At 39.0% G+C, this 105,555-nt stretch overlaps 12 protein-coding genes across 19 annotated transcripts; 7 read left to right on the top strand and 5 right to left on the bottom strand.

Annotated features, from left to right (window-relative positions):
• Nucleotides 1-6,942: 6,942 nt before the first annotated feature.
• On the top strand, nt 6,943-16,398 carry LOC131776681 (sodium-coupled monocarboxylate transporter 1). The gene is made up of 15 exons (XM_059092899.2): nt 6,943-7,487; nt 9,282-9,347; nt 9,424-9,475; nt 9,982-10,049; nt 10,193-10,347; nt 10,889-11,029; nt 11,211-11,340; nt 12,049-12,137; nt 12,258-12,370; nt 13,293-13,363; nt 13,787-13,873; nt 14,307-14,566; nt 14,924-15,027; nt 15,144-15,286; nt 15,853-16,398. Exons 1-15 carry the CDS (start codon nt 7,146-7,148, stop codon nt 15,991-15,993), a joined length of 1,962 nt encoding a protein of 653 aa, XP_058948882.2. The 5' UTR covers nt 6,943-7,145; the 3' UTR covers nt 15,994-16,398.
• A 3,981-nt stretch (nt 16,399-20,379) lies between these two features.
• On the top strand, nt 20,380-29,462 carry LOC131776620 (sodium-coupled monocarboxylate transporter 1). The gene is made up of 16 exons (XM_059092837.2): nt 20,380-20,557; nt 20,711-21,095; nt 21,841-21,906; nt 22,226-22,277; nt 22,732-22,799; nt 22,886-23,040; nt 23,902-24,042; nt 25,102-25,231; nt 25,763-25,851; nt 26,130-26,239; nt 26,408-26,478; nt 26,985-27,071; nt 27,685-27,890; nt 28,103-28,203; nt 28,330-28,478; nt 29,095-29,462. The coding sequence occupies exons 2-16, from the start codon at nt 20,751-20,753 to the stop codon at nt 29,137-29,139; spliced, it is 1,815 nt and encodes a 604-aa protein (XP_058948820.2). The 5' UTR covers nt 20,380-20,557; nt 20,711-20,750; the 3' UTR covers nt 29,140-29,462.
• Nucleotides 29,401-49,115, bottom strand: LOC131776618 (ankyrin repeat and BTB/POZ domain-containing protein 2-like). Of its 4 annotated transcripts, XM_066171525.1 has the most exons (20): nt 43,156-43,927; nt 42,271-42,831; nt 40,775-40,930; nt 40,355-40,619; nt 39,759-39,911; nt 37,901-38,066; nt 37,330-37,419; nt 36,664-36,765; nt 35,580-35,673; nt 34,336-34,551; nt 34,035-34,096; nt 33,496-33,559; nt 33,027-33,205; nt 32,731-32,839; nt 31,936-32,045; nt 31,423-31,509; nt 30,839-30,904; nt 30,637-30,750; nt 30,105-30,221; nt 29,401-29,853 (listed from the first exon to the last, which is right to left on the bottom strand). In XM_066171525.1, exons 2-20 carry the CDS (start codon nt 42,749-42,751, stop codon nt 29,764-29,766), a joined length of 2,721 nt encoding a protein of 906 aa, XP_066027622.1. In that variant the 5' UTR covers nt 42,752-42,831; nt 43,156-43,927; the 3' UTR covers nt 29,401-29,763. The 4 variants fall into 4 exon arrangements, with proteins under 4 accessions (XP_066027622.1, XP_058948817.2, XP_066027623.1 ...); XM_059092834.2 differs by lacking the exons at nt 42,271-42,831; nt 43,156-43,927 and adding an exon at nt 48,971-49,115; XM_066171526.1 differs by lacking the exons at nt 42,271-42,831; nt 43,156-43,927 and adding an exon at nt 48,173-48,364.
• Nucleotides 44,609-55,947, top strand: LOC131776619 (sodium-coupled monocarboxylate transporter 1). Its single transcript, XM_059092836.2, has 15 exons — nt 44,609-45,214; nt 46,306-46,371; nt 47,120-47,171; nt 47,523-47,590; nt 48,222-48,376; nt 49,006-49,146; nt 50,900-51,029; nt 51,340-51,428; nt 51,702-51,814; nt 52,232-52,302; nt 52,549-52,635; nt 53,214-53,449; nt 54,010-54,110; nt 54,468-54,616; nt 55,117-55,947. Exons 1-15 carry the CDS (start codon nt 44,867-44,869, stop codon nt 55,228-55,230), a joined length of 1,920 nt encoding a protein of 639 aa, XP_058948819.2. The 5' UTR covers nt 44,609-44,866; the 3' UTR covers nt 55,231-55,947.
• Nucleotides 55,948-57,553: 1,606 nt separating this feature from the next.
• LOC131776621 (sodium-coupled monocarboxylate transporter 2-like) lies at nt 57,554-68,716 on the top strand. The gene is made up of 15 exons (XM_059092838.2): nt 57,554-58,276; nt 60,018-60,083; nt 60,421-60,472; nt 60,726-60,793; nt 62,270-62,424; nt 62,509-62,649; nt 63,454-63,583; nt 63,862-63,950; nt 64,502-64,614; nt 64,707-64,777; nt 65,443-65,529; nt 65,882-66,060; nt 66,730-66,830; nt 67,403-67,590; nt 68,127-68,716. The coding sequence occupies exons 1-15, from the start codon at nt 57,947-57,949 to the stop codon at nt 68,166-68,168; spliced, it is 1,812 nt and encodes a 603-aa protein (XP_058948821.2). The 5' UTR covers nt 57,554-57,946; the 3' UTR covers nt 68,169-68,716.
• A 38-nt stretch (nt 68,717-68,754) lies between these two features.
• Nucleotides 68,755-75,100, bottom strand: LOC131776623 (Rieske domain-containing protein-like). 3 transcript variants are annotated; one of them, XM_059092840.2, is made up of 4 exons: nt 74,977-75,088; nt 74,419-74,481; nt 70,972-71,163; nt 68,755-70,564 (listed from the first exon to the last, which is right to left on the bottom strand). In XM_059092840.2, the coding sequence occupies exons 1-4, from the start codon at nt 75,041-75,043 to the stop codon at nt 70,329-70,331; spliced, it is 558 nt and encodes a 185-aa protein (XP_058948823.2). In that variant the 5' UTR covers nt 75,044-75,088; the 3' UTR covers nt 68,755-70,328. The 3 variants fall into 3 exon arrangements, with proteins under 3 accessions (XP_058948823.2, XP_058948824.2, XP_066026984.1); XM_059092841.2 differs by lacking the exon at nt 74,419-74,481 and having other exon boundaries at nt 74,977-75,100; XM_066170887.1 differs by lacking the exons at nt 68,755-70,564; nt 74,419-74,481; nt 74,977-75,088 and adding an exon at nt 72,503-74,402 and having other exon boundaries at nt 71,031-71,163.
• LOC131776614 (BTB and MATH domain-containing protein 38) lies at nt 74,577-81,377 on the top strand. 2 transcript variants are annotated; one of them, XM_066170888.1, is made up of 3 exons: nt 74,577-74,644; nt 79,447-79,697; nt 80,344-81,377. In XM_066170888.1, exons 2-3 carry the CDS (start codon nt 79,454-79,456, stop codon nt 80,889-80,891), a joined length of 792 nt encoding a protein of 263 aa, XP_066026985.1. In that variant the 5' UTR covers nt 74,577-74,644; nt 79,447-79,453; the 3' UTR covers nt 80,892-81,377. The 2 variants fall into 2 exon arrangements, with proteins under 2 accessions (XP_066026985.1, XP_058948813.1); XM_059092830.2 differs by lacking the exon at nt 74,577-74,644 and adding an exon at nt 78,681-78,804.
• On the top strand, nt 75,167-77,669 carry LOC131776617 (triadin). The gene has a single exon (XM_059092832.2). It carries the CDS (start codon nt 75,304-75,306, stop codon nt 77,314-77,316), a length of 2,013 nt encoding a protein of 670 aa, XP_058948815.1. The 5' UTR covers nt 75,167-75,303; the 3' UTR covers nt 77,317-77,669.
• Nucleotides 81,378-81,655: 278 nt separating the features above from the next.
• LOC131776615 (nucleolin) lies at nt 81,656-89,642 on the bottom strand. 2 transcript variants are annotated; one of them, XM_059092831.2, is made up of 4 exons: nt 89,490-89,642; nt 83,561-84,020; nt 82,925-82,987; nt 81,656-82,441 (listed from the first exon to the last, which is right to left on the bottom strand). In XM_059092831.2, the coding sequence occupies exons 2-4, from the start codon at nt 84,012-84,014 to the stop codon at nt 82,392-82,394; spliced, it is 567 nt and encodes a 188-aa protein (XP_058948814.2). In that variant the 5' UTR covers nt 84,015-84,020; nt 89,490-89,642; the 3' UTR covers nt 81,656-82,391. The 2 variants fall into 2 exon arrangements, with proteins under 2 accessions (XP_058948814.2, XP_066026986.1); XM_066170889.1 differs by lacking the exon at nt 89,490-89,642 and adding an exon at nt 88,262-88,382.
• On the bottom strand, nt 85,828-87,750 carry LOC131776649 (uncharacterized). Its single transcript, XM_059092867.2, has one exon. It carries the CDS (start codon nt 87,748-87,750, stop codon nt 85,828-85,830), a length of 1,923 nt encoding a protein of 640 aa, XP_058948850.2.
• Nucleotides 89,643-91,162: 1,520 nt separating the features above from the next.
• LOC131776696 (FERRY endosomal RAB5 effector complex subunit 3-like) lies at nt 91,163-99,144 on the bottom strand. The gene is made up of 13 exons (XM_059092927.2): nt 98,773-99,144; nt 97,145-97,472; nt 96,448-96,547; nt 96,242-96,353; nt 95,399-95,435; nt 95,195-95,292; nt 94,931-95,015; nt 94,272-94,390; nt 93,980-94,156; nt 92,961-93,163; nt 92,707-92,764; nt 91,697-91,764; nt 91,163-91,618 (listed from the first exon to the last, which is right to left on the bottom strand). Exons 1-13 carry the CDS (start codon nt 98,954-98,956, stop codon nt 91,520-91,522), a joined length of 1,668 nt encoding a protein of 555 aa, XP_058948910.2. The 5' UTR covers nt 98,957-99,144; the 3' UTR covers nt 91,163-91,519.
• Nucleotides 99,145-99,161: 17 nt separating this feature from the next.
• On the top strand, nt 99,162-103,692 carry LOC131776659 (ER membrane protein complex subunit 6). Its single transcript, XM_059092876.2, has 6 exons — nt 99,162-99,235; nt 99,536-99,596; nt 100,015-100,117; nt 101,112-101,204; nt 102,036-102,055; nt 103,259-103,692. Exons 1-6 carry the CDS (start codon nt 99,208-99,210, stop codon nt 103,287-103,289), a joined length of 336 nt encoding a protein of 111 aa, XP_058948859.2. The 5' UTR covers nt 99,162-99,207; the 3' UTR covers nt 103,290-103,692.
• The last annotated feature ends 1,863 nt before the right edge of the window (nt 103,693-105,555 follow it).

Genomic DNA, 105,555 nt, shown 5'->3' with positions numbered 1-105,555 from the left:
AGCTTTGAAATAAACTTTTGTTTTTTCTTTTTTCCTGTTACTTTCAAGTCATAATGAACTAAAACTCAGCAAAACCTTGGGTCTTATACATGCTCTTTTACACGAGAAAATGAAGCAAAGTGTATCTTTTAATCCTAGAGTAACGTTAACTCCCTCTCGAAAAACATGAACAATAAGAATACTCATGACAGAAATTCAGGAATAATTCCAGTGTTCTCCCAGACTAATTGTTCTTACATCGATTCTTTATAGATATTATTCGCCGTTTTTATTGCCAATCATTTGGGATTGACTTTTGTTCTTGGAAGATCTTTCCTTGCCGAGAACTCTAGCAAGAGTATGTCATTGCGTGACCAGAACACGTACATGATTAATTAAGACCAACCTTGGATGGATGCCACGGGATGTAGTAGCTACCAAACCGAACCAGGGATCACAAGTCTTAAGGCATCTGCAAAGATTGAAAAGAAGCGATCACCCATGTATTAAGTCCAAGAGGGTGATGACTGTTGGCAGAAAGAGGTACGCAGTTGCCTCGTGCCATCCTAGTATTAACACTGGATGTTTGGCTAATATGCTTAAATATAGCACTCCGTTGTGTGTGGAGTTAAAAATGTATATCCACGAAGTCGGGAGAGATATCACGTATAGTTGTGGCTGTAAACCTTAGACTGAAATACTTACAGTAGGGAATTTCTTTACTCAAATTAGCATGGAACCATGACATCATCAAAACTGTACATAGCGGAAAAGTAGGTTCATTTGTACTTTAACTAGCCTAGGTCGTAATATCCACAGACAAACGATGGGCAGTCGCCGGAATGAGATCGATATTTAACTAATTGTCAACAGACATTGATTGTGAATCGACCAAAGGTCGAGTGCGTCTTTAATTTGGTCGCTATCAAGACAACTCGCATCTATGACTGAGTAGGCAGTGAGCATGGTGTAACTGTAACAAGGAATTGTAATTAGTAAGATTGTTATAATATTGTAAGTAATATTGTTCACAGTTGCATGCTTGTGCAAAGAGGAATGTTTGTTCAAATAAAAAAAAATGCAAGTAAAGCAGTGAACTTTTGATACAAACATTTAAAATGCTTGTTGTAAGAAAAGGAAAAATATTTGATTGAGATAAAAATTTAACAACTTATGACGTCAAGTCTGTCTCTATATTTGATCTTTGGGCGCCCTACAAACTTCCAAAACTTATTAGCTTCGTGACGCATGCCAGTGAATAGACCGGACCGTTTCATACCTTTCAAACTTTGTTTCCAATTTAATCGGGGAACATGTTGCCGCAATGTTTGCCTTAGATACGTAATTTTTCCCCAAAAACCTACTTCGGTGGACAATGATTTCCGAAGCAATCTAGAGAGTTGCTCCTGCATGTGGAGAGAGGGCATGTATGCATGAATGGGGATTGCATAACGGGACGGTAGGCGGGATTCTCAACTTGAGAGAAATTCTCTATTTACAAGTTATCATTTCATAGGTGGACTCACGGGGGGAGTCTCTGGAAGGAAATTGACACTCTCTCACTTATTCCAGCAGCACTGCGTGTATCTGAGAGTGTGTGGCTCCACAGGAGAATGATCTGTAATCGGGAAGACGGTTTGTGGAGCATGTGTGCATTCCTTTTAGTACTGATATTTGCACGGAACCACCATGGGAAGGGAGTCCACGAAATAGCCAATGAAAGGAGATCATTAGAACACTGCAGAGCCATATGGGGTGGGAGGGGAGGGAGGGGGCCGGGTAAAATTTATTAACACCATCAAGATCATCCAACTTCCTCCCCCCTCCGCTTCGGGTCCGTAACAGCAGCCTCCAAAGTGATATAGTAATAAAGCTTGAGAAATAAAGTTGCGATACACTTATGTGTTTGCCATGTTAGTTCTTAGTAGCTCATTTTATCCAGAGAACTACTTGTGCTTCACGGTCCTGCTTATATCAGTTGCGCCAATGATGCGAAAAAAGATTAAAAGTGAACTGAACAACATTACCTAAGCACGTGCGTTTTAATAAAATTTGTTTTTTCATAGCCGTCCTACCCAAAAATGAGAAAAACGGCAAACCGCTTGGTATCGCTCAGTCCGAGAACTGCAAATTACTTGAATTCTTCATTCGACCTCAACGCTGCTTTCCCGCACTGTTAGAGACAACTAAACCAAAATTAACTTTCCTTGTAATTCGAGTCGCAAGGAGAGCTCACACTCTATTTAAAAATTGAGCCTGAAATATGCTTAAAGAACGTGGCGCGCCGTACGAAAATTGAACTCAGCGGTAAGATTTCTTTCTATGTTACGGTTTTTGCCTAGTAATCTCTCCATGAAAAGTCAAGTGGCCCACCCCATGGTTTACGGTTTACGTGATCACCGATTCTTCCGGATAATTGTCTCTCGAGTCGCGATTTAAATAATGTATAACTATATTTCAATAGAGTACGCTACCGGAAATGGAGCACACAGGAAGGACATTCCTGTAAATACGATTCGTAGAAACTTGTAGCCTCGTTTAAGACGTTTAACCTCTGAGTAACTTCTTGTTCTAAGTACAGAAAGACAAAACTTTCACAAACGATGAAACACGTTCAGTTATGAGTCAGGATATAACAGGAATATTATTTATAAAATCAACCGTTGCAACTCTTTGTTGGATGATTCAGTCTTCTCTGTAACAGGGTCACTAAACTGTTAGTTTTTTGTTTGTTTTGTTTTTAAGATGGAAAGGCAATTGAAAATCTTTATTTCTCTCTAGCTTTTCCATACACGGGAGTAGATCTAAGCTCTTTTGACCGAGAAACTTCAAAGGAATAGAAAATGGAAACACAACCTTTAATTGTGAAATTTTCATTCACGGGTAAAGTTAAATCGGAAGTCTTGTTTCAAAACTGCGGAATTAACCTTGGTCCCGGTATATAAACTGAGTAAAACAAATCAAAAATAAAAATCTGTTTATTAACTACTGTTGCAGTAAAAAGCTGAAGTAAAAGGAAAAAAAACCTCTAAACATAAAAACTATTTTAGAATGCTTTACATATATACTACTTTTAACATTTAAACACACCGGACGCCTGACTGAATTTAGGCGGCCAACAAAGCGATGACCTTGGGACATGGTATGTATATCACATTACGTCGGCCAAAAGACAAAACTTTTGAAGCGGGAATTTCTCCTTGACAGAAAACACTTTTGTAGATTCATAGAATAATAGGAAGCTTTTTTCTGCGAGGTTGTTTTGAAATGAAAGTATCAGTTTGTTGCATCTTTACGAGAACATACGTGAAATGCACATGTACCGGTATCTGTCAATAACAAATGTTACAAAAAAAATTTAAACGAAAAAGTATAATATTAGGTGTTTAATTTGTGCACTTTTCACGTTCGCTCTTTTCATCCTATATTTGGAAAGTCAAATGTAAAAATTCGAATGCCACTTTATTTCAGACATACACAGGAGCAAAGGTTTTATCAAAATTTAAGCACAGCATGAATAAAAGTTTAAAGTGGTTTAGGGAGCTCGATTAAACCACCATCCCCTGTCAGCAAAATATTTATACTTCAAGGTTAATATCGTTTCAGCGCAGGGAAAAGGTTTCATGAAGCAAACAAACCTTTGAGTGCTACAGCAAAAGTGGCAAGCAACACGGGAATGAATTAAGGAAATCAAACTATTCCAACCTCACGTTCTGTGCCGTGATTTCAAAATATCTCTTGCAACCACTATTTCCGTGAGAGAGATTGAAACTTTTTAAGGGAGAATTCGCGTTTGCTCCTGCCTAAACTGTTAATCCTAAATACCTTATAATGAAATCTCAGCAACGGTGGCAAGCAAAGTAATGTTTTGTTGTGCAAAGCTGAGTATGTTGTGAAAAGTTTGTGCACAAGGTGTGCAGTATATCACGATTTCCTTCAATGCTGAACTCGTAAGCGTTACGTAATCTTTCAGCTGCTGCATTCCTATTTAAGGTTACTTCCCACCTTCAGAGGCCGAAAAAATCGATTTCACTTTTATTTGATTCAACTGAATTTAAATATTCAACCCAATGTTTCCCAAAAAAAAATATTTAAATATATTTTTTCCCGTGGCGTCCATTTACCCAACACGCCTTGCATATTTTTAGCTACTCCAACTTTAGATGCCGATATCTAGACAACCAATCAGAATATCGAAAAAGCCTGATAACCGTTAGTTGATTGATGCCTTGTGAATAAGGTGGGAGGTAACCTTAAACCAGGGTCTCAGAGGATCTAAGCATCTGAAAAGTTCAGCTCCTGCTGAATAGAGAAAGCTTGACAGCCGACCATAGTTTGCAGTCATTAGAGAGGCCCTCTGATCTTCAATCGACAAGGAAACAGTGCAGTTAAGTACAGAGTTTTCTCCTCGACTTTTGCCAGCAACAATCGTGAACCAGCCTTTGACTCGGAAACTATCATGGTTAAATTAATTCAGGTATGTTATAAGCCAAATGTAACGGGAATTATGCATGGAAAGCATGCGCTGCAACCAAATTGACGGACTAATGAAGTTCATGATTTAATTTTCTTGTTATCTTAGCATTTCGGAAACTTCTCATGGAAAATGAATTGTTTGAACTCGTCCTAACTCTTCAATTCCTTCATTCTTAATTTCAAACTTTTAACTTCCTTTTAAGCAAACCCTGCTGGCTTCAACAAAAGTAAACATAATGATCTGTTGTGCTTAAAACCTAATAGGAACTGTTTAAAGTACAGGAAGGAAAAACAAGTAAAACATTGAGGGTCAGAGTACCACGCTGGGAATAGGACAGCTTCATCAGGGCCGGGTAGTTCAAAATACGATTGACGTAACGCGTGATTAGGTTAGATTATTATAATAGTTTAGATTTTTCTTTATTCTTTTTTTCTTGTTAGTTTCAAGTCATAATGAAGTGAAACCGAAGAAAAACCTTGGCCGTTATAAACGCTCTTCTACACGAGAAAATGATGCAAAGTTTAACCTTTAATCTTAAAGTAACGTTAACTCCCTTTCGAACGACCCGGCCCTATACAATATGAATACTCATAACAGAAATTCAGGAGTAACTCCAGTGTTCTCAGATTAATCTTTCTTATATTAATTTTTCATAGATATTGTTCGCCGTTTTTATTGTCAATCATTTAGGATTGACTTTTGTTATTGGAGGATCTCTCCTTACCGAGAACTCCGCCGAGAGTAGGCCATTGCGTGACCAGAACACGCACGTGACTACGAACAACTTTGGAAGGATGTCACGCGATGTAGTAGCTACCAAATTAGGCCACGGACAGTTCTTAAGGCATCTGCAAAGATTCAAAAGAAGCGATCACCCGTGTGTTAAGTCCAAGAGGGTGACCACTGTTGGTAGAAAGAGGTTCGCAGTCGCTACGTGCTATAATAGTATTAACACTGGGTGTTTGGCTACTATGCTTAAATATACCACTCCGTTGTGTGTTGAGTTAAAAATGTATATCCTCGAACTCGGGAGAGAAATTACGTATAGTTGTGGCTGTAAACCTTAGACTGAAATACTTATAGTAGGGAATTTCTTTCCTCAAATTAGTATGGAACCATGACATCAACAAAACTGTACATAGCGGAAAAGGAAAGGTTCATTTGTACTTTAACTAGCCCCGGTCGAAATATAATATCCACAGACTAACGATTGGCAGTCACCGGAATGAGATCGATAGTTAACCGATTGTCGACTGAACTTGAAGTCGACCAATGGTCGTACCATTCTCGACGGATAATCGGTCTACCGGCCTCAACTTGGTGAATGACCTATGATTGGTTGATTGTGAATCGACCAACGGTCGACTGTGTTTGTATTTCGGTTGTTGTCAAGATGAACAACTCACGTCTATGACTGAGTAAGCAGTAAGCATGGTGTATTTTTAACAAGTAACTGTAACTTATAAGATGTTGTACATAGAAAGATGTTGTAATTAGTAATTATTGTGAATATGGTTCACAGTTGCATGCTTGTGCAAAGGGAAATGTTTGTTTTAATTTAAAGAGTATAAGTAAAGTAGTGAACTATTTTTAAAAACATTTAAGATGCTTGTTGTAAAAAAGGAAAAAAATTGTTAGAGATTAAAATTTAACAATTTATGACGTCAAGTCTGTCTTTATATTTTGGGCGTCCTAGAAAATTCCAAAATCTTACTAGCGTCGTGAAGCATGCCAGTGAATGAAACGTTTAATACCTCTGAACTTTGTTTCGAATTTAATTGGGGAACATGTTGCCGCAAGTTTTGCTTTAGGTACGTAATTTTTCCCGAAGAACTTACTTCCGTTTACAATGATATGCGAAACAATTGTTCCTGCATGTGGAGTGGGGGCACGTATGCACGAATGGGGATTGCGTGACACGAAGGTACGCGGGATTCTCATCCTGAGGGAAATTCTTTATTCACAACTTTTCATTTCATCGGTGGACTCACGGGGGGAGTCCCTGGAAGGAAACCGACGCTCTCCCACTTGTTCCAGCAGCAGCGTGTGTATCTGAGAGCGTTTGGCTCCACAGGAAAATGATCTTTAATCGAGAAGACGCGCGGTTTGTGGAGAAATTGTTCTATAATTAATTAGACTTGGCATGGTTTGCGCATATATACGGGGATTCAAAACAAGGGGATACCCGAAAAAGTGTGACACCGTCACAATTTAAATCCCGTTTGTTTCCCATCCTCTGACAACTTCTGCGCAGAAACGCCGTGAAACGGCCTAACTTACAGAGACAAGAGAGGAGGGGGGAGGTGCTGAGGGAAAAGAACAAGTTCGGGTTCAAATTGTTAACCCCTCCCCGCTGGCTTGTACTTTGTGCGCTTACTATGCAGGTGAACTATGAATAGAGAGGTGACATGACCTCACAAAATGTGACAGCATTGTTAAATGTGCCATATTAGTAGGCGGTGCGAGATCCCTGCAGCATATCTAGGTCACTTTGCACACTGGGCCACTTTATGGCGTATTTTTGTATTTAAGATTAATATATCCTAAAATTACAGTCATCCATTCCACGTACCACTGAGCAAAGAGCAAAATTACAGCTGCGTTACAGATTTCATATCTCTCTTAGAAATCGGAAACTACATCGCACGGTTCACTGTTTGTTTTAGTACAAGCTTAAACATCAACAACGATGGCGGACGAACGGTTTGGCATCGTTGACTACGTAGTTTTCTCCGTGATGATGCTGATCTCCGCCTTGATCGGGATTTGGTACGGCTGCGGCCCTGGTGGAAAGCAGAAGACAACGGCTGAGTATCTTTTGGGAGACCGCCAAATGAAGAACTGGCCGGTGGCGATATCTCTCCTGGTGTCCTATCTATCGGCGATCACCCTGTTAGGGGTACCATCCGAGATTTACACTTACGGAGCACAGTACTATGTCCTTATAATCTCTTACTTCATCATCTGTTTCACGGTGGCTGTCATTTTTGTGCCCATGTTTAGGAGAGTGAACATCACTTGTGCGAATGAGGTGGGTGTAAATTATAACCTGTTCAAAATACAATACGCTTAATTAAATTTTTCTAACTAAGTTGGACACTGCGCATCGGTGCAAATTGTCGTGTGTGGGTTCGTAATATTTTTTACACAGCTCTGCAACGATGTACTACCTTTTTCATATTGCATTTTTTTAAAATAAAAAGTGGATGTTTTGAAGATTGCAAGTTCCTATTCTTTTTCTTTGTCAATGTTTACTCTTCGGCGGCACCTATCATTGCGTTGACAGCTGAGTGTAAAAATTCCTCTCTCGCCGATGCATTGCCCAGGAACGTTTATCTAAGGAAAGCGAAGAGTAAAATTCAAGGAATAGTTATTGTTTCAAATTAATGGCATTTATGAAATCTTTCTTTCTAGTTTTATAAATAGACTGCCTTTTTGATTGAGGGTAGGTTATCAGTAATGGTGTTGTGATTGTGCCGAACACCAAAGCGTGTTGGCGAAAACAACAATTGGCATGGTGTGATCTAGGTAACATAATTATTTTTGGGAAAGTAAGAGGCCAAAGGTCAATGAATGTCCTGTTGTTGTGATGCTAAAAGATTTTTGGGCCACAAAATGAACGTGTACAAATGAAATTTTAAATTAAACTTCAGTTAGATGGTCTACAGTTCCGGATGATCACGTTACGTTATTTATTTAGGTGGATCTGTAAGGTTGTCACGCAGCTGTCAGTGCTGATCGTATTTTTGAGCCCATCTTGTGAACGAAGGCAGTCGATTCTTTCAAAAACGCGTAAACGCTTACGGGTGACTAGCTCCCAATTTCTCTTTACAATATCTATCAATGCCGAATCAAATATGAAGGTCACGAGAACTAAGGAAATGGTCACAAAACAGAGAATCTCCTGATTGCTCCACAAGCACTCTTTGTTTATATATAAGTTCTTCACTTTTATTGCGATTTGAGCCTGAGAACGTTCTTAATATTTTCTTGAAGTTGTGTTTTATAGTGTTTCAATAAATCAATCTCAAAAAATGTCGCTAACAGGATGTGCTGTATCGTGACAGAGTGCAGACTACTGGCGCAAGTGTCACGTGAAAAAATATTTTTCTCGATTTGCGAAAATTTTCTGGATTTTGGAAAGATTCTCGGATTGTACACTATTTTGGATTTTCATGAAATTTGTTTGCGAATCTATGAATTTAAACAGGATTTGAAATTGTTTTCTTGATTTGACAAACTTTTCAAAAGCGATTTTTTCTATTAAAAAGATACCGTGAGATTCGGAATATTTTTTCGGATCTGCAAAATATTTTTGGATTGTCCCTTTTCGACTTCCGCACCGAAGTATTTGAGTTATTTGTCCTTTTTTGACTACAGTTATATAATTATTTTAACTTAATTCATATTTCTTACGAAAAAAATGGGCAAAATAAAGTCGTTCTTGGCTATTACAATTTTGGTTAAGCCTGAACTTTCTCATTAAAATGGGTTCTTCAAGAAAAAGGCGTGTTCTCCTTGTCAGTAACTTAAAAGAGTATTATGGAGAATATACACTCTGATTTTAGGGTGGAGAGGGTTAAATGCAGTTTGTTCAACATATAATATCTTCTATTAAAGCATCTTCCCTTTTTAAAACCAGTCATCCTTTACTGGCTTCTTAAATCTTCTTTCTGATTTTTTTCTTTTCCACACAAACACCACCCCCCCTCCCCCCTACCTCTGTTAGCGCCAGGGTAACTCCAAATGCAGCCAAGTATATCCAAATAAGGTTTGCGTTCAAACCGACAACTGACTAAACTTTTTTTTTTTTACCTTCTAACAGTATCTTGAATTACGCTTTAGTGTTGGAGTTCGAATGGTGGGATGCGTGTTCTTCATTTTAGAATACGTAAGTACTTGTTTGCAGTTTCACTGATGTAAATATAGCGATCTAGTTAAACTTTTTCGTATGTTGTTTTTTCCAGACTCTTTACTTGTTTGTTGTCCTGTACGCACCTTCGCTCGCTTTAGAGGCTGGTAGGTAACAACACGTTTACTTAAGTGACGTTTTTACACTGAAATAGAAATTTCGCTTTCCGTCCTAAAAAACACCTGCCTCAAAAACATCTGCTCAAGTTATGTAAGAGAGCTCACCACAACTAATCTCTCAGTTATTTAGCGGGCTGCATTTTCAAAGTTGAAAAAATTCAAGTTGAATACGAATCTTTCCTCTCTATTTGAACCCAGAGATATAATAAATATCTCATTAAACTTGTTTTCTCGATCCGTATTGCAAATCCGTAAGTTATGTAACAGAACGAACCAACAGTACGGACCTCGACATCAATTAGTGAGAGGTTGCGTGATATGACACTTAACACACTCACAGCTGGGTTAACATTCAAATAGGAGACGTTCTGATTGGGGTGATATATTTTAGGAGAGAGTATATTAGGTTTGCGACGTGGTGAATGTAGGGTATTTGAAATAGTTTTCATATTCTTGTTCATTTTTCTAATCCATTTTGTAATTTTTGTAATCAGTGGCTGGGATTCCACTAACGGCCTCTATCCTGACCACCGGGGTGGTTTGCACATTTTACACCAGTCTGGTAAGTAAATAATAGGGACTGAATGATCAGATCCATCATAAAACCAGCAATCTGCTAGGTGCATGTGAATAAAACGCCTTATTACACACACGTTTGTTTTCTTTTGGTTAGTGTTGTTTGTTTGTTTGGTTTTTTTTTATTAGGGCGGATTGAAAGCCGTGGTGTGGACCGATGTATTTCAGTCAGCGGTTATGGTAGGAGGGCTCATCACAGTTGCGGTCATTGGAAGCGTCGAAGTCGGTGGATTGGCAAAAGTTTGGGAGATTAACGAACATTTTAACAGAACCACATTTTTCGAGTAAGAAGACTTTTAAAAAAACCTTTCATTTTAGTGCTGAATCGTTTGGCCTTTTCGATCCATCGACACATAATTCTGCTGATATAAGTTATTTCAGGGGCCAGGGATTTTCCAGGCGTAGACTGATGTGTTACTGGCATTTGAGGAAGTCTCATTTCAGAGCACCTCTTTACTAAGTGTTGAGAAAAAAGCGTCATTACAAACCAATATTAGAAGGAACTAATGAGAACTTGAAGTGAGCACCATTAAACGACCAAAGCGTTTTAGCATTTCAAGATAAAAACTGTCTTCATGAGTTTTCAATTTTTTAATCATCAGATAATTTTTTACTTGTTTACAACATCATGGTGTCAAATCAAGTTTTATCCTCTGGTTGACATTTTTTGTACTTCGTATCACCTTTCTGCAAATAAATATCTGAACATTGGAACGAGAAATTCCAATTTAGATCTCTCGAGGAAAGGAGGAAGAGGTTAAAAGCTGCGATCGATAATTATACTTTCTGTCTCTCTTTTTTTAATGTGGTCATCGCTATTTTCAGTTTCAATCCAGACCCCAAGGTACGAAACACATTTTGGACTTTAACCATCGGCGGTGCTTTCACAGCCATGCCTGTGTGGACAGTCAGCCAAACTGCTGTTCAGCGGTTTCTTGCCATAAGAACCTTGAAAGACGCTAAGAGGTAACCAAGCTATCTTTTACTGAAATTGCTTGTTGTTTTTCCTAATTATGACAAACAAGACGCACGAGTCCTCAGACTATTTTCTAAAAAGGGCTTAACTCTGGTAATCTGTGGCTTCCTTCTTAGCCAAGTGTCAGACTGTGATGTCCACTCTGTTTATTGTTGATTTATCGTGTTTCAGGGCCGTGTGGATGAACGTTCCTGGTCTCATTGTGATCGTTACTCTGTGTTGCTTGGATGGACTCGTTATCTTTGCTGTGTACTCAGGATGTGACCTCATAAAAGACAAGAAGATTACCAGCAATGACCAGGTAAAAGCTTTGGTTTATTACCATCCTAACATTCTCTGAATTTTTGGAAACGTTTCATCTCTGTACCCAAAGTAGTTTTGTGCCCTACTCAGTAAGGTGCGGTCTAGCGGCCATTGAGTTTCAGTCTTGTTACAATCTGAATAGAGCTGATAAGTTAACTAAATAACAGACAGGTAAACAAGTAAATAGGCAGCAGAGACAGAGAGATCAACAGACAAACAAACAGAAAAAAAGACAGAAGGCAAGGTGAATAGACAGGAAGGCTGGAGGCCGTCCTACCTTAACACCAGTTCAATTCTGCCAAGTGACATATCTCGTTCTGGCCGACCTGGCCCTTTCCTTGTACAGGAGCCATTCACTTTCCAGTTTTGTATTAAAGTGGGCAATCATTGCAGACCTCTGGCATTGAAAACGCGTGAGAGAGAATAACTCGCACGCCCAGAAGGAATGTCCCTCTACTTTCCTTTAGCCTGCGAGGCAGGCTCTCACCAAGAGCGTAACAAAGACGTGTGCAAGAGAAGAGAGACGCTCGAGGGAGCACCTTTCCTCGTCCTCGCGTGACTTCTCGATCGTGCATGCAGGTCTAAATTACTCGCACCCGAAAACTTTAAGCGCCAATTTCACAGGCATGTTCGCCGAATACACTTAAGCCTGCAGCAACCTTAACTTCTCCACCTCAATTTCCGCTACAATTTTCTTTCATCACAGACGCTGCCCTACTTTGTGATCAACAAACTGCACAACTTGAAGGGGTTGCCGGGAATGTTTACTGCTTGTCTCTATGCAGGAGCTCTAAGGTGGGAACTGGACGATAATGAAAACCATGTTGTACTTTAAAGAAGCGAACGCAAGTCCTGTTTGTATAAAAAGATTTAAAGAACGACAAAGTATCCATAATTTTCTTTCTTTTTCCTTAGTACCGGATCTTCTGCGCTGAATGCCATGTCATTAGTGATTTTAGAAGACATCATCAAGAAAAGGGTGAAGGATCTAACTGACTCAGATGCCGCCAGACTCTGCAAGATTATCGGTAAGTAACCTCACCCCTTTTACTTCCAAGATCTAAACATGAATTCTTTACACTGTCTGCCAAACATCTCTCATACGCCTAGGAGGGTCCCAATGGGGTAAACGTCAGCCGTAAAACAGCCAAAACACGTAGCCGTCAGGCGTAAAAATCGACAAATTTTACCTGTTAGTCGTTTAAAAAGTTAACCGTTAAAATTGTTTTCTTTCTATAATGTGTAATTTTTAGGTCGAGCGTTGGTCGTAAAATGGCCAAATTTAACCGTTTGGTTTTAAAAGTCATCACTTCATCGAGACCCTCTTCTACCTTTAGTAGAATTTGTTAAATCTCCAGTGCTGGTGATTCTCCATTTGATGTATTTCTTTCTTCTCATCACCAAAAGATTATATGGACATCGTGATTGTGAGGAGAAATTCCTCCTTAGTCATTCTGGGTTGTGACAGGGTGAATATAACCTACCAATCTCGGCAAAACTGAGACTCGTATACACTTTGTATATATCTGCACCGGCAATCAGCACCAACCTCGAGTACCATGTAAATAAAAGTAATCACTAACGGCCAATCAGAACGAAGGGAATGCAATGTATTATTAGGGGCCAATTAGAACTCAAAGTGATAACCTGTAAAGGACACAAGCGGAAAAATGCGAGTAACCAAGTTACATTTGATTATTATTATTTTATGTAAAAGAAGCGTGAGTCTTCTTCACCAGTCACAGAGTACAGGACTACTTTCGATTCACAATTCCTAATTCATCCATAAAGGTGACAACCTGAACAAAGCTAGATTTAAATGGAGATAATTACCCTTTGACTCGGCAAAATCCCTATTTTCATGGTACAATTGGCTTTTGATTGTATGTTTTGTTATTTTATTGACAATCTAGGTAGTTTCCTAATTTTGAATTCTATTTATTTCTCAAGCGGTTGTCTTTGGTGTTATTGTTATCGCTGGAGCATTCATTGTCAAGTACGTGGGTACTATGGTTCTACAGGTGAGTGCAAGATGTTCTTCGCTTGGTACACTCAATTTATACTGACGTGGGGAAATGGGGGAAGGATTGTTAATCAACGCTCTGGTAAGGGCGTAGCAGGGGGTGTCTTGAGTTCGTGTGACCTCCGCTCTGTGAGTGGATTTTTTTTTAAAGACAATAGGATAACAGGTTCTACTGTATTGATGTTTGCCACAACTCACGAATTCGAGGGATCCACTTAGCCAAAATCTTTTCCGGCGCTAGACACTGCATTGCCGGTTCTCCTCGCTGTATGAGCTAAAGCTCTGGTTAGATAAGTAAACTGTGAGCTATTGGTATGAATTACTAGTATCTATGAGTAAGTGAAAAAAAATGAACGAGATTGTACGCGCTTAATAGAAATGGGTGATCTGAAATGTGTTTTATATTCACTCGTTTTATCAGCTCGCCTACAGCATCTTTGGAATTTGCGGTGGTCCATTACTTGGTATTTTTCTGCTGGGAATGTTTGTACGCCGTGCAAATTCAAAGGTGAGAAAACACACTAAAAAATAACACTACCAATAAAATTATCTCCATATCTAGATGCTGATTATGTGTCCGTTTCCGCCCGAACGCTCCCCCCCGGAAAATTAGTGAGGAAACCTAAATATATGACAAGGACGATGAGAAAGGGGGGGGGGGGGAGCTCGCACTGACACTGTCCTAAAATCAATAATTAAGTTATGAAAATACAAATACATTTTCGCCGTCACGCCACAGTTTGTTCGCCTGTCGAAAATTTTAAGTTTTCCATTTTCAACCTTGGTTTACCCTACTCACTCTATTCACTCCATTTAGTATTTTCATGGCATATTTCTACGACAAGTAAAATGACTCAAAGTTTTCATTATATAGTGGCGTGTAAAGTTCCTTTCATAGATACGTGACATAAGTTACTTATTCTTCGAATATTTTTCTACAGGGAGCCTACGCCGGTGTTTTCTCTGGGTGTGCATTAACTGCCTGGGTTTTCTTGGGTTCGGTTTTCTATCCTCCGAACAAATACCCCGGCACAACTTCAGTGAGGGAATGCCAGTTCTATAAAGACGCTGTGTACTACACCAGTTTGGATCACAACACTACCATGAGTCTCAACGTGACTGCAGAAATACTGAACAAATCGCAGGCAATTTTGTACCAATATGGCGACGGGTATATTCGCAACCCTCATAAACCTCATGGGTAAGTTGTACTGTACACGAGATATCGTTCTCAGTCTCCTTTGGAGGTCACTTTTATCAGGATACAGAACTTGGTTTTATCAACTGAGTTGATAATGTAGATTGGCCGCCGTAAGGAATCTCTAAAGATGACGTTTACAGAATTAACCATTCGTCGGAACGCATTTACAAACGAAGGGCTGACGATCTATATGTCAGCTTTAGAAATTCTTAACGGTGGCCAATAGACATTATCAACTCAGTTGGTAAAACTAGATTATCTTGTAAGGCCCACAAACAACGCAGTACCACAGTTTTTTCAGAAACTTATCCCCTTTACACCTCACACTGATTGTTTGTTTGTATTTTCTTTCATCAGCATTGGCATTGCGGATGATTTCTATCACATTTCTTACTTGTGGTTCAGTGGACTTTCTGTACTAACGTCATTTGTCGTGGGTGTGCTCGTAAGCCTCGCTTTTGGTAGGTACTAATAAACTAACAGACCATCGATGTAGTTTTTGGCTAGGCTTGTTCTCTACAGTGTTGCGATTTCTGAGGCCATATTTGAAGACAACTTTGCTAGCCTTACTTTTCAGAAACTAAAGAGGACCGCGAGAGAGAAATCGACCCCAAGCTGATGTTTCCACTGAAGGAATGGTTCTACGGGTTCTTACCAGATCACTCGTTTAGCTGGGGCCTGGACGAAGATGAGTCTGTGGTGAAAGATTATGCTCAGAGGGTACTTTATAACTAATCGCATAATCCCCTTTTCCCCTACCAACTTCCTTCTGTTTGCTGTCGTTAAAAAGACAGCTCGAGGCAGGTGTCGCAAGTCAGTGCACGCTTCAAAAAACTAGCATGTCAAGTAATCTCCTGAAATAGAGATAATGAGTCAAACATAACACTTGTGGTAGGAGCATGCGACAGGCTCAAGCTATCTTGAGGCTCTCACTTACGGCTTTTGTGGTTGTGTGAAGTAGTTCAAAATAAAGTATCTCAGACATTTTTGCCCTGGATATCTCGGAATGTTGGTGGAATGATTCCTGCTGACTACTAGGCTAAGTGTTTCTAGTTGACGGGACTACTGCAATAAAGGGTCATGGGACTTGTTCGTCTTTTATTGCTTTGCGTTATGTTACGTTACGTTCAGTTACGCCACGGCACAGTGCAGTACGGAATGTTACTGATGTTATGTTGTGTTATGTGCAGCAAAGGAGGGTGAGGTTTTGAGGCATCCACGGGAGACAAAAGACTCTTAATGCTTCAGTTGAATTTAAACAGCTTTTATGATTTTTCAATCTTTAGGAAATCGTTATAGGTGAGTTTGACGATCGACCATTGGAAGAAACTGCAAAAGACGGATACAGCGGAATGTATAAAAAACGTTACCGCGGACACAGTATTCTGGATGATGAAGTCACTGAAGATAACGAAACACAGTTCTAAGAAGCATAGAATAAAATGTTTTTACTTTTATAGAAAGCAGTTGGCGTAAACAAATAAAAGGAAATAATGTTCGCTGAAAGGCTGATCGTTCTGGAAACTTTAACAAGTCCGTGACTCGGGTTATGACTTTGATTAGAATGAAGTTTCTGTATGTATCAGATTGACTTGGAGTTGAGTGTAATTCGTGCCTATTTCACCAAAAATAGCCAGATATATAGAAGATAATGCATGGGTGCGCGTAGATGCACAATTTCTCTTCGAGTGTTCAACTCGATAGCTCACATTTGAGCGCAGCAAACGAGTGAGATGTCGAAATGAACACGAGAAGAGAAATTCCATATTTACCATCAGCCAGTAATACTTTGTTTATTATATAAACACAATAGCCCTTTACTAACAAGAAAAGTCGACTTTATTAATGAATGAAAATAAGAGGATTGACAATCCCCGAATAAAAATCATAAAGTGCGTTGGTGCTGAAGCTCAAGACGGAAAAATGCGCTAAATCACAGCGAAAACAACAATGGGTGTAATTTCCGATACACAAAATTCTCATTTATCGACTTTGTCCTTACCGATATATGAAGTCTTTTAGGTACACGTACGGCCAAAATTGTACAAAATCAGCCTGTGTCAAATCTTCCAGCAGTCGATTTTCGTTCTTAGCCGCGAGGAATACCATTATCAAAGCCACTGAATACGTAACTTTCGGTTTTTGTTTTCGTATTATGGTTTTCTTCCCTTTCTAGGAAAGTTTCACGTCCTTGTCTCTGAGCAAAACGGATTTCCAAGTGTTGTAACAGCCACAATCCGAGGACATTGATAAACAACCATGTTAGATTGAGCATGATGAATGCTTTGCAGTTCATTCATCAACCTGACCGAGTGGCGCGAAAGGCAAGTGATGTGTTAGCAGCTGATTGGCGATATCAATCACGTGTGCCGCTACCGACCAGAGGTACGCCCGAGGAGCACTAGTAACGAATTTCCGAGTCGGGTGATTATCGGAAATTGTCGGCTTTTGTAATATGGCGGACTATTACAGTAACATCATTTGCGATTCACCAACAGACAAGCGACGTGATTGAACCAGACATGAACATTATAACATGCTTTACATGTGAAGAATACATTGTTTAGTTTAAATCAAGGAAATTTCGCTAAATTTTGTGTGGCTGTTTCCTTCACTCTCGTTTATCTTAAGTTTCTTGTTCAGCAGAGTTTTAGCTTAACATTGTGTAGCCGCTCAGACCTGCGCTTGCAAAGGTAAACAAAACTTATGGATAGTATCACCAATATAATGCCCTTTTCATAGTGCTACTGGTTGGAAAGATCCCCAGGATGAAATTACAATTGTCTTGTAACTCTAGACGGTAGGACCTCAGAAAGCTTAGAAAATACTACCGGCTGGAGGTACAGCTTGCATATTTAGTCAACTTTGCTCAATTGTTACCTCGGTTTGCTTCGCTTTTTACTTTTTCTGCACTCCAAATTAGACTTACACTCCTTTGAATCACTTTTTTCAGGATGTTACAGGGCTTAGAATATACTTCCGACTAGAGGTACAGCTTGCATACTCAGTGAACTTTGTCCAATTTTAATAATGGTTTGCTCCATGCACATTTTGCTTTTCTGCACTCAAAGTTGTAGTCTTGCACTCTTAGGAATCATTTTTTTTGTAAATAATACATTTGATTTTTTTTCTTTTTTTTGGTCTTGTACCTCTAGCCGGTAGGATCTCAGGAGGCTTAGAAAAGATTACCTTAAGTTAAAAAAATAGAATGTAGCAGACAAAATCTAAGTAATCACATGTGTAGAATAGTGCGTAGTGTTAAACGAACTCGACAAGAAATTCTGACTACGATGTAAACAGCGATTAATTGACAGAGACCAATGTTCCATACAAAATCAGTTAAAGTGAATCGCGTGCTGTAAGCGTAGTAGTGAAGTGTATGATGTCAACCGTATGCCGGTTCGAACTGAAATACAAAACGAAAATAGAAGCTAACGTAAGTAACATATTTAAGTTAAAATAACACAAATGAAGGAACTATCGCTAACATTGCAATAACGACCATAACATGGAAGTGTCAAATATAATTGGTACCTATTTTGATCATAAGGAAGGCTGGAAAATGATTATTAAGCTACATGGTGTTTAACACGGACGGTAGCTTTATGTTAAATAACCCTATATTAGAGATATGGACCTAATCAAGCGCGATTCCGAGCATACAAAAAAGCTTGAGAAATAAGCCTGAAACAAGCGATCTATTACTTACTTGGTTTGCACACGCACTGAATTTGACTTGATAGAATAGATGAGTCACAGTATAGAGAAAAACTATGGCCCAATGCCGAGTAGAAGCTGACGCAGTAGAATCTACACTTGAACTAAACTAACTGGTTAAAACCTCGTAAATATATCTAATCAAAAAACACGCAAGCCAAGCCTACTCTCATGAATATATCTAACCAAAGAGCACGCAAGCCGAGCTTAGCGATAATGACTATTTCCTAACGGAAATAGCAGCTGAGGGCTGGTCAACCACGGCAGATTAAATAAGTAAGTAAGGCTTTGTTTGAAAGCGAAAATAACTTGATAACATCTAAGGTATAGTAAGTTCCTGCGACAATAACTGAGTTAACATCACGTTACAAAATCAATAACTACCAGCTAGAAGTACAGCCAGCATATTTAGTCAACTTTGCCCAATTTTTACTGCAGTTTGCTCATTTTACTTCTCTACACTCCAAATTAGTCTTTTATTCATTGGAATCACTTTTTTCATGAATACATTGACATTTTGTTCTCTCTTATTTAGTCTACTGATAACCTCTAGCTAGTAGGATCTTACTGGAGGCTTAGAAAATATTTGAAGTACAGCTTGCATGTTTAATTAACTTTGCCCAATTTTTATTACGGTCTGCTTCAAGCAGACTGCAAGTTGCATTTCACTTTTTGGTATTCCATTTTAGTCCTATACTATATTGGAATCATTTTTTTCAAGAATATCTTCTTGTTCCTTAGTAGTGTACCTGCCACTGCTTACTTGATAGCACAGCACAAAAGCTATGAGCATCAAATTACTCTGTATGGGGAATCGGCTGAAATAAATTAGGCATTATTTGGCGATAAGCAAAGGGTTTCTGGTTGGTGTTCAAATAAGAAACGTTTGATTTATTTTTAATAGTAGCAATTTTTATTAAAAAATACTGTAAATAACACAAGCACAGGTTAATCTCATTCATATAATTGAATAAATTCTGTATATATAATAGATGACCATTCTATATTTTCAAGAATAACTTGCCTTAAGGTTTTCATACAGTGATACCTGCTGATAAATATCATTGAAATACAAAGCGAAAATATCAATTTGGTGAACTAAAATTATGTTATCCTATGAATATCTAAAGATGAATTGATTTTAGTATTTCAGACAATGGTTAGCCTTGTCAACAATACTTCTAATCAAACACAAATATCATGAAAATAGAGACTGTTCCTTTCTAAGAAATTCCACTCATATTTAGGCAGAGTGTTACATGACAAACTTCGGTAAATCTGGTTGAAATGTTCAAATCTAAAATCAATTTAAAGTCAATTCATTTAGAACTGGTTATATTTGTATTGAAGTAAAACAATATTGTATTAGCCGACAACTTCCGATAATCATCCGACTCGGAAACTCGTTACTAGTGCTCCATGGGCGTACCTCCAGCCGGTAGGATTTAGGCACAACCTTTTCTCAGGGATGGAAATCCTTGTATAACACCGTAGTTTATATGATAAAAAGTGATCTAATGATTTTGTATATTGGAGACATTCGAAATGATTTGTATGAGGTGCTAGTTACCTTCGAGTTTCTCATATTCTTGGTGATGTTTACATTTGTAAGGCAGATTAAATAAAGTTCCATTTTGTGAACAATACTTTCGACTTTGATTGATGATGTAGTTACGCACCGAAGGTATCGAAATGTGAAAGAATACAAATATCATTTTCCGTAGGAAAACAAATTACAGGTGCACTGTTCTGTTGGCCGTACCCTCCGCTCTCTTTAATCTTCTCTTGGTCGTTGTGTTATACAGTTCCAAGGTTCCTGTTTATCTGATTCCTGATTTTCTTAATTGTCTCAACATGACTCATTTAATTACGGCCAAATCAATTGTGTTATGATAAACAGATCAACACCCGCTGTCAGATAGATTTACTGAATTGATACCTCGTTTTAATTACCCATTGTTGAAGCGCAGGAGAACTTGACGATCTCTTGAAATGAATTGGAAGGACACAGTTTATGACTTTGTAGTTTTGATATCATTGTGTGTTTTTCATTTACAGACACAGCGCTTTAATTCCCTTCCTTGGGAAGTGGCGCAATAAATACAATGTTGCAGATGGAGTACGTGACGCATAACGAAGAGTAACACAATTTCTAAAAAGCCGCGGTAAATTGATTGACACAAATAATCCGTTCCGACCATCGCCCAAGTGTTTATTGTTTCCTTTTATCTCTGCTAATTCGGGAAAGTTAAATTGCTGGAGGCTTGAAGAGAGGTAGCGATTGTAAACTGCTTCTTTTCCTTGCGTTGATGTTTTATTATGTGACAATTGCTGTCTGTTTCAGAAGGACCGCAAGGCTAACATGCAAATTATGCTTTCCTTATTTGCTCAGGAGTAAGTTCTTCTCTGTTCGCCTTTTTACTATAGATAGCGCAGTCCTCGGAAATCGGCTCTAATTGACGCAGTTATGGCCGAAGACCACTTCAGTATTGTCGACTATGTTGTCTTCTCCATCATGTTACTTATCTCGGCGCTGATCGGGATTTGGTATGGCTGCGGACCGGGTGGAAACAAACAAAGGACAACGGCCGAGTATCTTCTGGGCGACCGCCAAATGAAGAACTGGCCTGTCGCCATATCGATTCTAGTGTCGTTCCTCTCAGCGATCACTCTCCTTGGATTACCAGCAGAGATCTACACCTATGGAACACAGTTCTACTTGATCATCATAAGCTACGTATTGATTTGTATACCTGTGAGCGCCGTCTACATTCCAATGTTTAGACGAATCAAGATCACTTCGGTGAACGAGGTAGGCCAACGGAGTTAGAAAGAAATCGCAACCGTTACTCAACACCTGTCAAAATTGAGAAAGTGTTAGGGCCAATTTCTATGACTAATTTTTCTGATCGAGTCAACTTATCTTCAGCGTTTGATAATTTTTGCATATTAAAGAAGCTTTTAAGGGTTTAGTTGGATAGTTATTATTAATTATCAGCCAGCCCAACAGGTTCTTTTGTGTATGTTTTGAAAAGTTCACAAACTTAGTCACGTGAAGTTCGCTTCCTCCATACCATTTTCACGGTTTCCGCCTTTGTTTTCTTAGAGCGAAAAAAGCCAGCTCTGTAAGTTAGATAGCATGATGATGAATTATAATGTCTTTGATTGGAATGGCAGGAATGTTTTCATTGCAACACTCACGCAGTTTGTGGTTAAACTTTAACCCTTCTGTAAGATTAATGATGCAGCAAGTGTCATGAATCAAGTATCACCTTTACGACCCATTTTCTTTTCATCGCTGCATGACGCACTTATTTCCGCCCTGCGCATTGGAAGATTTAAGACGAGTCAAGTTAAGCTTGTCTGGGTTCTGATCCTCATTATCATCACTAGGTCACGGTCTTACGAAACCGCTTACAGACCTGTCACCGGCTGCGTTGCTCAAAGCCTCAAAGCGTTGTTCTTTCATTCATTCACTCATTCAATCACTTTTTATTCCTTCCTATTAATCTGTTTATCTATTCATATCATTTTTTTTATTCATCTGTTTTCCTTAGTACCTTGACATGCGCTTTTCTTTTGGTGCAAGAATGCTTGGCTGTGCATTCTTCTTGCTATCGGTGGTAAGTACATTTTCATCGAAATTATCCTTCCTTTCCTTTCTTTGAAATGGAAGACAACCATGGCGTTAGGTAGCAACTTGTTCGAAAAAAGTAACTCTTAAACGTATAAAAGATTACTCGAACGATCCATTCCCCCGCCCTTCCCGTAGAGCAACCGTTCCGTCCCTTCCCTGAGCAAGTGTAATTTAATTTTCTTCAGCCCAAAAAAACTCTCAGAGAAGTCAAACAATACTATATGCTCAATTATACTTTTCATTCGGAAGAGCTCTTCTAACGTGCAGTATGATACCATTATCAACTTTTCCTTGATCTCTTGCAGACTCTGTATCTGTTCGTGGCGTTGTTTGCTCCTTCACTGGCATTGGAAGCGGGTAAGTGAGTTACAATAATCACCATGATCCACTTAGTGTTGGTCATCATGATCCACTTAGTGTTGGAGGGAAGGATGTGGGGTATTCTTGTGTTCTAGTTACTTAGCGCAACGGTTTTAAAATTGTTGTGTTAGTCAATATGGAGTGTTGCCTTTTGTTGACTAGGGTAAATCGGAGAAATCTGAGAATGCCCCAGAGAGGAGGTACTGATGCTCATTACAAAGTCAACCATAACGCCAAGTTTGAGAATTGATCAAATGTAACAACCACGTTAGCCTTTTCACCAAACATGCACTAAATCCCTTTGAAATACAACACATGGGTCTTTCCTAAGCCTTTCCTTATTACAACTTTTCCGCATGAGTCCGAGTAAATTTCCATTTATAATCTTAATCCACCTGATTTGAATTGACGTTCCGTACAGAAGAAAGAAATTATCTTTTCTTAATTCCAGTTGCAGGTGTTCCGCTCTCAGTTTCCATCGTCGCTACAGGGGTTGTGTGTACTTTTTACACTTCTCTGGTGAGAACTATTTCGGTCGATATTCCATAACTTGCTTCATTTTGTTTTAAAACGAGTCCACAACCAGGATGTTCATGTATTTGTAGGGTGGTCTCAAGGCAGTGGTTTGGACAGACGTATTTCAATCGATCATTATACTGGCAGGTCTTATTACAGTTGCTGTCAGTGGAAGTTTAGAAGTAGGCGGGCTGAGCAAAGTCTGGGAGATCAATAAAAAACACGGACGAATCAACTTCTCTGAGTATGTATGAAATGCAAATATTTGTACAATTATTGATTTACAGTCAAAAGCATACCTGCTTCCATTGTCGATGAATCTATACGGACTCCGCAATCGCTGGTTAACTCGATATCAATCGAAGAGGACTGTATACCGACTTCTTTTCCAAGTTTTATTCTCGACGAATCCGCCGACATCTTCACAATTCATTCAATCAATTCTCTCGTTGTAATAGTTCAAACGTTCTCCCAAATCCAAATTCCCAAGTCAACCTATTGTAATGTGTCTATATTCAATTCTTATTACCCAAAAGCACGCTTCACCTACCTAACTAGGCGAACTAAACGCGTGCAATTACAATTTCTCTCTTACAGTAAATCAACTGCGGACTTTGTTTACAATATTATGACATATGTCACACTCTCTAATGCAATCATTTACCATTCCGTGACATAGTGAATATTTACCAGGACATTTAATTAATGACTTAATTCGTAACTAATATTCCCCGAAATCCCTATAGCCTTGCCATACTAGTCAAATATATAATACAGGCCGACCTAGTATGAGACATTCCGAGTAGTCCCGACAGAAGTCGAAATTATAAACATGACTTTCCGATTTGTGCATCAGATGTACACTAGTACTATTACTACTGGGACAGGGGACACTCGTGAAAGTTATACCATCGAGATGGATTTATCAGGCAAAAATCCTGCATGTTGGAAAGAAAATGCTCTTGCGTAACACTGAGTAGATGCAGGAAAAGAATGAGTAATGTTTGAGAACCTCTTTTCAATTTTTAAAACACAATAAACAAATTGGCGAGTGAATACTACATTTTTGCTCACACTTAGTTTTGTTGACATACTCCTTCCTTAGTTTCAACCCAGACCCCCGGATTCGTAACACGTTCTGGACGCTTACCATGGGAGGCACTATCGCCCTGCTCCCAGTCTGGGCAACCACTCAATACTTTGTACAGCGGTATCTCGCAGTAAGGACACTCAAAGAGGCTAAAAGGTCAGTTTGGATAGTTATCATAGTCATTTTTTTCGCGCTCATGTGACCAACAGGTACGACTTTACAGAGCTAGTTTACGTCCATGAAGAACAGGATAAGGTGAAGACCTTCCGAAACGACACGAAGCTATCCACAAATCAAAATCGCATAATTTATGGTTCACATTACTCTGAACTCGTACTCATTTCTTTGCTGTAAGCAGGAGAAAAGAGATAAGCTTAATCCTGACATGAGCCGTCAAACCTTGCATCTCCTCCATTAAATCTAATTAAATTGCCAAAAAACTGGCAATAGATTTTTGCAGATTGGGTCCACCAGCTTCATAACGAGAGAATCCCGCGTCATATCCTTGGTTAAGCCTCTAGCCAGTGGAAGCCGCCACTTTGGTATAGTGCATGCGCTTCTCACTTGTATAGTGCGTGCGCCTCTCGCGTGTATAAGTTATGCGCAGTAAGGTTGCGCAATGTAATAGAAAGAAATTACTTCAGAGATCTAACTAAGGATCTTCAGAGCGCGCAAGAGTACACAACAACAGCTCAAGGAAGGATAAAAAATAATAAAATAACCCATTCCTTTAGGATCATCTTACCATCACTTTCATTACGAGAAGTCCTCCTATATCTAAAGGTACCCAGATTGGATAAAAGTCGAAGTTAACTTTGTTTGAATACACTCCGTAAGATATTAAGACGGAGTCCACTCCACAAACATTGCCCTACGACAAGGGCATCTGCTCACCATCACCAAACATGAAACTCAGAGAACTTTACCATACCAAAGCATGTAACTGAAAGATTACGTCGCCATTTAATTTTAATAATCATTGTTGATAAAAGTTTTTTTTACATTATTATTTTTAGTTTTAGAATTTAATGTAACATTGTAATTCTTTTCTATGCAAGACTAGTGACATTAAACACATTATTACTATTATTAGTATCATTTTTGATATTATCCCTAACCCCAACGAATAGTGCAAATGTGGTCATTCACCGCAAGCATTCAGGTTCTCAGAATTTTGTGTTATTTGATGCACTTGTATTTCTTCATGCCTTACAGAGCGTTATGGCTGAATATACCTGGGCTGATCATTGTGGTAACTATTTGTACACTGGACGGAATGGTGATATTTGCAACATACGCTGATTGTGATCTGATAGAAACTAAGAAGATCTCGAGAGGCGACCAGGTAAAGATCAGATTCAGGGAAAGGATGTGGGGTTCTATTCCAGCGCCTTTACATCGCAATGTATAAACATGTGTGGATTTTAAATTCTATGAATTAATACTTTTCTTTGTTTGGGGGAAGGAAGTTGTATGTTTGGGATCCCCAAAAGCTTTGTAGGTGGGAGATTCGATCGCCAGCCGCTGTTAAGAAAAACGAGCCCGCATCCTTAACAAGGAGACCGGACCCGAGAACGGTAGAAATCGAGAACGATCGATGAGATCGATCGAATATTTTCGGACAAATCCTACATGAGAAGAGGCTACCCCTAATTCTCCCCCCACCCTCTTCATTTTGATGTAGTATCATCTGCATGTTGCGAGGCGAGACTCTTATCTTGCTCAAAATACTTTAAATTAATTTTGTGTAAATAGTCAGACGGTTTCTCCGTTATTGCTGGGGCTATTTATATTCCGTAATACTGCAATGGCAATTCTTAAACTTAGCGTTCTTTTAACATATTATTTTAGGGATTATTCTTCAAATATTTTTCAGGTTCTTCCGTATTTCGTCATTAACAAGCTTGGACATCTCAAGGGCCTGCCTGGAATGTTTACTGCTTGTCTGTACGGCGCTGCTCTCAGGTACCTAGCTTGACATATAATTCTACATCTTTATTAGACGCAACACTTCTTGCATCATCATCTATTATCCTCTGAGAGACACCTTTCTATTCAAGATCATTCGCTTGATACCTCTGATAAATCCTTATTCAGTGTCAGCTTTTCACACATCATTACGATTTTTCAACTTTTCAGGTTCCAATATCAACGTGAGAAAAATACTAACGAAGACCAACTTCCATTTGGCCACAAAGGATCTATTTAGTGCTTATCTATTTCTGTATTTATTTTCCTACCAGCACAATATCCTCGGCTTTAAATGCCATGTCCCTTGTGACAGTTGAAGATCTCATCAAGCGAAGAATAAATTTAACCGACTCTGAAGCCACAAAAATTAGTAAAGTAATGGGTAAGATAACTTTTTACTCAAATATCAGCCTATGCACATTTATTTAACTCAGGAGCACAGACTTCAATGCTTCAATACTTCTTGCACACACTTCTCAGGAAATCCGGTGGGGCGACCGGCGTGTTGCTTTTGAAGTGTTGTTTATTTTCACGTATTTTCCCCTCTTAGCGGTCTTCTATGGCGGAGTTGTGATGGGTGGAGCTTTTGCAGTGAAATATACTGGTGCAATGGTTCTCCAGGTAAGACGTCATTTCTTACCTGAGTTACGATATTTTTCAGCCTGTGGTGCAGACTGTCTCGAAACACCATATCCAAGTTAACTTTCAGAACCCAATCATTTCTGTGGGTATTGCACTGTCAGCACAATACTCAATCGCCTTCGGCTGAATGAGTGAGTAAGTGAGTGTAAGAATGTAGGCCCGCGGTGCATGCATGAATTTCGTTTTCATGGTTAAAGCACTGCCCACATGTACGCTTTGCTGGCCTATTTTTTGATTCGGTAACAAAATCAATTCAGTATTGTTATATCCAAACGATCTTAACCAAGTAATTCTAGCTTTCATTGGCTTGAAGCCCGTACTCCGAATTTTCATCAGCCACAAATGATATAAACTTTGACGTTCATTGACTGCCTTCTTTGCTTTAGTTTTGCGGCACTCACCTGATACGAAAAAGCTCTCAATCTCAGCTAGCAAGTAAAGTAAGCAGTGATCATATTAAAACATCTGTTTCATATTTTCCTCAGCTTGCTTATAGTATCACCGGCATCTTTGGTGGAGCACTGCTTGCAGTTGTCACACTTGGAATGTTTGTTCCAAGGATGAACTCAAAGGTGACTGTTACCGAGCCTTGGCAACGTGTATATGATCCGAAACTTGAATCGGTTGTTCCCAGTTAAAATTTAAATACCACTTCTGAAAACAGTTTGGAGCAAACTTCGAGAGCTTTCGGTTTTAATTCAGGAGGGCAATTTCAGAAGGGAACGCACCTTTAACTCTCTACATCCTAAAATCAGTATCCACATTCTCTAGACTCCTTTCTATACATTTTCATCGGTACTGACATGGAGAATTCGCTCAAGTATGAAAGCCGGGGGCTTCCTAGTTTGGGGATCATTTCCCTCATCCTCATGATGTAAATGAATGATTCTGCAGTATCGATATAAATAGAAATTCAATGCTGGTCACTCTAAGGGTTTAAAGGGTTAAAAAAAACTCCCTTTAAGAGCAAACTTTTTTTTAAATGCAACTCGTTGTTGGTGGCAACATAATTTTTTTCAAGGGACGAGGTAGCTTACGTTTTCGAGGGTGCATATTTTCCTGAAGTAAACTGTTCTTCGAGAGACAACATCTTTTGAGGAGAACGCAAGCGATATTGGAATTCTTGGGTCGTAGGTGACGGGACTTAACTACTAAATCTTACAGTGATTTGGCCCCCATTTGCAGGGCGTCTACTTCGGAGTTCTGACAGGTGTTGCGTTGTCAGCATGGGTGTTCGTTGGTTCTGTTTTCTACCCGCCTGATACCAACCCAGGCCTACGTTCGGTAGAGGGGTGTTCATTTTACCAACAAGCTCTGATAAACGACACACAGGGGATTCTATCCAAATATGACAATGGAACCATTAGAAACCGTTTCAAACCACATACGGGGTAAGACCAGATCGCGCCTGATTTCTTTAGTTAATTTATGATCTTCACTTGCTTTTCGCTGAGTTATTTCAAACTTACTGTTTCTTTAAGATAATGAAGATTTTAAAACGCTGTAATGGGAAACTTCGTTTTAAATGACTCTCCGAAGTGGTTTTGTGTGGCTGAAACTGTTCAAATAACTAATACCATTGTGCTTTTTTTTCCATTTCCAGCACTCCGTTAGCTGACCTATACAGCTTGTCTTATTTTTGGATTTCTGGAGTGTCATTTGGTGCAGCATTCATTGTTGGATTGATCGCAAGTTTTGCCTTCGGTAATAACAATAAAATCATTGTAGCTTTGAGCTAACGTTCATGATTTGGTAGCTAGTTTACTATTGCAGGGGATAACCTACATCAGTTTGCCTTTTACTCAGATTTTTCTCTTTGTTTCACTTAAGAAACTGAGGCAGACAGGCATAAGAAAGTGGATTCCAAGTTGCTATTCCCAACAAAAGCTTGGTTACGCGGCTTTCTGCCTGGTCACAAATTCACATGGGAAGAAGAAGAAGTGGCGTATCTAAGCCAGGGAAATGAGGTCCAAAATAAGGTAAACGTGTAGCCTACCGTGTACCCTTACCCTCCCCCCCCCCACCCCCCCACCACCAGGAAGAAATGGAATGGAGGCTAGTAAAATTTTCTTCCCTTCCAAAATGAAAAGCATGTCTGCGTCATTGCTGTTTAAATTTCAAAAACTGCATCACAGAAGCCCACGCAAGTAACACTTTCAATGCTTTTTGGATGAACACCTAGTCCAAAGCTTTAGATCATGATTACAGATCTTCGCCTATAGCCTCAGCTAAGGCAGCCAAAACAATGAAGGGGGAGGGATGCTTTTTGTATTTTTTGATAATTGCTCTATCCAAGAAAAGTTATTTTGAAATTTGAATGATACACCGAGTTACTCTGATCAAAATATGCTAAAAGATGGTCGTAAAGGATACCAGTGGCCAATACTTCAAAGAAGAATTAAAGGTTTTGGTTACGAAAACATATTTTGCTCCTAGGGTCGGCCTTCCCTAGATTGACAATCTTCACGTCACTTAACTCAGAAGGCCTCCTTCGGGCTATATCGGAGTATACCAATCGTTAAAGTAATCCTTGATTTTCAAATTTGATATCATTTTCCTCCGTTATGACCCTGTCTCTAACTTTGTTATTTTCAGAAACAAGAGAACTATCTCCTGAAAAACGAGGATACCAAATTGTAGTCAGACGTGTTCTTATGATCATTGTATCAAAAGATGATCCAGCAATATATCTACATAGCTCTTTCGATGTTGCATTCAGCCCATGGTAGCTGAAAAAAGCGGACATTCGATTGCCATTTTCAGCAGTAGCAACAATAAACTAGTAACCACAATAACCCAGTATCGAACAGTATGTTAAAGAAACACATAACTTGGTATCATTTAACTTCTTTAAGGCTGAAAGTTTTGACAACAGCCAAATCGGCAGAAAGCAACACCACATAGTTTTGTCAGTTTTTCTTTGAAAAAAAAAATTAAATAAAGCATAATGTCCTTCTCAGGTTCGTACTAGTTGGGTTCTATTGTCAGTATACATACGTGTATGCACATTCACTCTTCCTGATCCACTGGGTGGTTTGAGATTCGTTTCATGACGGATTATTCGTTTCATGAAGGATTATTCTTTTCACTGAAACTTTTCACTCCCCACCCCCCCTCCATGGACAAATGACGCTCGTTAGCGCGCACATGAATAAGCATGACGTTGCAAAAATGTTCTCTATCATAAGAGTGTCTCCAGGTCCCTCTGTGTTCTTTTTCAATGGCGCGTCTTCAAAACACGGGTGTTGGTCAGCCTGTGTGTGTTCAAAACTGGACGGGTGACCTTCCGGGTGGTTTCGCTGTACTGTTCGCTTTGATTCTTTCAATCAAACAAGACTTCAGGGCTTGTAAAAGCTATGAAGAAAAAGTAAGATAAAACAAAGCCACAAGAAGGACCAACATAGTTAAGATCAAATTGATGTTAAGAAGGTTACAAAACGAGAATCATTATCTATATCCCCTCTCGGCTAAAAAGAAAACAGTCTACACGCTCATCCGTCCTAATACTAGAATAAAACAATATGTGATTGTGACACACACGATAACACACAGTAAGCAGGCTAGTGACCAGTCTCCAGCCTTCCTTCATTTCACATCGCAGTTACCTCATTGCTATTGTTGTTAAACAAAGTGTCCCTAAAATTCTTGACTTCCATCATGGCTGCCAGGTTTTTCAAAATGAAACCTGCGCAATAGCTGAGCAGCTCTTTTGCCTCACACAACTGAAAAGTTACAGCAAGAAGTCCCATCAAACCATCGGCAATATATCATTAATAGAGCGTTCCCTATTTATGATAATTCCTGAGAGTTCTAATTAAAATTAAAATTTCAAGTCGCGACCCTTCCGTCAGGGAGGCACAGAGGTCATATTTACCACACGTTTACGGTAATTTTTTTCGAAATGTTATTTTTCCTTCAATATAGGGTGTTTGAGAGGGGGTGTGATTTCTTTAGAGACTCAATTAAAAATTGCCCTACGTTTCAAGTGTCAGATACTGGTGGGGTGGGTTGAAATCTGAATTTGAGAAATGGCGCCCTTTGGACTCCCGGGTTGTGGTTGACGCAACTGTAAGCAAAAATGAATGGATGAACGAAAAATCAAACTTAAAATAAAAGGAAGATCAACGATTTACTCACATTTGCGAAAACGTATGTGTCGACAACGTTTTCACAGTCAAGGTGTTTCGCAGCAAAACGCTCACAATGACGTTTTAATGAGTCCAACATGAAGTACTGCGAAGCCTGTAACAACTATGTGGGAAACCAAGACGGAAAAGCAAGTTAAGAAGTGAACAGACTACAGTCCTCTCAAATGCACGAAAAAAAATCAATCACAAACCTCCAGAATTTTATTTTGATGTACAGGATCGTCCACCGTTCCGCTGTATAAAAACTGAATCACAAGCTAAGAAAGTAAAGATGTTATCATTATCACCCCCTCATTGATATATATATTAAATAGGTGTAAAGCTGCCTCCTCCATGTGGTAGGCCATACTATCTTCTCTTCCCCCGGGCAGAATAAAAAGGGAAACAACGACAAGAAACCTAAACCAACCAAAAATAATGTCGTCAAGTTTCCCTTCGAAGGATCGCCGTTCACTTTGGCTGGTCGTGAGAGGATGGAGAGCTTAGTGTCTTCCCACAGCACACGAAAGAATAACGCACCCCGATCCATACAATAGTACACTGATGTGGGCCTGAATGTTTACAGGGCGGATAACGCTATCCACTCACTGGATGAGTCTTTACCCATAGAATAAGTGTTAACAAGACGCACTGTGCTATATCCAGTGGATAAACACTCGTCCAGCGGATAGCGCTTTCTACCCTTAAAACGACGGCGACATAAAATCTGTGATGACTATCGTGTAGAGCAAGCAGCGTCCATAAACGCAAATGTTACTTCAATCATAAACCTTACCATAAATATTTCATATTTTATGTCAGTTATTTCAATACAGGGGGTGCTCCCATCGTTCGGCTCGATAGTCTTGTTTGACAGCATTGCCTTTAAAGTGGAAGACAATCCAGTTAGATAAACAATAGAAACGTAAATGCCGATATATCTTAACTATCTTGTCGATATATCTCAATTATATCTTAACCCTTCAACTCCCAGGATCGGATTCATACTTCTACCTCCTATAACTGCTTTGAATTTCCTAGTAAATTAGGTAAGCGCAGTTTTTGAACAGGTTCTCTGGTTGAGAAGGGGGCGAAGAGGAAAGCGAAAAGAAAGAGAGCGAAAAGGGGTTGGGGTAGGAGAGAAGGAGGGGTAGGTGGAAACTGCTTGCCTTGCCGCACCCCCCACTCCCAAGAGAATTTGGCGCTATTTCAAGTCAAAACCCTCTAGCTAGTTAATTTTAATATTCTTGTCTTCTCTCAGTTGGATAATACACTAAAACTGTGACAAAAGCGCACTCGTATAACAGACCTTAAACTTCTTTGAGGCGGTGGCCAGGATGATTTTATGAGCGTAAAACGGTCGCCCTTCAACAACAAACGTGATGTCAGACATCTCAGGGCTGTTAATGTAATCTGGGCCTGTCAGAGAAATGTAAAACATATCAAGTAAACAAACCTGTATCAATTCAAACTTAGTTAAACGGCCTTGCCCACCACGAGTCTTATATGACTCCTATAATGGTAGAGCGTCCAAAGACCGAACGGTCGTAGCTTCTTATTGGAAGCCCTCAGAAGCCCTTGGAAGCACTATTAGAGGCACTCGGAATTTTTTTTCCCAGTCTGCCGGTGTCAATCATTGAATGACATCGTTTTTTTTTTTTCCAGTATATCAGACTTCTTCCATAACTAAACGAATTATAAAGCTGAGGTGCTTACAGAGCAAGTCTCCCATGAGTGTTGAAATAAATGCGGGATTGCATTGTCTTGAGTTCTCACTAAGTCTTTTCACAATTCCCTCTGATCTGATCGGATACGGTTTTGTTTCAAGGAGACTGAATCTAAACGCGCTTAGCATGCGACAGACCCTCATTATTGGGGCTACGGGACACGCGTTTCTCCGTCCACGGGTAGATTTGAGAAGAGTCGGGGAGAGTTTGCGGGGAGTCTTCCACTAACAGTGCCAGACCCCTCACCGACTCGTGTTACTCAAGGCTTCATAATTTCCCGCGGTTGAAGAAACACTCAGGCCAAAGAACAAATAATAAGGGCCTGGTCGCCAGCAAAAACGTGCTATAAAGACCATCTAAGTGAATGTGTTGCTCACCGATTCTGATTGACGTCTGTGTTATGGGAAGTATCTCGATCTCCTTTAGAGGTTGACGGCTAAAACAACACGACAGCACCGAGGCAAGCTCCTTCGACAGAGCAAGGTCCTAAATTTATCACAGTAAAACCAATTAAAACCGCGTGTTACGTCTACCTTTGAAGTCGTAACCATAAAAAACACCACCAGAACGTAAGGACTGTCTATCTATTTTCTTCAAGACGCATAACAATATATCTATTTTTTTTCCACAAGGCACTAAGTTCTCCCGATCACTGATTCAATGTTTATGTTACCTCACATTCCTTGAAAATATTGAACAGGATGACAAGTCCGTCCTCACAGAAGTCACTTGTGTACTCATTAGTCGGCATTGACTGAAAGTCGCGCAACAAACATTCGAGGAATGCCTTTTGTCCTCGTTCGTAAGCGTGACCTACAGTTTGACTCCAACAATGGATGTTCCATGGCACACCTGAGCAGGACAAATGGAGAAAGTAGGTGGATTTTGTGATATATATATAGGTCCTCCGGTTTCCCACCCTCCAAAAAATTTTAACATTCCCAAAATCAACTTGACCTGGAAACAGTGGACAAGAAGAGCCACCTCGTGGAATGTCCACTCCTAAATTCATATTTTCATTATCTTCACTTTGTATTACACGATCTCCTTGGCCTTTGAGATAAATTTTTTGCTTGTTTTCTTTGCTTTTATGATACTTAGACGAAATACACTCTTAGAGGTAACGCATCATTCATTCTTACCCAAACTTCTTAACTCCATTGCGATTTCAAGGAATCCATGCTCACAGCTGTGGTACAGAGCCTCCTTAAAAGAGCGAAACATGCGAAGTTGAACAATGAGATATGTAAAGAAGAGTTAAGAATTTAACCCTTTTAATCCCCTAAGAGTGACTAGCTTCTAATTTCTCCTTACAATATCACCCTTCAATCAAACATAAAGGTCATGAGGATTAAAGAATTGATCACCTATGCAAGAAGCTCTTGGTTATCAGTAAAATGATCCTTATCCAGCACCACAGGAAATGTAAAGAGAACATTGAAAAGAATATGAATATTGATGTTAGGGTTTTACGGGTTGAGGAATTCAAATTATGACATCTCACTGGAATCCTGTGGTACCATCTTATTCTGCACGTCATCTACCTTTCTTGTTTTTTTCAAAGTTCATTAATCATTGTCCTCATTACCTTGAATCAGTTTTTATTTATTTCAATATGCTTCACTCATACAAAAAGGTAAAAACCCAGCTTGTTAAGTCAACATTTAGAGAGGACATATACCTCAAGAGCCATGCTTTTTTTCTTTGTTAATTTCATTTCGTTTCCTTCATCCGAGAGAGAACCTGGGTTGAGGCAAAAAAAAAAAAAGAAAGAAAGAAAGAGAAAAACAGAGTTCAGAACATCAGAGTAACACAGTGTAAAAGACAAAGATTAATCCTTTTGCGCAATTTTCCCAAGAGCCTTACCAGTTTGGCTCGAACTCGAGGTAGTAGTTTAGCCTCTTTTTATATATTGCGTCCACAAAAGAAATTATTACTACTTCGGCGCTTTAAGCTTCAAATAAAATCGTTTATAAACTAACCTTCGGTAAGAATTTCTGTAAGTGACAACATGTCGTTTTCCCGTCGTGGACCAGGCTCCGCCAGTAGTTTCCGCAAGATGTTTTTGAGCCCATGTGCAGCCGCAGCAGCATACGCGTTTCCAAACCCCCGCAATCCTGGGCTAAAAGAACACGTGTTAACGCTGACATAGGGATCTGCAGCTTTCCTCAGGAGCATGGAGACGACTTCGTAATTACCTGGGGCGGATGAAGCTACTATTAAACTCGGGTGATTAGAGAAAACCAAAGCAATGCTCCAAACAACAACACGAACAAATGAATAAACCTCCAAAATTGCACCTGAAATTGGTGTTATTCGTATATACTGAAAGTTTTACGTCAATAACCTCCCAACTTACAATATTGCTCTAACCTAAGCTTGCAAACGTCTGAAATTCTTCCAGCTGGAAATTATACTTATCCTGCTTAGGGATGAAGTGATTACATCAAACTTTGTAAGATTACCAAAGAAAGAGAGCTTATCACATTATTTTAAAAATGAAATAAATTTCATTTAACCTGCGGGTGAAAGTCAAGCTAAGAAATGATCCTCGCAGGGAGACTGTAATTTTCAACAATTTCAAAAAAGAAGCCTGAAAAAATTCAAAACTCGAAAACAAAAATTCGAAACCTGCATATTTTCAAGCTTCTTTTCTGCAATTTCTTAGGCTTGCAGTCCACCTGCGACGGTCTTTGCTTTGCTTCTAAGAGAGCTTTATTGCTTTCTGGTTTAGATTTTCTGTGTAGTTCAATTATCAACCACCATTCTAGAGAAGGGTCGTCTCTAATATTGATAAGTTAATCAAAGCCATAGATTTAATCAGGAATTAAAATAACAATTTTCTATGCCTTAGAAAATTAACTCATTGACCTCTAAGAGTGATTATCATCTAATTTCTCCTTATAATATCATCCAGAATCACACATTAACGTCACAAGAATAAAGGAACTGATCACCGACTAAAGAAGCTCTTGACTGTTCAAGAAATTCTCCTTGTCAGCACCTTAAAGTATGTATGAAAACAATGTGGAGAATATGCATACTGATGTTACGTGTAAAGTGTTAGGACCGAAAAAAAATAGATCGGAGAGGAACAAGTATTGGCAGGATTTCAGGCAGTTACATCAATCAGACGCAGACACACTCACCCGCGGATTATCATACAAGAAATATTTGGAATACGTCAGAGATCAATACGCACGTGACATGACGTCAGATACGTTACCTGTTGCGGCAGCCAACTGTAATGGAGTCTCCACTTGGTTTTCTTTCCCATGATTCATAGCTCCGTTTGGATTTGCTCCAGCGTCTAACAATAGCTGTTGATGATTAAGGGATAAAATTTTGTCTTGTTTTCAGAGGCGGAATAAAAAAGTGGGTGACAGACTTGAGAGTCCGGCCCAAAGAAAACTTGGGCCGGGTTGCTCAAAAACACGATTGACCTAACACGGGATTAGTGTAAATTTTCAATTGGGTTTAATAGCTTTTTTTCCTGTTAATATCAAGTCATATTGAGATAAAACCCAACAAACCCGTAGCTCTTAAACGCGCTTATCTTCTAAAAATTAGAGCCAAGGTTCACTTCTAATCCTCGATTAATGTTAACCCTCTTTCGAACAACCCGGCCTTGGAGGAGAACAGTAGAAAGGGAAAAAAATGACAGAGGCTAGACATGGGGGCAGCTTGACAGACCGGCAACCGACAGAAATCAATGGCACTTTCTGGCTAAGGCCGTATGCGCATGGGCACACGAAAAGGACCAACAGACTTTATCAACTGCCAAAACTGATCTGGGAGCGAGAAAACTAAAAAAAGAAAAATAAACAATGCGAGGTAAAAGAGGGAGAGGAATTCGAATGTAACCTCATCTTTCTCTCTGGGACCAACATTGTGGACAGATTTGATACATTTAGGTAAGTTTCTAGAAATGATAGGAGGCAAAACTATGTTTTAATAATGCGACATTTAGTTCGGCTGTCGAAGATATTTCGGGAAAGTGCATCAAAATTTCAGTGATATAAGTTTTAAGAGATTTCGCCCAGCCATAGGCTTAGCTTCCAAGGGGCTTTATTTTCTTGGAATAACATTTAATTGTACATGTAAACCCTCATTATTCCTTGACCGCGGTAAAACTTGCAAGGCTCCTGATGGGGGGAGGGGGGGGGAGGGGGGGAGGGGGGGAAAAGGGAGGGGAGGGGGGGTTAAAGCCCAAAGCCCAAAGCCCAAAGCCCTCCTCCCTAACTCCCTTCACCTCCTCGCATTTTTACAACATTAGTGATATTTCTCCTTCCATGACATGTACATCTTACCTGACACACGTTCACGTGACCTTTCATGGCCGCAAAAGACAGTGCGGTCCAGGAGATGAGCTCCAAGTTTAGGAGTGGATAGATTTGTTTGTTGTTTGGAACCTTGGAAAGGGGAAAAGATATAGATTATAGATTTATACATGTTGCTTACAAAACGCCCAAATTTTTAGCCCGCCCTCGTGTGGCGTGATATCACCTCATTTACGTTGTCTGTAACCTTGACCCTTCAACCCCTGAATAATTTCTCCTTACAATATCACCCCTAAAATAACACATTAAGGTCATGAGAATAAAGGAAATGATCAACTTAAGAAGTTCTTGATTGTTAAACCAGTTCTCCGTAACAGTATCTTAGAAGATGTCTAGAGAACAATATGGAGAATATGCATAATGATTTAAGGGTGCAGAGGGCTAATGATCATGTTTATCGACCAATAGCGCTTGAGAGTTGCCGCAGTTATTCTTAAAAATATTATTTTAATGACTACTTCACACAAAACCGTAACTTAACTGGGACATGTCTGGCACAGGACACTTTGAATTTCAATGGTCCAATCCCTCGAACACTGTCTTCTATTCAATTTCAACACCATGAAAAAAGCGTCTTGTTTCATAAGCCATCGAAAAGAAGAAACAAATCTTAAGCAAATATTCAGCAAGTCCCACCTGGGTGTCTAGTAACGCGTGGCACTCTATCAGCCTCTTGACAAGAGCCTCGTTACCGTAAGCGCATGCGTACATCAGCGGCGTCATTCCCTAGTGAGATCAAAATTGCACAGTTACAAAGCATCGTGGTTCCATTGAATCGTTCAGTAATAAGTTGAGTGTTGTGAAGCCAGATCCAAAGTGCTCACAACCAACTATAGAGGCAAGCGCAAGGGATGATGTCTTAAAAAAGAAACCCATAAAAACTCGAAGTGAAACCACGCGTGAAAGTGTTAGCAATCAGGTCGCAATCGGTTTAAGCTTTGCCTCTGATTAGCTGAGCTGGTGTTGCAGGTTTCGACCAATCATGGGGCGTAGGAAAGCAAAACTAGAGAAATTCCGGATTGCTTTCGAATTTGTCAGGAACGTTACGCTATTCAAAGATTAAGGATGTGATGTGGCATTCCTCTTTTGCTTTCGCCTAACACGGAATATCAACACAGCTGACCCTTGCGATTTTAAAGATGCATGTCATATGCGAGCTTATAGCCGAAGAAATAAGAAAGAATAATTATTCGCCCATGGCACGTACCTGTAGATTGATAGTGTTGGCTTTCTCAGGTCCTAACATTACAAGAGCCTGCGGTATTACGTCGACTCTTCCGCTTAAGAGCAGGCGCAAGCCCAGGTCTTGCTGAAAGCTAACAGCTGCGGTTGTGGGGGACAGGGAACTAGAGACGGTCAACGAATCTGTGGGGCTTAACAATCAAATATGATCAGATAAAACTTCCTATTAGCCAGCCAAATGGTTACTTAATTGTGAATATCAGTGAAGAGGTGGAGCATGAAATAAAATTAAATAGCCCGTGAGATGGGAATGTATTAAAATGCTTTACAAATATTACAAGCCTGGACGTTGTCCTAAATTAGAGAAATAGTACTAAGCTTGTATCGTTTGGCCCAAAAGTAGCAGTACAAAGCAAAATACATGATACATCTGTCATTAAATTAGAAGATGACCAATTTTTGAGTTATCTTTTTTTATTAAAAAAATAACATCTACGTTAGCGTACAGAAAGTGGTGTGTTGCTCACGCCAATCAAATCGTTAGGGTATGTATCTCGCACAAATCAGAGCGTCGTTTTTGTTCTTTGGTTTGAGAGGTGTTCAAATTTCAACCAAGTAATGGGGGGGATTCGGAGAGAGAGGTTCGTAAATTGGAATCATCTTTTAGAACGAGAAATGTTGGCTTTTATGTGTTTTTATCGAGTGTTTTACCGCATTTTACGAGAAATGCGACACCACTGGACAGATGAAAGATATCAGGTTACCTATAGTAAACGTGTTACTCATGCTGTGAAAATGGTGGATAGTTGTACGAGAGAAAATGGAGTTCTGTGCACTGTAGCGCGATCATGGTTATTGTTCCTTCACGACGAAAGTGAGTGAAAAATTTTTGAATCAAATATTGCTTGAGGTGTTGATGAGTTGCACCAAACATTTTGATTTGAGCAGTTCTTAACAGCAAGCTGTGTTGCAAGATTCATGATTTGTGGAGTGTGCCGATTATATTTTTCTGGATTGGTTTGCTCGGTGCTATCTCTAGATGAATGTCTGATTAAAATTAACTATGGACGATTTTGTATATGTTTTCGATGCCTAGAGAAAGTGATCTGGTGGAGTCGTTTCAGATACCATCGTTAGCATGTTTATTTGATTTTGTTCTCTGGAATGAATGATTTACGGAGGTAAGTTAATATGATGTGATCTACTAACGTCGGAAATATATCAAGTCGAAGGAACAGTTTTGGTCTCCGTCCGCATTTTTGTAAACAAAATAAACACATACCGCTTAAAAAGATGATAACACGGACCACGTGCAAAGTTTTCAATTGTTTCTCTAATGTTGCGCGGGTTAAATATTCACAAAAATACCTGTGTGTGAGTTAATTCGACATTTTCGTTATTTCCGAGTTAACACTCTTCTTTCCTTTTGTAAGAAGTTAGACATAACTCACAATGTTTCAAGTAATCCACCCACCCCCCAAAAAAATAACTCTTGCATGCATAGCATGCCTATGTTTAATCAAGGATCAACATATTTGTTCCAGTTCAAATCGGCATATTAATCATAATTAGCGATTGTCTTTCATCACGTTTCATCATATTTTCAGCGTTTTTATCATATTTTCTCTGTTTCCCTTAAAATTTATTCACTGTAAAGTCAAGACATGAAAATACTTTGGAGTCACCTAAAATGGAGTCGTTCCTAGCTTTTAACTTTCCCCTTTTAAGAGTGACGTCAGGAAATTATTCAAAATTATCCTTTGCTCGTCCCTTTTACCTAATTCCTTTGACCAAAATCGTGTAAATCGCGATCATTTTCTTGATGCTAAAATTGCTTTGAAATTGGTAAAAGAAGGAAAAAAAATTAAGAAGAGGGAATGTACCACAAAGCTCGAGGCTCACAGTCGTTAAAGGGCAGTAGCAATCTGGCTGCCTGTCTGACGTCATCGTCATCGACGATACTGCTCCCACGGTGTTCGACGTGCAGGCTCGCTACTCTCAGCCACTCTACCAGCGGAGGAAGCTGGGAATGTGCACTGCAAACAGAAGATGGTACACCTGTTGGTAATTTAGAGGTCAGTAAGCCAGTCTTTAATTCTGCTCTCTGTCTGTTTGCCTGTCTGATCGACCTAGTACTCGTACATGCGGAAGTCAGTGAGTCTGTCAGTCATTCCGTTAGTCAGTCTATAAGTCAGCTGGTAACTCAGCTCGTCAGTCAGTCAGTCAGTCAGTCAGTCAGCAATCAGTCAGCAAGTCACTCAATCAATCACTAAGTCTGCAGGTGGTCAGCCAGTCAGTCCGTTAGGACGTCAATAGGTCAGTCATGCAGTCTATCCGTCAGTCAGCTGGCGAATACGTCAATCAGTCGATTTGGCGTTCCATCAGACAGTCAATCGACCATTCATTCGCTGGTCGATCAGCACGTCACTCATTGCCAGATATCAGTCATTCAGTCAGTTAAACTCTGGGATAGACCTACCGTCTCGTAGCTGCCAAAATGTCCGAAATGTCCTCATCAATTTGATGGGAGCACTTCATGAAATAAGACAAAGTGTGCAGTGCATTGGTTGCCCAGTCCACTTGAGACATAAATTTGTTATCTTTGCTTTGGTACGCATCTGAGAAACGCTGTCGAGCCTGGTGTACCAGCTCAGTCAATTCAGCCACTGATGTAACACAGGCAGTCGTCATGCATTTGTCCAATCCCCTCCGCCTTGGTGAACCTGTTTTCGGGCTGCTTAGAGCTGAGACAAAAAAATTAACACCCATGAAAGTTTAACGGTAGCAAACTCCTCTGACGGAAATCTGAAAAAGTCACAAGGGTTTGTGCTTACGGCAGGAAAAAATTAAACTGATAATGCTAGCTCCTGTAATAGATACAGTAAGCATAAGCAAGTACCTTTCTTTGGCGCAGCGTACATCTCGATAGAGTCGGTGATACCAAATGCTGTTCTACCGGAGAGCAGATGATAATATGGCTGGAAAATTCCCCATAAATCACCATCAGTATTGATCCACTCCTCGATTACTTCGGGAGTCACTTGGTCAATACCCTCTGAAACAATAGTGATCAATTATTAGAATAAGTTACAATCCCTAATCCTTAATTCATGGCCTATAATATGAACGTTTTTTCAGGTGCAGTCTTTGTGCTTCAATTTCATCCTGCAATAACAGGTTCTTTGAAAGAATATTAAAGGATCATTTAAACGTAAATCTATGCACACCCCGTGTGTAAAAGTTACGTAAAATGCCAAATTCGTTGAGCAGTCTGCACAAATAATATTGAAGCCAGACTTCCATTAAATGATCTTTGTAAGCCCGTAATCTTTGCAGCCCGTCAAGGTAGATAAAGATTATTCATGATTTGAACGCTTCATTATTACCGGCAGAAAGTCAATACAAATTTTCAGTCCAACCTCAGTAAATCATACATCACATTCCTTTTTGCTCAAGGGTAACAAAAGAGAGAAATATCTAAGCTCTCTTGCTAATCAGATTAACTGTTTCCATAAAAGAAACCTAAATCAATGGAACAGGTCTAAGTTAGTAAGGGCTAGCTTGGGGGTTGACCACAAAATTTATACATAGCCGCTTTGGAATAAACTGCCATGGTATCTTTTCTGTTTTGTACCTTAATTAAGTGTAAATAACCCAGTATTCTTAAACAAAACCTTTAGATCTATAAAAGATTCTATCATTTGAAAAATATATCAATGACGTTTTATTTCTCTTTCGACTAAACCTTCTCCCCTTTTTTAGTAGACGCATAAAACATGTTTCCATGCACGACAAGCTGTATATCAGCTACGCTCCATTGAACAACTGCACTACAAAGAAAAAGCAGTCTTAAAAAGAGGTTGAGGATTTTGTAACGCATGTGGTTAGAAATCTGATCGTTTGTGCTGTCCACACGAGAATATACATGACTCATAGATGAAGAAATAATCTCGGGTGAGATTTGCGACAAAATCGAGCTTTTCGCTTTTTAACACACATCGCACCTAAAATCGATTTTTTTTTCCCAAGTAAAGCATTACAGTATCAGAAATAGACCCCACTGGGAGCCAGGCAGAATTATCTCCATGAGATGGAGTAGGTGAAGCGCTTCTCGAGATAATTTTCGCATTTTTAACGATAAAAAAATGCTACTTTGGAGATTCTGACTGATATTGTAGTTATTGGTTTTCAAACCCGTGCTCCCTGGGAGTAGTTCTGTTCTGTTCGTTTTGTTCACGACTGGAAGTGACCGTGATGGCATTAAAATTTAAATTTACAAACACAAACGGTCAAGGCGGACGTGGTCAAAGTTTACCATCAAAAGCAGCATGGGTAAACATAATTACCATTTCTACTGTATATTAGCATGATTAATGAGCAGATAACAAAGATTACCCAGATTGTTGACAGCTCTATAGACAAGCTCTTCAGCGATGTATTCTAACGTAGCGCTCAGGTAAATTGCTGCCGCGTCATAGATACGAGCGGCTACTTTCATGTTGACCAGCCAGCGAAAAATCTTACCCACTGGAAGAATCAAACCGCAGCGGGTTCTTTTAGACCGACGAAATCTATCGCTGGACATAGAATACAGAGAAAATGCTTTGGACGCTAGTGTCACACACGTCCTAGCCATGGACAGTGAAAGAACCAAGCGAATACTAGTTTGGATCTCGTGCTTAGAACATTTCGAATACCGCACGGAAAGTCGTTTCGCTTCCCGCACGATTCGCAGCAGAGGTCGCTGTAATAGAAACGACACGCGTTCTACAGCTTGTGGAGAAATGGCGCGAAAATGTTCCCGCGTTCTACCGAGGCGAAGAACTTTTGAAATGTCTTGTAGTGTCCATGGAAATTCGTCCAATTGAGGTAGCATAGGCAGCCACACGTCCCAATCGTTCTCTAACTGAGCCACTAGTCCACCATTTCTCGGTGACTTGCTATTTTCTGCCGTCCCTGGGATGAGAAAATGAGAATTCGCCGGTAAATACCACTGCTCCATGGCAAAGAGGTTGGAAGCTACCTTAATTTAACTTTGTCATTCCTTCACGTTTGCATGCAAGCACCACATCCAAATGATTAAGACTAGAAAGGACTTAGCTAATTAAACTGTAAACAGTTAAACGTCTAAACGAATCAAAAACAGGTGAAATTTGATTGACACAATTCTGTGATACTATTGGTATATCTTATTGTGGTGCCAGTAAATAAGGCAACAATCGCAAAAGAAACATTTAAGCCGCGGAGACAATAGTTTGTTTTCATTGCCAGTTAACTTACCTTGGAAAAATGCTTTTTGACATGTATAGAATCACACCGGCGTCATGAAATGTTTCGGAAAGAGACCTTTTCAAGGAAAGCTTGGTCACACTTTCCATCGACATTACCAAGAAAAAATCTCCAGGCAAAAAAGGTGTAGGAAAACTGATCACGTGATCATTTGCCGTCAGCCGGGTTTTCGTAGACCTTTCCTAACGGGCATAGAACAGCCCATTCGCCCTTTTCCCAGCCAATGACGTAAACTCTCAGATTGGCCAATTGACTTAGACATTTGAAATCGCCAAAGCCTGCTCTTGTTACATATTTTAGAGCCACCAAATTCCAATCGAAAAACCTCATCTTTACGGTTATCTCCGCCTGTGGACTTTCATTCGAAAACCGCTTGAAACACATTCCAATAATTGTGGCCTCTTCCAAGCTCCCCCACCACTTCGTGTGGAGAGTGAAGCACATCAGGATTGATGTTAGTGAGTTTAAAGTTGCAGTGTGATTTTCCACACGTATTCGCGTCATACTTGAACAATCTTTCCTTCCTTTTTGCATATCTAGGGTTAATTCTTGCATAAAGTAAGGCACCCTCATGATTGAACCCGAAACCAGCAATCCAGACTGACGTGCATGAAGGAAATCAGGCTTATGTCAACTCCTTTTCGTAAATAGCAACCACCCACAAGTTTATGATGTGAGGTTGACTTGTCAATCTCGAGCAGTTTTTACAACCCTTCCTTGGCACGTTCTCTGTAATTTGTACGAAAAGCATGTGTCGCACTCGAATGCTTTCTAATGAAAAATAAAAGCAAAGAGTGTGTAACCACAAATTATCAAACTCAAGTTTCTATTTCAAGTGCTGATTGATTGTTTTTCCGTGTTTTTTTTTTTTTTGGTTTCCAAAGAGCACCACGCAGTTATTTTTAGCAGTTGGCCAGAAGTCACGAGGATCAACTTCGTAAATATGAAACACGGGGGTTCTTTGAAATAGCCTACCGAAAGCTGTTGGACTGCATTAAAAACAGCAACGACAATGAGTTTATTTCAAAAGGTGTCAAGGGATCACATAGATAATCACTTTGTCATAACTGTCTGTTTTGAATGACCTTCTTTATTGAGAGGCCATAACGCGGACGGAGTCTTAGTAGCGACTTTCCCTCCCTTCACTGTGGTGCGGTCAACTGATAACAACAAATACACACCATACCCAGCACGAAGGCGATTGATGATTCATAAGCGCTTTATCAACGCGATGAAGCATGTAAATGTTTCATAATCTCGTCCAATGTTACAAATGAAACTTAACATGTTCTAGACAAACATAAGTGATCACATGTCCAGCTATAGTTTTTAATTCAAGTTCACGTGACATCGCGTGATTTGACGAGATTTTAGCGAGCTCAAATATCAACCGATATCTTATCTTTTTCAAAACAACCAATGATTTAAGCAGGATTACATGCTTAACGCCAATGAATACGGTAGTAGTTTCCGGTCGCCGGCCGCGTTTCATTCGCATATCGCTTCTTGGCATTAGTATTTCATGCAAATTCAACGCACTGCACTGAAGTGATTTTCATTGTGTTCGTGACCCATATTAGCATATTGATCCCGGTTGGGTAGAAATACGGCCGACCGTTGGTTCCTCTGAACAATCGCTCAGTACTGTACTATAATTGCAGCAAGCTTACACCGCTAACCATTTGCAGCTGGAATCAGAGCCATGGCTGAAGGAAACGATAAGTTTAGCGTTGTCGACTATGTCGTTTTCTCTATCATGTTGCTTATCTCGGCGCTGATCGGGATTTGGTATGGCTGCGGACCGGGCGGAAGGCAAAAAACAACAGCTGAATATCTTCTAGCGAACCGTAAAATGGGTGCTTTGCCTGTGGCAATTTCTCTTCTAGTTTCATACCTCTCAGCTATCACTTTGCTTGGAGTTCCATCGGAGATTTACACCTACGGAGCTCAGTATTATGTGCTGATTCTATCCTACCCCATCATCTGTGGTACCATGGCCATTATATTTGTACCCATGTTCAGACGTGTGAAGATAACATGCGCTAATGAGGTAGGATTTCGCTTTTCCACCGATTCAGTTGCATAACCCAAGTATTATTTTCATTCCATAATCGAGAGAAGCCTTTTGTCCAAAATTTGCGCCCATTTTTCGCCTTTTTGTATTTATTAACGACCTCTTAATATTGAGCTTGGCTTGCGATGTTCTTTTGTTTACCCTCATGGGCGGCCGGCTAAGCCGGGGGGGGGGGGGGGGGGGCCCCAAACCAGGATGTCCACGACAACGGGAGGCAGATCGAATGTGCCGATACACGACCTAACTGTACTTACTTCAGATAAATTGTCTTATCTCTCTCCGCCATTACTAAATTTAACTACAAATCTCGTGGGAAATCCATCCAATTACATCTTGCAACGAGTTACAATTGTAGTTTTTCCGTTCAATAAATAAATTAAAGTCGGCCACAGATGGCAGAACCCGATAACTCTTGTTGAGCTCGTCACGCGTGAGAGACTTTGTCACATTTTTTTCCGCCTTCGATTTGGAAAGCATCAGGGAGAAGGCAAATGTCAGTAATTACACATACAATAATTAATAGAGGTTCCTTTTAGGACCAAAGATTGCACAACTTCCCTAAATACGACAAACCTCAACGGCATTTGTTATTTGATGAGTTGAAGGCATATAACAAGAAATTATTCAGCTTTAAAAAATACAAATAAACAAAACAACGAAACTTAATGAAAATGCAATGATGTACCAAGAAAAATCAAAGCTGCTCAGGGATGTTGAAATACAAGCAAATCACGAAGAAGGACAAGTGTTCAGTCGAGCGTGACTCTGCAGGACTTGAAGCGGTAAATTTAGACCTAGCACACTCCCCAGCTTCAAACCCCCCCCCTCCCCCTCTCCAGCCATCCGTCAGGAACTTCACTTTCGAGAACCGGTTCTGTGTACAATCGAAAGAAACCTTTGTTCTTTCTGGGCGCATCACTTTTTTTTTTTCTCATTCACCGAGCTTAAAGGAGGGCGAAAGAGGCGTCTAAGCGAAAACACACGGAATGTTTTCTGTTGTCTGCTTCAGCCTTGGTGACTAAAAGGCTTTCTTTCGGTCTGTTCTAACAAGTACCTTTTTCTTTTAGTATTTGGAACGGCGCTTCTCTGTAGGAGTTCGAATGGTTGGTTGCTTGTTTTTCATTCTGGAATACGTAAGTGACAATATATCACTTCCTCATAAATAACTTTGATATAGATAGCGAGAAAAATATTGTATGTTTTTGTAGGCCAAATGTAAACAATTTGGATTAAAATCTTATCATTCGAATTTTACAGAGGATATTATTTCCTGTACATGAAAAAAAAACTACTGCATACGAATAAAAATTTAATAATGACTGTTTCCTCTTAGTTTTGGCAAAAAAATGACGATTTCTATGAAATAATTTCTCTGAGAAACAATATTGGACGCTATGCCTGGAAAATATAGAAATATATTTATATCTTACAAGACATAAAAATTAAATTAAAAAAAAAGCTTTTATCTCCAGGTCATTTTGTTATTCGAAGTTGCTTAAACAAATACATCTGAAGGTTGACAGCATGATGTAATACTTAATTATTTCGTTTTTACTGATAGATCATGAAATGAAGTGTATCATTGGGGCGGGGGGGGGGGGCTTATTCCGTTTCATGCTTGAATCTTAGAAAAATAAACGTGTTCTTTAAACAGTATTTCACGAACCACGCATTCAAAAGGGAAAACTTCAAATCTCAACTTAACTTGCGTTTTTGTGAAATTCACGCATCACGTATGAATTTTAGGCTCAATCATCTGTGACACCCCCATAGTCTATAATAAAGAATGTGAACTTGGAAAATATATTTATCAAAAAGCAAGCATAAGGTTATCCTATGACAAAGTTCTTCATACAATGTGCCAACTGTTTTATTTTGCAGACCCTTTATTTGTTTGTTGTTCTGTATGCACCTTCCCTTGCATTGGAGGCTGGTAAGATATAAGACAACTGTAAACTCTCAGAGCTGAATAACATGTAACATATCATATTAATATTATTGTATTATCCAGCAAAACAGGTGATGAGAACTCATACATGCATCAGCATGGATATCACACCAAAATCTAATAACTATGTATGCATCTCACTTACTTTCATTGGAGAATCACCTATCGGATCTTGGAATGTGCTGAAGGCTCAAACTGAATCATTTGTTTTGGAGACCACCATTGAACAGAACCTTTCACCATGAAAGCCACCATGCTATTTTAATTTTTTTTTTTTCATTTTCTTTTTTTATCACTAATGACTTAAGAAATTTAAATTTGATTTTTTATTCTCAGTTGCTGGAATTCCACTCTCTGCATCCATTCTCACGACTGGAATTGTGTGCACATTCTATACCAGCCTGGTAAGTAACCCAAATCACATGAAGATGATTTATATAAGGTTATCAAAACCAAAAACTGTACTTTTCAACCCTTTACAGCTTACCATCAGTATGCATATTCTCCATACTGTTCTCTATACATTTCCTCAGGAGTTAACGAGGAGAATTTGTTTAAGAATCTAGAGCTTTTAGGTTGATGATCATTTCCTTTATTTTTATGACCTTAATGTGTAATGGGAAACATTGTAAACAGAAATTAGATGCTGGTTACTCTTACGGGTCCAAGAGTACACTCCCCTCACCGATACAAACACATGACAACAGCTGTTGATAGCTAGTTAATATGTGTGATCAAATTTAGTTGTATGAGAGTGCTTCACAATTCTTTTGTGCATCCTGATGTGCATCCATTGAAGCATAGCAGACAGAATTTCTATGAAATCAATTAAATTGTCTTCCAACAGTTCATGATTCATGCAGCAGCTTTGTGCTCATTAAAACATAAAATACTTTGGAATTTTCAAACGCATTCAAGAAGCCTGAATTGCTCCCTCTTAACTTTACATTTTCTTTATATCTCCATAAACACACCTTGACACATACCTGAACCAACTATTCACCATTGTTGAGTTCTTAAATATTCTGGTTTCAGGGAGGCCTCAAGGCTGTGATTTGGACTGATGTTTTTCAGTCCATGATTATGGTTGGAGGTCTTATCACTGTGGTGATAGTGGGAAGCAATGAGGTTGGAGGTTTTAATGAAGTATGGAAAATCAACAAAGATTTTGACCGTCTTAACTTCTTTGAGTAAGTAAGACAATCATATCTATTATATCGCTAACAGGGCCTTTGGGCCAGATGAAGCTCATCCTGTGTTCTATGCCTTCTGAAAAAACTCCACTTTAACCCCACTGAGGAAACTATTGCTTGGAGCAGGCTTACAAAGATTGTAACTTTTGGCAATGTCGTCACAAAAGACAGCAGACGTGCACCTTCACAGTTGACAATATTTCCCAGTGCTTAAAATTAAACATATCATTCTTGATTCGTGTCAAAGCAAAATCTTAAAGCTATATAACAAATCCTTAACTGACCAATCTTTTTCAGTCAGAATGGCTAGATATTTGCTTTTTTTTTAAAGTTGTAATAGTGGTCAATGTGTATCATAGTAACATTAACAACAATCTATTCTTGACTGTGGATATATGCCAGGATATCAGATATCTCCCTGTCAACATTATTTTTAACCACCAGTACCCATTAACAATACTTGACCATCATTATATACCAAATTGTAAACAATATCTCTGGTCCTCTAAAATTTGGAAACTTACATCATGTTGTATTGAGAGGAGAGCTATACCAACATGAAAAATTTTACTTGATAAATAAGAATTGTACCTGATGTTCATATGATGTGTGGTTCTATCCATCAGCTTCAACCCAGATCCCAAGGTTCGCAACACTTTTTGGACACTGACAATTGGTGGGGCATTTACCGCCATGCCAGTTTGGACAGTCAGTCAGACAGCGGTACAGCGCTTTCTGGCCATCAAGTCATTCAAGCTTGCTAAAAGGTACAAAAACATGTGTGATTCAATTTCCATACAAAACTTTGGAACACTTGTTGATAGACTGTCAAAAAAAAAACAAAACCTACATATAAAGAAGCAATTATCCAGCAACAGAATAAATTCAAAATAAAAATCATCAAACTGCCTAAAATACAGGAAATAGGAGTCACAAGTCTTAACCCTTTCATTCCCAGATCATATTAGTAATTCTCCTTACTGTCTGCCATACAATTCTTATAATGTTAGTTCAGAGAACTTGGTATTGGATCAACTTATTTTCCCCAAATTGATATTTTTCATTATTCTTATCACTTGTCTTGTTGATACTGTACTGATATTGTAAGGAGAAATTCTGTCTTGGTCACTCATGGGATGAAAGGGTTAAATGGTTCCAACTAGTTTTGTATCTGATTGGTTAAGATGTGGCACAAGTCTTCATAACTTACAGTAATACAGAGTGTGGCAGAAAAAAAAAACAACAATAATTGACTGTAGACTTCCATTAACTTTTCCTTGAAAACTACTCAAATAACATTTGAATGATGACCAGAATAACTCAAACAAAACTTCTCAGCAGTCTACCGCATCAAATTTAAACCTGTTATTGTGTTTCTCAAAGTGGCCCAAGCAAACGTCCACTTGTGGGAGTTAAAAAGGAGGTACCTTCCAGGAATTTAATATAGTTTGTGGATGACGAACAACTTTCAAAGCAGCAAGATCTAGATCTGAAATACAAGTAGTTCATACTGTTTTCGACAGCACTATTACATACAAATATTGAGTTCCATATTATTTTGGTGAGGAAAACGACTTTATTTGGTTGCCGATGGCATTGAACCGCGAAAAATTTGTAGAAAATAACGAGAAAAACTCCAAACAGTACGCATCTTCACATGCAGGTCTCCGTTGATTATTATTGGAAAAGTCTGGCCAGGCCTGGCTATAAAAAGTTTGTACCTAGAATCCAAAGAATATAAACTATACTCTCTCTACAGCCTACCTTTCGCTATCAAGCTTAACTTTTTAGAAGAAGTCCCCACCTCGCTCTGTTAGGTTCTTAGTATAGACTCTCACGCTCAATTAATCTCTTAGTTCTTCCATTTTGCATTTCGACGAAAGGCACGTGACAGCTGACACGCGACTGTCACGTACTTGTCATTTGACATGAGGGAGATCAATTCTTTTTCTGGAAAACAAATGAAATTGAAGAATTAAAAATGAGGAAAAACGCTTGCTAATTCGCAAGAGATTCTAATATAATTTTCTTGTCATCATTCTTTGGTGTTAATTGATTAACAAGTTCATCAACAGGCTTAAATGAAATGCAGCTCCTCTTCGATAGGTATAACAAAAATAAGGATTAAAAATTGTTTGTTTAGAGCAATTTTTCATTTAGAGACGAAAGTAATCCAAGATTTCCTTCGTTTGCTTCACTTTGCTTTGTGATTGGTCTAGAAAAAAAAGCGCCACTCTCTCAACCAATCAGATGCAAAACTAACGTCATCCAAGACTTGGTCGCCTGCGTTTTCCCGCGCTTTAGGCGGCGTGCTTGTTCTTTCTTTGAGTTCTTATTGGCTCCTCAGGGTATTTCCTTTCTTTTGATTGGCCGTTGGGTTTGGGTTTTCACAACGCTCAATCGAAAAGCGTTCTAATTCGTTTCATCTATCCTTTCAGCTTGTCAGTCATCTATTTATCTAACGACATATTTATTCAATCGTTTATTTATTTATGAAAATTTCTGTTTCTCTCTCCTTAGAGCGGTGTGGCTGAATGTCCCTGGACTGATCTTGATTGTGACTCTCTGTTTTTTTGACGGACTGGTTATTTTTGCCAACTATGCTTTCTGCGATTTACGAGTAGAAAAGAAAATCACAAGCAATGACCAGGTAAATTTCTCGTGTAAAAACCTTTAATATCGCTGCTTACGAATGGACGTCCTCGAGTCTTTTGGTGAATAATTCCTTGATTTATTACTCGATTGATCAAAACAAGTAAAGAAATTATCCTCGCAAGTGAGCTGCTTCCATTAAAGAAATCTCAGAGAAGAACCCTGCAAAAAAGAAAAAAAATCAGAGATTCGAACCTGTGCCTCCCAAAAATAAGTTGGAATCACTTCTTTACTTGTGCCGCATCTGCAGGTCAGGAAATTATTTATTGCATTTAACTGCGATTAATTAACCTACAATTTCTCTTTAGACTCTCCCGTATTTTGTGATAAACAAGCTTGGACACTTGAAAGGGCTGCCGGGAATGTTTACAGCTGTCCTTTACGCTGGAGCTCTCAGGTATTGTTTAGATGAAATGTGAATGCATACATGATTGAGTGCGAAGCGCACTTTTCGTTGTAAGCGGAGGGCAGTATTCAAACTTCCCGGCTTTGTCTTGAGTTGTTCTCTTCCCGCGGGCCACATTACCACAGCTCGCGCGTCGCAGACTGTTTTTTTCGCTGATTTCGTTTGACGTGTGCAAAGTGATAAGTTAAGAAGATGTGGCTCTTGAAGTTTAGTGCACCAGTGGTTGTTTTAATTTATCTCGAGTGTTATACTTTTGATGAACAGCACTGCTTCCTCTGCTCTGAACGCCATGGCCCTGGTCAGCTTGGAGGATGTTGTCAAAAAGAAAGTCCCGGATATTACTGACTCTGATGCTGCCAAGCTGTGCAAGATTATTGGTCAGTCATTTACGGTGTTGTTCTCTTCATCGTTTTGAGATATGTGTAATCTACGTTTATATGCTAAGCTGAATTATATGCATGCGTTATGGTTGGTTCTTTCTAATGATCTGTTGGGGGACAGACACAAATATTATGTCACCATGAACAACATTTTGCCCTCTTATCATGTATAACAAATGGATTCCATGTTGCCGCGCGTCTCCACAGAAATTTATCACAGATGACGTCAAAATGGGGAATGAACATCAGTGACACACTCGTCTGCGCCTCGTGAGCTTCTTTTGTATTCACATTTGACATCATCTGTGATCTATTACTGAACATACGCACGAAAACATGGAATCTGTTCAGTTAATTGGAAGAGCGATTTCAGTGTTACACAGAAGTTAGACTCAAACCTTCCTTTTTTTGCAGCTCTGACATTTGGTGTGATCGTCATTGGAGGCGCTTTCGTCGTGAAGTATGTTGGAACTATGGTTTTGCAGGTATGTTTTTGTATTACGGTGTCTTCAATTGCCGACTTCTTTTTAATAGCCGGTACTATGCAAGGCTCTCTCTTTGACAACTGCAATCAGTGTTTGTTACTCGCCGATTATCTAATCTTTCGGTCAGTGACAGAGGTCTCGGACCTGGCCATCTGTTCACTGACTCAACATAGATCGAGAGTCTCTTGCGAAAATCTCTATGTAAACTCCAATTTATGTTCAACTGTCCTTGCTATTTCAATCTAGTTGGCTTACAGCATCTTCGGAATCTGTGGTGGTCCATTGCTAGGAATATTTCTCCTTGGAATGTTTGTTCCACGCGCAAACTCAAAGGTATGCTGACACACTGTCTCTTAGGACATAAGCATGATTACGTAACAATACCAGCGAGTGTTGCAAGCTTGCCCTGTGTAATTGAGGAATATTCAATTTAGTATCCAAAAAATGCGGAATTGCTTTGTTTTTGCTTTACTTCGCTTTGTGATTGGTCTGTAAAACTCGTGCCGCTCTCACAGCCAATTAGATGGAAAAATAAAACCAATCGCGACTTGGTAGTCTGCGTTTTTCCGCGCTGCAGGCAGTTGGTTGTTTTTACTCTAAGCTCTCATTGGCTCTTGAAAGCACTTTCCTTTCTTTTGATTGGTCGTTGCGATCACTTTGGTTTTGGTTTTACGACACTCAATAGAAAAGCGCCCAATAACAGCACTTGTTTGATTGCGCAATGCTTCAGTCTCGTGCCGCTTCAACTACGCAGCGAGTTAATTTACGCGCCGAGAGAAATTACTCGCTTTGTGAATCACACCTTGCGCACTTCGTGCGGCAAAGCATCTGGCTGAATGGGCTTTGCCAAAATAAGGGATCGTGTCAACATCTGAAGTAGACGATGTGAACCATTTCAATATCAATTGCAGGGTGCCTATTTTGGTGTGTTCACCGGAGCTGCTCTAACCACGTGGGTTTTCCTCGGATCCGTGTTGTTTCCCCCTAACAAATACCCAGGTCTCCGCTCGGTTCGGGGATGTGAGTTTTATATTAATGCGTCACTTGCCAACAGCACATATCCTGATGGCTCCTACAACAACGCACCAGCCAAGATTTTGGACCAGTATAGAGATGGATTAATCAGAAACGAATTCAAAGGCCACAGGTATTCCTTAGGTGCAGAAGTTATGAAAAAAAATTGAGATACCTTTCAGTGACTGCCTATTTAGCATTTTCCCCCATCTTCATCGGCGATGTTCAAGGTCATTGAAAGCAATATCTGGGGAGGGGGGGAAGGGCATGGCTTTCGAACAGGCCTTCATTATTAGCGCTGCAACACGCGTATCTCTCACCACGGGAAGATTTGAGATAAGCTGAGGAGAGGTTTAACGGGGGTCTGGCTCTATCAATGATAATGACCATTGCAGACCTCTTATCGCCTAACGTTGCTAAATGCATCATACTTTGCCGCGGTAAAGGGCGTGCTCGAAAGCTAAGAGATTCTATAATCTTATTCTCCATTTTAGTAAACAAAGGAACATTTTCGAGGGGAAGGAGTGATTACTTGATGGGGAAATTGTTCTAACAGTCGCGCTAATCGATCTTGGAATCTTGCCCTAAGGGCTCTTTTAATTAAACGTTAAACATAATACATGATTAATTTTCAATGTAATATCTTGTCTGTAGATTTATGAGTAATGGTTTTTTGGTGTTTGTTTTCTTTAGTGCGGCCATCGCTGATTTCTACAGCATGTCCTATCTGTGGTTTAGTGCCCTGTCTGTTCTCACTTCCTTCACCGTTGGATGCATAATGAGCCTCATTCTTGGTGAGTTTATTTTCAAATGGCTTGATCCCCACATTATCTACTTTCTGTTACGATACAGGCCCCCAAAGAGGCCAATTAAGTCTTCCCTTTGCTACGGTACGATCAACTCAAAAAAGATTCGTTTCAATTCGTTGCCCGATTCTCGATTGAGAGTCGACATACAGTAACCCTACATTGCTTTGGTTTCTCTATTCTAAGTTGTCTCAGGCTTCTTGCGATATTTCCCTTTCTTCTGTTTGGCCAATTTGAGTACCTCGGGTTTGATTTTACGACACTCAGTCGAAGTGCGCTCAATCTGGTAGAGCGGTACGTAAAATATATCTATTAGTCTAATGATGATTCTGTATTGTATTAAAGAAACTAAAGAGGATAAGGAGAAGGAGATCGACCCTAAGCTACTGTTCCCGCTAAAGGAATGGCTGTGGTCCTTCCTTCCTGGCCATTCTTTCAAATGGGACTTCGAAGATGAGGAGGAGGAGGATGAAGTGGTGCCTATTCATGAGGATGTAAGACACTTAAACGTTTCTAGTTTACAAAATTTATAAAAATCACCCAACTGCACTAAGTAAAGTACAAACAACGTGCGAGTCGAGTGTAAATATCCTGTGATCATAGCTTAAGAATAATCTCGATTTTGGAAACGAGCACGTGGCAATTAATAGAACCAAAAGAAAGGTGAAAAATACGAGCGATAAATTTTACTTTGAGTAACGACTACGAGCTAGATAAAATAATCACAAAACAAGTTATTGCTTACCAACGTTCGCGGGTCATGATTACTTTATCGAGGATTACAGTATAACTTGTCTTCTATTCAAAAACGATCTTGAACACGCGGGGTTTTATTTTGAACTGAAACGCTAACTATAATTTTCAGTCTAGAAAGAACTAATCACGGGGCGTCAACCTCACCAAAAAATATTTCGCAGCTTTTCTCGGGAGCGGTAACACTTAGCTTCAACGGAAGCAGTTACACAAAGATGACGCAGTCTTTGTTACTTTGCAGGAGATCAAGGTCAACTGGGATGACACTCCGCCGGTAGATTCGAAAGGCAAACAGGAAAAACTCGAAATGGGAAACTTGTACACCAATAATTTGATGGAGAATGGCAACATGTAATGACACGTAATTTGAACAACCGCATTTACAATTTCATTGCCGTTTCCAACTCCATATTTTTATAATTGCTTTTGAAGTTAAGTTAAAGCGTTTTTTGGGCTAATTACCGTCATTTACCTTTGTAAAATTGTTAGTGGTTGGAGTAAAGAAAGACGGCCTTTATGTCGATAGTAACCTTAGATAGTGTTGTGAACTGGGACAAGAAAATTAAAAAAACCATAACATTAATGTGTTCGCCTCAGAATTGAAGTATATCACCCTTGAGGTTTGGCCATTTAATTTAGACGAAAAATGGCTATTTTCTTCATTTCTCTGTGTTAGTATTTAAACTTGCTAATTCCGACGAAAAAGTTTTAAATTCAGTGAGCATTGCAGATTAGTGTGAGATGTTTTTGACTGTCATGCGTTTGGTAATCTGTTAAGACAGATCACAATTTTTTGCATTAAAAAATTAAAAGGTCCAAAGTTCTCATGTCATTTCCTAGATAAAGAATGAATTGAATTTAAATAAACAACTTTGATACGTTAATTTTTGATGTATAAAACAATTACAGAACGAGACGGAAATAGGCTACAGCAACGCAAGTCATATAAATAAAATTATATAAATTTTGTGATATTTACTCATTTTCAACGATGTTTTTCCCAGTAGAGAATTGACTTCGATGGTCTTTTATCTTGGGGGCAACAACAGAATAAACAGTACGAAATCTGTAACTTTTTTATCGTAATTCTTGCCCTTCATCAGGAACCTCATGCTCTTTTAGCTGGAGCCGATCCAAAGTCCACAAAAATTGAGGAAGGGTTTGGTCTTATGCAATCAGCAGTTGCGTTTTCGTGTTCATGCCTCGAAGACCGATCATTTCACTAAGTGTTTTTTTAATTTATTTTTAATATTTCAATTGTGCTTATCGATAAGCGTTGATATCTCTTATCTTTCGTTCCACTTGCCTTGAGAAATCATGAATGCCTTATAACAGAACAGGCCTGATGGTGAATGGCGCGGTTAGTTCACCATACTGCTGTCGTTCAAGACATACGGCAGATGCGAATTGTTTTCAAGGTCGTTGAAATTTATCGCCTCTAAGTAAAAAGCCTTAAGTAGTTTGCGAGGGCATACTTTTAATAAGATTCAATGAAAAATAGAAGGAAACAGAGGATTAAAACTAATCTGGATTGTGAATGACCAACGCAAAACTTAGACCACATGCAGTAATCAATGTAAAGAACGTGACGCAGATCCCATAATAACGATTTGTTTACTTCCCGCTTTTAAAAAAGCGCTCTTGGAATGAGAGATTATCGCATCACAGTTTAAAACAAACAAATCAACACCTTTACTACTTCAATAATCAACATTTCTCGGTCACGTTCAATATCAAGGGCTCGTTGTTGTGCATAGTTTTGAAACCGAATTAGCAAGAATCGAAGTATCTAGTACAAGAAAGACGTTTGAAGGATACTCTTGGATGAACGTCACAGCTCTTAATGTAACGGAAAGTGTACTTATCAGGGCTCGTCGTTTTATTAGTCAGCAGCGGGAAAGCGCATTAGGAATAAGAACTGGATCAGAGCAGATTTCTATAAATTAAAATACATGATTAGAACAAAGATCATTGCTGATCCACGATCATTAATATCCAAAGCACTTTACTGGGAAGCTATATTTTTTAATTTCTAGGCCAGCAATGTAGACCGCAGAAATTTGAATTACAAAGCAAAGGAAATAGTTCGTGAGTTCGTGACGTTTTTATTTTCTCAATATAATTTACTTCCGGCCCTCAAAATTCTGCTGTAAACGCCCGAATCAGAGTTGCGTTACATGACTTCAGAAATGTAAAAGTTTATCACAATCATAACTCTTGAAGGTGTGGATGGGTTTTATATGTTGTGATCGAGTTTTGACTTGCCCTCATGCAAGCAATTTTTTTTAAATGAGTTAAACAGCAAATTCAAAAACTACGCTTGTCTTAAACTTAACTGCTTAATTTTAGAAGTTTCTATTCTCTTTTAAATTTTCTATCAAGAATCAAAATATGTAGAAACAACCAACACGCAGTTTCGTCCCGATTTCGTTCCTAGCTCAGACGTAATTTAGAGAATAAGCACTTTCAGTTTCTAATTTCGTTGATTACTCTGGTTACGAGCAAAGCATTCTAGTCGAAAGTGCTGAGTATCGCGTGATTTACAAATGACAAAATTGCAAATTACAAATTAAGCATGTTCATCATATCCGCTGACTGTGATTGGGCGTAAACAACGTCTGATGAATCAATACTGGCTAAAGGCCAAGTCGCTCGTTCTAGTTATTAGTGGGTACATGCTTAATCAGGGTGAGAAAATAGTTGCAACACATCACGAATACAATAGGCCTTCTGTCATCACCATTGTAACGAAAGATATCGAATTTGTGGAAATCTATTGTTCTCGAATTCGTGCAAGTAAGGGAGTTTTCCCGCAGAGCAAAGGGTCATTCTCGATTTGATTGTTCTTGAAGTTACCAAAATTATCGACAATCTTTCACGTTTTGCGCTCGAGAGTGTTTTCATTGCGTGGGTTTTGAAAAATTCTTCCCGTCTCGTATCTCAAGCTAACGAGGATTGGATAGGATTGTACATGCCAGCGCCAAGGTCAAGGTACTTCATATTGTCGCAGCAAACAAGGGATAAGTTATTTTTCATCTGCATCACCTGTACTATAGCGACCTAAATCAGTCATGAACTACATAGAAGACTACGTGGTTTTCGTGTTGTGCCTTTTGCTCCCAATCGCCGTGGGATTCTTCTTTTCCTGCCGAGGACAAAGGCCGAAAACCACAACAGAATTTCTCTTCGCGGACAAGAATTTAAGAAGCTGGATTTTGGCGCTGTCACTTGTGGCTAGCTATTTTTCGTCGGTTCTTCTTCTTGCTTCAGTAGCACAAGTGTTTTCATTTGGACTGCAGTACATCATTTTCGCTCTGTTCGCTTACTGGTTTGTCGCGGCTGTTGCTCATATTATCTTCATTCCTATGTTTCACCGATTGCAAGTTACGTCAGTCAACGAGGTAAGTTTGTGGTTATGTAACATTAATTCCGAGTTATGTCTGGCGTTTGAAAAGCTTCTTGGCCCTTTTTCGGTATAGTCTCGATAGACATCGCGAGGTAAAATGCATGTTATGAGATAACACAGGAACAGATATTTCCTTAAGGGAAAAGAACCGATACTTAGATCATCCTTAAGTCGTGCAGCTTACCATATGCATGAAATAATTAAATTTTAAGTGTAAAAGGAATTAGTAACCAGCTCGCTCAGTTTATAGAATCTTCCATGAATCGGTATTGTTGTGATTTTCTTTCTTGCTTTCGCCGGCAGTTATATTTGTGTGTTTTATTATCATCAGAGCTTTAAGTTCCGAGTCGCACAATTTTACCATGAAAAAACCATCTTAATCAAATTATCATTTGCTGTCAAGAGGACCTGACCTACGTTTAAATATGAGAGCGTGCAATTAAAAAAAGAGCAACTGATATTTTGCACACTCTGTACACGTGCATTGAGTCATTATAGAAAGGATGGCAAATGCAGATGTGCAATACTAGACGAATACCACAAATATTTTTCTTCATGAATAGAGGAACTTGTTGTTGTTACCGCCGATGTCAATGAGATGTTTTTAAATTTTTCTCTTTAGCCGATTATTCTGAAACGTCTCATTTACTCCAAAACCCTAATCCATCCCTCTAAGTGTCTGTAGACATATTAAAAAGGAATTTGCTATTTTGCGAAAATTTTACCTATGAGTCTTTCGTGTTTTTTAGAGCCCTATGAAGTCTATCATTTTGCGATAGAAATTTGAGTAAAAGGCTACCACAATGAAGTGATGAAATAACGTGACCAGACTTTAGATTCGATGTTTAAAATCATTAATGCCATTCTTATCAGGAGAAATAACAAATTTACGGAATCGAAATTTATGCGAGAATGATTAAACGAACTTCATGTATTGTCTGAATTACATTTTTTAGAATACACGATTCGTAGTTTTCGAAACTAGTGTTTCTTGATTTCTAAAAAAAATATGTTGGAATTCCGTAAACATGATGTACCTTGAGTTTCGAAAGCCTTCTATTTTATCCCTAATTTCCTTCGAGCTTCACTCTCGATCCAAGAACAAACCCAAAATGATTAGAGAGGTGATAAAAATCACCTTTTCTGATTTACTTGCGGTTTGTCCTCAAGAAATTATGGTTTTTCATAAAATTGAAGATAGAGCAAGGTATTCAAAAATTTAACGTCCCACGCCATGTGGGCAGTAATCATTGATACGTGGGGTACCTCACGCAATGTTATGCAGTCTTTATCGCTTACGGTCAATACAGTCGCCGTCAAAAGTAGCTTAAATTTAGAGAGAAAAACTAAGGAAAGGACAAGAAAAAGTGTTGATAACTAAATTTTAGAAAGATGACATTGAGGTAAATTAAGATTGTAGTGAAAGTGAAGTCGGGAATCAAAGAACTTGTTTGTTACGTGCCCTTGTTTTTGCTATTTAATAGACTAGTTTAATTTATTTATCTATTCATTTACCTATTAAACAATAAATTAGAATTGTTTTTGTCCGTGTATTTCGCGCTTTCTCTTTATTAAGAACTGAGAAAATTTTCCCCTCAAAAAATTTTTTTAGAAGTCTATGGAGTTAGAATTGGTAACAAAATGCGGAAGGCAAGTTCTGCTATTGCTCAACACATCTGGAAGGGGTAATTCTAAATTTAACAATTTCGCAAAACCATTTACTCTTTTTCCTTTAGTACCTAGAGGCGCGGTTTTCCGGTGGCGTCCGGTATGTGGGGGCAATCCTCTTCACTGTGACCTATGTAAGTAATGTCAGATTTACTTTATTTCTTGAATCCCTGCTCTGACAACGGATGAAATTGGGAGCGAATTTGAATGTATTCCCGTCACGCAATACGGAAAGACGTGACTGAAGACGTTAATTATATGACCGATATCAAACCTTACAGAAACCCAAAGCGATCATTTACGGTTGGAGCTCTTTTACTTGAAACGCTACGTAAACTTTTATGTTCTTTACCAGAAAAAGTCAAACCTCCATAAACAGAAATCTTAAAATGTGCTTTGATAAGCAGTCTTTGCAGACATTTAAGTTAAGGTCAAAGTAAAAATGAAACTTTTTGTTTTGCTGCTGTATAGAGCCTGTACTTATGTCTGGTCGTGTACATACCCTCACAGGCCATCAATACGGGTAAGGAGCTGTTAATATTAAATGGCATGGGTATTGAATTAGATAAACAGGAAATTTGTTGGTGGAAAGTTATCGAAAAGAAATGAAACGATTTAAAATAACGATCTTATGAGGATTTCTTGGAGTGTCTCTGAATCGCGCATCCGAAGTTTTTCTAAAACAGGTTTCTATGTGTATAAGTGCACTTTTCATATCCTAGTAAAATCTTGTTAGTGCTATCGTTATTTCATCTTTTACTGTTTCGTATTCCTAGTTGCTGGAGTTCCGTTAGCAGTCGGCATCGTCTGCACGAGCGTCGCCTGTACACTGTACTCTGCATTGGTGAGTTTAGAGACCCTTTCCTTCTACCTTTGACCCCTAAGAGTGATCAGCTTCTAGTTTCTCCTCACAACGTCACTCCTGAATCCCACAATAAGGTCACGAGAACGGAGGAAATAATTGCTAAATAAAGAAGCTCTTGATAGTTGAACAAATTCTCCTTGTCAGCACATCAAGGAATACAAAGAGGACAGTATGGAGAAAATGCATACTGATGTTAGGGGATAAAGGTTAAATTGACGAACATAACAAAAATAATAACATGGTCCAGATAGTAAGTAGTGAAATTTCAGTCAATGAACTCATTATATTGAAGAAATATCAGAGCGAAATTGTTTTTTTTTTTTTTTCCTCTGGGATTGGGCTCTCCGATCATAAAATCTGTCATTTTTTTCGTATTCGAACCTGTATTAAAAAAAGAAAAAAAAAAGACTGTTGCGTAGATAAGAAAGATAACTAAAATACAATCAGACAATAGACGATATTTCATTTGTTCGTTTATCTTTCCTGTGCTTGTACCAAATCACGTAAGGTGTTCATTTCTAGTGAAATTATTTTTAGTTGCCAATTTGAAGAAGTGTTTAATTAAGTCGATTGAGGTTTCCTTTCTCAGTTTGAATGACACAAGTTGACTCGGAGGTCAAACTCCGGTTAATTGTTTTAATGTGCACAAGCACGTCCACTAAACACTGTCCAAAGTACAGCTCTTTAGCATATCAGCTAAATCCATAGACAATCATTGCCAGTAATCTTGATTGACCTGGCAATACGCCGCCGATTTCGTGAGTCAACAAATAACAAAGACTTCCGCCCACAACCTTTTTTTCACTCAGTCACAAAAAGAATACATATGAAAATATTTACCTTGGAGGTCGCGAAAAATATTGAGGAAACGAAAGACTGAAAATACGAAATTTGTCATATCCAGGCAAGCCCCTGAACTGAAATATCTGGCTGTTAGGAAGGTGTTTATCGTTCTTAGCACAAAAAGGAAGTAGATCACGGCTTTTGAATATCGAAAGCCGCTGCCTGTTTCGATTAAAATTTTTCTAGTTTCGTTATTTGAATTACATGTTGATGTTCACCAATGTAGACGGATCTTTCCTCACTCCTCCTTGGATTACACGCACCTCATCAGAGTCCCGTACCTCGCTAAATTATCATATTGATCTAAGGTTAAATAAAATATTGCGAAATTATAATGTAAATATTTTGAACTGTTAAGAGAGCACTGGAGAAAAATCGTACAAGATCGCTGGAAAAAATGGTACTATAAAGCTAAAAATTACATTACTTCTAAAAAAAATTACTCCTTCTGAAAGTAGTTACCGATCGCGAAAAATAAGATTCTTTCAATTTTAAAATCAGAAACCAATTTTCTTCTCTCTTGGTATTGAGTAACATGTAAACTGATGTTGCATTTGTTTATTCATGGTAACTGTTTTGTTTTGGTTTGTTTTGTTTTGCTTTTTTTTACAGGGAGGCTTGAAGGCGGTGGCGTGGACAAACGCGTTTCATGTGATTCTTATGGTGACTGGACTGGTCACGCTGTGCATTGTGGGTACGAACACCGCAGGAGGCTTTGATCATGTGATTGAAGTCAACAAAGATCGAAAGCGAATGCTGTTATTTGAGTAAGAAGCATAAGATTCGGAGATCTCTGAGATTTATGAATTTCTAAATGCTTCTTATTTATATTTGCGTCTTTCCTCTGGCAGTTTCAACCCAAACCCCACAGTCCGTGATACTTTCTGGACACTTTCCATTGGCGGAGCCATCACTGTCATACCTGTGTGGACGGTCAATCAGACAGCAGTTCAGCGGTATATCTCCAACAAGTGTGTCGGCCTGGCTAGGAGGTAAGCTCTGAGAATTTAACAGTTCCAGTCTTTTCCCATCCCTCTGGGCGATGCATCTATTACTTGGAAATTTTCGTGCCAACTCAACCAATTATATGAAGATATGGAAATTTCAAACTGACGCTACTTAGCTTTCCTTTGCTTCCACCTGTTAACGCTGAACTACATTCGCTCGTTACTACGCTTCGTATCGTTGTAAGATTCTTCGTTTACCTTTAAAACCCTCTTAGAGAAATTTTTCATTGGAGTGTCGGCAGAAGTCCCGGATTGCTTTGGTTTTACCTAACTTTGTTCTGCGATTGGTTCAGAAAACTCGCGCCATCCTCTCAACTAATTGGATGCATATGTAAAAACAACCGTGATTTGGTCATTCGCGTTTTACCGCGCTTCATGCAATCAGTTAGCTTGTTTCCACTTTGAGTTCTCATTGGCTAATGTAAACCTTTGTTCTGATTGTCGCTGTGATTACTGTGGTTTTGGTTTTCGAAACTCAATTAGAAACAACTTCATTGTAAAGTTGCCTGAGCAATCGTGAATTCCCGCGCTTCAGGGTAATTATCTAAGTGTACTTTTTGATTTATGTGATAGATCAACTATTGACGTTTTCTTGTTACCACATTCAGTACAAAAGATACTCTTATTACAATCCACATTCAGTACAAAAGAGCCCTAGGATAATATGAACTTACAGTAGCGGCTTTGATTCAGTTATACATGTAATTAATATACTTGACTGTCTCAGCAACATCCTCAAATAAGACGCTATAGTACTTTTAACCGATACAAATCGATTTGATTTTGCAGGGCCGTTTGGATCAGTGTGCCAGTGCTTATAATCATAACAGGCTTAGCGTGTATAACCGGTCTCATCATGTATACTGTGTTTGCCAACTGTGATCCTTTGATGACAGGAGCAATTCAACGCAATGATCAGGTACTGAAAAATACTTTATAGACACTTGCAGAGGTGTTAACAAGGAGATGAATTACAAATCTCAAATATTAGCCCAGATGTATTAAGTTTGTTTCAAATTAGACAAAAACACTAAGGGCATTTGGTGATAAAGAGAATTTGCGGCCTAATAATTAACGTCCAGGACTCCAAATCGAGAGGCGTCTTGGATAGCTCAATAGAGATCATTCGCACTCAGTCCCTCTGCTTGAAGATCGACCAACACAGAAACCCTCATAAATTCTTTTCCTGCTTTTCAGGTGCTGTTCTACTACATCAAACATCACCTACAACACCTAAAAGGACTTCCAGGATTCCTCACTTCCTGCGTGTTCGCTGGATCTTTGAGGTAGAAATTCCGCGATTTTATCTAGCGCCATCGTGATGCATGTCTCTTTGTAGCTTACTTCTAGTGGCTTTATCGGTCGGTGCAAGTGAATATTGGAGTAATTTGCATTGCACGTTATTGTTTTGGATTTGCTTTACTTCGAACTGTGATTGGTCTGAAAACCTCTCGTAAACCAATCGGATGCAAAACCTGTACCAGCGGCGCAAGTAGATGTTTGAGCAATTACCATTTCGGGGTAGAAAAACATGATATGTAGAGAGATTTCTCTAGTTTGGAGGCAACGTTCAGTGGTCGGTATAGAAAACTCGCGCCACACTCGGTCAGCCGATCAGAAGCAAAACTAAACATCGGTGAATTAATTAAGAGATGACGGTAAATGTTTAATTTTTTACCACGTTTCTGCCAGCCTTTTGCACTTTTCAACATTTCACTGACTCATTGCGATACTGATGTATTTCTTCTTACTGACTGCAGTGACTATATTAGGCATGCACCAGATGATATCTCGGTCTTTTCTCTGTGTTTGAATGACTAGACATTTTCTCTTTCAGCTTCGTGTCATCAGGACTGAACTCTTTAAGCCTGGTCATTTTGGAGGATTTTTTAAAGAAATGGTCAAGAAGGATTGACGACTTCGATTCGGTGAAAAGTTGCAAACTTATCAGTAAGTAAACTAACTTTCCATTTTAAAACTTTTTCCAGATGTAAGGCCATGCATGCTAATTTGAGTTTGATTTATTTGGCTTTGTTTCTCAGCTGCGATTCTGGGCGGGACAGTGATGGGAGGAGCCTTTGTTCTTCACCATGCAGGCGACGTGGTCTTACAGGTTTGTAAACATTCTTCTTATTATAACAACTCTTGCAATGGTCTAACTTACCAACCAGTTCCACGCAGCTCAAGGGTGGAGCATGGGACCGCGAAATCCGAAGGGGTTTGGGCACAATTCCGCGACGGCGACGCTTAGGTAAACGTCGCCTGAAAATGAACTTTAATTTCTCTTCAGAATTTTGCCAGTTTCTCGATGTTTTTACCCTTTCATTAGAACTTATCACCCTGCGCTTATAATTACGACTCCAAATCCAACTCCGACTCCGTTGTAAGTGAAATTAGCTTTAAATTTCTTGTTGCGCCACTTTCGTTAAATGGGATACTCGTCTCTTATGAACCTAATGTTTGGGCTATCACGGCCCAACTAGTCTGTTGGCAAGTGAGACAACAATCGACGGGTGATCCAAACGGAGGAGCGTGTGTTCAATGCTTTTGCAAGAACTCAGAAGTTTGCTTTGTCTCATTTTCGTGACAAGCTCGTTAACATCTACTTCCATTCCAAGAATGCTTGAAATATTTACCATGTTAATATATTTTTTTACCACTAAGGACGTGTTCAAGACCTCGTTAAGGAATTTTGAGTTTCTTTCGTCACTCGCAACGAAGATTTTACAATGTTCCGACTTTGATAGTGTGCTTTTTTCTTTCTTTTCTTTATTATAGATGTTCTCTGGTTTGCTTTACATCACCGGTGGCCCTTTACTTGGCATCTTCACTCTCGGTCTTTTGGTGTCACGAGCAAATGCAAAGGTAGCAATCAATCTCAAGCTTATGCTTGTTCGTGTTTCGTTCGTCCAGTTCAAAATATGAAATCCGATTTAAGCTACATTTGTACTCGAGGCAAATTAATATTTCAAAGTTTTCTTATATCGAAGGGATATGTCATTTGCCGGAAGTAAATCAACCTTAACAATTACGACCAATCTCCTTCGATTTCTTTTTTACAAATCGATGTTTTCACGATAAACTTTGTTTTACCTGGATAATATCACCCCGCCTAAAGAGAACTGATGATCGTGTCAGTAGACTCTGAAGGCCACTGTGTACCTTCTATAGGCTGCGCGTCTTTTCGTCTCAAAACCTTTTTTAATTCTTACCGTAGGGCGCATACCTTGGAGTGGTCAGCGGTCTGGCCATGACAATCTGGCTTTTTACTGGAGCCCAGCTTTACCCGCCAAATGAAAACTTCGGCCCAGTCTCAATCTCGGAATGCTCCCCTGAAGTATTCAACAAGTCTCAAGCAGCGATGATTAATAACACGAAGATCACATACCAGTACGAGTAAGTAAAAATCCTCGAAACTAAACTGACACAATAATATATTCTCTCGTCTGAACCTGATTCCAGTCAGTTACCAGTTGTTTCCTGGGGGTGGGGGACTTTCTGGGTTGGATAATACACCGAGCACCCCCATTCTCCTCTCCAGCAGGACAATAACTAAATACAAGCAAAATAAACTGGAGAAAATAGTGGATGGAGGGGGAGGGGAGGGGGGAGGGGGGGGAGGGGGGGGGGAAGAAGAGAAAGGCTGAGGGGATGGGGATCTGGTAGGGTACTCTAAGACCGAGTTAGCTCCTTATTCAGAGTAAGCAATATTACTCCTTGTCGATTCATTGGGATATAATCGACATAGGCTACGCCAAGAAAGCAAGTTAGTCTCCCTTTTTAGACTCTCCATCTTGGAGGAAAACATTGAAAACTTGCTTTTCCTGTGTTCGTGAGGGAATCTCCCCATTATTTTTCGTTTTGTCGGAGACCGGGGTCGAACACAGGCAAGATTATTTATTGACATATTTGTGCGTATGAGTGTAATCAAGCCTATTCTTTGCACTATGAGTTTTGTACAGACGTGAGGGATTAAATCGGTTCAGTTTAAAAACTTGTGAACTGTGACTTTTTTGCTGCTGGAGGCATTCACGACATTTTTTCGTTCTTATTATTTTTTTTCAGGAACCCGATGGCTAGGTTTTACAGCACATCGTACTTGTGGTACTGTGCCATTGGTTGGTCTGTTACTATGCTAATAGGAACTGTTACAAGTTTGTTGTTAGGTGAGAGACAAATAAAACAAGTATGAGTAGTGTGTGAACCTTGTTCCCATGACCTTCCCTAAGGTACCCGCGTTTGAGACGAGCCGTGCCAATGTTGTTTTGTCTATGACCGGTAAAAAGTTGAAATATATCAAAAATTTGAGTCAATGATTTGTTTTCTGTTTGCTTCTGAGCTTGTTTGTTTGTAAAAGGCCATTTTATAGCTGTATGCTTAGTTGCCAAGCCTTTGAGTTGAACCATGTTGTGATAGAGACCAGTATCTAGTTAGCATGATAACTAAGTAATTTACATCTGAAAAGCAGCAAGGTTTGTATCATAACAAGGTCACCCTTAGCCTCACTCGTGTTCAAAGGCTTGGCAACCAAGAGCGTAACTGTAAAATGGACTATTAAGTCTGTAAAGCCTTTTGTGCCAAATGTGGTGTGGCAAACTCTCTTCGCGTCTGCCAACAAGGTGGGGATAATGCATTCCAGACCTTTGGCTGAAAAAAATGAGAGATTCCGTTCAGGCGGTTACATTCACTGTCTTGCGTGGATCCTAAATTACCGCACCTCATTTGTCTTCGTCATCAGAAACTGCAGAAGAAAGAAAAGTAGGCGTGGATCCCAAGTTGTTATTTCCAGTGAAGTTATGGCTCCTAAGCTGGTTACCAAGCCAACGAAATAGATGGAACTCGAAAACAGGCCTGCCTATGTCAGACGATAAAGAGGACTGGGTTCAGCTCGGGGAGAGAAAGCATGATCCAGGTTGCAAAGAGCAGGTTGGAAGTCATACTTTTAATATTTTGCTTCGTTGTTTCCCAACCGACATTTGAAACAGACCTAATTACAGACCATTTTCGTGAAAGGAACAGTTTATGTTTTTTTACCACGAGGTCTTTTTTGAGAACTTGGAGATCAATGAACGCATTTCTTCACACGCCTGTCACGTTTTCCTCGGGCTTTGCAGCCCGCGCTGCTCGTTTACCCATGCCTTAACCTTTTTTAAGTTTGTTTCCCCACCCCTGGCATAAGTAACGTCACGGAAGATCAGAAAGAACGCGGCATTTATCATGACAATTTTCAAATTGCAAAAATTCTGCTTTGACGTTAAGGGACGTTGTGGCTTTGAATGTATAACTGCAATCCGCGTTGTTCTTCGGTAGCCAGCTATTATAATGAAATATTTGTTTTTCTTAAAGTTGATTGGAAAAAACCTCTTTGCGACCTCTTGAAACGACTCAAGATGACGTCATGTATAGGAATGTTTGTAGTAATGTTTTTTTTTACAACATTTTTTCCTTCTTTTTAATTTCAGCTGCCAGTTGGAAGGAACTCATATAGAACCAGTGTTGCATGATACACGACAAGATAACAAACAACAACATCAACAACAACAACAACAAAGCAAAGAACAGCAGTAACACTGAAGGTTTCATCGATAACATTGACTGAGGTTGCCAAGATATGGAGCTAAATATCTTGTGAAAGTTCAGTGTATGGATCATTTGAAACTTTGTTGCTAAAACTACATTGTTAACAACATAGAGCTGTCAGTGGAGTGCAAAGGTTACAATGAAACTATGCGCGTCAGTTGATGTCCACAGACTTTGAAAAAAAGCAGTGGGGAGCTAAAGTATTTGGGATCACTTACAGATACAATGGACACATTATTTCAGCCTCTATGAGGGTATCAATTTACAGTCAGAACTTTGCATCCGGGAACTTAAAAGACTACCAGTGAAAATAATCATTTTACATTTAAACTAGCGTCCATGAGGTTGAAGTCACAAGTATATTTTTCTAACAATTATTTATTTATAGAAAAAGTGAATCTGCTTCAATGTTTTTTTTCTTGCCCGGTATGGCCTTGAGATACTTGGAGAAGCCAAAAAGGCAAAAAGAGAGGGGGAGGGGTTGGGAGGGGAGGGGGGGGGGAGCTATTCTAATTTGATGTTTGGTTACTGAACACTAATAAATTGAAGATTTTTCATGTCATATTCACCACTAGAGCTGACAAGGGGAACTTATTTCATTTACTAAAGGATGAGAGCAGAAAAAAAGAAGTCATAAACACCAATCAGAAGAAAGGAAGATACCTTTAACCCTTTAACTCCCAAGATCTGATTGTTAATTCTCCCCTGTAGCTGCTACACATTTCGTTGTAAATTAGTTATGAGAACTTGGTGCTAGATCAAGATAGCAGCTTCTACCTGATAAGTTTGAATATTCTCATAACCTGTTGGCTGAAGAATGTATGGATATTGTAGGGAGAAGTTTTATGTTAATCACTTCTGGGAGTTAAAGGGTTAAGAGCCAATGAGAACTCAAATTTCAACTAACCAAACCTTAAGTGAACAAAACGCAGGCAGCTAAGTTGTGATTGGTTGTAGTTTTGCATCTGATTGGTTGAGAGATTGGTGCAAGTTTTCAAGCCCAATCACAAAGTGAAGCAAAAAAAAAAAAACAACAAACAAACAAACAAACAACAACAACATCAATCTTAAATTATTTTCAATACTCAATTGAAAACTGTTCTAACACACTTACAGTCTGATAATTTAAACGCAATTATAACCAAATTTGAATCACTTTTTTGTAATATTTACAATAACTGAAACAGTTTAAGATGTTGTATTTTTGAAGGTTGGTGTAAAATTGCAATTAAAAACTATAATAGGGGTTTCACAGAATCGTTTCTCTGTTCCATCATTGCGTGAACTGTCACTGTGAGCCCCTTAATGTATATTGACCATTTTGAATGGATCATTTTTCTACAATACACTGTTACCAATTATAAAACCTTTGTAATAATTATACATTCTGTACAATGGATTGCCTTCATTTCAAACCCTGCCCATTCCAGATTTTTTAAACCAATTCAAAATTAAAGACATACCACCAAAAACTGGAATCACCGAAGAAAAATGGAGAGAGAGAATTTGGGAGAATGCCCACCTTACCTGATATTTTAAAGATTTTTGCATTGGTCAACAATCATCTAAACTACACCAAAAACATGGGGGAGTGACACAGCTTACATAGCTTGTAACTAATCCTTAGTTGCTTGCCTTCAGTCCCAGAGACAGACATTTTGCAATTTCACATTATAAATGAACTGACAAACACTGGGACACTGAGAAAACTACAAAGTTCTCATCGATTATCTGGGATTTTCCATGCATTTGAAAACCCCATCCAAGAATGTAGATGGCTCACTGCTAACATGTCCCTGTTGAACAACAGTTGACACAGTGAAACATGCCATCGCGATGTACAGGTTGAACCTGTTACCAAAGGATTACATGTAACAGTTATCAGCCTTCTCAATGCAATTCAAATGTTGGATTTGGTGCATTGTGCACATTATTGCATTTGAATTCACTCAACTTAGAACACCTGTTGCACACAGCAAACCACAATGTACCATAACATGCTAGGCATTTCTGTCAGCCTGTACTCAATGCACAACCAGATTCTCTCATGTATCAAACTCACATGAGCTGAGAGCTTTTTAAAACTAGAATTCCATTGCACCATTGAAATAGTCTGGGGAAAAAGACCTGAAGCCAACTCGCAATTCTCCCTTGTCAGTGACTTGCACAGGATAAATACCAACTTTTGTACCCTTCTCACGAGCAGGATCTTTCACAAATCCATTTTCTAAGGAAAACTTCCAACTGTGCCAAGGACACACAATGCATGGCAGGGCTGCCTGACCCAGCTCTTCAATGTCCCCAAGATGAAGAGGTCCACCTGCATTGAAACAGAATTCAATCCACCTTTTAACTCCCAAGATCTGATTGTTAATTCTCCCCTATGCTGCAACACATTTCATCATAAATAAGTTACAGCATTTGGAGTTAGCTCAAGATTGCAACTTCTACCTGATAAATTTGAGCACTCTCATTAACTGTTTGCATTTTGCAATGACAAATTTTCTTTAAGCAATGCATGGTAGTCTTTAGACCTTCTTCACAATTCTTGCATATTTTCTTAGCTTTTAGCACGTATATGCCTTAGTGTTTGAGCTTTTCAAACACTTATATCATGAGCCCTAGGCTATGGAGATTTAACATTCCCCATGAATTTGACGTTATCTAAATTATCTTATCTCATCCAATCTAATCTTATCTTACGGAATGACCCTCACATCTACTCACCCATGTGTGGACACATTTCATCCAAGGCATGAACTGTTCCTTTATATTTGAGCAATGCAATCTTCTGGTTATTTACTGTCACCAGTCTTCCAGTACGTCTCCTAGATTTTCTCTTACCAGAGATGCCAGAAAAGAAGGGAACACCTTCATCGCTGTTGAATGGTGCCGTACAACTTGAAAGTTCTGGAAGATCTACAAAAGCAGGGAGTAAGTCAAATTATAGCAATTTTATTTCCATATTAAAAAAGCTACCAACTAAAAAAAAAAAAAAATTGACAACATGAGTGAAGGGTGCATTTTAGCTTTTTAAACATTCACCATTAAATTAAATATACTGCTAAGTACTCCAGGAAAATGCACAATTTAGCATTTTATACTAATTTATCACCAAATAAAAAAACACAATCATTGAAAATAAACTATACAGTCATGATACTCTAATTACAAATATCACAACAGTTTTAAATTTATTTAGATAATCACATAATTTTGAGTGCAATTTGGTATAAATAAGAGCAAGTAAATTTTTTTAAAGACTAACAAAATTGCATGAGCCTGTAGGGCCAGTGCAATTTGTGGTCTTCAAAAAAATTTACAAGTGCTTATTTATTCCAAATTGCACAAGAAAAATCATGTGATTACATGTTATTAATAATAAAGATACATGAAAAATACAAGATAGCTTATCATAATTATGCAGAAGCAAAGTGCACATCAAGTGCAAAAATAACGTTATTTTTCAAATCAGGTTATTATTAAAATCCTGCAAGTGACATTGTGCTTTCAGTCAAAACAACTATGTACAATCAAAACAATAATATACAATGCTATTTTCATATCTTTAAGGTGCAAAAAAGTTCAAAGTCCGCCTAAACAGTTCAAGGAATTGTTCAGTCTGGTTTGTTACTTCTTTGCATTAAATTAACTCTCTTCTCCACTGAATTACTGAAAATTGCATTTATCTTAACCAATCAGAACTGAGTAATTTTTCTATGTATCTTATTAATAGCATTATAATATATAATGTAATTTATATTTATAATCAAAATGGGCAAGTCAGTATATAGTATATAGTATTATATGTTTATGAAAATATTGTATGGTCTGCAATCAAAGTGAAATTATAAATTTTATAACACATCACTCAAGCTTTTCTGTTACCCGATATAAAAGAAATTAAATGCAAACCACAAACAACCATTTACTGCTCACTTGATCCACAGATAAGAATGTTTGTTTGTGGTTTAGTACATCATTAATGTTGTGATGAGAGTGTTTTTTTCCTGGAGAAAAAAATTTTTAATTTTGGAAACCAATTTACAATTTTTCATGTAGGTTCCCAAATGGCTTTGGAAACATTTGAGCTCAGAGCTGTGATCAGAAATCATTATAAATAGTTTCCCCTTAACTCAGGAGATCTGATGTACTGAGCAATTCCCCTTAATAACTGCTACTCATTTCTTAACAAATTAGTTGAGAAAATTTGGATAGCGTTACAAAACTAGCTGATAGGTTTGTCTTTTTTCATCACCTTAAAGCCTCTTTTCAGTAAATTGTAGTAAGATTGTGGGCTGGAGTTATTTGTTTGCTGGTAAGACAACAGGTGACAGAATAGTCCATATGTACAGGAGAAGAAACACAACACACACAATCATTTTCAGGCAGGAGGCAACCCACTGGCTCAACGACTTCACATATTCATCCATGTCAATGAGTTTGTCATATTCTGTCTCCAGTACTTCATCTTCAGTGCCGACTATTCCTTCAGGAGTGTAATAATTGCTTATTACCATCAAGAGGTGTAGGCATATCAAAAGGAGAAAAAGGTAAAACATAAGGTATGTTGAGGTAACCAGTGGCTTTTCTTCACTCTCCTCTGAAGTCGAAGGATGATTCTCAACTTGTGACTGAAGATTCCAGCAATCTGCACAAGGATTGATGTTTGTTAGGAGATGCTGCACAGATACCTCATGAAGTACACTGTATACGAGCAGTGAAAATGTCACAAAAGTGTCAAAGATCATGTTCAATTGAATGTGAAAATTAAACTCTGTAAGGATTAAAAAATTCCAGCTAGGGTTGCAGGCAGAATAAGGATAATGCTGCATACAGGTCCAACCAAAATAAACAGAATATGATGTAACAATGCCAGCTTGAAGGAGTCCAGTTTCTCGCACTTTGGGATGAATTGACAAAAGTGATGCAAAAGTACAAAGCAAAACAACAGTTGTGATAAAAATTAAGTTTGTTCTACAATCTTTTGAAATGGTGTAAGTGGCATAGAAATATACAATGAATGCTAAAGAAAGGGTATATAACAGAGATGTGAAGAATAACATTGAAAAATACCACCATTTTGGCCGTTCTGAGAGTTCCATTCTCTCTACCCAATAACCATTTAAAGCTTTTGCTAGATCAATGATTAAAATGGCCTGGATAACCATCACAATAAAACTTCCAATCCAACCAACATGCATTATGGCATTACTGAGGTGTCCTTCCGGAATGAGAAGTGACAAGAGAAGACAGAAACAAAACAGATGAAACTTTATGAACCAGAAGCCATTCTCGAGCCAATGGCTGAACGTTGTAAACACAGTCAGCTGGCAGTTGATTATCGCCAAGAACAAAAAGAAAACCATCATTCCAATGAAGAATCTGTACAGCAAAATGTGTCCCACCAAAGTATCGCACTTTCCTTGACTTGTATTTCTGCTACAGTAACGAGAATTTACCACAAAGAATCTTCTAAAGGCTGGTATAAATGTCAGTGTTGACATCAAAACACCAAATAAAATAAATCCAATGTACATAAGCTTTCCTTGTTTGAGTTTCACAGTTGGAATACCACAGACACCCATCTTAGAAAACCTACAATCAATATAGTCCCACAGATTTGACCAATGAGCTCATATCATGATATTTAAAAAAAAAATAGAGGTAAAAGTAGGTTCTATAAATGAACTTCTTCAATTGCAGAGCTTCTTTTCCAGTCTCTAGATCAATCCATCATTCTGACAGTCTTGGTTGTTCCAATAGAGGTGTTCCTAAGTGTCTTGAACACACAAAGATCACAGTTATCTCAGACTAACAAACAAACAATTGATAGGTGTTCCACACAATCTTTGACCTGTGAGAGTTGCATTGCTGGTCAGTCAAAACATGTGCTGTCCGCTAGTTCCTCAAGCACAGAAGCATAGAACAATCAATGGACACAAAATTATAATACACCACTGGAATGAAACATCTGATTTTTCTTTCTAAGTTGGGTGATTTGACAATATTTATCAGCAGGTACCTGTGACACTTTACAATAAACATACAGAGCAGGTAGGTAACAGCTATGACCAACACAATCAATGATAATACAATTAAAATTATCAGGCAATTTTTACATGGAAATATGCCCATTGATCTTTGAAAAAAGAATTCTAATAAGCACATTACTGCAATGCCTCAAGGTAAAATGTCTTCTTCCACTGTAACCCAGAAGCTTCATTCTGCACAATCCTAACATTTGTAAAGAAAAATCTTAAACTCAGACGAGAGAGATCTGGGTGTTATTTTGAGAGGGAGTTGGAAACAAACAATGAAGTCTTTCTTCAGAGAAACAGTTCCTAGGCCCAAATCCTGAAAACAAAGGCAGCCTTGTTAAAAAGTGGCATCAAACTAGGTAAGTCAGTTACAGTTTTAATATAAAAGAACCTTAACTACATCATTGGAAAAGAGAAAGAGAAATTATTTGTGAGAATAATTAGGCGATCGCGCGACGCGTGATTGTCGAGAGAGCATTAAGTTGGATGGGCAGATAAAACTTTGATCGACAGCCATACAATAATCTTAATCAGAGATAGATCGATTGTGAAATATACTTCAAAAACATCTAGGAAAACCGTTCTTAACAGCTTATTCTCTCGAAGTATGAGCTCACGTAGATAATGGAGATCAATACAACTCCAAATTAAAGGATTTTGGGACTTAACACCCTTAAAAACCCACACAAACCTTCGTATCGAAGACCCTCGACGGTAAAGTAGAAGAATTCGTCGTTATTTGTCGCAGATTCTGCCATTCAACGAATCCGCGAAAAAGAACACATGCAGCTTACTTTGCCGCCATTTTGTAATCTCCTCTCCAGTTCCCAATCGGTTAGTTTCCATAGCGACCAAGACATGTAGCGCCATATTTTGATCCCCTAGTTATTTGAGAGATCAACCCTCAGAAAACAGATGTAGCGACCACGATTGCAAGCTTGCCGGCTTAAAATTGAATGATATCTGCTTATATTGGTATTTTATGCGACGACGAATCCGCATATGAACTAGACTTGCGATGATGCCGAAGTCAAGAAGAAAAGAGAAATTTCAGTTCTTGAAACAAATTCTTGAAGATTCCTCCGCAAGCGATTTAGAAGTTGATGGAAAGAAAAACACCACTGAAACATCCACAAAGAGCGATGGAAGTTCTCAAACAGAAAATGTGAAAAAAGTTAAAGATAAGGCAGCGCCGGTTGGAACATACCCTGTGTTGTTCAAGAAGACTTCTAGAAACAAGAGTTGTCAAACGAGGTTGTCATCATTTCCTCTTTTTCCACTACCAGAGGAAACAGAATGGATCAGTGATGAAGAAGGAGAAGGGAAGAAGAAACCTCTAGTTGCTAGGAAGAAGAAGAAGCAAATCAGATCTGTTTCCAAGAATGCAAACAAAGATACTATGAAACAGGAGGATGAAACTAAAAAAAACGACAGCAAAATGAAAAATCCTGATGGAACAAGAAAAAGCTTCAGATCAGAGCATCAACTGAAAGACACTGATAACCCAGTTCTAAAGACCTGGCTTCATAAAAAAGCCATAGTGGCTCGCAAGCAGAAAAAGCTGGAAAGACAGGAAAAACGTGCAAAAAGGGCTGCCCTGCAAGAGGAGGCCCGTATTCAAGCTGAAAGGGCTTTAGAGTCCATGGAAAGGGTTGGTTTATGGCTAAGAAGGAAACGTAAACAGGCAAAACTAGAATGGAGGAAAAGTCACACCAAGGTCACACCTCAGCAAGGGGATGGCAGCTTACACCCAGGTGAATCTTCTCCACTACCATCCCCTGAGTATAGGGTTGTCAAGAGTTTTAAGTGTAAAGCCCTATCATCTGATTCTAAGACAGGGAATGTGTCTGAAGATAAAAGCAAATCAGTGTCTAAATCTGTGCCAATGGCTAAAGAAGCTTCCTCATCACCCCTTGTTGATGATAAAAGTTTTAGTAAAGAGAAGATACTCCTTGATATGAAAGGTGAATCAAATAATGTGGGAAACACTGCAAATTCTGGAAAGCAGCGTCCAAAGACTGCTATGGATCACACAGAACCAAAGTCCACTTCTAGTCCAAAAATAGCCACAAAAAGACCGAAAACAGCCAAGGAAAGGTCCATCAAGAATGCTGACACTAAGGCAAAAGCAACTAGTTCTGCATCCAGTCATGACACATCGAAAAAAATGCAGGCTTTAAGTTACGATGAATGGTTGAAATTGAAACGAAATAGTGACAAGGAAAAAATGATTAAGAAGAAACAGGATTTGATAGATTCTCACTTAGAAGCAGTCATCAAAGAACTTGGAAAGAAAAGGGTTGAAAAAATTATGTCTCCAAGAAAACAAGTGGATACAGGTTTGAAAAGAATTTCCCACTCCTCTGAGCAGTTAACTCAGTCAGATAGCTCAAAGCTCAACAAAACCAACCCATATCGATGGGTTTTGAGAAAACAACCCCGTCCTGAGCCACAAGGTTGTGACTTTTCAGAAAGCCATAGCACTGACTTTGGTACAAGTGTATCTGGTGAACTCAATGTCAAGGTTGACAATGATATTAGTGGCGTAGAACAACATAAAATTTGTCAAGAAGTGAACAACACATGTGATGAACTCAAGCCTTCAATAGAGAAGGTTAAGACCATTCTTGATTCAGAAATAAAGAAGGTCAGAGAATCTGGAAAAGGTTTGAATAAGCCCATAGATTCACCAGTTTCATCTCCAACAAAACCTGAGGAGTCCACCATAAAGGAACTGAGACCATCGCGACCTATGTCTGCAAGACCTTCCTCTGCAAGACCAAGATCAGCACAACCTCTCGCCACAAAACCTGGAAGCACTCACCTGACAAAGGAACAAACAAAAAAGATTGCAGAAGACCTTGATGTACTTGGAATTTGTGACAGTGAATCATCAGAAACAGATGAACTTGAAATAGAAACTGTTGTTGATGGTGAGATGGGAACAAAATCAACAGTAAGAGAGAACTATTTCGACTATGGAAGTGATGTTGATCCACCTACAATCCAACCACCAGAATTTGTCCAATAGCCACTGAAAACCAAACATCACTGAATCCAGATAAATAAGATACCTCTACTGTTGTCACCTTCACTTCCACTTCTTTTAAGGGAAGCAAATGCTTCTATAACACCTCATAGATCATCCGTTTGTTTATAACACAATGCAAAAGGGATGTTGCCTCAGGCCTTTAGCAGGCATTTGCAAAGACAAGGGAATAATGATTTCCCTATACACAACTACATAGAGACAATCATTCCAAGTCTACCCTATCATCACACAAACATGTCTCTTTAAGATAATAACAGCCATTTAAAAGATTGTAAATTTAAATTTTTTATTTAAAAGTTGTACATTGATTTTATGTAACATTCAATATAAGAATAAAAATTTATTTCATGTGAAATATGTGATAAGCTTTGTGCATTTAAGTGAAATGTTTGAACCAAAGCAACAGTTTAGGGCCCAGTTGTGTGCAGGCTGATTGATGCCAAACAGAGATCAAATTTAAACCCCAGTTTTTTTTAATCCTTTGTTCAAAAGCCTTTCTGGATAATTTACTCTATTATTTTTCAAGCATCTAATCACTGTGGATTATCTCAACCCAGGTTTGAAGATTCATGCCCAGGTGTAGCAGTAGTAATATGGACCAAGGATGATATAACTCTTTTTAACTGTGGAAGTCAGTAGAGTTTGCATATATCTTGTGGTTTTCTTATCCCTTATGAATTTTCAGCTCTGGCTCACCCACACCACTCTTAAACTGTCTAACTCTCAGAAGTGATTAACCTGTAACTTCTCCTTACAACATTCAAACATTATCCAACCAACAGGTAATGAGAATACTCAAACTTATCAAGTAGTTGTTGTTTTGATTTAACACCAAATTCTCCTCACTTCTTTACAAAGAATTGTGTAGCTACTAGAGGGGAGAATTAAGAAACAGATCTTAGGAGCTAAAGGGTTAATCCTTCAACCCTTTGACTAACATCTTCCAGTAATTTCTCCCTACAATATATCCCCTGAATTACACATTAAGGGCATGAGAATAAAGGAAATGATCACCAACTTAAGAAGATATTGGTTGTTAAACAGATTCTCCTTGTCAGCACCTTTGGAAACGTATAGAGAACAGTATGGAGAATATGCATACTGATTTTGTGGTGTTAAAAGGAGTAGATGGTCCTCACAGTATGGTGGACAACGATTTTAACATTCCTACATGTCAATTTTTTTTATTTTATTTCCCCTGAAAGAGTATGTTAAATTTAGAAGCCCTATGGGTTAAGAAGGTAATCAGCATGTTAATTCATTCATTAAGATTAATTCTGATTGACAGATTTTTAATGCAGATAAAAGGATTTGAGGCGTTAATTGTATTCAAACAAGACGACCTTAGTCTCTGTCTGTCTGCAACGAAACACTAAGGTGCTTGTTGCTTCAATTTCTCGTCTATGTTATCAGATTTTGTGAGTTAACATCGCTTAATTGAAGCAGACAGCTTACTTCGATATCCCGGTATGTGTGTACATGTGTTTGTGGTCTCTGGTTAGATCTATACAGCTTGTGTGAATATCTATCGCTCTTTATTCAGATCTGTTGCCTGTTGTGTTTCGCGGTGTGTCACGATTTTCCTTGAGACATTTCTTCTGCATTACTTTTATTGTGCAAAATAGATGAAGTATTTCTTTCAATTAGCTAAATGGAACTATTTGCGACCTTATTGAAAATGAAGTTTTAGATGCTGTTTGAAACAACACTTCTCGGCCTGTCCGTTCGTACGTGAGTGCCTCCTTTGTCTCCTTTGCCAAGCGTAATCTGACACTGGACAACCTACCTGCTCAGTGGATTACGGGGAATAATCCCTGTTGAGTTTTTAATCCTAATAAAATCGCCAGATATATAACCTTTCAAACATCTTGCGCTTGTAGTCGGCGAGGACCGGTAGCAGCCACTTAAGACGGGGAGAGGGGAGGGCAGGGGGTTCTTTGCTGGATATGTGAGGGTGGTGGTGACAAAAGAAGCTTACTTTAGTATCTTGAGACCCGTTCAAGAGTTTGGCAACAAAATAATTCGGATATTACATACTTCCAACCAAAATTAGAAATACGAAGAGCTGATCTGTTTTCCACAATAATAACACCTCTGATTTCTAACCAGCTAAAAGATGAGTGACCCTGACTTCTCACAACCAAGGCACTTCAGTGACGTGGTGCTTTCTGTGGAGGGAACCAAATTTCACGTCCATAGGAGTACATTGTCTATGTGGTCCCCAGTGTTCGAGAAAATGTTCACGTCCGAATTCGTGGAGAGAGACGCAAAAGAGATAACTTTGCCTGGGAAAAAAGCAGACGAGATTGAAGTGCTGCTCAAGATAATGTACTCTCAAGGCAGAGCTCGTCAAATAAGAGGTAGGCGAGTCTCTATGGCATAGCCTGCGGCAGGCTCATATTATCAGGGTTGCAGGACGCGGGTTTCTGACCACGGGAAGATTTGAAACGAGTCGGGGAGAAGTTTGTTGGGGTCTGGCACTAATCTCGTTATCCGTGCCAAACCGCTTGCCGACTCGCATTGCTCAAACTTTCCCTCGGGCTAGGAAACACTCTTGCCGAAGCGCTGATCATTAAAGACCTGCTCGCATATTTGATGGGTTGCTTTTGGTGTGAAGATCAGGACATCGGGATGGTGTCGGTCAACGCTTTGAATTGACGATGCGTCGGTGGTAGGTCGGTGCTCGACGAGTTATTGAGCATCACCGACAGACTACTGACGCATCGTCCACACGTTTACGTATTGACACCATCCCGATGTCCTATCCTTCACAACACGAACGCATTTCCGTCACAATACCGAGACTATAACTGGCCCCTCACTGTGTCCGCCATTGAACTCTTCGGTAATGTTAGTCTGTTCTCCTTCGTCCTAAATCAACGCGCATACTTTGTGTGTCCACTGTCTTTAAGGTTATTTATGATATCGTTGTGTTTACAATGAGTACTAAACATGAAGAAAAAAAATATTTAATGATTTATTGCAAATCAATCCTCTCTGTATTAGAAGAAAATTGTCAATTCCTGCTGGAACTGGCCGAGGAATACCAGATGGACACAGTTAAGGAGCTTTGCTGCGAATACCTTTCTGGCAACGTACAGGATACAACCTGTGTGAAGTTTTATATGATTGCAGAAAGATTTAGACTTGATTCTTTGTTGAAAGAAACACTCCAGCAAACGAAATATCTGCCTTGGAGGACATTGGATCAGGACGCGTATTTTGATAAACTTCCCGACAAAACCAAACTAGAAATCTGCAAAACAAGGATACAGGAGCTTGAAAAGACTCTGGCTGAATATGTAAATACATGTTCAAGCCTTGTGGATGCAGTGTATAGAAAAGTTGCGGAGAAAGTTCAGACTACAGAGTGTGATAATTACGAGGTTCATCGTTGCGGAGTGAGCGAACGTTTTAAGCTTTCTTGCAAGTGCTGTAGGAGGCGAGTTCAGTATGCAGAATGTGACTTGGAGTATTGGATTTTCAGAACACAGCTGAAAAAGTTGTTTGATTTGGAACACTATAATAAAACAGCTCGGGAATGTAAAGGCTGAATAGTGTGAAAAAATTAAACGCCAACCCGCAGTTTTGGAACAAAGCGGTCAAACGTCTGCGCATGTACAAGCGTCGTAATGACTAAGGACTGAGTGGCTTGCTTTCAGGCTGTTACAGGTAATCATACTAGCCAGTGAGTCACGGTGTTTTATAAGCGAATTACTTGTTTGGTAATTAAAAGCTCAATACAGGACGGTAATTCAACAGGATACCCGTTCGTGAATAAGCTTTGTGTTCGAAAAGTCTCGAGTTTTCCTTTTCCATAATTTTGTTTCCTGTACAGGAACAGCACAGGAAACAGCGTACAGCGGCTTGGTTAGGATGTGTTTCCTAGAAATTTTGCGTGGGAAATTGGCGGCCAAAATGAATCCCCTCGCGCATGCCTTTCGTTTTGACCGCTGTGCTCAGTGTTGGCCGGTTGTTGGGCTTACATTGTAATTGAATTTGCTTCTTCATAGAAAAAAGGGGCCGGTCTTTATTTATCGCCTGGGGGGGAGGGTTGGGTTTGGAGGATTTTGCTTTTGTCACAATAAAATTTACTCGATCCACCCACAAGGCTCTGTAGTATAGAAATGATCCACCCTCACTGGAAGTTATAATTTTCATCAGCCCTCACTCTGATGGTGGTTATGTGTAAGTACCAAGATCAAAAGTTCATACAAGTAATATATAATAATGTATAGTATTATATATATATTAATATACATGATAGGATATAAAGAATAAAACTCAATATAAAGGGTAAAAACAGGACAAACCTTAGTCATTTCTTTTATCAGCCTTTTATATTTTTCTAAGTTACACAAATTCAATATTCGAAATCAAATGACAGCAACAAAAACACGTATAGACACCTTACTAAATAAAGCTTTTGGCAATAATTTTATAATAAAATGCATGTGAGAGTGATGATAGGTGTACAACAGAGTTGGGGAGGGGTAGGGCTAAGGCTTTATGGCACTTTTCACGGAATGTAGAACAGTCCTTCAACACTACCAAAAAGATAAAAACAAAGATTAAAAAACTTAATTCCTCAGAAATTCGATATCTATTTCTAATCGCAAGAGTAACTTTTCGGTGAAAAAATTGAGAATACACGCATTGGCAGGATCTTACGGGCAATGAAACTTAACATTCTCCTCGTTCAGTGTAGTGGCGCGACCGCTGACAAACTGACGGTGCAGCCCTATATGAATAGATACGCATGCATGTAACGGGGTAAACTGCGCGACACAATGAATGACACTTAAAAAAGAACCTCGGAATTGAACTCTGTCTAGCGAGTTCCTTTCATAATAATGCCAGATCAGGAGCCCACCAAGAGTAATGGGCTCCTGGCCAGATTCTGAATTACCAGAGTACACTATCCCACACTCATATGCATTTTTACAATTTTACATGTGCTCGCTTTTTCTTTCCTAATGTTACAAGTTTTAATGACAAACTACTGCGGATGCGATGAAGTCGACATCGCGAGGCGTTTCCTCAGCCGGTCGAGTCTAGCGTATCTCAAAATTCCCCCTAAAGGTCTCTTGCATCAGGTCAAGATCTTGAATTAAGAAAGTAAAATAAACAGAAAAATGTTATTTCTAAACAAATAAAGCCCTTTTTAAGTCTGCGGAAACTACGGAAAAGGTCATAAGCTGTCTATTTTTAGTTCGCGAAAAACGGAAAGTTAAAAATTAAACAAGTTTGGTCCCAGTGTCATATAATAAACTGCTAACTAACCTCGCTTGCTCGGGGCCTACTGGAGAATATTGTATGACCCTTAGTCGTTTCGGTCCGTTTTGCCACGTCCTCGGGAAAATGTTCCCCAGCGCGACCTTCACGCTCGGTTAGTGAGAAGTTATTATTCAGGCTGTAAATACGTGGCTCTTGAGATAAAATTCAAGAATACGACCTTCTAGATTTAGAGCTGCTAGTTAACAGCATCATATAGTGTTGCTTAATTTTTCATACGATTGAGGTGGTTCTCAAAGTTAGTCAATATATAAAACCGCTGAGGGGTGTAAATGTTTCGATCTACTCTCACCTCTCTTGAAATCCCGAATTTCTCCCTCGAAGACGTCACTTTCTTCCATGGGAACTACAATTTCTAAACGAATAAATTTATAAAGTTATTGCAACAAGTAACAAAAAATAAAGAGCTAATGTAGCCTAAAAAAGGGAAAAGAAATGCGAGAGAATGTAGACGAATAAAACCGATAATGCTCTGGAATCATCTTCGTTTCACATATACTGAGAAACTTTTCCTTCTAGTTTGAGATTTATAGCTGATAACTTATTAGCTGATAATTACTTTGAAAAACCGGTGAATGTTTGGCGACCTTTAAATAGCCCCATCAACTGCTTAACTCCCATGAATGACCAAGAGAGAATTTCTCCTTTCAATATCAATATAAGATCAAGTAGACAAATGACGAGAATTGAAAAACATATATCAATTAGGGGAATATTAATTATTAGTTATTATCCGAACTATTATCATAAGAATTGTATGGAAGACAGTTAGAATAATTTCTTGAGAATGGAAGGGTTAAAATCAAAACCATTAAACGTGCGTGGGAACACTGTACTCGTACATAAAATGATAACGTCAAATACGAGAGTGTCCACAAGATTTCTCGCCCCCCCCCCCCCCCACCCTCAATAAAAATTCAAGAACTACCTTCATAACCTTCACTCTCGTCATTCGCATCATCAATTGCTGGGTCTGCATCAACTGTTTCTACTTCGTCTCCTTCTTCTTCTCCTTCGTCATTCTTTTCCTCCTCACTGCGGTCATTTTCCCATTCTGGCTCGTTCCATCCCTCCAAGTCACTATCTTCGACCCACTGTGGATTCTCATCACTCTCATCCCAAGCCTCCTCATCCTCTTCTTCACTCCAATCCTCCTCATCCTCTTCTTCACTCCAATCCTCCTCGTCCTCTTCTTCATCCCAATCTTCGTCCCAAGCCTTCTTGTCCTCTTCTTCGTCCAAGGAAGTCTCAAATTCCGAGACTGTGCCCCAGTCTTGAACGTTCCAAATTTCTCCGAGGTTATTGGATGTTTCAGGGACAGGTTTGGCTTTAGCCAACGAGAGAGCACAAAGCAGCAACAAAATCTTGATAAAACCTTTCATTTTAATCTAGAAATAAAAACGTTTTAGTGCAATATGCTGGAAAAATTTTGTTAGTTGATATCAACAACCAACTTCAATTCCTTATTAATATTATCGAGGACGAGAACGGTTACCGTCCGAAGTCAACGGGAAGGAAAACGAACATAATATATATATATATATATATATATATATATATATATATATATATGCAAAACAATTGGAGCCCGTTTTTGCAAGAACAGCATAGTTGTGGAAAAAAGCCATATCTCGGTGTATTGAAACACTTTACGATCTTAAAAATGGAAGTTCAATTTCTTTTATTTATTTATTTATTTTTTTTTTTTTTGCAGTGTCACGCGAAGACAGCAATAACGACTCTAGATCTTTTCTCAGTAAACTATTTTGTACTTGTCGCGTTCGTTCGATAAAGTAGACAGTCTGAGTACTGAAATATTTGCACAAATTTTTAACACAAGTCTTCCATATCTTGTCGCTGTGCAAAAAGGAATTCTACTGATTCGCAACCATTACCTATTGCCTTATTCACTGCAGTTTCTAAAGACCACGTTACATGCAATCAGGCGGAGAAAACCATGGAATACATTTACATGAAAGCTCTTAAAATGTTTGCGATGATATAACACCACTGTACCTTCACGCAGTCGAACCGATGAACCTTAATACATTTCACTGAGCTCGGTAAAAATTTAAAGATCTTCAGAGAGTTAATTTAAGTCTTTCAACTTGGAAAGTCCAAATTAATCTCCTCTCTGTAGAAGAGGACCCATAATTTAATTCTCCCTTAGTAGTAGATAGTTTATTCTGATTAAAATCGCAGCCAAAAGCTGAATTAGATTAATCGTTACAATAGTAAAATCTAATAAAAGTATGAGAAAAGTATAAGAAAAATGTACACAGATTAACTGCAATCACTATATATGAATGTATTCATGAGTCTCTTCGTCTTAGCCAGAGGAACATTAAATTTCCTCATTCGTCTCAAATTGAGTTCACAGTTGTTCTGAGGAGGCAGGAGCTTATACAGTTTATGGTCTGAGTTACAGGTGATGGAATCAAAAAGCTTAGTTGTGATAGACTGCTTGCGTTGGGAGAGTGTCTCCAAGTTGGCTTGATTTAATGCGTCGCTATATGGAACAAACGGAAAAATAATTCGCATGGCAGGAAGCGCCTCGTGAAACACCGGGCATGCGTATTCCATTACTGGGCGGATACAAGTCCTGTAAAAGATTAGCAGATCTTTGGTGGGAATATTCACTCTCTTCAGTTGTTTAAGAAAATATAATCGACTTGCAACTTTTTTACTTATTTCAGCAACATGACAGTTCCACCGAAGGTCGGAAGAAATGTTTAGCCCCAACAACTTAACAGTAGACACTACCTCTATTGCTTTCCCTTTGATAACAATTGGAGCAAAGTCCGCGGCTGATTTAGCGAACGAAATCCGCAGTTCCTTACAGTTCGATTCATTTAGCTGGAACTTATTTTGATTAGACTTAGCAATCAGTTCCTCCACATCAGATTGAATACGACTGCCTTCTTTCTTGTGAACTCACTCTGCAATAGTTGTGTCATCCACGTATTTCCACAGATTCGTATTGCTGGTGTTGATGTCGTCGATTATAAGAATAAACAGCCACGGCCCGAGCTTGGTTCCCTGAGGCACCCCTGCCGGTACATTCCTCCATTCGGACAGGCAATCTTCTCCCAACTTGACTCTCTACTTACGATCTGTAAGGAAGTCGATGGCAAAACGATACGCCAACTGGTATGTCCAAGGCGAGCAGTTTCCCAGCGAGAAGCGCGTGGTCTATCAAGTCAAAAGCCTTCCGGTAATCGAATAAGACGACCCTGACGGTGGATCCTGTACCGTCTGTGTGTTTGGCCCAGGAGTGCACCATATTAATGCATGTGTTGTAGAAGATTTTGGGATAGCCCCAAATTGGTTGTCTCCAATTTTCTTGAGAATTGATGGTCGCAAGTATTCTGCAACAAAAAACTCCTCTGCCACCTTAGAGAGAATAGACGTTAACAAGATGGGACGCAGGTGTTTATTTACGTCTTTAATTGGTTTCTGCTTTGGGATCGGCACGGTATCAGCAGATTTCCAAGAAGGTGGTAAACGTCTTTCAGCAAAAGATCTGTTAATGATATCAGATGTATCGGAAAGGAGATCGGCATTTTCCTTTAGCAACCATGTTGGAATACTGTCGGGGCCAGACGCTTTCCTAGGGTTGATCGACACAAGCTGAAGGTAAACAGCATGCTGAGAAACGACAAATGGTTGCTCGGTAGAGTGGTCTTGGGACAGCTGGAAAGATTCAGCAGATAACGGTGTAAAGTCTTGCATTAGGGAGAGGAAAGTATCATTGATCAGGTTGGCCAGGTCCAAAGCACTAAGAGACTCCTCACTTATGTGTTGTAATGATCTCATTAGCTCTTCCGAGTCCCTAACGGCCGATGACATGCCGCTCAGTTTCTTAACTCCACTCCACCAAGCAGATGGTTTGCACTCCTTAAGCTGGCTAACTTTGGAGTCGTAATACCGCCACCTGCAGATCTTACGCTCACGGTTCACTCGGTTCCGCAGAAATCGAAACATCGGCTGATTATTTTCTGCGAGTGCTCTTTGCCACCGTCTGATAAGATCTTTCAAACCTGAATTAATCCAGGGCGGATCTCTAGAGTGGATCGCTTTGGATCGCAGTGGCAGTACACTGTCCAGACCATGTTGGATTATTGACTGAAAACTTGACCCTTTCTCTGCACAGCCATGTACGTTGCCGACGAGGGTGTACGCATCGACCTCTTGGAGGTAGATGCGTATAGCAAGGCGATTGCTAGGTTTTAAGTCCCTTGTTTTGATCGTTGATCGCGAGTCCGGAAGCTGGGATCTATCCTTTGGCTGTACCTCTACGGACATGTGATCTGATAGACCGTGGGGAGGACGTTGGATGGGGACCTTGTAGTACTCTCTCAGATTCGTTAGGACAAGGTCCAGTATTTTATCGCCTAGCGTGGGGAATTTGACAATCTGTTTTAGATCAAAACTGTTCTGAAGACGCTTGGTGTTAAGCCGATTGAAATCTCCAACAATAAGCAGACCACTGTTGGGAAAGCGCGATTCAATGGAAGACAAACTCTGCCAAAAATAATCTAAAATTGCAGGGTTATTGTTGTTTGGTGGATGATAGATTATTCTTAATACAATACAACTGAATCCCCTCGGGAGACGAGCAGGTCGTAATTTTAACCAAAGCGCTTCAAAAGATGGGTCTTCTAAATCTTCTAGGATAGTAAAGTTAATATTGTCTCTAATATATACGCAAACCCCTCCCTGAGTAATATCAACTCTGTCCTTTCGCACTAGATTGAAGCCACTGAGCGCGACAATGTTATCTTGAACACAACTACGAAGCCATGACACAATCCAAATTTGCATGTTGGGCAACGTAGCGGATTTCATCAATCTTGGGAGCACGTTCGTTAAATATAGCGATGGAACGTAGGCAGATGGAGAGCCCTTCCTTGTTGAGATTGAAGTTGATGTTAGACGAACGCAGTTTGACGGATTGTGGGCTTGCTGGGAAACACGCCAAGATAGTTTTCCCAAGCCATTGCCGACACCTCGCTGCTGAATCGTGCTTATTTTAAGACGACGAAGTTTGCTACGCTCTTGAACAAGACGACCAGCACGCATACCTCTATAACGAGGCCAAAGACGTAAGGAACTCATGTTGACCTTGTTAAAACTTACTTGGGTATAAAACTTACATCCCCAAGTAAGTTTTAACAGGGTCAACATGAGTTCCTTACTTCCTTCCTTAAATCCAAAAACCAAAATTATTACTATTAGGATCTTGGAGTCAATACATATTTGTTTCACTGTTATGGTAGATCTCTGAGGGGGTCCTTCGAAAATAATTTTGAACGCGCTACCTTATTTAATCCCAACCATCATAAACTATACATCGAGGAAAGGTAATTCAATATCCCATCCCGTAAAATGTTGTTTCGCGGTTTTCGCGTCATTCAAATGGGAGAAAAATTTATGAGGGGCCGTAACTTTAATTCGAATCGGATGGCTCCTCTTGAACAAAATACCAGGTATCGAATTTTACCGCACAAACAAAACTTCTGCAGATTCCCAGCAATCACAAGTGTGCTCCCTAAAAACTGTGTGAGGCCGGTTTTGGTCACTTTGACCAGCCAAATGTCGAGTTTCTTCAACAAAAAAGTTTACTTACAACGCTTTTTGCCAGTACTCGTATGTGCCAAGAACTGAGGTGGAAAATTGTTTATAAGGATGCAGATATCTCGCGTTGTATTACCCCGTAAGCAGTTGCGTTTTAAATATTTTATTTTGTCTCTGCCACTTCTCCACGGAAACAAAAATAGTTACACAAAAACGCAATCAAGCGGTGGAACCGTAATTTATGCAACAGACAGAAAGCTCTGTCAATGTCAATCAGATACGAAAAAGGTTTTAATTCTTAAAATTAACCATGACGTATTTTGAAAATTTGAATTCTTTACCAATACTTTCAAAACTAATTTACCAACAAAACGGAGTGCAATTGAAATATTTAATTAGGAAAACCCGATATGCACATGTACTTTCAAGATTCTTTCAAGCGGTTTGTTTATTTTCGTTCTTTTTCCCTCTCTTTTATTTAATTTGTTTTTCGTTCTCGTGATGAAGTCGCCGCCAGTTAGACGGCCAATAGGAAATTTTGGATGAGTACCTATCAAACAGCAATAACTACGAATTTCATGACGTTTTGTAATGGCTGCTGTACAAGATACTATTTGGAGTCAAGACACGGCGCGAAAAAATTGAAACTTCAGTTGATGTAAGACACTGAAAAACAGGAACCCAAACTCAGTTACAGCTGGCAGTTAAAATCATTCCCTTGTTATTGCTAACTTAATAGAACCTGAAACACAACTATTGTACTGTACGAGAATAATAGAAACATGAAGTAAAAAACCTAAATTTCTGCGATTATTTCGAGCTCATTCTTCTAAAAACGCGTGCGTTCGTTTGCCCCATTTTAGTCTCTCATATTAGTATCTGGTACGTACGAGCGCAAAACTTTCTTTTTCAAAATTCAACAGTTTGTTTACCATTACACTTAATTTAAAAAAGGCGTTTCCTTCTCTAAATTCACGCGCGTTTCGTAATCACACACGTCCAAAAGCTAATAACGTATTTTAACAAACTTTACTTCTCCTGAACAATGATATTATTTCCTCAAGGCAAAAAATCCAAACAGTTTGCGGTACCTCCGGCAATGACCACGACTTACCTAAATAATCGAGTACGCTAAGCGAGTTTAAAAAATTGCTCTTGTATCACTTAATATCAGAAGATTCGATGCTTACCACACCATCAAACAATTAACTTCATTTTTCGGATACGCAGTTCACCACTAGAATTGTAGAACAAAGAACAATCAATGTAGTTTAACCTACCAGAACTCAAGGAAGGTAGCAGGCCTTTTCTTTCGTACCAGCCAAGATCGGTAATTGTGATTAAGACGGATCGTAAGGGTCGATAATAGCTCTTTACTCCTCCATGGTAACAGTACAGGCTCAGAAAACACGACATACCTCACGTGCGCTGGGCCAAACAGACACTCCGGCGGATCTGAATTATATGTCAACTATTAATTTACGGGTGATTATTGCTTTCCCCCCCACATTTTGACAATGTCCATTAAGAAATGGCGGTCGAAACGCTAGCCGCACAAAAAGGTATTTGCTAAAGATTTTTGCAAAATGAATAAACCGTTTCAGTGAACACGCACGCTTTAAGGCAAAGAAAATCGCCAAATTTTGCGCGCGCAAAGACAACTCCACGTTTAAGCCTCATAAGTAGTATATGTGATGAGTATGAGATCAGCTTCCTTTTCTCTTGTTGCCGTATTTCTGTCTTGCCCTACACCTTTCTCAACCGTAATGTAAATCACATAAAACTGACTAGATCGGAAAACTTCCCCGCGCTACGCATAATGCTTTAAAAGCGGGTACTATCAGGGGTGTACAGAATCAGAAAATTCGATCTCAGATTAGATCGTGACAAATAGATCCTTTTCTTTGACGGCGTCGTTTCTCGAATTGATTTTAAACCATCAATATGACTAATTACTGTTTCCTTGATGTATGAGCTGTCCACTTCTTCCAAGTTTTAATTACTTGGACATGATTCCGTAATGGAGGGGGTCTCAATGAGTTGATGGCTTTTACAGCTATTTCAATTTTGGCCAATATACGGCTATCGGTTAATATCTTTTCATGGTAGTCATCATAAACATTTTTAAGGTTAACTTTTACCACGACCAACGGTTAAATTGTCGATTTTTACGGCTAACTGGTAATTTTTGGCCGCTTTACCGCGAACGGTTACTGAATCCTACTGAGACCCTCTTGCAAAATACTCCTTAATGTAATGAAACAAAACTCGTAACAAATAGATCCTTTTCTTTAACGGTGTCGTTTCTCGTTGCTTAACTTGAATTGATTTTTAAACCATCAGTATGACTAACTACTGTTTCCTTGATGTATGAGCTGTCCACTTCTTCCAAGTTTTAATTACTTGGACATGATTCCGTAATGGAAGGGGTCTCAATGAGTTGATGGCTTTTACGGCTATTTCAATTTTGGCCAATATACGGCTATCGGTTAATATCTTTTCATAGTAGTCATCATAAACATTTTTAAGGTTAACTTTTATCACGATTAACAGTTAAAATTGTACATTTTTACGGCTAACTGCTAATTTTTTGGCCGCTTTACCGCGCACGGTTACTGAATCCTACTGAGACCCTCTTGCAAAACCCTCCTTATTGTGATGAAACAAAACTTGGTTTTAAGAAATTAACAAGTCGCGGTTTTGTGTCCTTTCCTCGCTTTCACTATGGTTTTCTACGGGTCGACTACGCACGCGGGCTCGTACAGGACATATGTAAATAATTTGAAGAATTTTTTAATTTCTTTCCGTATTTCTACTAAGTGCGGTGAAAAAAAAATGGAATGAACACTGACAGTGGCCAGTTTTAACGTAGGAAAATCTCACAAGAAACCAAGAGAGGACGAGAACTCAAGGCAAATACATGTAAACTACTTCAAACGCGTCAAAAATAGAGTGATCAGGTAGTAATTTGTTTATGCTTTCCATCTGATTGTTTGAGAGAACGGCACATGTTTTCTAAACAAAGAACAGAGCGTGCATTCAAGAAAAACAGTGCAAAGCCAGATTAAATTTGACACTCAGTAAGTACAGTGCTACAATACAAAATCAAATTTCTTCAAATCTTCTTGCGACCACTGCGAGAATAATTTGAAATTTTTCTTTAAAGAAATCCTTCTATGGACTCAAGACGTAACACGTTCTTCAGTGTTCTACCATTTTCTGGCTAGTGAAGAGCACTATGGGAAGGTCGCGTAACTCGACATGACGACGACGGCCGTCGAATAGCATCACGGGATAGGTAGAAATGACGTCATCTGTTGGCGGTGGATGTGAGATCCAAAGGCGTGGATACACGGAAGATACTAGACAGCATTTGGCTAAATGATGTGAACATTTCCTCAGATATACCCTATGAAAATAAATAGAAGAAAATGAAATGAAAGAATAGTAAAGTGACACACTGAATGGTAAACAGTAAACTTCCTACCTTAGGCACCAAAAACTGTAAATTCAAAGACTCTGCTCCGCTCCACGTGCTGCATTCCATAATAAAACCTACAATGAGGAAGTATACGAGTAATGTTTAGCACACAAGCCGCCAAAAGTATTGGCCGGAGAAAAGCCTTACCGAATGGATGCAAAAAACACGGTTTGCACCATGGAAAAATTCATTAGTCAGTTCACATTCCGATCAACAGTAGTTCCACCAAAACTGGCGTGAAATTCAGAGGCCAATCAGAAAAAAAAAAGAAAGAAAATTTCATAGCAGGCCAAAAGGAATGCAGAAGGGTTGTAGCGCAGGTAAACTTGTGTGATGAAGTCGCGACTCGTTTAAGTTTTAACCCTTTGATACCTACGAGTGACAAGGATCTAATTTCTCCTTGCAATATCTCCCCAAAATCACAGGTTAAGGTCACGAGAATAAAGGAAATAATCACCAAATAGAGAAGCTCTTGATTGTGAAACAAATTCTCCTTTTCAGAACATTAGAAATTATCTAGAGGACAGTAAGGGGAATATGCATACTGATGTTAGGGTGTAAAGGCTTGAATCTGATTGGTTGAGAGAGTGGTGTGAGTTTCTGAATCAATTAGAGAGCGATGATAACCCTTTACACCCAACAGTATTATGCATACACCCCTTAATGTTCTTCATGCATTTCCTAAAGTGCTATTAAGGATAATTTTGTTTCACAATCAAGAGCTTGTTACTGTCGCGACTTTAATGTGTGACTCAGGGGTGGTATTTTAGAGAGAACTTAGATGCTGGTCAAAGGATTAGGCGAAGCTAACGCAATCTCGGACTATTTTCGACATTAACACGAAAACTGATTCATCGTAACGAGAGCAAGACATTAGTGTGGTAACACAGCTGAAAAAAGTGACGAAATTTTCGTGTCGAGGAAAATACGTAAAGAATAGAGAAAATGAACTTGTTTGTGCCACGCAGTGTTTTCCTTCTGTATTACAAGTAGAATTACATTTAATCATTATTTACCTTTTACACATTTAAACATCAACTCTGCTCTCTTCATGCACCAAGACACTGTCATCTCCTGCAAAGTAGTTAAAATTTTCGTACGTGAAGTATTATGGGAACAGAGTTACAATTTATGAGGTTTCTAAATGCTTCATCTCTTTATATAAAACGCTTTCTTGAATACTTAGAACTGAAAAAAAAATTGATTTAAAAGCACTCGAGATCTCTATCGAAGCAGAATGGTACTCAGTCTGCCAGTGTCTTGCACCTACCTCTGTCATTTCATGGAATAACAGTAGTGGTATAGTTATGGTGGTTATGCTGTGTCTAACAGCTGTGTGCAGAGCGTTCCTTAAGCCAACTATAACAGGATTTCTTGTGCTAATTGTTGGTGACTTCACACTGTCGTCCACAACGAGATGGAACACAACATGTACCTCAGACAAGTTTGAATGCCGAGTGATGTAGATATCTCCTGCATTGAGCGATTAAAAAAATGTTTGGTCGTGGTTGTTATAGCTTTGAACCCTTTACATCCTAATATCAGTATCCATATTCTCCATTCTTGTCTTTATAGATTTCCTTTGGTATTGACAGGGAGAATTTGTTAAGCAATCAAAGCCTCTTAGGTTAATGATCATTTCCTTTATTCTCATGATCTTAATAAATGATTCAGCTGTGTGACTGCAAGGAGAAATTAGATTCTCGTCACTCTTTGGGTTAAAAGGGTTTAACCTCTTGCGTATTCCGTTGTAGCACGTTTGCCAATAAATTCAATTATCTTCGTTAGAAAAACAAACATACAACGATTATAAATTGAAAACAGGGGTAAAATCTCAGAGAGCAGTTCTGTGAGAAATAAATAAGTTAAGAAAAAGGGTTGCGATGCTAACGCGCTAACTAATGTGTTCGGAGCGATTTCCAATTCACGGCCCAGAGCAAAGCGAAAAACTCGATTCGCATTCTTAACCAATCAGATATATTACAAGGAGACAATGAGAACTTAAAGTAAAAACAAGCGAAGTGTCCAAAGCGCGGGAAAACGGGAGTGACCAAGTCGCGGTTAATTTTACTTCTGCATTTGATTGGTTATGCAGAGTGCCACGTGGGTATTCTGGACCAATCACAGAGCAAATTAGAGCTGGAACCACATAGCGTTTGTGCGGGGTGGGGGAGGGGGAGGGAGAGGACGTTGCGTGACATCCTCCGAAATGGCTGCAAAAGAAACTTCTCTTATTACGAATATTTTCGACGTGTGATTGAAATTGCACTGGGTATGAAAATGACAAACCTGTGTTTAGTGTTAGTGGACGTAGAGCAGCATCAGCTGAAGGAAGTTGTTGATGTTCACTAGCATTTGACTTGCTACGATCTCTCTTCTCAAACATTTGCTGAATGAGGCACAGCTGTTTGTCCAGGTCTGGAAAATGAAATTCTGTCCCGGACTGCTGACAAATCATGGCAAAATCTAAAACAAAAAGGGTTTTAGAGAAGGTTGAATACCGATTTTCAGCTAAAATCTGACCACCTAAGCAGTAAAAGGGAAATGCAGCTACAGGGAAATGAAAACTCTTTAAACATACGTTTCAAAATTCCTGAGTATGTATTAAGGCGGTCTTCTACCAGCAAAATTACTCCTGCCAGTGTTCCAGAGTACAATGACAGAGCTGTCTGGATTCTGTGGGGCTGTGATAGCACTGATCTGGTGAAGAAAAATAAAAAACTCACCTCATTGTTTCAAGAACCAGTTACATAAACAAAAAGCCTGGATACAAGACTGCCTCATACATCTATAGCTAATGCTCAAGGTTATCCCTTTTTCTGAAGCATAATAATATGTTAAGGGAATCACAACTCAAGTTACCCAAGCAGTTCAAAGACACCCATTTATACTCCTATGTGATGAGAGGTACTGTCTGAAAAAATGTCTTTTCAAGGACATGAGACAATCAGTAACCTAGCTGGGGCTCAAACCCAGAGGTTTCAGTCTTGAGTCGGTAAACACACACAAGGAAACAAGGTATGGCAGTTTGTCTCCAAAATCAAAATCTTACAATAACAAAATTCAGTGAAAAGTAAATGTTTTTCCTGACATTTACTCAAATGCATTGTGCAAAAACCCCCTAGAAACTGTAGAGGCTTGATTAACTGTTTGAAATAATTGAAGATAGGGGAGCCATTGTACTTTATGCAATTCTCAATTTTCCTCCAGTCAATATTACAGTAATGACTCCATATCTACCCTCCTGGTCTGGTCTTATGTTTGCACAAGTCCAGCACATGGCCACAGATCAATCGCAGATTGTGTGTTGACTTCTTTTGGGCTCCTGTCAATGGTGGAAGAACAGAATCAAAAGGCAGAACATGACTCAAATGACCCCAACTGCTTCCCTTTCAATCTGGAGTTCAGCACACAAACCACAAAGAGCATAACATGATAAAACACTGGTCAAAACATTTTTCTCAAAACAACAAAATCTGCCTCATTGTACAGTTGTGTACTCACCCAAAAGGATGGTAAAACTCTCTTCAAGCCTGAAATCATGCTCAGAGGTAGAAAACTCATTAGCTTCTGGCATGCTCTGGACAGACATGCTGTGATTCCTGAAGTGTTTCAAAAGCATAACATAACTAAGAGTTAAATTGAATCTAAATTGGCCTATTAAAATTATTTCCCAAGGTTTGTTAAATATGAACATCTACCACTCACTTTCCTATGGAGAAAGAGTCTTCCACTGATGATGGATCTGAGGAAGAAACCAAAGAAAGAAACACAAAGCAATCATAAATGTGACTGTACAGTTGGTACAAGCCTTATACAGTCATGTGTGTAGAAACCTTTGGGACAATTTTCAAATAAAACCAAAAAAATGCACCTTATTAAATAGTTCAACATATAATAACTGAATATTATAATTGTCTATCATTTTTCCAAGCCTTTAAAGACAATTTTTCAGATGAATAATAAAAACAATTCATTTGATGGCTTGCACAGGAAATTCACAACACATGCCTACATTTTGTAAGTTGTTTGCTATTTTATGAGCCCCAATAGGAGTAAGGAGAATTGTATCAATGGAGTAAGGTGCTTGCAAAAGACAAAACAGACACCAGTGTCCTTTATGACAAATAAAATACTCAGTTTCACTTAAATTCCTTGCCTTAAAAGGATATAAATAAATCAAAGTTTGGATTTTTTAGTGTAGCTTTTTTATTACTTTGTTTTGCATTCATATTTTCCTTGTTCTACCATGCCATAACATCATGTATATGTTACATTCCATTGAAATTTTACTTTATTTATCTCCCCGCACTCAAACATTTCATGGAGAGTCAGGGCCCGCCCAAGGAAATAAAAAAAATACTTGAGACAAGGAATGTGGCTGTTTCTAAGCTAAGATTTGCTCATACAAATTTCCCTCAAATTTTCAAAGTACTGGATAAAATTATAAATCTTGGCAAACATTTCAGCAAAAACAAAAATTATAGTTTCAAAGATTCTTTCTTTGTCATGTGTTTTTACATGTAGATCAATATATATTCAACAAATTACCTGAACTGACTCTGACCATATCCTCATGTACCTTAGTGACCCACTCTCTGTACTCTCTCTTTTGCATCTCCTGGAGTTGCGAGAGCTCACTGGACCAGTATGTCTCCAGCATCTAAGAATTAAATGAAAATAAAATTGATCCACAAAAGAAAAAAAATATAAAAAAAGGATCTAAATCAGTCAAACCCCATAGTTATATAACTTACTTGTGCATCCTCACAGTGCCTGGCTGCCAAATCATTGACATCTTTGTCTGAAGTGACAATGCCAAGATTGTTAATGGAATCTTCCATTTCTCTCTGGTGCCTAAAAAACAACATAATTTTAATATAGAGGTGAACAGTTGACTCTTTTACCACTTAGAGTGACAAGCATCTTATTTTCCCTTACAATTTTACCCCTGAATCAGGAAATGATCACCAATAATAAAAGCTTCTATTTGTTAAACACACTCTCCCTGTCAGCACCTTAAAAAATGTATAGAGAACAGTATGGAGAATATGCATATTGATGTTATGGTGTGAAGGGTTAATACATCTTGGGAAGAAAATTTATCACATAGGAATATATTTACTATAGAGTGACACATGAGAAGACTTTCTAATTTCAACCTTCAGTTACACTAAATTCTTAACCCTTTCACTTCCAAGATCTTATCATTGATTCTCCCTTCTTGCTGCTACTCATTTCCCTGTATATTAGCTATGAGAATTTGGTGCTACATCAAGACAATCACTTCTACCAGATGAGTTTCAGTATTCTCATTACTTCTTTTCTGGATAACTAATGGATATTATGAGGAGACGATACATGTTGATCACTTCTTGGACTTAAAGGGTTGAATGTAATTGGCTGATTAGTCAGTGTACTATTTGCCTTGACAATCAACTTGGTATATCTTACTTCTCTTCCATTGCTTTTATTGCATTTGCCTTCTTCGAGACAACATCATCCATTGCTATGGCATAAGTATTCTCCAGTTGTAGCAATGTTTCAAGTGCTGCTGAATGAATCAATGAATGGTACATCTCAGAAAACACAGACTCTTCACTCTTGTCAGTGGCAGAGCTGTAATTTGCATGTTCTTGAGTAAAAGTGTCAGACCAAGAAGAGATATAATCAGCAGCACACTGTGAAGATTGCCTCATTTGTTCAAGAGCTGCACCACCCATTTTGTCCTGCAGCTCCCTGCATGATGACTTGTTGAATTCATCTAAAGTTTTAGTCAATTCTATGATTGAGTGAAAGAACAGAGACCAGTAATTAGATCCTCAACCCTTTCACTCCCAAGATCTCATTAGTAATTCTCCTTACTGTCTGCCATACAACTCTTATGTTGTTAGTTTGGCGAATCTGGTATTAGACCAACTAATAAGCCTCTTATGATATTTTTCTTTCTTCCAATCAACTGTCTGCTTGATACTGTATTGACATTGCAAGGAGAAATTCTGTCTTGATCACTCACTGGAGTTTTTAAAAGGCTTAAATTCCCAGAAAAGGTTCACTACCAGCTAAATTTCAACTCTCTCTCTACAATTTCCAAACCTTGGAGTGAATCACACAGTTAACACCTAAACCAGAAAGATCTCAGAATAACCCATTACTCAATTTTGCATACAGTTATCTGATGAAATAAAACAATGTTAAAATTGGGATTAATGTTTTGTTCTAGAGTAAGATATTTTGGTTTTATTAACTCAGTTGATAATTTAACTTGACCACCATAAAGAGTTTTGAATGTAAGCCCTTTGTAAGAGTGAATGATGAAGGACAAAGAAACTCTTTATGGTGGCCAATTTGCATTATAAATTCAGATCATCAAACCAATTTATCTTGTTATAACCTCCTTTCTTGAGAAACTAACCCCTTTTTATTTCTTGTTTTTCTGGCCCAAGAGTGCCATATGGCACAGGATGCCATTACATGCTTAATATTTATTCATTTTTTCTGAAATTTTCACAACCAAAAGGTCATTGAAAGATCTGCACATTGACAGCATAAGATCGTGGCCCTCTCCAATATTAGTCTTCATTTACCACCCCAACAACTTTTGGAACTTTTTGTCTTTGTACTATTTTGGTTCAGGTAATATCACACCACAATCAATGCTCTGAGAGCTGCAATTTAAGCTATAGTTTAGTGGTATACGCTATATGAACGAGGCAAGCAAAAAATTTCAATGTTTTTAATTTTTCACTCTGGACACTTCTCAGACAGTCTTCTCAGTTACCTCCTCCATACCTGAGGGTTTCCTTTATGACATAATCCAAAAATACCTTTGAAATGATATATTATACATGGTCTGGTGGTTCATCATTCTACTTTTAGAAAAATTTGGCATTTACCTCAGGCAGGAAAGGGTTAATAGTATAGGGTCAAATGAAAATCTTTCCGCAAACTCCCTAAAATATTCATTTATAAGGAAACCTTTTCCCCATTACCTATCCTGTCCTACAAGCATGTCAATACCCTCACCCCGTCCCTCCCCGTCCCTCCCCTTCCCCCACACATCGTTTCTTTTCATACAGTACCTGGTTCAAGATAGCACGGTAAATTGTGAAAAGTTATCAGCCTTTGAACAAATTCTCTCGCATCAACCTTCAGTGGTATTGGTATCGGCACAGTGAGTCTCTGTAATTTCCCACTGTCTTTAAAATCAAACACAAAGTCGCGTTTTTGGTCCTCGTACGTGGAGCAAAGAAGTACATCAACCATCTTGACTCAAGATTCAAGTCGCAAAATCCCGTTTTGCATCGATGAAATCCAAGAGATCGTTCATCAGGGGGCGTAGCTATATTCAAAATTCGAATCGGATCGCAGAGTGGGAGACTATCATTAAAGGTTTCTTCAGATCAGCTGAAAGTTGAGTTTACCACGATCACTGAAGAGTGTTTAGATTACTTAGTACTACAGAGCACATTCCTTTGAGCCCACAGACACAACAGCTGACAGGTCTTAAATTCAAGATGGCGGAAGGAGAGCAACATATTCACGGTAGAAGAAACATTCGAATCATGCTTCATTTGGCGCTTGATGTTGGTGGTGTAGAATTTAACTGACAAAAAACGAAACTTGGGGTTTTACTGACTTATACAGATATTCCAATTCAATCTGGTTTGCTTACTTTGACAAATGTTCCACAGGCTTGAAAATATGTCATCGTGCCGTTTATATGAGCAAGCTTATCTTTAAATTTAAAGCAACGACCTTTCTAACATGTTTTATGTTGTGAGTTACATTTCAAGTCAATTTTAAGGTTTGTTTCACTTTTTTTTTCTCCCCGTTCGTTTTCAGGGAAGGATGAAGCTTTCAGCCCTTTCTCCATCATGGCTAACAACAGCATCATTGACTTCTGGTAAGATTTTACGCGGTGCGGATAAAAATGAATATTTTACGGTTCATTTTTATGCTATATTTGTACTGTATTCCTTTGTTTTTGGTTCTTGGTATTTTTCATCCATAGTCTTGGTGCAAAGTTGAATCTATGCTATGTCAAAATGCAACTTAGATGAAAATAATTCCGCTGTTTGATCGCTTGTCCTTCATAATCTTTCAAATAGTAATCTCCATAACAAAACACCGGTATGTCCAAAAATTTGGTATGTGATTAACTGCAAGGCATGGTTGTTTTTCATGACTTTCATGTGGCTAAAGGATGTTCAAACAAAAATGTTGTCTCTTTTATTGTTGTTTTGTTGTTGTTTCTGTTATGTAGACATCATGTATAAATATAAACAGCATCTCTGTGTTTTTATTCTGTTCTCACTTTTTAGTCGGACATCATTAGCATCCATGGCAGGCATCTCTGCTGGCATTCTTGGTCTGACAGCTCTGAAAGGCTTCATCTTTTACTTTATAGCTTCCCTCTTTATGTCTGTAAGTTATTTTTCAGTCCATAACATGTGATGGAAAACCCCTTAGTTTTAATGGAATTTAGCCAGGCCATTGCTCTGGAATTGAACTGGTGCTGACTTTTTGGTCAAACTTACACTTATGTCCAGAAATGCATGCAGTAACAAAAATGGCAGATTTTACCAAATTTTGTCAAAGCAAGTGAATGTTCATGGATTTGATCATTTTGGTGAATTTTAGTCAAATTTCTCAAAGCAGAATCAGTTTGGTGGAATTGACAATTTTTACAAATTGAAGTCAAATTCTTCATAGCACAATCGGCCAGGCAGATTTGACAATTTTGAGGATTTTTTGTTACTGTATACATTTCTGGACACATCTCAACCTCAGATGGAGTTTTTTTTTTTACTTTTCCTGGAACTCAAGTTTTCAAATAATAACAGAGCTTGCCCATTAGTGTACAAGTAATTTTAAATTCACATAATTCTGATGATCTCTTTTCTATTCTACACTACGATACAGTCTTAATGTATTTGTGAAAAGACAATCATTGTTCTCTTCAGCAAGTCAGGACTAATAATAGGTCACTGTATTTGTGTATGGGTGAGATATGCAGATACATATGATTGGTGTGCTGGACTCCGGCTCAAGAGGTTTGGGTTCAAACCTGGCTATCACATTGTGTTTTGTTCTTTTGGTGTTGAATTCAAATCACTTTACTCTCCTAGTACCTTGATCCACCTCAGAGTATAAATAGGTAGCAGTGAATTGTCAAGAAAGCCTGATGAAATGCTGGGGGTAGCTTTGTGATGGACTAACATTCCATCCAAGAGGGAGAAGTGATACCCCTTGTAGCTTCATGCCAAGGAACCCAGGATAGACCTTGGATGGGTGCACAGTGGTTAATCCCCTTTTTACTTGTTTACATGGAATAGTGGAGTAGTGATCCATGCATGGGCACAACACACAATCCAAAGATAACAAACAAGAATTTTAAAATGTTACCTCTTTTCTTTAGATTCTAATCTGTTTAAAGGCTGGTACACACTGGAGAAAATTTTTCATTTCTTGGTGGGATCTGAGCACCTCTGGAATCTTTGGAGGAGTATTTGTATCCTTTTAAAACATGTTATGAATTTTTTTTTAACTGTTATTATTACTATCATTATTGTTTTGATTAAGAGGGTTTAATAGTGATGCAAGCATTTCTTTGCAAAGGGTGAAGCTGGCAGGTGGGAGGGGTGTCCTGGGGTGCTCATGACCCCCCAATGTAAGTCTTTTTTTTAAGCAAACAACCCACGATATTCAGGTAAGAAAACTGGTGAGTGCCCTCTGTTTGACACAGGGTGCCCTGAGGGGGCCCCCCCTACTTGAAAAATCCTGGCTACCTCCTTGTTTGCCCGCAGGAAAGCACGAGGAGGCCTTGAGCAACTAAGGTTGGCAGAAGGTCTGCAAGGGGTCTGGGACTCATTATGAGTGCTAGACCCCAGGCTTCGTCTCAAATCTTCCCACAGGCAGAGAAACACGCGTCCTGCGGCGCTAATAACGTGAACGTGCTTGCAGGGCTAGGCTTTGGCAGTCACTTTCGATTTGAATTAAACTGATCAAGCCCCATCCAATGTGCCACACTATAGTTTTACAGTGACTGTTGTCAGCTTTAAGGTATTGTTTAATTAATGAACTGCTGTAATAACACAGAATTTGTCAAATTGCCAAAGATTTGAGATTTCCTCCATTTTGAGACAGATTATGTTAAATACGATTTAAAATGGATCACAGTCGCCCGCAATTTCAGCTATTTAACAAGTGTGATATTTTTTTTTATGTAAGGGTTAGCTTTGAAGTGACCTCCACTAAGATGCGCAATAATGATAACTTGTAAATTCACGCCCATATCAAGTTATTTCCTTAACTCTTGTCTCTTGTTTTGTCTGCATTTTAGACATATTTACTATTTTGGACGTATCCTTTGTTCTCATTTATAAAAAAAATTATAGCTTCATTTCTTCAGCAGACGTGTATTTGTTTCCCACGCACTGATATCCCGGAAGAGGAAAACCTCACGACCAGAAGAATTTCTCACATTAGCACGAGACGTGAATCTATGTTGAGCACCGTGAAATTCCGAAAGGAGCAATTATCTGGTCTTTACTTTCGGATTCAATAGCCTTTATATATCGCTACCTACGAGGTTCTCTTTCCTTTGGTAATAAGTGTAGCAAACGCCCAGTTTTGTTTAAGAATCAGAGACATCTTAACGGTTACACTTCATAGTTTCGTATGTATACACCGTTTTAGCCTTTAGTTTCTTTTATGTGGTATTTCCGTCATTTCCTGTTAAAAAAAATTGAGGTCGCGACGTTGTGAGGGTCATGGTTTTCACGTTTTCACAACTTTGAGGATTTTTTTATGCACGTGTTAAATTTTATCACTGCGCTCGGGGGCGGGAGGTGAGGGCTATTACCAACGTGTAAGCGACGTATTGCCGACATGCAACCGACGTATTACCGACATGCAATCGACGTACAACCGACACAACGACTGTCGGCCGACTGATGTTCGAAAGCTGCCCTATCGGTTTGAAAGTCGGATGACAAACGGCAAACAGACGAGCGACAAGTTATCGACAGGCGATAGGTATTTGGGGGAACTTTTCATAATTTTTGCGGTGGCTTATGTAACTTTGCGGTCATAGTGATTTAGTCTGGGGCATGTCACTGGTTATTTCATTACAATTTGCATCAAATTCCCCCGCGGGAAAAAAAAAGTAGCCTCTAGATGTTTGCCTTGCTCAAAGCGTGTTGCTTCGTAGCTCAACTAGTATCTGGGAGGCCTGGATTCGAATCCCGTCTATGCCTGAATTATTTTCAGACATTTTTTATGCAATTGCTTCTAATAATTGCTGCTTGCTTGCGAGTATCATGCGTTTATTTTAGGAACTATCTTGTTATATAGGGAAAGATATTTTTCGTCCTGTCACAAGCATAGAACGAAGAAAAAATTCTGCGTTCCTCTGAGGAATCGAACCTCAGACCTTCGGGTTCCGCGCTCCGGAGCCACAGAGACTCTATGTTGAGCAAAGCCCATTACAAAGTTCTTATATGACACGCGTCCTGCATACTGTTAGGATCAGTAATATCTTGTTATTTCTTTAACATTTTTAAGGTTTTTGTATGGAATGGTTCATGTATACTAGGTACTCAGTCCGCTGACGAAATTACTGTCAACATTTGGAAGATACGCTCATGAGTTTGATCGTTCAACACGCGAAGTGTGATGGTGAAAGGGGAAAAGTTTCTGCCCCATACTGTGATGTGGACCTTCTTAAGACGGAAGAATTACCTTATCTTTTGTGAAATGCTCTCGGATTCAATCGTCGAACACTATAATTAATTTCTATCAACTGACTCTACTTTTGCCTGAGATTTAAATTCAACTATTTGGACTTAGTCAGAACTTTACCGATGATCTGAAGTAGGAGAGAAATCCTGCGAATGGTTTTTCGGGTTACTCCTAGTTTGCAAGATGGAAGATCACTTGTGAAATCGAGGCTCCGCTATCTTACATAAATTTGAAAGCAATAAACTGCTTGAACTCGATCAGGCCTTCAGAGTATTGTAGAGCATGCGTACATAAGGCGGTTTTCAATTGAGTTTCCTGACACCCAACCAATCAGAACATAGGAAAATATCACAAGGAACCAATAAGCACTGAAAGTGATTACAGGCAAACTACCAAAAGCGCGGGGAAACGTGAGTGACCCAGTCGCGACTGGCTTGAGTTTAGCATCTGATTGGTGGAGAATTGGTCGTGAGTTTTTTTGGACCAATTACAAAACTAGAGTATATCAAAACCAATGCAACAGTGGATTACTCTGGACACTCCGTTGAAAATTGCTTTTATGTGAAAAAAGTTTTTTCCTGTTGTGCATGTAAAACTAAGTTTCAATTAAATTGGCGTTAACAACTGAGTTGATAGCGTAAATTAGCCACCGTAAAAAGTTAAAAGACTGACGTTTCGAGCGTTAGCCCTTCGCTCTGACGAAGGGCTAACGCTCGAGACGTCAGCCTTTTAACTCTACGGTGACCAATTTTCGTTTTCAACTCAGTTGTTAACACCAAATTATCTGTTATACTCTCCCACCGACGCAGCACTACAGTTTCTTTAGAAACTTACCCCCTTTATAAGTTTCAAGTACTTTGTGAAGAGACAGAGTCTTACAGTACTCTATCAAAGACAAATTTTATCTTTGTACCTCAAGCTATTTAAAATAAAATTCAGGATCACTAGATGTGCTTTATTTGTCCATTGTTTACTAATAGGCTGTGGTGTACGACTGAAATTTAAATACCGAGAAAACATTTGATTAAACTGCTTTTAAATTGTTGTGTAACACAGCTGTTTCGTCCTGTAATGATAACTGAGTTATCGTCATTGATAGCGATACGAAGTCTGTTGAGGTAAGTACGATAGGATCGCAGTTGAATAATGCATGAGGACAGATCATTAAGAACGGACCTGGAATACCTCTGCCTCCGTTTTGCGGACAACGAACGGCCAGTTAGCCGCAAAGCGCAGTATCCCGTCCTCCTTTGCAAGCCCTTTTCCAATTATTAGACAGGTTTTAGGAAAGAGAGAGTGCAAGGATTTATGACCTTACATCGGTTTCTATTTGTGTATCGTAAGGCATTCGTTTAGGGGTTTTCTGCCGCGAATGGAAAGCAAATTCGTAAGGAAAACCAAATGTTTTGTTGGAGGACTCTTTTCTCAGACTAGCGTCGGTCGATAACCCATACTGAAAATTTGATAAGGGCCGTGGTTGTATGTCGCCAAATCGTCACACTCTAACACTAGCGTGCATATTGTTCTTTGCACAATCCTGTGGTACAGGCAAGTAGAATCTGTTTGAAACAATCGAGAGCTTCTTCGGTTGATGATCATGTGTGAAGATGTCTTTATCCTCATGATCGTGATGCGTGATTCTGCAGTGATACTCAAAGATAACTGAATTAGAATTTTTTCACTCTCAGGGGTTAAAAAGTTAACTTGGTTTACGGAGGGGTCCTGGGCTCTATTCAATGGAAGCGAGAACCGGCAAGTGTATCAACGACTGAAGGGGGTAAGTTTCCAAGGCAACTATGGTTCTGCGTCGTTGGAGGTATTACAAAATGGTTTGGCTTCATAATTATGAAATGAGTTGATAATGTAAATTGCTTACCGTTAAGAGATCCTAAAGCTGAATTTTCGAACGTTTGCCCTTTGTCAAAGCGAACATAACGATAGGGTAACGCTCAGAATGTCATTTTCAGAATCTCTACGGTGGCCAACGCAGCTGATAAAACCAAATCATGTTATGTTTGACTAACGACTCTTAATGTGGTTTATGTGCACACCATTTACAACTGTCCTCTTAGAGCAAGTGTCTACCGTTTGTTGATAGTTCTTCTAGTGTTTTATCTTTT

This window comes from Pocillopora verrucosa, chromosome 8 (assembly GCF_036669915.1).
Source record: "Pocillopora verrucosa isolate sample1 chromosome 8, ASM3666991v2, whole genome shotgun sequence".
Taxonomy (NCBI): domain Eukaryota; kingdom Metazoa; phylum Cnidaria; class Anthozoa; order Scleractinia; family Pocilloporidae; genus Pocillopora; species Pocillopora verrucosa.
Note: the sequence above shows the minus strand (reverse complement) of the source record. Positions and strands in the feature narration are given on the sequence as shown.

Coding starts and splice junctions, on each gene's coding strand:
- LOC131776681 (XM_059092899.2), top strand. CDS start 7,146: ATGGCGGACGAACGGTTTGGCATCGTTGACTACGTAGTTTTCTCCGTG. Junction 12,371..13,292: donor CAGACTCTGCAAGATTATCG/GTAAGTAACCTC, acceptor TTATTTCTCAAG/CGGTTGTCTTTGGTGTTATT. Junction 13,364..13,786: donor TGGGTACTATGGTTCTACAG/GTGAGTGCAAGA, acceptor TCGTTTTATCAG/CTCGCCTACAGCATCTTTGG.
- LOC131776620 (XM_059092837.2), top strand. CDS start 20,751: ATGGCCGAAGACCACTTCAGTATTGTCGACTATGTTGTCTTCTCCATC. Junction 21,096..21,840: donor AGATCACTTCGGTGAACGAG/GTAGGCCAACGG, acceptor TGTTTTCCTTAG/TACCTTGACATGCGCTTTTC. Junction 28,204..28,329: donor GATCGCAAGTTTTGCCTTCG/GTAATAACAATA, acceptor GTTTCACTTAAG/AAACTGAGGCAGACAGGCAT.
- LOC131776618 (XM_059092833.2), bottom strand. CDS start 42,877: ATGGAGCAGTGGTATTTACCGGCGAATTCTCATTTTCTCATCCCAGGG. Junction 38,067..39,758: donor TGTGAGCCTCGAGCTTTGTG/GTACATTCCCTC, acceptor TTGATTGTTAAG/CCCCACAGATTCGTTGACCG. Junction 36,766..37,329: donor ACGCGTTACTAGACACCCAG/GTGGGACTTGCT, acceptor CCCCTTTCCAAG/GTTCCAAACAACAAACAAAT.
- LOC131776619 (XM_059092836.2), top strand. CDS start 44,867: ATGGCTGAAGGAAACGATAAGTTTAGCGTTGTCGACTATGTCGTTTTC. Junction 48,377..49,005: donor GACCGTCTTAACTTCTTTGA/GTAAGTAAGACA, acceptor TCTATCCATCAG/CTTCAACCCAGATCCCAAGG. Junction 51,030..51,339: donor AAATCACAAGCAATGACCAG/GTAAATTTCTCG, acceptor ATTTCTCTTTAG/ACTCTCCCGTATTTTGTGAT.
- LOC131776621 (XM_059092838.2), top strand. CDS start 57,947: ATGAACTACATAGAAGACTACGTGGTTTTCGTGTTGTGCCTTTTGCTC. Junction 64,615..64,706: donor GAAAAGTTGCAAACTTATCA/GTAAGTAAACTA, acceptor TTTGTTTCTCAG/CTGCGATTCTGGGCGGGACA. Junction 65,530..65,881: donor TGTCACGAGCAAATGCAAAG/GTAGCAATCAAT, acceptor TTCTTACCGTAG/GGCGCATACCTTGGAGTGGT.
- LOC131776623 (XM_066170887.1), bottom strand. CDS start 73,832: ATGGGTGTCTGTGGTATTCCAACTGTGAAACTCAAACAAGGAAAGCTT.
- LOC131776617 (XM_059092832.2), top strand. CDS start 75,304: ATGATGCCGAAGTCAAGAAGAAAAGAGAAATTTCAGTTCTTGAAACAA.
- LOC131776614 (XM_066170888.1), top strand. CDS start 79,454: ATGAGTGACCCTGACTTCTCACAACCAAGGCACTTCAGTGACGTGGTG. Junction 79,698..80,343: donor CAGAGCTCGTCAAATAAGAG/GTAGGCGAGTCT, acceptor TCTCTGTATTAG/AAGAAAATTGTCAATTCCTG.
- LOC131776615 (XM_059092831.2), bottom strand. CDS start 84,014: ATGAAAGGTTTTATCAAGATTTTGTTGCTGCTTTGTGCTCTCTCGTTG. Junction 82,988..83,560: donor CGAGAGTGAAGGTTATGAAG/GTAGTTCTTGAA, acceptor TTATTCGTTTAG/AAATTGTAGTTCCCATGGAA. Junction 82,442..82,924: donor AATTCGGGATTTCAAGAGAG/GTGAGAGTAGAT, acceptor TCTTAATTCAAG/ATCTTGACCTGATGCAAGAG.
- LOC131776649 (XM_059092867.2), bottom strand. CDS start 87,750: ATGAGTTCCTTACGTCTTTGGCCTCGTTATAGAGGTATGCGTGCTGGT.
- LOC131776696 (XM_059092927.2), bottom strand. CDS start 98,956: ATGGTTGATGTACTTCTTTGCTCCACGTACGAGGACCAAAAACGCGAC. Junction 96,548..97,144: donor ATAAAAGCAATGGAAGAGAA/GTAAGATATACC, acceptor GTTGTTTTTTAG/GCACCAGAGAGAAATGGAAG. Junction 95,293..95,398: donor GACTCTTTCTCCATAGGAAA/GTGAGTGGTAGA, acceptor GAAACACTTCAG/GAATCACAGCATGTCTGTCC.
- LOC131776659 (XM_059092876.2), top strand. CDS start 99,208: ATGGCGGAAGGAGAGCAACATATTCACG. Junction 99,236..99,535: donor AGGAGAGCAACATATTCACG/GTAGAAGAAACA, acceptor GTTCGTTTTCAG/GGAAGGATGAAGCTTTCAGC. Junction 101,205..102,035: donor GAATCTTTGGAGGAGTATTT/GTATCCTTTTAA, acceptor TCTGCATTTTAG/ACATATTTACTATTTTGGAC.